Raw genomic sequence first — 144,179 nt, forward strand, 5'->3', positions numbered from 1 at the left:
AGAAGTTGGTGGATTTTTGGCTCAAGGACAATAAAATAAGAGCTGGAAATATCAAAGACATAAAAGTCTCCCAATGTTTATGGAGGAACTGTTAATATTTGTCTGACAGTAATACTTCTACTTAAATAAATATATTCACACAAATCACAGGAGAACTCCAAGATCACGCGAGACAAACGTGAAAACAGCACGTTGCTTTGTCTGTCTGTTGATTTGTTGTTCATTCGCTGCCTTTTTTGACATATTGATAAAATGATCAAAAACAAGATTGTTAGTCCGTATATTTGTGTTTTATTTTGAAATTTACCAAAAACTGCGTTTCCGTGTCTGAAGTCATGAAGTTGTATTGAGAAGTGATGGCCTATTTCAATAGCAAAGTAAATAAAACAAAAAATAAAAACAAGAATAAACAGAAGAAAGATATTAAGGGTGTTTTTACTCACTTTTTGTCTCTCCCACGACGTTTTTATTCTCTCCTACAGCGTTTCAATAACATGCAAATTGACGATTATGCAAACTAGGCGATGACGTCATTTAGCGACTTTTAGCGAGCTACTTGAGTTAGCAACCAGCTAGCCGCTACATCTCACTCTCACATCAACGACCTCCACTATCAAAGTCCTTAATTCACCTTCACAACAGGTGACGTCGAAAGACTGTTCACCGGCATGGCTGGATAGTTAAAAATCATTTTTGTGTCTTTCTGTTCTGCTTCACGCTGCTGCGTTGTCTTCTCTCCTTCACCGTACTGTCTCTTCCCGCTAACTCCCGCCCTCCCGACCCACAGCCAATCAGCAAGCAGGAAAGTGGCAGCGTAACACATCAAAATAACTATTTGAATCATATATTATTCATTCTGTTGTTTAAAATTTAGAAAGAAGCTTCATTAAAAAAAAGTGTAGGTTTGATGTCATCTTTGGACAGTCAGAATAATTTTGTGTGTTTGTTTTTACCTCCAAGGTTTACCACACGGGTGGAGTTAGCTTCACCTAAACGGACAATAAATGAGAACTTAAAAGTTGATAAAATTGCTTTTTAATGTGATTTTTAGCGTCTAATGGTTGCTTTTTTGATGCTCAGTCTAAGCAGAAACTGTCAATTTCTTCACTGATGCCTCATACAAAATGTATCAGGAGCGACACTTAAGCCCAAACATATTCATGTGCAAACTGAAATTATTATTAAACGCATAAAAAAATCAATGCAGAGCAGGTTGATGCAGCCTGATTGCAATTAAAAGCGCTCGTCCTTTGAGCCGGGGCTAATAGTCTGAGACAGTATTGATCTGCTGATTGGATTAACATCAGTATCAGCCGATATCTGAAGAGTGACGACTTGGACTCCTCCAGACAGAAAGGAGGGCCTGAGGAGAGCCTTGTGCAGAGGTAAATAAGAGTTTTAATCAGAATATGATCTGATTAATGTCATTTTTCTCCTCCTTCCTTATTCAGTGATTCCCTCTGTGCTTGCAGGAATATTTCATCACATCCATCTTGACTTTTGACCTCCAGTAAGTTGCTTGTGAAGCTCTTCTGCGAGTCTTACAGATGTAAAATGCAAAAGTGAAGGAAGGTGGAAATTTCTCTCATGGTCTCCTGAGGATTCCCCGCTCCCCCCCCCCCCCCCCCCCCCCCCCCCCCCCCCCCCCCCGACACGCGCGCTCATCTTTCACGTGTGCATCAGTTCGAAGCACATTATCAAATTCATCAGCTAATCATTTAAGACCCCGGCTTTTATCTGCAGGATGCTCCGCCAATGATCCGATGGCACGCCGATCGATAGGAGCAATCCGAATATGCAAAGCGTGTTCTGATGTTTGGCATCGCTCAACCTTTGGCGCTTTCATCTCGGCCGTTTGATGTTGCTTTGAATCTGCATAACGCGAAGCGTGAGGCTAATGCAGGCGAGCGTCTCCTTCAGCGGAGAGGAGGCCGCTGCTGGAGTCCACCTGTCAGCGCCGAGGAGAGTTTAAAAGTGAGATTTGGAAAAGGAGACGACAAATCCTGGGTTTTACAACAGGATGGATATCTTGAGGGGGCTAACGTTTGGATTTCTCCTGAATGTACTGAGCACCCAATACAGAGCCAGGTGGGACTCCAAACATTGTGTTCTTTAATGCATATACACAATAAATAAGTATATCTTTGGGAGCCGTATTGTTATTCTAACTGTCAACAAATCCCATCCAAACATTCAAATATTTATCTTCCAAACCAGTCACAAATATAAATCATATTAGAGACAGACTCCATCATTTACTGACACTGCAGGACACTGAAGTTTTAAGCAGAAATGACTCTAACCGGAGGTATCCGGGTAGTTATTGGGGACTATTTTCAGCGGCAGATTGACACATAATTGTGCACAGAGACACTATTCATCATGATTGAAGGGAATGATTGCCTGTTTGGATCAAAACATTCAAAGTGTTCTTACAGGATTAGTTGACAGTAAGTGTTTCTTCTTCTTTGTGATGCATGTGGATGAAACTTGCAGGTGAAAGAAGATGTAGAAACAACATGTTTGGTTTCACTTTTTCATCTCAATGAGCCGTAATAAGCAGCAGAGCCGAGGTCAGCCCACTTTGATCTGTTAGAAAATGTGAATTGAGACTGTATGTGATTAACATAATGATGAGGAGCAGAAAGATGTGGGTGTGAGGGGAGAACCATTCCCACTTTCTCTCTCCATGGAGAGAATTTGAAAGCGACTGGATGCCGACGCTGCCAGTAGAGAAAGCTCTCGGTGTGTGAAGAAACACGACGCGCTGACGGGTTGGTACTCTGTAATTTGGCTACTTTTATTCGAGCAGGGTTCATTTTCAAGAGAAATTACAAATTAAGAATTCAATAATACTTTTACAAAGACATTTCAGGAAAGATTCTTCTTCAGTCATGATATCATACATAGTATTTAACAGTCCCTCTTCATTTTTTTTAGCTTAAAAAAAGAAACAAACATGAAGAAAGTGGAATTTTTCAGTCGAAAATACAGTGTTTTCACAATTGTATAAAAGTTCCCAAATTTGGAATTTTCCAGCAACTGGAAAATAAAAAGGAAATAAAATAAAATAAGATTAAACGTCGCATTTCACAATGTTTCAAAACACAATAAATGCTCTCTTTACGTAAAATTTGCCCCTATGATCGACACCATGTTCCTTTTTACTAAAATATATCTATATATTGAAGAACTATAGTACTGTACACAACAGTATGAAATAAATAAAATTAGGAAATATAAAATGGGCCACATAAATAACGCTTTTTTTTTTCAAACCTACAAATAAAATGAATGCAATTTGTTGTTTCCAAAGAAAAAAAGAAGAAGAAGAAAGAAGTTGGTTTGGTGTAATACTGACAAAAAAAAGAAGAACATTGCACAACATAATGTAAACTAAGGAACTGCTGCCTATAATACTGACACGGATGCTTCAAAGAACAACGGTGAACCATTTCATAATACTGAAGCTGGTGAACAAAAGTAACCTTCCTTTTACACAATACGAGGGTGGCACTTGCAGAAAACACACAGGTTAAAAGGTTTGCATATAAGGCTTCTTTTTTTTTCTTATCAAAAACACCTTACAAAGGCTTCATCCTTCATTTTTTATCCCCCCCCCCCTCCCTCCTCTCCATCAGTCCATAAACTGTATTTTCCCTTAAAAACGAAGGTCTCTGTAAATCTCCGTCCGTCATACAGTCTGTTTGTTCAAAGTCCTTCATTTGGAGTTGATTCAAGAGGCCTGAAATAGTGTGGCTGGAGATGTTTGTGGCGAAAACTAAAGACGACACCGTAGGTAGGTAGGTAGGTAGGTGATAACAAAAGGTAATACCGAAGGACTGTAGTGCAGACACTACTGCTCTTTTTCCAACACTGTATAAATATATACATAGGCAATACTTTTTATTATTTTTGTTCATGATTATAGAAGCGGAGTGCAATTTGTACAAGTCACTAGTTGTGCTATAAATACTATGGAACACAGGGGGTTTATTTGAGGAGGTTAGCACCACACATATTTTTAGGCCTTAGTACTGTACATTTTTTGAAATGTATTCATTTATTCATTGTTGGGTTTGCATAATGCAGCTTATTTCACAAACCCATGCCTCCTCCAGATTGATTTCGAGTCCATGTCTTGTTCGGCAGACATATTTGTTTCCCCCCTCTTCAAGGGAAGCTTCCCGGAAGCTTCAGGCACGTGCACGTACAGCTTAAAACACGGCTGTTTTAAACTGAGCGGGTAAGAATACTGAACCGAAAAAAGAGAGAAATTAAAACTCTTTTTTTTTTTTTTTTAAGATGGGAAGCTTTTTAAAAATCTCCAATTACATGCCGTCCTCCATCGCGTCCTCGTGATCCGATTTGGTTTCCGTTTTGCCGTCCAGCGAGCTTTCGTCCATCGAGTGCTCTCCGTTCTCTTCCTCGTCCCTCAACGTGTCCGGGTCCGTGTCCATGCTCTTGCTCTCCTCCTCCTCCTCCTCGAACTCGTCCCTGCGTCCGATCTTCGCGTACCCTCCTTCCACTTCCTTCCGTCCTTCTCTGATCCCTCCGTTCACTGCGTCGTGCCTCAGGATGGCCTCGCGCTCGGCCATTTCTGGGTAACCCTGAGGTGTCATGCCCTGCAAGTAAGCCCGCGACATGAGCAGCTCCGTGGGCTCCAGGTGGCCCTTCTCACGGGCCTCCCTCTCTGCCGCCTCCCGCTCCTCGGCCTCCCGCTTGCAGTAGGAGTAGCGGTGGTTCATGTGCTGCGAGTAGGAGCCAGAGTGGGAGAACCGCTTCCCGCACTTGTCGCACTGGTAGGGTTTCTCCCCCGAGTGCAGCCGAGAGTGCTCGATGAGATGGTGTTTGTGTTTGAAGGCTTTCTTGCAGATCTGGCACTGGTGCGGCCTCTTGCCTGCAGAGAAGAAAACACAAGAAAGACAAAAAAAACGAGACGTGAGTCGACTGCCCCGCTTACAAATCCAGCAAAGCACACAAGTCAGATGAAAAAGGAGCACAAAACGTTGAGGAAAAGTCTGATGGAATTGATGGCATGGAGTAAAAATGACATCACGGAGTATTAAATCCAACTTTGACATACGACTTTGGGGTTATTTGTTTATTCAAATTGCGAGCACGATGAGAAAGTGCGCTCGCATTTATGGCCCGACATTATGGAAATTCCCTCCCGTGGTTAAAAGCATGAAGAAACTCGACCACAACTACTTATTTAAAGCTCATGAATGCAACATAAATAAACAAGGAAAACAAACAGAGAAGGCGCGACAAAGGAGTAAACACGTCCAAAATGGGCGGAGGAGGAAGGAAGAGGCTCCGAGGGGTTACTCTGCTTATCTGCGAGCATGATTCAAGTTCATGGTGACGCCTGGGCCTCGGTTAAGATCTGGGCTGGGGCTGCGGGACGCTTCGGATGCCAGGGCAGAAATGAGAAACCCAAGCTGGCCACAAGGGCAGGGTGAGATAGTTTTATGACACGGGGCCATAAACTGTCGGACTAAATAAATGTGCTCCGGCTTGTTATGTGGCCGCACATTTTATTCCAAAGGACAGACTTCTGCACTGAGGATTTCGTCGAAAAAACTAAAGCCGTGAAAAAAAAAACGAGGATAAATTTGTCTTGAAAAACTTCTTATCCTCAGTTTCTGCAGCTCAGCACGCGTGCAAACATGGCTGCCTCGCTCGCACAAATCAAGACTCCTCTGTCGGACATCTGGCCCGTTCAAAAGCTCTTCTGAGTTTGATAATATTCTTAAAAACATCTACTTTAAAGAGTCACATCCTGAGCTAGATGCAGAAACTCTTCTTGAGATAACGCCCCCCCTCCTCCCTTTTTTTTTTTTAAGAGTTCGACACACGCTTCCCCTCCCTCCCTTTTATGTCCGCGCAGATAACATGAAGGCTGCATGAAGCGGCGAGCGCTCGGCTACAGATAGTGGATAAAATAAATGATGCAACCTAGTGAAAGAGGATCTCTGTATTATAACTATAATGAAATACTTGTTATCAGCGCTGTGAAGCTTCTGAGCACCGCTCCGCTGATGTGATCTATCGCCAATAATGGGGCTGATAGGCATTAAGGCCTTTTTTCAGGGCTTTATATATCTAGGTGAATTGATGTGTGTCTTTAAAGATAGCAGAATGGTTCAAACAGCAGGGTATGATTGGAAAATAAAGAGCACAATCACTTGAAAAGCTCCCTCTGCTCTGCCTACCTGCATTAATTACAGTCTATTCTTTTCCAAAAGAGCGCTACATCTTTTCAAATGTGTATTTTTTAGAGAAGAACACACACAAACAAATCACATTTTTAGCAAGCTTTCTGGTCTAAACATCTACTCATTCCTTGGACACGCCTGTCAATGAAAAGGCAAGTTAGGTGTAGAATTACAAACAACTTAAAACAGGGAAGGAAAGAAAAGAGAAAAAAGGGGGGAACATAAAGTATATAAATATTCATACTGATTTGGAAACACAAACATTTAAAACATAAAAAAGCATGGGGTTTAAAATATAAGGGTCTAGAACAGTATATACCTGTGTGTTCATATTTGTGTCTTAGAAGGGAACTGCTCTTCTGGAATGTTTTGTCGCACAAGTCACACGCGTACATACCACTTTCGGTCTTCTTAATCTTCTTCCGCGACAGACAGGAGTCGGGGTCTGTCATGTCGTCCAGCCCTGACATGTAATCTGGTGTACCGTCGAGCAGGTCCCCCTTCAAAAACACAAAGAAAAAGAAAAAGAGGAGAGAAGAACACAGTGAATGTTGTGTTCAAGTGCATCCAGTGACTGTGAGAAAAAAGGAAGTTGTTAAGGGAATGGCCAAGGGTTGCAGTTAGCATTATCTTAGATAGCTAACAAGGCTAGCCAAACAGTTTTATCGACAAATTGTTTTAAAGAACGGAATTTCAAAAAATAAAGCTAGCTAGAAACAGGAGCTAAAGTGCTAATAGCTAAACAACTGCTAATTTAATTGAAAAATAAAAGCTCAGACAGAAGTTTAAGTTCTATGAATTAAAGTATTTTAGGAACAAATTTAATTGATATTATTATATTTTATTAGTAAAGGGACCGTGTACAATATTAAACATAAATGTTGCCATTTGATGTTTTGTAGCAGAGTTAGCTTAGAGCTAGTTTACATCTGCAGTCCCTCAAAATTGAAACATCACATAGTAATAAAAAATATATAAAGTATAACAAACATAGCAGATTATACCCAAAGATGATGTGTTAGTGCACATATATTGTTCTTCTTGGAATAAAAACTCTGCTATGCTAAAATAATAATTGATTGATTCCAGCAGATGAAGCTGTAAGCTGAGCCGTACCTCCCAAACAATCAAACCATGCTACACGTACTCATGCATTTTTAATTACAACACATAGCAGCGTTGATTTCTTATAAAACTTCCCGCTCTGGAGTAATATCCCCCATCTATATCTGACACGCTCCTCATTATGAAGCCCCTCCATAATGGCGTATTCAGTGTGGTCTCATTTTGTACAGCAGCGTTCATTCTGCACAATCCTTTAAAAACTCTCTTTTATGATGAAGATTAGTCTTAAACATGAAGTGATGGAGGACAATATTACAACATTAGAGGAGGCACGGAGAACCATTCTTGAAATTGCAAACTCATATAATGATTAAAATCAGAAGGGGCACCTTAATGGCCAATATTGAGCCACCAAAGGTTCCTTTAATGAATATGAGGGTGATAATGTGAGGACAGGCTGTGTTTTAAGAAGGGACCACTATCACTCTGCAATCAATTTGAACTAAACGCCTGTAGCTGTATTTTTAAAATCTAATTTAATAACTTAGAATAGGAAACATTATTAATACTTTTTTTCATCAAAATGGTTCCCTCTATGTTAAACAGCCTTCAGCATTCGCTGGTAATGAACATGGAGCCCGTGCATTATTAATCCACATGTAGGAGCTCATTTTGTGCTGTGGCTCGCTCTTTAAAATGCAGCAAAGTTGCGACGGGAAATTTCAGAGAAGTGCACGGCTCCGGGGCTCACCTTTGTCATTTTTACAAAGGCCTTTCACCCATATTTAATAAGAAGATATCTGAGTTCAGGCCGGAGCTCGGAGAGGACCGGAGAGTGGAGCTTTAATGGTTTCTACAAAAAGCAGCAGTGGTTACAATCACAGATTTTAGGGCCAAAATCTGTCCTGATATATATTTGGATCTGAATTAAATATATGAATTGTTCAGGTTTAGCCCGGAAGACCCCCTAAATGTCTGTTTTTAATCATAATTAGACACGTATAACATCTAAACATGAGGTTAGAGGCTCATTGGGAATGGAGTGAAGCTGCATTCTTGATAATCATTTGGCATTTTTGATATTTAGTCAATAAATGTCACGAGAATCGCTTCCAGAGCTCAATATCGCATCTTCAAAATTGCATATTTTCTTCCCCATCAACACTCTAAAGCCTAAAAATTATTTATTTAAAAAAATATTAATTGGAAAAGTAGCAGATGCTTTCATTTGGGAAGCAAAAACAAGAAATTATTCTGCAGTTTTCATTCAATTAATGACAAATTTAAGACGTTAAGTACAACAAAACTTTCTGAAATAATGGTTCCTTTCCTCATTCATTAATCCAAAATAGTTTAATTATCATCCTTGTATAAATCAGCCTTTTCTCCATGACACAACCTAACGACACCTCCCTTTTCACCAACCCCGGGCTCATGTCACTGCTGTTTATCTCCATTGCCTCTGCCAGCTCAGTCTACCTCAGGTGAGACTTTCTCTCTCCTGACTCTCCTGAAGTGGTTTTTTTAATTAGCACCAAAATGAGTTCAGATCATTTTAGGGAGCCTGAGTGAGCCTGGGGGCTTCTTTCACAAAACCACAGGTGGCTTATTTACCTGGAAACCTGGTTTCCGCTGGTACTTTCTCCTCTGCTGCATCTCGGCAAAGGTGGCCGCCCCTGCTGCGTAAGTGTAGGCCATGTGTGGTAGGAAGCCCATTTGATCCATGCCCGGGTAGGGCCTGAGACCCGGTATGCTGGCCTGCATCGGGGGCATGAATGTGGCAGGTGGGAAAGCGCTCTGAGGTGGAAGTGACGTGTACAGAGGTTTTCCGGCAAACGGGTTCATGCCGAAGATGGGGCTAGTGCTTTTTTCAAGGGTCCCGTTGTTGGTCGAGCCTGAGAATTCCCTCTTGAGATAGGCCAGGTTCAGAGGCTCTTCGAAGTGCTCTCGTGGGGAGGGGATGCTGTTATGGTCGATGGTGATGCTGTTGACTTTCGGCCTGCTTTTGACAGTCAGTGCATGCTTGGGTTCCTTCATTAGTCTGGGCAGGGAGAGGTCCAGCGGCTCGGCCTGCAGGTCCTCCGAAGTCAAGCTGTTTGGAGTGTAGGAGCTGCTGTGGGAGTTTTTGGAAGATGTGGACGACAGATTTAGCGGGGAGGGGGTGTTGCTGCGGGACTGGTCCAACCTTTCGCCTTGGGGTTTGGCACCGTGGCCGCCAAACTGGTGGTTTTTCAAATGTCTGAGCGAGTTGTCACAGTTGTTCACGTTGTTGTGGAGCTCTGCGATGGAGGGGGAGGTGATGCGGTCAGAAGGTTTGAGTAGAGACACAGGTGACCTAGCTGCCATTGAGTCTTTTGGTTGAGTGTGGTGGTTATTTGTTCCGACAACCATGTCCATGTTGTTCCTGTGCTCGAGAGGCGGGCTTCTGTTGGAGCCGTACTGGTACATCTTCCGCTGCTCAAACCACTCCTTGACGAATTCCTGAGGAAGTCCGACCGCTATGGAAATCTTGAGCAGCTCCTCCGAGTTGGGCTCCATGTTCATGGCGAAATACGCCTTCAGCACAGACATGTGGTCCCTGTAGGGGTGGATGTGTCCGGTGAGTCCCTTCTCAGACAACATGGAGGAGGGTAAGTGGGAGTTCTTCTCCATGAACATCACCGGTTTGTTGGCCATCAGATTCTCACTCGGCTGCAGCACGGCTTTGATCTCCTCGTTCATCTTACACAGGTAGCGTTCGTGCTGGTGCAAAGGTATCGGCCCGGTGAAGCTTTCTTTGCAAAATTGGCAAGCATAGGGTGTAAACATGTTATTTTCCTGCACCTTCTCATCCACACCTCCGTCAAGCATGTGGTTGGGTTTCTCTCGTTTGATATTGCTGATCTGTCTCTTTGAGTCTGTCGTCAAGCTCTGGAGACAGGCTTTGGCTTCGTTCACTTTCTCTAACGTGTAGTCGATGATGCTTTTGGTGGCGCCGTTGTGATTGACAAGAGGAAGACAGACCTGTCCCGCTTGTGCCAGCCCCTGTTTCTGCTCCTCCACCTGAGACCCCAGCTCCTTCATGTAGGCTTTAAGCTTGGAGAGCTCCTCGGGCTTGCAGTCCATTTTCTGCCTGCACACAGTGTTGTCCACGATCTGCAGGACCTTCTGCACCTCGCTCAGGTTGTTTGCCAGAGGACCGGGGTAGCACAAGAGCTGTGACTCCAGTCCGGCCATGCTCAGGTGCTGCAAGGGGCTCTGACCAGTTGAGTTGTGGTGAATTCCCAGTGGGCTGTTCCCTCCCATGCCTCCGTTCATGAACGGCCCAGGAGCGCCAAATCCGTGAGATGCCATCATCAGCTTGTAGTCGTTGAAGTCCAGCGGCTCCGTCTTGATGTTCAGGTGGTTGTTGTGGTCGGGGAGGCCGAGCGGTTTGCCGTTCTCAAGCTTCTGCCGCAGCTGGGTGATGGCAGAGTTTGTGGGCGAGGAGGAGGCGGAGGTGGGGGAGGAGCCCGTCTTCATGTTGCCTCGCATCCGACCGTTGACGGCGATCAGGCCGATGCACTTTTTGCTGCTGATGTGGGAGCTGTAGGAGCCCGAGTGGGAGAAGCGCTTCTTGCAGTTAGGGCATTCGTATGGTTTCTCACCTGAAACAGAAAATATGACGCGTAAGATATTTGTGTGAATGGATAACTTAATATTAAAAATATATATAGTTTACTGACACTGCCATGGTAAATGTGCAGAGGGAAGCTCAATGTCTGCTTTGTTAAAAATGTAAAAAGAAACAAAAGAAAAGAAAAACCATCAGGATGTCAGAGGCTGCTTTTGACTTGTAAAAATATAAATCATTGCACCAGCGCAGAGAGCCTTCTGTTTTACGTCAAAACATCCAAATGATGTTGGTTTTATTGGTTCATTTCTGAGCAATAAAATTGAATTGTTAATCAATTCCAAAGTTGTCCCTTTCCATCCGGCCAGGGGCAACAGATGAAGATTTTGCCCTTCGAGCTGCTTCATTTAACTCCTCTGTTAATCAACGGACATTATTCCTGACAAATAAGCTAATAAATGAGAACTGCTGATGTGCTTCACACGCATACACATTTCTAAGCAAATATTTGACTTGGCAGCCGGACTGGTTTTAAACACAGCAGAGTTCAGCGTCCATCAGCAGCAGGGAGGGTCCGAAAGAAACCACAAGGAATTTCTGCACATTTCAAAAATCACAGTCATGAATATTCACATTCCTCCCGCGACTCACCGCTATGAATCCGGAGGTGTTCTTTCAGATGGTGCTTGTATTTGAAGGCCTTGCCACACTCGTTGCATTTGAACTTGCGGTTGCCGGCCGCTTGGTTGAGCAGTTGGTGCTGTGAGAGAGAGAGAGAGAGAGAGAAAAAAGGAGATGTTGAAAAAAATGTACAAACAACGTGAGGGTGAGAGTTCAGTAAATAATCACAATTAGCCTGCGTGAAAACAAGCAACAAACGGCTCCAGTCGCCAAACGAAGCATCTTTGCTTTCTACTCCCACCTCCCTCCAACGACTCCGGGCAGCGGCGGCGATAACACAGAGAATCACATACCTTTTAATTTCCTGGCTCTTCAGCCAAAGGAGGCATGCCTTTAGAATTTGGCAGCCCAGAAAATAGAATAAATGAAAAGAGTCTTTTTTTCGAGCGTTTCCCCTTCATTAGAAGCGACGATTTGATCTACTTTTCATTAATTTGGGCCTAATCAGTCTGAAAGGTATTCAGAATGAGCTCCTTCGCCCCGCATACCTGCATTCACTACGTGTGAATTACACTTTGTACTTCTTTCAAGAACACTTTCAAATGTCTCATAGTAATTGGGTCTTTTTTTAAAGCCTCAAATGTCTCTTTAATAATCTGCGGATACAGAACAGAGCGAAGAGGCCCGGCCTTGATTCCCTGTTCAAAGGTAAACATCAGTTGCAATCCATCGAATTTGCAATTCAAACAAGGCCTGCGCTCTAAAAAGAAAGAAAAAAAAATCTAAATATAATACCCAACGACAACAACAACAACACTGGGTGTGTGAACCTGGCGCATCACTCACAGCACGATTAAATCCAAGTGGGAGTAGAGGACGTTAAACAGTTAGTAAATAAAAAAAAGACACATTTTCTACGAGCTCGCTGGGGGGAAAACACCCCCCCCCCCCCCTCTGAGTTCAGCCTTGACAAATGCTGGGGTGTGTGCTGACTCTACCCACATTCCTGGGGAGACAGATGGTGGCGCGCAGGACACTGGGAGGACTGGGAGGAATTGTTCAAACAGCCCCAACCTTCAAAGATCAAGCGGGGAGATTCAGGGGGCCCAGCCAAGCGCCGGAGAGGGACCCCACCGCTCGTATGTTGCTGAGTTGCATAAACAAACAGCAACAGCTGCTTCGCTCCCCCTCCCTCTCGCCCCCCTCCTACCTCCACCTCCATCCCTTAACTCCCCCCAGAGGACCCCTGCCCGGTAAAGTTTAGTCTCGCCACTGCTGCTAATAAGGCACAATCGCTCGGCGCTCTTAATTGTGAATGGCACCGGCAAAATGCTCTCCTTCATAGCTCGTTGTCAGTGTGAACGCCGCCCGCCACTGCTGGTTGTGGGCGGGGACCCGACTGGATGTTTGCATATGTATAACCTCTAATTAGTCATATTTCAGCTAATTGCTTAAGAGGAGGAGGAGTATTAAGGCTTGTAAACATACGAGACGGAACAGCAGAGCACATGTTTACCTATCCAGGACATTATTCTTTATGTTAATCTGATTGCTCCGGAGTTAGCTGCTAATTGCTAAATATACAAACAGGAAGTGATATGTTTGAGAGGTAGAGATTGGACGTAACAGATGACTTATTTTTGGTTCCTTTACTTAAGCGCAGGTATCTCCTCTCTACTTTTGTTTTTATTTGTCCGCCAACTTTTTTCATTTTTGACACAGAGCGATGGAACATTTTAAAAACTGGCTCATTATTTTAATGAATTTGCGGGGAAATATAGATTTATTTTTACTTTGCATCACGGTCCACTGCGTTCTCGACACCAAGGCTGATTTCAACCTTAATGGATGGAAAAATAACATGATGGAAATGCGCTTATTTTGTGTGTCCAACGGTGCAAATAATGCAGGACAGGCCAAAACAACGAAAACATCCAAAAGATGAAGCATTCAAAAGATGCAAACTTAGGCGTTTTTGTAAATGATAACTTAAAGCAAACCAGCAGAAACAGCCCACAACATTGGAGCAGATTTGGGAGTCTAAATCTAAATCCATCTGATTTTTACATTCGAGCAAAAATGTTTTATTTTTATGGGATTTTAAGTGAGAATGTTGCTAGTTTAAGTGACCTTTGCAGAGGTCTACTAGTCACTTTAGCTTGTACTTTTACACTTTGACTTCAGTACAGAACTTAAATTAGTTATTTACTTTTACCGGAGCCTGTCATTTCACACGCTTCTCTACTTTTTAATTGTGTAAAGAATGAAGTTTTTCTTCACTGCTGATTTTTGTTTTGTAACTTAAATAAAAAGAAACAAAAAAAAACAAAAGAGAAAAAGATATTATGGATAAAAAGAGAAAGAAAAGAGCGCCAACTAACAGAAAATCTCACAGAGTAAGACATCACCTCAATCTCATCTGGAGGATTACCACTTAAGCAATCCAGCTAATTTACAAATCAAGATAACCGGCTTTGTGGAAGGAGCCACGCTGCCTGAATGGGAGTCTTTGGCCATTGACTGCGGCTCTGGAGGGGAGCAGCGGCACCATTGTAATATGAGGATTGGGACGGACGGCCCATCTGCTCACGTTTACACCCAGCTGGTAGATCAGGTGAAAGTGCTGGCTGCTGACATCTGATCAAATCAGCCACAGTCTGAGCCTGTCGTGTTCGCTTCAGAGGGCCCCGACACAACAGCCACGACCTGTCACTGAACACCGCGGAGCACCGGGGAAACGTGAGAGCAGCTGGGATTGGACCGTTTTACACAGGACATCACAAGGCTTTCATAGCAGGCGAAATTTAAGAGGCAACAATTATTTATGTCACTTTTTTTTAAAAGGGTGAATACACATCATTCTGTGTTATAAAAAAAATATATATATTCTTAATGTGACTTTAGAAAAATAAAGATAAAATAGAATTTTTTGAATCCCTTTTTTTTCTGAGAATTTGTCTTCAAACATTAAAAAAATATATTTATATATTTTGAAACTTTCTTTCCTGTTTGTTATTGTGTTCTTTTTTAGAAAATAAAAAAGCACACAAACTAGAGAACAAGGCAAACCTCCTCCAATGGAAATAAAAGATTTGAAAAAAAGATTTGATTCATTTTTAAATAAAAAATAATCAAAACAAATAACGGAAGAAAATCTTAAGAAATACCATCCAGTTTAAACAACAATGGTGAGAAAAACTTAAATAAATTATAAGACTGTAGAAATGTATAAAATAGAAATTAAAAATTAAAAAAGGAGAACTGGTTGCTGTGTTATCCATTTTTCCGTACATTTTGTTTTGATGGATTCGTTTTTATCCATACAAATATTCTCTCTACTCCCAATGTGTCCTGTCTCTCTTCAGCTGTCCTCTCTAATAAAGGCAAACAAATCTCTTCACCAAAAATCACCAATGTGTCATGTGAGTCCTCTCTGCGCTGTGATTTACTTTAGGAAGGGTTAAAACATCTTTTCAAATATTTTAGAGCTAATTTTGTAATCTTTTGCTTCAAGGTCTTCTCAGCACAAAGTTGATAATAAAGGAGATTCAGCATGAAGAGGGCGATGAAAGTTTCCTTCTTTCACATGTCAGCGTGTCTCTCAAAACAGGAAAGTAGAGCCTTCACATTTTAGAGAGGCCTCCTCCTCCATCCAGGCACAAAAACAGATTCCATCTCCGTTGATATTTACCGCTCTAATTTAACTTCACTGAGAAGTTATAATTATCCCCCAATGTGCGAAAACTCTGAAAGCGTGCAATTTCTTTTTTTTGCCACAATCTATCTCGCAGCGCATCTTCAACTTAAAGCTGACAAGCGAGTTAAACGGCCGTGACTGCTGGATGTGTTTTCACCTCACAGGACTTTAAGGTGATTCATGCTAACTGCCAACGGATTCACATTATATTTCAGACGTATAGGGGTATAAATCGCTTGAGAAAATTCAAGTATACACAGATGTTTATGCAGTGCATGAAATTAGAAGAGGGGGGGAGGCGGGGTTTGATGGAGTGCTACTGCTGCAGGCTGCACCCGAAGAACATTAAAGACCAGGAAGTGAAGTGAAGTTAAGGAGCTGATAAAAATTTCCAAATTGGAAATTCACACAATCATCCGATCGTGAACACGCCACTGGAAAATCATATCAGGGAGGGCCATCAAAAAACCATTTAGTCCCTCAATTAAAGTTATTACCATTAAAGGATCTGCATCTTCAAAATGCCATGAAAAATTAATAATGATTGCCAATCAGAAAAAATGATCTCCCTTCTCGGAGGGACATTAGAAATGAAATGGGGGACAGAAGAAGAGGAGGAGAGAGAGGAAGAGGAGGAGTAAAAATTTAAAATCCCCCTAACCTGATCCCTTGCAGGCTTGTGTGTGGCCATATGCCGCTCAAGCTGAGTGCGGTAAGCAAACGTGTAGTTGCACAGGGGGCAGGCGAAGTTCTCCTCGTTCTTCTCATGGCGGTACTTGATGTGCTCCTTCAGCGATGTCAAACGCTTGTAGCCCCGGTCGCAGTAGGGGCAGGTCAACAGTTGGGCGAAGGCATCTGGCGTTCCAGGTGGCAGGTCTGCACGGGAGACAGCGGGAAGAGGAGGGGGGAGGAGGAGAGGGAAGGGGAAGGGGAAGGGAAAGCGGGCCAAAAGGTCAGCGAATCAATGGCAGCTAACGGGCGGGCTGCCCAGGAGTGGTATGGGAGTTATCTCTGCAATCTGCTCCACATGAGAGCAGCAGTGTCAGGCTGGCATCCGCTGCACTAAGACCTCCTCCTGACTCCTCTCACACACACATGTTCTGTTCCACATACACTCCCCCTGCTCACTATTTCCTTGACAGAGTAACGGCACAAAGCTACTAAATGCACAAAAACACATGCTACCATCAACACAAAGTCACGTTTTAACACCATTCACACTCACACAATCCTCATTTCTGCAGCATGAATCATAAATTCATTCCAATTCAGCCCCCTCGCCCCCATTTCTCCCCCTCTTGGGAGCTTCGGAGGTGCACTATCTGATTTCAAGCCCCTGCCCAGCTGTTGCTTAAGACTGTAGGTAAACACTGAGGCATCCGGCGAATCTGTGGGACCAACAGCTGCCCGGCCGTGTCAGCCTGAAGCGCTGCTGCTCTGTCCAGATTCTTTTTCTTTTTTCCTAACCTTTCCTGTCGCTTACAAGAGAGGTTAAACGGTTGTTTCTTAAAGTTTACGAGCTTCATTATCTACCTGATTTCATGAATGTATTGTTGTCCTTGTTGATAATAAACAGTCTTAGAGTCTGAAATGACCAGAAGCTCTTGTTGGCTAATGTTAGCAAATGCAAGCTATCTTTATCTTTAGTAAAACATGTTGAAGTGTAATTCACATTTCTGAGCTATTTCGCTAAAGTACAATTAGATACATTCAATGAATCCCAATTATCCTGTTTATAATTCTCCTTGTTGTCAATTGTTTTGCTTTAACACTGTTATAAGCTAACTTAAAGCTACAAGCAAAAACAACTGCCAAAGCCTCAAACTCGTTAGCTTGATGCTAACTCATTGTGGTTGGTTGTACTTTTGTTGTGCTAAATTGAAACATTTACTACACATAAATTGTCATAAAATATTCTTAATTAATCAACTTTTTCCAAATTACTGACTAACATAGGAATTTGTCCAGGTAACAATAGGTTAGCATCAAATTTGTTAGCTAGATAGCTAATTTAAACAGCTAATGTACTTTGGTTTCTATTGGACATTATACCTCCCTTATCTTAAAAGTATGTGGAAAACTTTTTTGACACTTTTCATTGTACATAATAAAAGTAACAGCTTTAATTCAAACATGTACAAAATGATAAAGGATGCAAACAAACAGGACTCGTACCGTTCTCCTCTGGACCAGTGGCCTCCGGCGTGCCCAGGCGGGACAGCTCCTCAGGGGCTTCTGGGTAGATGATGGCGGTGTCTCCCCTCTGCAGGTACTCGGCGATGCTCACCACGTGACTGTCGGCGTCGTCCAGCTTCCGCTTGGAGAAGAAGTCCTCGAACTCTGAAGTGCAATCGAGGCTCTTGACTGAAAAGAGGGCGAGAGAGAGAGGAAGAGGGACGATGAAGGAGGAGACCAATAGAGAGGAGAGGAGGAATAAATTGGATTCATTTTTATCCCCTGAGAAATGTCTTACAGGAGGATATTGGTGGAAATGCGATGAGGACAGCCACCCTAAAACATTACAGCCGTGCTTTGGGGAGAATACATCTAAATTACCGGGTTTGCTTGTCACGCCATGGCGCCTAAAATAAGAATTGTAACTTAATCCGGACAAAAGTCAGAGATAAACCGTGAGCTGCAGAGAAACTTCACTGACCCAATTTAGTCCTGACATAAAATCTGATTTTGGGTTTAGGGCTGTGAAATAAAAGAAAAACACACTTATACACATTTAGGAACATACATACACAGGCCGGGGTTAATCAGCAACAGAGCCACGTTTCTTTGTATCGACTTTCACATATAAGGTCAATCAAGAGACTGTGGCTTTTGTTGATTCTGTGTTGAACAGATTACGGAGGCCAAACCACAAACCGGAGCAAAAAAAGAAAGAAAGAAGGGGAGCAGAATGTATCTTAAGCCAGCCAAAGTGCTGAGGCCACACAATGCGTTTTCTCAAATTATTTCCCAGTCCCTCCTCTTTGGGGGAAACTCTCTAAGCTGCAGTGTGGAGATAGCTGCCTCCAAAAACAAACCGGAGCTAAAAGAAATCAGCAGGCTTCATTAGTCAAGGGGATGGCTGACTTTCAACACACACACATTTATAGAGACATTCACACTGTTTACAAACTGGAGAAATTCTGCACCAAATTAAAAAAAAAAACAAGTGACGTCTCATCAGACTGCATCCCCTGTTAATTAGGCGTTTAGACGGCGAGCTAAGGTGAGGTTTAAAGAGCGATTTGTTCGCCCGTGATGACTTTGCGGTCCAATTTGTGAAAGGTCAAGGTAGTAGATATTCGGTTGTCAAAAATGGCACCTAAATGTCAACAGTGCCAATGGATCTCTTTTGATAATCACAACAATATCCAGCGTTCTCATTAGATGATTCTTTTTGGCTGTTTGAAGACGTGCTAAGCTAATTGTTAGCAGCAGGAAAGTAGTGTTTTTAAGCACTTATTTCAGAGTGACAGATGAGAGACAAGGATGCTAATTTGTGCAAACACTTTCTGAACTTGAGATGTTTTTCTTTCAATCACAGCAACTCCTTCAGCCGTTTTATCCTTCAATGAAAAATGTCTAATTTCTGAGTCACTGGGGAGGAAAATGCAGATCTTTCTTTGGGAACACACAACCGTAAAATGTTGTCAATTTCACGTTTTACTTTAGCAGCATGCAGTCCCTAAATATTCTCTATAATTTAACTGAAAGAATAAGTGTTTCTCTTCATATCTGAAGATTTTGGTTTAAAAAAAAAAAAAAAAAACATTTCTTAAAGAAGAAACCAATAAATAAAATGTGTATAAAATGTGATTTCACTTCTTATTTTCACGATATGCAACCTTTTTTAAGCTTCTTCTTGATAACTCAAATGCAGAAAAACAGTCTTATTCTTAATTTTTGTGTCATTCTGGATGTCAAATATGAAGGATTTTAAAGGAAGCAGTCAAATCTGGAGCAGAAATGTTGGCAATTTGAAGTTAAGCATCAACAAAATGCATCTTTATGGGCTTTAAAACAAAGTGTAGTTTCCTTTCCAAAGTGTTTTCCTTCAGTCAGTGCAATGTTTTCAAGTCTTTTAACATGAAACTGAAAACATGAGAAAACATCCCACTGGAGCTGAAATGTTGTTCATTTGATGTTTTACTGTCACGAGATTCAAACTTTTGAGGGCTATTCTTCACATTTGATTCATTCTGCATGAATAATGAAAGTGATTCATCTTGAAAACCCACTGGTTCTGGACCTGAAATGTTTTAAGCTTCATGTTCTAGTTTCATGCTTCTTTATCATTTAAGTGAATAAAAGGAGTCGTCTCCTGCATGTTTAGGTCTGTCTGGGTGAAAAATATGGATGTTTCTTTAAGGAAAACGTCACATTTTTGGTTCCAGCGCGGGAGGAAATCACCTGGATCAAAGTGTGCTTTGGCACCGGGGACGTGATCAAACTGCTCATGTCTCTAAATGAAATCACATGTGATCTGGTGGCGGGGAAGCTTCCACGAGCGGTGCCACAGCATTGTTTCCAAAAAACTCCTTTGAGCGGTTCAAAATGGAAAACATTTGCTGGACGTGCAACAGAAAGAAAGACGAAGAAGAAAACATGGCGACAAACAGAACATAATGAAATCTGAAGGGAGGTTCTTTTTTTTTTTTTTAAAGGCAGGGCTGTGTAGCGTTCTGTGGGGTGCGTTTGGTTTACCCAAAGCAGCGAGCAGGGCCAGTAGTCAGGGTGGCCGGGATGATATCATGGAAGGGAGGGGTGCGTGGCTGCAGTAAAGCTTCGGTGGCTTAATGAGAAATGGCAGGTAGGGTTCAGTTCCACCAGGAGTCGGACACAGGACACAAACACTCACTGAGACGCCAAAAAACACACTTCTTAAAATATTATAATCACCTCAGCTGAATGTAAACGACACCGGATCTGTGTTCAGCAGGATGACATCTTTCCTAACGTATAGCTTCATGTTTGTGGATGTAACTGTTCTGTTATTGTTATTTTACAAGTCTGAGGCTGCATGATAAATCGAAGCGTTATGTCTTGAATGTCTTGAATGTTCACTCTGGTTAAACTGGTTGAAACTGGAGATGTAACCAGCGTTTATCCGGAGTAAAAAGCTTCTTTTATAGCATTGCCAGGCATAAAGAAATGTGTTTTAAAGCATGTTGCAATGAAGGGAGTGGGAACAAAAAGTCAAGAAAACAGCGAGAGAAAACAACAGCACAACACATCTGCAGTCGACTCACCTGTACCGTTTCCAACTGCCTGCAAAGTGGCGTCAGGCCCCAGGGTGTCGAAATCATCTTTTATTTCATCTGCACGGGGGAGAGAAGGAGAGAAAGGGAGGGGAGGGGGGGGGAGAAAAAGGAGGGGTGAGTACAATCCAAACCAACAAACGCTGACAATGAGGCCTTTAAGAAGCAGGTATGGAGAAAGCAATAAAGGCACCGCTGTGCATCGCAGCGCGCCGCCGCTTTGTTCAGCACGCTTAATGAATGCTATCATCCGGGCCAGACAGTGACTTATTTACCTTTAACATGACAACAAGCGGCGGGGGAGGCGGAGAAAGCTTCAATCGCCAAACAGAGTGATTAAATACAACACGGAGCACATCCACCTGAGCAATCATAGAGCTCCAGCCAACACGCAGCCTGAGCTTATTACTCCCTGGCTGTGACGCCGCTGCAATCCTCTGCATGCAGGATCACGCTTGTTTTATCATATGTCATTTGGCGGATGCTTTTTATCCAAAGCGTATTGTGTGCACACTTTCTTTTTTTCTTTCCACCACAACCCCCCCTTAGCACAGAGTCATCTGCGCCTCGCTGCTAGCTAAAAGAAAACAAACCCTAAACCACAAATGAAGAGTTGGAGTTGCACAAACATTTCCTGGGTGGAAGAAGAAATAAGCTCATTGGTGGGTTTAGCCCCAGGTGGGTGGAGACAAGGAAATTATGTTGTCAAGTGAAGCTCTTAAAACAGGAGGGGACAAATATTCTGAAGCTTTAAGCTAATGAAGCTAATGTGAGACACTCCTTGAAATTCTCTTTAAAGTATGACGGCATGGGATAAATCAAATACTGAAACGGTCACAGGCTTTTAATAAACTGTTGAAGCATTATTTTGGGGGATAGAATGAGCATTAGCCAAAGCTAACAAGTTAGCACCCAAGCCAAAGCTAACGAATTAGCCTCAGAAGAAAGGTAAATAAAGGTATTGATGTTGAATATCTAAAAAATGAGCGTACATTTGCCGACTCCTCATCCTCAGTTAAACTCTGACTTCAAAGAAATGTGAATTCCAGCAGCAACTTTTTGTTTAAACCTAAAACTCAGAGCCAAGAAAGAATTGATTTGCTCAATTGTGGGTCAGAAAAACATCTTCGACACGTAAACCATCAAGTCTCTCTGGGCTTCTGCCTTGGTGTTATTATTGGAAGCACCAATCTAGACGTCGTCTTTTAAATGAAGAAATGGTCAAATTAAGCCTTTCAAATCTAAAGACGTCTGTTGTTTGGTTGCATCCATTGAGATTTACTTCACCTCCCTGACGTCGCTCTCCAAATGACACCACGGCTGTGAGAAATGTTTGAACGACCAACCCTCCAGGATTTCTGGTTCAAACAGAGCCGGTTCTTACTGCCCATCAGGATAATGGCCCCCTGCCTGTGCAGACGGGCAGATACTGTCCTGGCACAGGTGAGGTGGCTGTAAACAAGCTGGTGGACTGACAGGCTCATAAACAAACCCCCTTCTGACAAATTAATCTGTCCACGGTCGACAGGAGGACACCGACCGGACAATCAGCTTAAGGAGTCCCCGGTCCCTCCTTCCTGCAGCGCCGCTAAAAAATTAAATCAAGGTGTTTCCGAGAACATGGGGCTTTTTTTTTTTTATTCCTTTTTCAGTATAAGGGAGCTGCATTGTTTGCATGGCACGAATCTGGTCCTGCTCTGCTGCTCCTGCAACGACATTACAAGTGTTGCATTGTGAGGATTTGTCTTATAGAGTCCAATCTGATGTATTTGTTTCTCCACCGTGCAACCAGGATGCATTAGAGAAACCTGGCTGTGATATCACAGGAAAGGTGGTGGGTGTACTGTTGATAATAAAGCTATCCTGCTTACATTACGCTGCACAAAGGCCAGAAGACAAACATTTCTTTTATTTTTAGTCCAACACAATGGGTTTAATAGTTGTGGAATGCTTTCCAGGGCTCGTAATTCAGGGTTTTCTTGAAATTAAAGATTCCCTCTTCTGTGGTGAAATGATAAATACTGCTGTCGATGGCTTGGGAGAATAATGACAGACTCTTCTGTCCTAGTTTAACTTTCCCCTCGCTTGGAGTTTTTTCTTCCCCTCACTGTACTTTTGATTGCACGTCTGGCCAAACAGCATCGAAACCACAGTTGCAGTATGAGAAATGGGTTTTAAACGACATAAATTATGACAAAACAAAACAGATTTAAAAAAAAGAGAAAGCTTAGCCGCAGATTAAAATATACCCACAAGTATCAGATATCAGCAGAACTGCCTCACATTTCCGTGTCCTCGTAGGCACCGTGTTTGCTTTGGGTAATCAAATTTGGCTGCATACTTTTGGTCTGACGCAAAGGGGGATGACCGGTGGGATTTACTGGCCCTCCACTCTCCCCTATTTACCTTGGAGAACTTTTGTTATCTGTGGTCTGAGGGGAGGGAGGGAGCGAGGGAGGGAGGGACGCTGGCTTCCAGTAGGAGGTAGGCTAATACCACGAACACCTCGCTGCTGCTGCTGCGGCCCTCTGGCACTCAGACATGCAGAAACAGCATGCCAGTCCTGAGCTGGATTCAAATGGGACAAAGTGTCAGAGTCGAGACTTCTCATCGGAAGAAGAGACACAAATGTAGCTGCTGCAAAGTCTCTTTAACACACAACATCTATACTCTCAAGGTTTTAGGATCCCAAATGTTGTATGATGCACCTTTTTTTTTAAAGCTTTAATTTATGAAAATAAGGGAAATGTTGCTTTATCTGAAGTAAATTACAGACGATCTCAACGGTCCTTGAAAAATCTTTATTTGCACATTTGATTTGATAGATTCAAAAAAGAATGTTGCAAATTATGAGAAAATCGAGGTAAAAAAAGAGGGAGTTGATGTTTTCTGGAGCCATTTATGCCGCGGATCGCTCATTCTTTTTGTGGTTGAATAAAGCATTCAAACAGGAAGTGTGCACTGAATGTTGTTAACGTGTGTTTTGTCTGCAGAAGGTTTAAAGTAGTAATGATCACACCTCCTTGGAAAGAGCAAGAAATGTGAAAATATTATTTTTGACTCATTTTGCCACAACAGCGGCAGTGGCTTTTCTCTAAGAATAAATCAAACCTAAGAGGAACATCCTTGAAAAGGCGATGGTTTGCATCAGATTTAAACATTTCAAAATTTGAGGAGCTAAAAGTCTTACACAACATGAAGATAAACAGGAAAATGAGAGTTCATTTATGCCACAGAATCGTCTCTATTCTGGATGACAGCGTCTCCTAAATGCTGGATTAAAGTGTGTTTTGTCTGCAGTAAATCTCAGCAGACCTGAAGCAGTAAGGTACACACCTCCTCTGACAAAAAGGGCGACGTTGAGGTTTGGAGAGCCGACTTTGGACTCAGGAGGAGTCCAGAATACTTCAGCCTGAACCGAAATTCCACCTCTTCTCGCAGCGCCTCTGATGCTGTTTATTTTGAAAACATTCCTATTTTTACGGCCGCTCACCGCAGTCTCTTTAAAGTCCTGCCTTTTTGTACATTTAGCCTCATTTAATCTGAATCTCTGCTGCTAAACCTTATGCAGCTTTTGATGTAATATCCGATATTTTCAGTGTGTTGTGGCAAACAGAAGATATTTAGTGTCAGTGTTCCTTCAAATTTGAGCCGTCTGCAGCCAAAGAAATCACTGTTTTCCTCTGGATTTGATTCTTGGCCGTGTTGGAAACATCTGCACTCGCTGAAAAACACGGGAAACTCCTGGATGCAGGAGGTGTTTGAACGAGCAACTCCAAAACTTGACAAATGTGTGAAGAAAACAAGAACCACTGTTTTCTCCAAAGCAGCCAAAATGTGGCAGAGAGTGTCCTCAAAGGGAGAATTTAAGAGTCCTATCATGTGTCTGTGAGATCAATCCTGCAAACACAGAATCAAAAAGGGAAAGTTTTTCCTTCTGACGCCCTCGAGAAGAGTTTTAAAAGGGCGAAGGGAGAACGCAGGTGATTTATTTGAAAATGTCTGTCAGTGATAATGATGTCATGCTTTCCAGCACATCGCGTCCAGCCTCGATGTGGGATGAAGGAATGTCAAGGACAACGCCAGACACAAGACTCTGATTGTGCCCGGGAATCAGAAGACGCTCGCTGATAAACTTTTATTCTTACATAAAGTCTCAGAAACCATCGAAGAAAACAAATTTAAAGCATCACGAGTACTTCAAATGCCTCCTGGGAGGGTCTGTTTCTGATTCTAGGCGACATACGTCCTCACTTTTATGAGCTTTTACTGCTAAATAATCGCTCACACTTCCAAAACGTGTTCAAACTCTTGATAAGGGAGTGACGACCAAATCAGTCCGAGTAAGCAGGAGGGGGGAGGAACAGGAGGAGGGGGGGTGGGGGGTGGGGGGGGGGCGCTCACTTATCTCAGGCCTAAGTTATGTGCTGAGGTATCACTGCAGACACTTAGGCACCGAGAGGAAGAAAAAAAAAAAAACAGGCTGGGAAACACAGCACCCGCAAGATTGGGAAAGAGACTCCCAAACGCTCTAATGAACTTGACTTGCTCTCCGAAATATGTCAGCCGCTTTATCACACGAGAAGCGTATTATCTGGGGATTGCAACATAGTTGAATTACAGACATTATGGCACCGCAGGTCTTTATCAAATAAACAATTACCGTATGCAACGACAGCTTGTTTATCCTTTATCTTGATTTATTTACCGAACCCTCTTTTCTTTCTCTCCCCCCTTCACGAGGCGATACGAGCTGTTATTTAGGCAAATGTTGATACCCACCAAGTTTTTTTTCCACCCCCTAATAAATGTGCAATTTTCCCCCGTATTAAAATTTAAGACTGCTGAATGTTCCCCCGTTTTTCGGCGGCGTGCACAGCTAGTTCATTAGCAGAAATGAATAGCAAAGCCCGGCTCATTTAAATTGGCTGTCTTACATGACTTCTCGCCGTACTCTGTTCCCGTCACATGCTTCCAAGAATCATTGACTCTTATTATACATGTAAATGGCTATCATAAAAATAAAAATTTCATTTAAGATTGTTAATGACTTTTTTGCAGCAGTCTGGCTTCCTTTAATGATTATACCCCTGCCCCCTAATTAAAAGTATTTATCTTTCAAGCATCCGTGACTGAGGCCCCTGCAATCCGAGTCGCTCCACAAAAAGAGCGATCAGCCAGTCAAGTTTGGGGAGGCGTCACCTGCTTGGGATTAAGCAGCTTGTTAGGGGGGAGGTATAACATGGCATCAGGCGCTGCTGGAGCTTTTTGAAATATCATAAACACGGCTACACGTCGAGTGAAAGTATCATCTCCTGCAGAATCTGGAGACAGCCTCGCCTCCCTTTTTCATTTTCTGCAGCTCCCCGGCTTGTTTTGCGAGGTTATACATTACTGTAAATATTTTCCGTTGTTTGGCTCAGAGCGGGACTTTTCTCTAAGCGTGAACCAAATGGTCTCTGTCGCTCACAAAGAAACTGTTTATCGCGTCTGTCTGCCGGGGGAGCAGCGCCGGGGCTCCACCGTCAGACCCGGCTCAAGCACTGTTTGCAAAACGCTCGGCGGCGTTTGTTTAAGTCTGCTCGGGCACCAGATGGGTGGGGCTTATGGTGTAAGGCGACGCCATGAGAGGCAGGATGTGCACACATTTGCTATAAAGTATCCGAAAAGTCAGCTTAGGGGTTGTTGTTTTTGATTGACAGCTCACCTGAAGCCCACACATCTGGGGAAAACTGATTAAAAATCTGTTTTTTAGGGTTTTCTTCACACAGGTTTGTATGAAATGTGAAAAAAAATGACACCTTCACTTCATTTGCACTCCATATTTTGAGCTTTTTGCTTCTAGGAGTGCGTCTGCGTGCTTTTTATACAGCATAATGTCGGCGCTCCTTTAACCCCGCCCATGCAGGTCACCATTAACCAATGAGACACTCACCAGTACCGTCGACCGAGGCACTCAGCATGTCGTTGTCGGGCCAGATGTGCTCCACGCCGCTGTCCCGCATCTCGTCGTCCTCCTCCTCCTTGGTCAGCAGGCCGTGGCTCTCGGCGCGTGGCGAGGCCTCCGGGTTGGTGAGGCTGGCGGGGCTTCCCGTGCCGTTGATCAGGGGGTCTTCCTCGGACACCGGCAGCTTGTCCTCCTCCTCTGTCTCTGAGCCTGTCTCCACCACATTCTCGTAGTTCAGAGCTGTGACAGAAAAGAAAACGGAGAAGTCTGGTCAGTACAGGAGGATTCCATGTCGTGCATGTGTTATATGTGACGGAGGAACGGGGTGGAGTCGGCTTTTCAGCTGTTTTAGTGACGGAATGGTCTTCATAATCAACCATTGATTCAGCTTAGATCAATAAAATAAATCTTCTACCCTTGATTGTCCTAATAATGTCTAACCGGAGCTCATTCTTTCCTTGTTTCCCATGTTGTGGTCATGCCAGCATTACTGGCAGCTCGTTGTGTTATTGATGGAGAAATGTAGGCGTGTGCTTCTTTGAGTGTCAGCTTAGTGATGAAACATAAAATAAAGATGAATCTGAAAAGGGATTTTTTGGAAATTGAGGTCTGTTCCCAGATTAAAAAGGTCACCCCACATCACTGCTCGCTCCAAGGCGTAGGCGTTTCTTTCTCTTTTTTTTTGTGGGTTACACCCCAATTACAGCATCCGCGACTGGAATCTGTGACTGCACCGCAGCGGTGGGCAGACAGCTGTCGAGGAGATGCGAGCCAAAATAGCCACTAATTTTCAGTCCTGCACACATGCCTGGGATACCAACGAGCTGCACCTTTCAGGACGGCTCTGCTCGGGAGCATACCCGTCACGTTTGAGATGCTCCGCATAGCACATACAATATTACAAATGTCATTGCCATGCATACAAAAGGCTTAACCTATAGTCATTTAGATTATTCATCACCCCTCGGATGTCTTCCCATTTGCATTGCCAGTGAACCAAGAACATAAATATAAATGTTTCCAAACACATGACAGAGCCTTAGGACGATGGAAGCACACATTCAGAGAGGTAGACACACAAACACACACACACACACACCCTGACACACACTCAAAACTCCAAGGCAGCATCAGCGGGGCCCGCCCGTCTCCACAGCACTCAGGTCCCAGACATATGCCTGCTTGATTTAAAATAGACGGCCTGTAAATAAGGGGCCGTGAACTCAATCAAAGGTGGCTGGCGTGCAGATTAGGCAGGTTCTCGTCGCATGTTTGGTACATGGTGGCAGAAAGGGACATCATACCACATATTGGTGGAGTGCAGATGGGGCGCGAGACGAAGCCAGAAGCATGGCATCACACGGAGACACACCTCACTGGCAGCTTGTGCAAGAATGTTCTGCTGTGGGAGCCAATCATGGGAGGGCCCCGCAGTTTGAGCCGCTATAGGGAAGAGGTGGAGGCTGTTTTTTTTTTTTTTTATGTGCTTAAGTTGAATTTATGTTTCTGAGACTAAATAAAATCTGCTGCTAGCTCGTAAGTCTTTACAGATTGACACATAAATAGCACAACATGCCTCACATGGGGACCCTGTAAGGAATCAACAAGCTTCATTTTGGCATTTTATGGGCCGGTAAGGGTCCCTGCCGCTTGAACTTTCCCAGAATGAAGAGTGCCAAACAGATGAAGTCCATGCATGACATTTGGGAGGACGTTATACATATCAAAAGATAAGCCTCCCCACATCTCCTCCTAACACGTCTCCGTACGATTGACCGGTCTGCACTTGCCTTCAGCGAACAACTGCACAACAGGTGCAAATTAAAATGAAAACAGGGCTTTGAGACGTGGGAGGGGGAGGAGGCGGGTGGCAGGCAGGCAGGCTGAAGGGGGGGCGGGGGGGAGGAGGGTGGGAGTGCGCTGACCTGCCTCGAATACCAATCGACGGAGGAAACAAAACCTTTTCAAGAGGTGTGATCACAAGGATTTAGGCAAGTTCAGACTCAGTAATGCTCCTTGGAGGCTTGAGAGAGACGTTAGGAATTCCTGGGTGGTCCACATATACCTTGGTTGGTTTTGTGCCTTTATTTCAATGGTTTCTTCATCAGTTTCACCTGGATAATTCAACATCTAGAGTCACTTAAGAGAGCAAGACAACCCTTTGAAACAAGCTCTCCATCTACCTGAGTACATTTTTAAAGGATTCATATTAAAGCCTTCTCTCTTCCCCTGAAATCATTTCAACGTTGGTCAAACGTCTCTCAAGCAGACGTCCCTTTGAATCAACAAAACAGTCATTTTGGTATTCACCTCTCCGTGCCTCGTCGCCCCTGAGGTTCTGAACTTTTCTCAGCCATGTCCCATCAGCTCTGTGTCCCCCAACATCCAGAGGAGGGGGAGGCAGCCAAGAACAAAAGGCCGAGAGGCTTGGGAAGCTATCAACCCGTCGCTGTGAACCTGATCTCTGGATGCAGATTCAATGACGGCGGAGCAGGGGCCGGCTGAATGAAATTATCTAAGGCTGGACAGGTTTTAAAGGGCCCATTCTTCCCCAATAAAAGGAGCGAGGGAGCTTCTTTTTGTTTGGCAACACTTCCAATGCACGGCAACGCACACCGTTCTGACTCCCACGTAGGGAATGCGCCATTGTGTCCGACTGCGACAAACTTTCAGCCCATGATTGAGAGAAAAATCCTTGAGGAAGAGAAAGTGAGGCTCACATTTTTTTTTTTTTTTTTTTGTCACCGTTTCCTGACGTCTTGTTCCCAAGTTTCAGAACAAATTTTCGAGCACGGGGGCGTTGAAGTTGTCTCTGAAAGCTACAGTAGAGGCAATCAGCTGTCTCCCTCCGCATTCAACGTATACCTCCAAGAAGGCAAAATGACAGTGGGGTGCTCGTCAAGAACAAACGCTTGGCATTAGCGTCAAGAAAGCCGCCATTGTTTAAGTGCCACCGCTGACAAGTGCCTCTCCCTCTCCGAGCATGAAGCATCTATTGGTATTGTGTCACGCAACAAAGTAATTCTAACCTACTAATATTTTCCAGGCAGCTATTTCGCCCCCCCCCCCCTTCTTCCAAGCTCACTCTTAATCAGCCTTTTGTGTTGTTGAGGAGAGAGGAAGACAAAGAAAAGATAATGTTTACTCCTCAAACCCCTCTCCTCGACGCTCCTTTTCTTACCTTAAGTGTCATCCACGACAAAAGCAATTACGCCCGGCGTTCCACCAACTCTCCCTCTACCTGTTTGCCGTCTTTTCTTTCACTTTTCCCGCCGTTTAAGGTAAATAAAAGGAGCCTCTTTTGACTCGACTTGTTCAGATAATTAAAATGACAACATGTAAGAGTGCAGTTCTTGTCTAATGTGGGGTTTTAAACTATCTGACATAACCCTTTCACAGGCCTGGCATTATTCTGTCACTCAGGCAAAAATAGAGGGTGGAGGGGAATATTGTATATTGATTAGGATGGCTAGAAGCGTCAGCGGTGACAGCCCGAGAGAGCAAGTCTTATTAAAATCTAATCATTTCTTTGATGAAGATAAATAAAGGAGAGAGGAGGGGGGGGGGGGGACAATGGCTCAGGCAATACTTCAGCTGTGACAGTCGTATTCTGCAGATACTGAGGATTCTTTTAGTGCCGGTAAACAAACTCCAAATCTAAAACGATTATATTTGACAGTGAACAAATGGCTGCAGTGATCAAAAAGTCCTTTTGAAAGTCGCAGTCATAATCGACCCCGGAGATATGTCACCCCGGTGCTCGCCTTTTGTCAACAGTTGTCTGACCACATGCCGCATTCAAAGACGCAGCAAAGTCACTCTGAGGAACACGCAGCCTCCTAGGTGCTTTTGATGCTGCTCGACAAAACTTTATATGTACGGTTTGAATGCATGGAATTTATTTTCAAGTTGGGGCGTGCGTGCCTTGAAATAAAAATGTTGGAGAATGAGCTTGTTGATGAATGTTTGCTAAAAGTTTGACGAGAAGCAGCGAGAGGGGAAGGTAGAGAAGTCCTATACCTGAGCTGATATGAGCCAGGAGGGTCAGTGTCTAATTTGAGAGAAAAGGGGAATATCAGCAGCCAGTGGACAAGGTGAAGACGAGCTCTGGACGTTTTCTGTCCAAGAAAATAAACTGACCAGAGCCAGGAGTCAAAAACAAGAAACTTTTTCTCAAAGTTGCAACCTTATTTTACCTTTAACGTCATGCCATATATTCAGAAATGCAACAACAATCCTGTGGACGTTCAGTGATTTGCAGCCAGAGGGGGAAGTAATGAGGAGTTTAAAGAAGTTTTCTGTCCATTGATCGGAGCCAGAGGTCTCACATCGACAGAACGGGGGAACTTTTCTTCCCCTCTGCCGTCTTGAATCACACGTTCCTCGATGCTACACCTGCACTCTGCCGAGGAAAACCATTTCACAATGCTAACAAGTATAATCACATTTATTTAACGCTCCCTGAGTAGTCGTCCAGTGCCCCGGAGGAGGCTGCACTAAAAGCCCTTCCTGCTCGGGTCTCGGAGCCAGAGAGAGAGAGAGAGAGAAGGAGAGAGCGAGAGAGAAAGAGAGAGGAAGAGAAAAGAGCTCTTTCTGTTTGGCAGGCCAGCGGTGGAGGTGATCGCTGCGGGGAGAATGACTAACACCCACATTCGTGGTCTCACTCTAACCCCGGCTGACTTTTTTTTTTTTTTTTTTAGTCGAGTGTCGAGGCTTAGCTCCAGGTGACACGCTCGGCCTCCTACGCCGATAATGAGCCAGGACATTCTCCCTATTGGACGATAACTGCTCACGCTCGCTCCCTGTCTCATGAATGTGAGCCAGGCGGATCACCTGGATGGCTGCGAGGGAGACGGCGAAGCAGGAGTGCAGTGTTAGTCAGTGTGTGTGTGTGTGTGGGAGGGCATTAAGGTGGAAGCGAGGTCGCTGCCTTGTGGCTACGGCCAGCGGTAGCGGATTCTCATCCTGACCTTTTGTCTGCCATTGTTCCTGTCTGCAGCAGTTTAAGCTCTTCCCCGGGTGAGTCTCAACACTGTGATGGAGAGCTCACACCTACAGGAGGACCACTCTTCAGCATCTCCTTTTTCACCTCTTTAACTTCTTCTTCGACGTGTTTCACAGGAGGCCTGATGCCTCAAAGTCTTTGTTTCTTACATTAATTACCTTTTTCCCAAAAAAATTTATATTCAAATGAAAGAGTCCTGACAGATTTGGTCCCTTCCTTCTTCCATTTTTAAACATACTGTCTTTCTTTAATTCTCCTTTTTTTATGTTTTTTTTTTTGTGTAGTAAAGCATCCATTTTTTTACATTAGTTACAAGAGTCCTGACCTTTTTTAAACTTTATCTTAGACATATTTCCTACATTTGAACTCTCATATTTTATAATTATAACTGTGTGCTGAATAGATTTTGGTTTGTTTTTCTTGTTTGTCACATCTTATTTTTTAGTATAAATATGTTTTGTCTTCATCTATTCTACGTCTCCCGGCACAATGAGGCGCTCGGTCTTCTTATTTTTACCCTTAAGGAGTCTCGATGCTTTTTATCACCGTGTTTCCACATTGAATCTTCTTCTTTATCGACATTTATTCTTGAAGTTGCCTTTTAAAATTAAATCACTTTTACAATCAGAACTTATTTATTTGCATATTTCTAAAGAGTTCTGATGCTTTCTGGGTGTTTTTTGGTTCGTTAAACTGAATGCACATGTCGTTTTTCTTGACATAGTTTTGATTTTTCCTTCAAATAATCCGATCCACTTTATAAAAAAACAGATCATTTTAAAGCTTCAGAGTTAAACTAAGGTCAGTCATTTATAAACTTTTATAAACTGTTTGTTGTAATTATGCATCTACAGATAATTTTTCTTCCAACGGGACGCAGCAGCGGCGTCCGGAGGAGGAGGACTGAAGTCACGGCGGACAAAAGAAGAGCCGACATGTTTGGATATTTTGTGCTATCTTGTCTCGGTATAATGGTGCCATCGAGCACAAGGGCCAAATCAGGGCCAAGTCGGTGAAAGGACGGTGGCAGAGGGCAAACAAAAGCCCTGAAAAGAGAGAGAGAGAGAGAGAGGGGTGAGGGCCAGGAAGGGGGGAGGTAGGGGACTTGGGAGAGACGATGAATGGTGAAAACTCAGTGAAGTGTAAACGCAACCTGGGAGAGTGAGTGAGTGTGTCTGGGTGCTGTGAGTGTGTGTGTGTGTGTGTGTGTGTGTGTGTGTGAGTGTGTGTGTGTGTGTGTGTGTACAGGCAGGGGGAGGGGTGTCTCTGACAAGTGAAGAGACTGAGTGTGTGTTTGACTGATATGAGTCGTCGCTGTTTCACTGTTTAGATGATTTTAAGTGTTTTATTAAATCAGCTCTCTGCGAGCATCAATGAGGTGAGACACCAAAGAGCCCGTCCTATAAGGTCAGAAAAACTCCCCAAAGGTCCAGATTTATCCCTCTCTCAGGGTTTAAAAAACTCAAAAACAGAACCCCATAGGTCACTCGTCCTTCAGTCTGAATAAAGAAGGCAACATTTACAACCACCTCAAATGTTCTTCTACTTTAATTGTAACATTTCAGCGTTTTCGTCATTTAGGACCAAACTTTGCTGAAATATAAGGAAAGGATCAAGAGATTTTCTGCACCATTTTCTGCTTTAAGGCCGGGAGTTCAAGCTACTGCAACCAGCACCATATATCTAAATGATTGCTTTAATGATATTCATGGCTTCTGATTGCTATATTTTCTCAATTCAAGCCTGGAGTAGCTGAACATTTTTTTGTAGCAATTTGAAAATAATATCGATATCAGACTGAGGAATTTTTTTTTTGGATTTTTTGTTTGATTCTATAAGTTGCAGAAAATCACCACTCATCCCTAAAATCGCCGCTGGTTTGGTCCGAGAAGAGCGGCTCGCAGCAGCTCGGACTCTAATTCAATTAAAGTCCCATTTATTTGCAGAGGAGGCCGGAGCAACAGGCAGGGAAGGGGGGAGATGGAAGAGCGGGTGGGGGGGGGGGGGGGGGGGGGGGGGGGGGGGGAGAGAGAAAGCTGCAAGGTTTGCTCAACAGCTCAGAGGTCCCACCTTTGCCGGGTCCTGCATGGATTCACCATCTGTGCCTCCTCTCCTCCTCCTCCTCCCCCTCCTCCCCCAGTTCACACATGTTCCTGCCTCCAACAAATGTTCGAAGTAAACCTTCCCCTCCTCTCCTCCCCTGCCCCCCCCTCCTCCCCCTCCTCGTCACACAAGCCAAAGAAGAAGAATAAAAAAGACACACAAAAGCTTCCCCTGGCTGCCCTCAGGACTCCCAGGCCAGGGGAGTGGGAGGGAGGATTCAGAGAGGAAGAACAGAGAAGAGGGGGGAGGAAGAGTGCATGCAGAGGGGAGGAGGGGGGAGGTTAGAGAGTATGTATTATTTTTTTTATTCCAGCTCAGGTGAGCATCCCTTCTGCCTCCTGACGTTACCCTGACACACGTCAAGCAACAGGAAAAAAAGGGGGGAAAACGGTTAAAATTAGAAAATTTAATTTATTTGATAATTTCCCAGAATAATTAGAGTTAATATGGGTTAATTAATATGCAAATCTCTCAGCAGATGTTCGGCAGCAAGGCAGTGCGCGGCTCAGGAAAAAAAAAACAGAAAAAAAAAAACAGCCCCTTTCTATTTTCTCCTGCCTGGTTTTGGCTGTCAGTTATTGGGCCGTAATTACTGTAACTAACCAAATACACACACACACACACACACACACGCACACACACACACACACACACACACACACACACACACACACTCACTGAAGGGAGGAGAAAAAAAAAAAAGGAAAACGTTTGCTGGGTGAACCGCTTCCAGTTTTGGAGTCGTCGCTTCTCACACACATAAGAGAGACCATCGCTAATTTCCCCTCCGCCATAAAGACTCTTTTTAAGCTCCCAGCTGAATGAATGTGTGTGTGTGTGTGTGTGTGTCTCATGCATGTGTGTGTGTAGATGTGTGACGACAGTGAAGAGAGCACCTGTACGTTAATACGGAGAAGAAAAAGCAGCTAATGACGCAGCTGAATACTACCACCAGAAACATTCATAGACTCACTTTGAGTGACATAAATACAAACAACATGAGGCCAGAAATAAATAAAAAAAGCCAGAATGAACACGGAGGATTCACAAAAATATTTAAAATACAAGCTGAAGGTGACACAGGTGGTTTTATTTGATGGGTTGACTAATTACACGACGCATCTTTTTGGAAAATTGGACAAATTTTCAAATCAATAATTCAACAATTGGTCAGTATTTGATCGACAGATAATCACAAATTATCACAGATTTCACTGATGGTTCAGCATTTTTTTGAGCTAAAATGTCAAAAATAAAGTAAGAAAATAGATTTTTAAGCATTTAAAAGCATCTAAAATATGCAATTGTCCTGCTTTGTTCTTGCTCTAAATTGAATTTTAAGGCTAATTTACAGATTTTGTAGTTTTCTTTAGACGTAACTTTTGCCCTTATATGGACGTATTGCATGATTTATACCATTTGTTTTAAGACAGAGTTGAAGATTTCACATTTTTAAACCGTAAGGATCTCAAATATAAGATTTTTAACGCTTCTTTCCTTTTTCAAACTTGCTTTAAATCTGCAGTTTAATAAATCATTTTTTTCATGATTGAGTGGGTCTGAACTGTTGATTAATTAAAGTAAGAATGATCCTGAGGTTGATGTGTGATGACAATAATCTCTAGTTTAGGTTCTAAAATGAAGGATTTCTCTTCCCTGCTCTGTATTCTTGAGGGAGGAGGGACGGGTTACCTTTAATAGAAAGATTTAATTCATGAATTCTTCCCTGGGGAGGGAGGAAAATATAAGAAGAGCCTATCTCAGGGCTCTTGCCAGGGTTCTCCTGTGGTCAGCTCTCTCCAATAATAATGTGTTTCCGATAGAAGTGAGTGTGTGTGTGTGTGTGTGTGTGTGTGTGTGTGTGTGTGTGTGTGTGTGTGTGTGTGTGTGTGTGTGTGTGTGTGTGTGTGTGCGCGCCAAAAGCTGAGACTGTTATCTAAATCGTTCCTCTTTCTGTACGGCCATGACTCTCTCTCTCTCTCTCTTCAGTTCCACTCCTCCTCCTCCTCCTGCCCAGTCTCAAAGGGACACCGTGGCTCAATGCCATGAGTCCACGCCCCGGCCTACACACACACAAACACACAAACACATGCATATGTACACACACACACACACACACACCTACATGTGGGCAAAGCAGAAACATGCGTTCATAAAAATAGACGCGCAAACACACATGACGAAGCGGCATGCGGAACATTTTTATAAATAGAAACACAAGCGCTCACACAAGGAGGAAAACACACACAAACAAACGCACACCTCGATCACACACACACACACACACTCACACGGACACACACGGGTGGTGGAATCTGCTGACATGGACTCGTATCAGGTTAGATTTGGAGGAGGTGGCTCAGAATGTTGGTCACAGCTTTTTGTTATCAGGTCTGCTTAATATTGGAACCTGCCTTCATATGTGTGTGTGTTTAAGTGTGTGTGTGTGTGTGTGTGTTTGCCGGCGTGGCCTCGCACTACTTTGTGCACCATCGTGATAACACATCTGCTTTGGGTTCATCTGTTTATGAATCACTCTTATCTGCCCTGGAAGTGCTACACCGCTCCTGAGTGTGTGTTTGTGTTTGTGTTTGTGTGTGTGTGTTTGTGTGTGTGTGTACGTGTGAGTGTGTGGGAGTGTACATCTGTGTTCCTGTGTTCCTCAGTGTGTGTTTTCTCTGTAGGATTGTGTCATTGTGAGTATTTACAAGAGAGGAAGATGAAGAGGAGGAGGAAGAGAGAAAGATCCACTTGGAGACAAATCCTAACACATGCCAGATCTCATTTGGATTCTACAGTTTTTGAAGTGAATTGCTAAAATACACGGCAACAGTGCTACAACTCATTGCTCTATATACGTCAATGCAATCAATATGATGAGGTGTTTATTACAGGTAGTACTACAAGGTTTTAAAAATGATTCTCTGTTTGTAGTAGGTCAGCAAACTGCAACTTTAACGTCCATTTCAGGCGTTTTTCTTCAATTCCTTGCATTAAAAATGATAGAAACTCCAAATACAACCTGGTTAGGTACGCAACAACTCATCACTTAACTTTCCTCCATATTTAGATCCATATGCATCATTCTTTTGGATACAGAGAAGGTCTAAAAAGTCAGGGTGACTTACAAGCATTGAGTATTTGGTCGCGATTACTGCAGAAGGAGGCTCACAGAAGTCATGTGTACACATGTCTGTGGGGTGGTGAAGTGAAAAGACGGCTTTTTTGGCGAGATTGTGCATCACACCTATGAGAAGAACTCTTTCCCTCGCAGCACCAGACGAGCGGAAATCCAGCAATTCTTCATCGCTGACGGCCCCCACGTGCCTCGTTTTAATAAAAAAGAATCTATAAAAATAAATTACTTGCACTAAGTATATGCAAATTCAAATGTAAGCAATCATTGCAAAATTAATTTTGCCAGAACTGATTAAAAGCTTTAATAAATCTATATACAGTATTGCGCCAATCTGATATTGTAAATTTATTACGCTCCCTGTAAGATTAATTAGAAAGCTACGGTAACATATTGCACTGCCAGGCCAGATTACTGTACTTTTTTGTTAATAACAGTTAAGCAGAACCTGAGCTGTAATTACCGGCTAACAGAAGCTTTTGATGCTGATTTCCTTCACCGGGAGGACGGAGAAGAAAAGGAAACAAATGAAGGCGTCTTTACTCCAATGCTATGCATCTTTTTGGGATAAAGAAGAAGAATTAATCAGCGCTGGGAGATCATCTTTCATGCAGAGTGGGAGATTTCATTTGGGGAACGAAGGATTATATTAAAAAGTATCTTCATTTGGTATTTGAGGTGAGCGAGCCAAGGTTAGAGGCTGGATGCCCACACAGAAAAACATATGATTGATATTTTCTTCTCTACGAGAGGAAGCTAAAATCCTCTTTTCTTCACAGTGAAGCACCTTGAAGCTGTGACATCAGAGAGGCTACAGGCGGTTATCCAAGACTCTTTCACCTTTTTCCTCAGACACCAGAACTGTCGAGGAGGCCGCCAGATAGCAGCGAAAACAAACCGGTTTGATCTGGCCAAGGTTGTTTTGCATTCTTGTCCACGGCGACGGAGGCCATGGCCACGTTTATCTCTGCAAAAACAGCACCTGAGAGCTAAAACAAACGTTTCTCACCGACCTCAAACGCAAAGCAGGAGAGTTCGTTTGACTTTGGAAAGGATCCAGATTCAATTCTTAGCTCCGTTTCTTTTTCACTGCTCTTGATAAAAAAAACAAAAAAAACTGAAAGTGACAATGACAAGGAAAAAAACAAGAGGGAGTGAGACCTCTCGCCGTAAAACTCTGCCAGTCACCAGCTGTTTAAAGGTCGATCAGAGTGTGTGTCTGTGTGTGTGTGTGTGTGTGTATGGGCGGGGGGGGGGGAGTCGAGCAGGGACCTCAGATGGACTGAAGAGATCAGACAGGATGAACCAGGGGGGGTGGGGGAGGGGAAGGGGGGGGTCCAGGTGAGGGGCCACAGGAGGGTGAGGAGGAGGGAGGAGAAGGGGTGTGAGGAGGAGACCTCTTCTTCCTCTCTGGTCCGAGCCAATCTGGGGGCCCGGGGCCTCATTCACATGGTAATGAGAGTGTAAAATCACATCTGTTACCCCGACCAACACACACACACACAACCACACACACACATCCACACACACACACACACACACACACACACACAGAGGATCTTTGTCACCTGAAAAGCATCCCCACAAGGTATCAAACAAGCACCAGGAAGTGGTGTGTGTGTGTGCGCAATGTGTGTGCGTGTGCACCTCATCCCCAGCAGGCAACCGGCAAACTGGGCTCTCCAATCAGTATTACACATACACAGACACACACACACACACACACACACACACACACACACACACACACACACACACACACACTGGAGAGGTGGCCTGGGCCCTCGCAGAGATGGGAAAGCCCTCTGGAGAAAGGCGACTCTCTCTGACACTGTTACCAAGTTCCCAATTAGCTACCAGCCAGCCAGAGGGGGGGGGGGGGGGGGGGGGGGAAGGAGGGGTAGAAGAGGAGGAGGAGGTGGGGCGAGAGAGAGAGAGAGTCTGGACAGACAGGGGGCATAGCTTATCGTCACAGCAACGACCTGAGTGTCCAAAACCATCTCCTGGAAGCATTTGACAAGAGTATTCAGTTCAATCTGTTTCAACAAGAACGTCACACCATCCACCCCCAAAACATCCCAGCTGCCCTCACTGATGCTGCATGACGTTTGGATGAAACTTTGTCCTCAAACAGACATATGTCAGGTTTTTTGTTAGGAAAAAAATACATTTTTATTCCATATCTCATGCTGGATTGTTGAATATGAAAGTTTAAAAGCACACGTGTTAGTCTACGGTTCACGTTTTATTAGATTTATTTGGTCAATGTGAAGATGTTTCAAAATCCGATCTTCAGTTTGTGCATTAGAGCGCTGTAAGCTATGATAACAAAGTAAATCTTTAAGGATGCAAACATTTAGAAATGTCTTTCCGGATTGATTTAAGAAGCTCTGAGTTTGATTTTTCTTCACCTTATTGTGATCGCCTGCTGCATGTGAGATTCTGCACACCGTCCTATTTAACCACCACATCTGAGTGTGTGTTTGTGTGTGTGTGTGTGTGTGTGTTAGACAACGCTAGCGGCAAGGTACACCAGGTGTAAGACAGCGGCGAGATGACACAACTTAACCTCTCTCTCGATCTCGGTAAACGGCACAAACAGGCAGCGCTGCAGTCGGAGGCCCCAGAGTCCATGACTTATACATGACGTGGGTGGGAGTAAACAGGAACAGACCGAGGCATTTTGTTTCCCTCTTTTCCCTCTCTCGCTTTTTTTTTTTTTCATGTTGTACCTGTCTTTCTTATCTAGCCGCAGGAGGGCGAAAACTACACTTTTAATTACATGGTGGGAGTTGAGGGTGGAAGCAGCGGGGGGGGGGGGGGGGGTGTGTGTGGATACCTAGGGCTCTTTCACATACTGAGCTGCACCTTAATAAGAGAGCTGAGACCTTAACTGGGTAAGTTCATGACATCAGCCACGTCTATTTGTGCAGGTGAAGACTTAAATATATTGAATTGATTTGATTTATGCGTCCTTAGAAGCTCCGTCTCCGTCACTACAACACCTTCCTGACAGTTTGTTTTCCTTCAACCATGCAGAACTGCCATCTCTGCCAAACTCCAATAGTGACATCATGAAATGTGACTATTAGGGTCAAAGTGTGCACTATTCATGCATAATGTATTTTGGAGTATTTTTTCACACAGTATTACCTGAGCGGCAGTGTGTCACATTTGTGGTAATTTGTCACACTGTGGCGAGTAACCGTGACGACAGAGTACACCCTATAGATAGATGTCAAAAGGAAGGTGACTTCTAGATGAAAATTTACATTTCCTACAGTCATCTTCAATGGCTTATACTCAATCGTATATGTGTGTGTATGTTATATGTGTCTTACATAATTGAGCACCTCCACTGGCATGACGAGAAAGGCTGCAACACACACACACACACTCTCACACACTCTGTAGTCTCCATACTGTAAGTAAAAAGGAAATTTTGATCTAAGGCTTTTTCCCCCCTCCTACCCTTGGGTTCTGCCTCCTCGTGTTTCTGTCAATCCTCTCCTTTTTTTGATCAGTGGCTTGAAAGAGTCGAGCATGTGTGAGCGCTCAGGTACCTGGGGTATGCCGAGGTGCTAATTAGCTCGGCAGGATAATTGATGTGTAGATTACACCGTTGAACAAATGCTCTGACTTGTTTGTTCTTCGCACTTCTCAGGGAAAAAAAAAAAAAAAGAAATCCTCCTCGCAGCACCTCCCACCCCCCTTTTACCTCAGCCCTAATGAACAATTTACCTGGCTTGTAAAGGAGGTGGTTAAGCCTGCCAAGGCTGAGGGAAAACAAAGAACGGGTTGCGCTGGAGTTCATTTCCCACAGGTGGAACTCCTGTCTCCTGTGCTTCAAGACCTGCGTCTATTCCCCGGCGTTAGCGAGGCTGGCTGAGGAAGAAGAGTATGTGTGTACACGCTTTGCCAAACCCTGAAGGAGAGGATGGCGAGCATACATAATTCCAAAAGGGAAACAATTTAAAAAATGAAAGAGCATGCCATTAAGAGCGCCGGTAGGCTTCCATTGTTCTGCCCCCCCTCCTATAATGCTATTTCCTCCATCTTTTGTCTTTGGGACGCTATTATTAGCCGAGCGCGCACGCGAATAACCTCCCCCTCCCACCCGCGTCCGTTCAATAGGGTTTGAATTTGCTCATTAACAGCTAAGAATCCGCAAACACATTCGCCGGAGCTTTTGCTACTGCTAATAAACTAATCATGCCCTCTCGTCTAATTGGGAAATAGAATGAGGGGAGGAATGAGAGCTTCGCCTGAGGATTTTAGGTTTCTAACGCGCTGGCAGAGAAGTGGAAGTGGAGCCCATTAGCAGGACAGATGTAGAGGCAAAAGGTGAACGGCTGAGACGTCGGCTCTTTGCCACACTGCTGGACCGCCCGTAATCTGTCACCCACACTAGTTTACAAGTTAAACACATTATTGTGCTTATTGAGTCTCATTTCTAGGATGCATAGCGCCGGCTGCTTTTTTTTTCCCTCCCTGGTGGAGTGCTTACAAACCTGCCAGGGCACTGTCACTGCATGCAAGCTATTACCATTTTTCTTAGCAGTCCTGATTAGTCAGGCAGGCGGGGCAGAGAGAGAAAGAGAGAGATAGGGGAATTAAGCCAAGACGTGGAGTCTTACACTCATTGTTTCTTGATACTTCCTTCACATCCCTCAGAAACCTCGTCTCAGCGGCTCGAGAAGCCCCCCGAACGGCTTCACAGGTCTTCAATTTTCACAGCTCCCGGAAGTCATATCATTGCTATTTTCCCGTGCAAGGGTCAAATGATTTGCACATTGTAAATGAAAGGAAATGTGTTCTGCAAGATGTCCAATGAGGCTGTTAACTCTGGGTGTAGCAGTGAATTAAAGCCCACAATGCAGGACATACTTCAGCCATGAAAAATGCACTCAATACCGCCTCCCTGAAGAAGATCGTTTTATTCTCTTGTTATTGTGTTAGTGGCCTCAGGCACCTCCAGTTTGCTATGTCGGTATGATAAGGGAGAAAAAAGATGAGCCTTCTTCTTTAGATCAACCCTGAACTCCCTGGGACAGATTACCGTGTCATCGAAAACCCGGGGCGGCATGTTTGGACTACACCAGATTGGGAGTCTTGCTGACTAACTGGCAGTTTCCGTCGCCAACCTGATAACTCTCCTCCAACATCCCTCACCCCGGCCCAGCCAGCCAGCTAGCGAGGCAGGCAGGCAGGCAGGCACTCTTTTTTTTTTTTGTTTTTCCTCCCTGCCTTTTTCCTGTCGCCATCTCGGTATTTAATCTAACACCGGCAGGCGGCAAGAAGGGTTTACTTTTCCCCCCCTCAAAGACAGCTCTGCGAGGCGGAGGAGGCAGAAGTGGGAGGAAGAGAGGCGAGCACTCAGGCGGGGAGGGACAGGGGAGTCTAGGCAAGGCACAGGAAACCTGGGCCAAGCGTCACTTTTAACAAAAGCCTTTCATCTTTCGCTCTGCTTTCCCCCAAGACAGTGCGCTTCCAGCAGTGGGATCCTTTTAAGTACATACCTGATAAGGAAACTTTTTTTTCTTCCCATTCGAGAGTGCATAAAGGAAAGTCTCCCCCTCCCACACACATACGCACACATCCCAGTGCAGTTAAAGCCCTCTCATCGCTTTGAACGCAAGATACTGTCCCTTTTATCCACGTTAAGCAGGTTTCCTATGGCTATTAAGTCATTCAAAACAGGTAATTACGGCAGGCAAACGGAGACGCTCACAGATCAGAGAGAGGCACTCAAGCCAACTCCACCTCAGCAATCAAACCGGTCTGAGCTTTACAGGACAGAGGTTTTCCAGGATCCATTTGCGGATAACTGCACCTAATCCATTTTAGTCAGGAGTTGCTGTGGCAGGGCGGTGTGAGCGCCAGGGGGAGGACCCATGGGATGTATCTGATGGAGAGGTCATAAATCACAAAGAAGAAGTTGAAAAAGTCGAGCTCCCACGATGGGAGAGGTAGCAGACGGGGGGGGGGGGGGGGGGGTGGACGCCCCCTCGGAGGAAAACAAGCGAGGCTATCATCACCTTGGTTAAAATATCATCAACCTCAGGACAAACAATGGCCTCGTCCCTGTGGTAGGAGAGGAGACAGAACCTCTGGTGGGTGGTTGTTATTGCGGGACAATTCCCTCAAGTGTAGTTAACATAGCTCGAGCCAGTTGGTGGACATTTTTATCCAAAGCGGTCTCGCTGCATACATTTTTAGCGAGGGTGATTCCATTGGGAGTCGGACTACTAGCCTGCCAATGTAAGAGACCAGCGCATTGGGGACTTGAACCTTTCACCCCAGCAGAGTTGGCTTTGAGCTCCAATGCAGAACAACTGCCTCTAAAAGGCCAAAAATGTAACAGAATCACAAGACGAAGAGAAGAGAAAATCTTGAGTCAATCTCAGGAGCCAAGTGCTCCGTTTTCACCTATCTTCTCATCTGCACAGGAAGTAAATGGCGCCCCAGGGGAGCACTCACTCTTTCCTTCCTCGTCTCCTCTTTTTTCTCCGCTGTTTGTTGTTTCAGGTAATGAAAACAGAGCGGCTGACAGAGACGTTTTCATGTTGTTTTCGTGACCCGGACGACATGCCAGAGCCTCCCGCAACGCTTGTTCAAGCCAGAGGTGAAGTTTGACAAGATCCTTAAACATTCGCCCCTTCTCTTCTTTCCTCCCTCCCTCCTTTCTTCCACTCAAATTTTGAAGCAAGCTGTTGCGTAAGAAACTCTGTATCTATGGTAATGGGCAGCTAATTGATCCCATGGGGTTTCACTGGCATGGGGAGAACTTATTTACTCTTGCGACAGAGGGATATTTCAGCTCAGACATTTTTCTCACTCCTCTCAAGCCTTCCTCTAATGTGACTCTCAAATTCTCTTATCCGCTCAGGGCTCGGTAAGGTGCAAAAGGGGGCCGATGTCGACACGGTTTCCCATTTGAGGAGCATGTGTTCATACGGTGACAACCAGTCACCCGTTGCACCGCAGAGAGGAACCAATCAGGCTTTAACACCTTGACTCGTCTCTCCAAATGTGGCCGCTGCTGAGCTGCTTCACCCGCCTCAATGTCAGTGCTACAAATTGGCTTCCAACAGGAATCCAAGGTGCCAAAGAGCCATTAGACGGACAAAGGCTTGAAGTCTACCCAGGGATTAATGTGTCAAAATCCTCGTGTGATACACAGGACTCAACCCTCTTCATTAGGGCTTGCAAGGGAACAAGACATAGCCTTTTTATTCGTCTGCTCGGTGTGCACTCTGCTCTTCTTGTAAAGAGAAATTGAACCCTTTTGACAGCAGGGTTTAGAATTTACCTGATCCTTTTAGTGAGTGTGAGGTGCCACAGCTGGCTCCCCATAAATATGAGGATAATTTCTAAGGCTTTTAATGGAAACTTCTAGCTTCATTTGGCAAGAAAATCATTCCCAGTTGAAGAGTATTCCCTCCAACATGTATCCACTTGGGCTTTAATGGTTATATTGGCTATAAATGCCATAAAATATTGTTCCCCTTAAATACAGGGTTTCAATTTACCTTAACAAGAGTCTGTGCTGGGGCCAATCCTCAGAAAAGCTGCTGATGTATTGGTGGATGCTTCATAATGAAGAAAAGCATCAACAAAACACCTGCACCACTGCGCAACAACAGGCCCCGATTGTCAGCGAAGCCCATCTCCAATTAAACAAAGTCGTAATCTGCCCCTGACAGAGCGGATTAGGCTTTGTCCTGGTGGGTGCCTCATAGGGACACCAAGGAGGAGGAGGAGGAGGAAGGAGGTGGTAAACCGCGGCTGGCGACTTAATTTCCCGTGAATACGCCCTTGTATCCTCCCATGGAGTTACCTGACTCAGCGCCGTCAGTCTCAGTCGGCCGGGTGGCTGGCTGGCTGGCCGGCCGGTCGGCAGGCTGACTCGCCATCCGCTTGTGGGAATCAAATCCTGTCCAAGATAACAGCTAATCATTTGTCACCCCGAGAAGCAATTCCCTCCAATCACCCGGGAAGAGAGCGCCACTTTATTCTGTAGCGCTGTCAGGATGGCAAGAAATTACATTCGGCCATGCTTTTTCTCCTCCACTCCCCGCACCCCCCCCCACCCCCCCCCCGCCCCCGCCAAATCTCTCCTGAGCCCTGTTTGGAACCAGAGAGCAACAGCTGACAAGATTGGAAAAGACACAGGCGCGCACATTTCTATCACTACACCTGCGAGGATGGGAAAAAGATTTACTCTGTCAACACCAACCCGGAACACTTGTGACAGTTTTTACCCCAAAATCTGGACCGCAGAGAAGAAGCACAATCTGTGAGAGGTGTGGAAGCGTCTTTCTGTTTTATCAACCGTTCAAGAACATGTGGTCCAGTAATACAAGAATACATGATCACACAGGAGCTTTGGGACACTCTGGGAAAACACATGCTGGAAAGTACATGCATGGAGGCCTGAATACAGCACACCAACACACACACACACACACACACACACACACACACACACACACACACACACACACACACACACACACCCACGCTTTGGCCTGCTCATGCAGCTGTTTCCTTTTGGGATTCTTTAAGTTGTTACACTGTGACACTCTCTCTGCGTTCTCAGTTAGACAATCATTTGGACCGGGTAGCGGCCAGAGCCCAAAGCTGAACAGTTACCAAGTCTGAGAGGGCCTTAGAAGTCCCTTTATGATGGGAATAATGTGCAAATGTGTCATCCAAAACATTTATGAAAAGCCCTGTCAAACACAGCTTGGGTAAGTGAGTTACAGGACAAACACGGAGCAGACGCACGACCACATACTCTACATCCACACCTTTCTTTTTTTCTGTCCTTGCAAGCATTTTTAACACGTCTCAACTTTAGTTTTCTTTGGACAGACGCTGACATTTTCCTTCTGAACTTTGGCTTTGTTTTGAAATGTTTTACCCATTGTCTCTTTCTTGAGCAAGAAGAGACATTTCACCAGCAAAAAAAATGTTGATCTCTGTCTCTCCAAACCAGGCAGTATGCCAGTTCCTGTTGAACTTTGTGTGGGCTTGTACTAAAAAATATGAACATTACTTTACTCAAACTGTTGAAGCAAACTGTCTTGAATGTGCACAGAAACGCAAATTAATTAGAATTCATCGGTAACATTCACAGGAAACAAACAGAAAATCAAGCTTAAGGCCTTAAAAAGTCTTTTAGATGTAATGTATGTCAACTCAAGACGACTGCAGCAGCTCCAAATGTTTTTGGCGCAACCACCAGAGCTGAATGAAGGTAAAAGCCAAGCAATGGCAGTTCATAAGGTTTTATATTCTGAGTTAGTGAACAGCTCTGGGACAGCTGCCCACACTGCATTGGCCATACTTAATTACATTATGCACGGCACGGGGATATTCATAACATACATGAATAGCGAATTAAAAAGCAAAGAGAGACACTATTGCCAGTGTGGAAAAGGACCTCTGACACTGAACGAATTTGGTGATGTATTCAGAAAAGGCAGCGTCCTATTAGATTAGCAATGCTAAATTAGCGACAATTTAGAAAAGAGCAGAAGAAGTCCAACCTGAGAGGAGATGAGTGTGACTGGGAGACAGCAGCTCGTTGATGGCACAATGCTAAGTCTGTGCGTTGGAGATAAGAGTGCCATACAGTAGGCCCTAGGCCCAATGCAGAGAGTGTGTTTGCATGTGTCAGAGTGGGGGGAGGGTGTGTGTGTGTTTGTACACAGATACATATGAGTGTTAGCGTGCAAGACAAATGGGAAAGGTGCTTGCCGGTGTGCAGCGACTTATCTCTCATTATGGGGATGAAGAAGACGATCGATAGAAGAGAGAAACAATTAGAGAAAGCATCCAGGACTGGCTATAGATTAGTAAAAGTTTTAGGTGTGTAAGGAAAGGAGGAGTGCTATAAAACTGTTTGCCAGGTTACAGGTTATATCAAATAGATGAGCTCTGAATGATCGCCTAAGCACTGACTTTGAAGAAGAAATGTGGAAAATTGATTGTTCCATCCACACAAAGTTCCTTTTTTTTCAATTTCAAGGTAGTATTTTGAAAATGTTCTGTCAATAAATGGATGGAGCAATCATGGAAGAAGAGAGGTGGAGGAAGAAAACATACATCACTGAGAAAATCAGGAGGTTTTTTTCCCCCTTAAGTACCAAAGGAGGTGTCTGATTTCTCGCAGGTTTTACTGAATAATGTATGCATACCTTCACTTGGGCATGATGAAGCAATTTTGGCCTTTACAACCTGCAGGAGCAGGGGTGGGCTTCACTTCCTGCACGTTTGAATAATTCACACAGCCAGGTGGAGAGTCTCAGAATACTTGCTATCTTTTATTCGTGTCTTTATTCAGAATGGCTTCATGAAAGATTCAAATAGGTGTTAAGATAGGGGGGCATATGGTGGGGGGGAAAACAAATGGTAGGTTGTCCAAAATGATGCATCATTATGAGATTTACATTTGATTAAGATTTGAGGGATCAAAAAGGTCAGAGTAAAGCTCACTCGATCAGCCTGAAAACACAACCAGCCTGACCTTTTCTCCTCTGCTTGCATGTTTTCACCTACATCCCAACATTTAGGCTCAGTCTGCCGCCGCACTCTTTGCAAGTCGCTCTGGATAAAAGTGTCAGCTAAATGGCTAAAATGTAAATGTAAAATGACAGGCCCTGGAGAACTCGCCGCCCTGGATGTGTGTGTGCACGTTTTTCCACGGAGTTCAGGTTTGCCCTTGATAAAAGAGGGGAGGAAGAAAAAAAAAAAAAAAGAAAAAAGGAAAATATATTTGTGCCGAAGAGGAGAGAAATGAATAGAGGGATTTGGCGTCACAAAAGTGTGTCTGACAGGTTGAAGGGCTGGAACCGCGAGCGAACGGACACCTTGGTGAGTCTCCTGAAGGAATTTATGACAGTGGGAACACTGCAGAGTTCAACAAAAGAAATATGATTGCTTCTGCATTACAAAGCCGTCCTACAAGACAGATTTAAAACAATTCCTGAAAGAATATTGTAGTAAGATGCAGCCTGGATGCTCTGTGTTTCAGAGACATGTATTTACTGTGTCCCACCTTCTTGCTGCTTCTTGCTGACACTTAAATTTCCCTCTGGGATAAATAGACCCTGTATCACGCAGAGGCCCTGCTGTTTTAACACACAGACGCACACTGAGCGATCTGAGAGAAACCCAGGTACTAGTCCCTGCAGAACCTTCAAATTACTTTAAATCGATGCAGTAAAATAAAGCAAAATGCATAATAATGTGTTAGCTCTCCGCCGGGAACGCAGAGAACGGAGAGAGCAGGATAAAGAGGCAAAAGGTTTCTAAGGCCGTGCAAACGTCTCTTCTCTCAAACTCCACACACCCCACGCTGCTCGCTCCTCTCGCTGCCCTCAGTGGCCAAACAAAGAGGAGGATGTTTGTCAGAAAAGTAACAAAAATCAATAAAAGCGAGACCCCACAACCAACCACCTGGCCAAAGGCTTGCAGTTTTCCATGCACGCTGTTACACCAGCAGCTCCTCTCCCTCCTAGGTTTTCGCTTCCTACGCTAGCCTGAGCACAGAGGAGGAGGGAGGAGAAGGCCAGGGGGGTTAGACTGGAGGCCTGAGGGGCAGCGGGGCCCCTCCCACAGGGTTACCCGTGGGCTGGCTGCAGGTGTGGGATCAAGGGGGCAGAGAGGCCACCACACAGTTGCCCTCAAATACCTACACCTTAAAGCAGACATTGTAAAGTGTTTTTTTTTTCACTTCTACTTCATACGCAGATTTATTTTCTGCGTTAGTACATCTCCCCGATGATCACTTGGCAACCTGATGGTGTGGGTGGTGCTGTGTGAACTCTGCTAATGAAAGGTGGGTGAGGAGATTGAGCGTTTGGGTGGGTTTACTCAAATATCAGGAGCAAATATCCAGCGTTTACTTGATCAGTGATGTAAAAAAACAAACTCTCTGTAGGCCCCTGAAGGAAACACAAACTGACCTCAAATTCTCACAAATTCTTTTGACTTTTTCTGCAAACTTCTGAAGTAAAACAAGGCGGACAAAATGAACTTATCACCATCTGCTCTAAACTTTTATCTTCACTTTCCATTGCTTTCACCACCTCTTTTGTGTCTCCTTTAAAAGGCTTGCGCGAGGCCGGTTTCAAGCATTTCTCTTGATCACTTTCTTGTTTTTCTTGTTTCTAGTTGGGGATTTTCAGCAGTGATTTTGAGTTCTCTACTCATTTCTACCTCTGGTTCTTTTTTTTCTCCACCACCCCTTGTGTCGCACATGTTACACCAAAAAAAGTCCTGTCCCACTCGCCGTATGAGCGTATGACATCATTTACGAGGTCCTTTGGATAACAACATCAGCTGAAAATGAAAATATGACTCACCGCTCCCTCTTCTCTGACACACTGTTCTGGCAACAACATAACCCCCCTAATGCACTCCAAGTGTGGCTCGCCTTAAAACGCCGCTGCACCCGTGTGAAGAGGGAGTACTCGTTTCCTCCCACACAATATGAGAGCGACTTCATCTCAATTACACCCAGAGGTGAACACCGATTCACTTCCACCACCTGAGTGATTGAGCCCAACTGTTAAGAGCAGCTCTATCCTGCACTCCTCGACTCCACTTCTCCTCGGAGGGGGTGACGAGGATTGCGGTTGAGGTCAGCAGAAAATTGCGGCTGAAGCCCTCACGGTTCATTCCTGCCTCGCAATCTGTATTAGAGCGTCTTAGAGGAAGGGGCTTTAGTGACCGGGGAGTATTTTCCTTCCGTTTCTCCCTGGATAAGCCATGGCAGCCATGAGAGAATCCCTCGGATACTGTTCGTGTTACAGCCGAGGCCCGCCCACGCCGAGACCTCATCACGACTGGATGGTATAGGGGTCAACGCTACTGCCCTGGACCTCGCCGCAGCAATGGGAAGGGGGGTTGTAAAGATGTAGGTGGAGGTTACTCTGGAGACCTTTATGTGATACTTTCCTGGCTCTTTTTTTTTTTTTTCTCTCCAGAAAAGAAGATTATTGGCTTGGATCGGGTGTTTAGGGGTGTGAGTTTACACCGGATGTCAGTGCATATAGTTTTCCTTTCTTTATCCTCCAAGTAAAAAAGAAATAAAAAAGCAAAGAGCACGAGGAGTCTCATTTTATAAGACAAGCCGAGCACATCTTATTCCTCTCCCGTGTCAAAGCAATGAGCAGGGGCACCTTGAAACTACTTGTATATGTTTACATTCTGTGATTATGTGTTATTAAATCTAATCTAATAACTGTTTCTTATATTGAAACGTTTTAAAAACTCTGATGGACGCTTCCCTTTACAAACATTTGAGGACATTCAAGGCCACCTTATACGCTGAAAAAGACCTTTATCTCTGTTGTGTTGGTTCTGACCTGGGATACAGGGAAACTAATCTTATACTTGTGCGTCCAGTGATAATGCTCTTTAAAGCCCTCCCCTTAAAAAAGATTCTTCTAGGACCATTTTATTTTGGGTCAAAGCAACGAGCAGGGTCGCACTGACTCTACTCCAATGTTTTCATTCTGTGATGATGTCATCATAAGGATCAATATCATCACTATATGTGAAGTTTGTGAACTCCTCAAACCCTCTCCAGAGCCCGCTGAAGAGAGGAAGAAGTCAAGCATGCAGCCTGATAGCAGCTCTCCACCCTTACCTGCCCCCCCCCCCCCCCACACTGAAGAGAAAGTGAGGGAGGAGGGGGGAGGCTGAGGACAAGGACAGACGTGTGTGTTTTTGCGTTTTAAATAAACATGACCCTTGTGGTTTCTCCCAAGGCGAGGCATACAAACAAAAAGAGACGATGCCTGAGTGAGGGAGAAAGGGAAGGGCTCTTAACAGCGACGATACCTTCGCCCTGAAAACAAAAAGAGACAAGAGGAGTTATCGCAGGAGGACGGTGGAGGAGGCAGAGGAGGGGGCTCTTGGTGAGGCAGAAGTGCCATTCACTTAAACATGCTCTCTCTCTAAGTGGGGCCAAAAATAGCAGGAAGTTCACCCCGTGACGCTCCGGGATGAGAAATTAAGAAAATAAAAACCTTATTGCCTGGATTTAAGAACAAATCCTTGACGTGAGCACAGTGTGTCTGCACAAAGATATGATACTAAATAACAATCAAGGTTCAACAGGTACCAGTTCAGACTCCAGGAAACCTAAACTGTCTGCCTCTTTTCTGATAAGTCGCACCGATAGAACGTCCTAATCTAGTTTGCAGGGACATTTGTTGCATAAAGTCGGCGACACACGGCTCTCAAATCACTTTTAAAGATAGTAGAAGCATTTAGGGCTCAACAACTAATCAACGTTTTATCAAAGGTGCAATATTGGTTCTTCAGATTTAAACTCCATATTTCATATGTTTTAACTCAAACACTGTGCTGCAGAGATGCTCCGGCCTGCACGTCATACACAGACTTTGTGAGGTGTCACACCATTCAGTGTAAAGAGGACTTAAAGGAAGCAACGGTGAGTGTTGACAATCAGTTGCCTATAGAGGTACTTGTTCGGGAAATGAAGCCTATCTTGTAGGTTGCCGTGCAGTAAAAAAAAGCCCCAGTTCATTAGACTCAAAGTAAAAAAAAAAAAAAGAAGCAATGTAGACACAGAGGAGGGAGAGGAAACTGGGGGAGGAAGAGGAGGAAAGAGGGGGAGGAAGAGGTTGTCAGAAACAGAGCAGAGAGCCGAGGTCTGCTTTGTTAAACCTCCACTGAAATCTTCCAATAAGGGATTATGACACAGATCATAAATATACTCAACCTTATAAATATTTGAGCTTGGCTACTCCCCTTGCTTAATGTGCTGTACAGGCCCTAATTAAGCCAGTATCTGATAGATGCCACTGCATAATGATGTGCGGGTGTCTGGGGGTGGGGATGGGAGGCAGGAGCAGGAGCAGCGAGCGGCGGCGGCGGCAGTGGCTGGGGACAGAAGTATCATCCGAACTGCTCGCTTTGTAATAATGATAGCAATGTTAATGATGGCACTGCTACTTCAATTAAAAGTACTTAGCTACTACAGCTGCTGCCGCCGCGCTGACCCCGACTCTGCCGGTGAGAACAGAGAGGTAAGCCGCTGCTCGCTCTGCCTCATTCACTGGAAAAGTCCGCCTTTTATCAGGTCCCTTTTTTTTTTGTCAATTATTGAGTCCTGTAAGCCTCGTTCGCTTGAAACACGTGAGCAAACCTTCCTGGTTCCGCCATGAATCTGACGGTTTCAAGAGATTTCTTCAACTCTTACTTGTCTACTTTGAAGACACTTACATCTTAAGGTTCCTGTGATTTCTACTTTTCCACAGTTCATGTGTTGCTTTCTCTCCAAAAAAAAAAAGGGTTAAACCAGCAGAATCTACTTCATTAGATGGACGTTGTTTACGGTAGTCTCACTCTCTCTCACTGCCTTTCTGTGTCACACACACACACACACACACACACACACACACACACACACACACACACACACACACACACACACACACACACACACACCGTGCCGTATCTGCATGAGATAGTCCAGGCATTGATTTACACGTCTCAGTTTCACTCCCTCCTCTCTCCCCTTCGATCACACTGAACTACCTTTTCCTGCTGCGGCCGCCTCTCGTCCACTGCACCTATTTGTACATTTCCTGCTAAATTTTGCAGCAGTGAACACAGATCTGCTTCTTTTTTTTTTTTTTTTTTTTTCTGCTGATGAGGTCCATTCACCTCGCAGGAGTTGCTTTGCCAAGCACTATCTGAGCTGTGATTCAGTCAGTAACACGCTGCACAGGTCCCTGATTCAACCCCGGTGACACAATGAGGAAAACTTGGACCAGTGCAGTAATTTATTCTAATAAAAGGGGTGATAAAAGGTAATGAGACAATATATGCTGCCATTTTTAAACTGAGACTTTTACTGCGTGTGGTGAAAGCTCCCAACAATCAAAATAAAGGGAGGAAACCTGGCCTGGTTTTGGCACGGGGTCTTGAGACGAGAAAATAGACGCAGAAAAAGTTAAATCTTTACGACGCTCCTGGGTGCAATTCAATCTTGATTCTTCCAAGCTTCCCTTAATTTAAAAAGTCGACTTGTAACCTCGTTAAGGCCCCGAGACTGACTTCTCACCTCGAGTTCAAAATGTTAAACCATTGTCTGCTGAACTTCAGCTCCACATTTAACCACCACGGGCTCAAAAAGTTCATGACTCAATTATTCCGCCATTTGATTCATGTGCTAACCAGATGATCAATGCAGATTAATTATGTAAAAGTTGTTCTGGCTGTGCGCCACGTGCAGCCAAGGCTAAAAAAAAAAAGGAGCTATAGACTCTTGGCTTGAAACAGAAGGGGGGGGGGGGGGGGGAAGCCACGAGGGCGGCTGACTTGCTCAGGTACTCGGGACTTATTCAATTACTACGCCGCAGAGCTGCACTGGAAGCATAATTTCTGGGTTTTAGCCTCCTCCATTTACACACACACACACACACACTCCCCCACTCCCCTGACCTGGCCTGCTTCTGACAAGCTCTTATTACTGAGCAAACATGCCTGCCAAGTAGCCATGAAGCAGAGCCTAATGAGCACATTATTGTATTTACCTTAGATAAGGTGAGCGACGCAAGGCGATAAGAGCCAGATAGCGCCCGTGTTTGAACAGTGGATGTATACATGCCGCGGCTCTTTTGGTATTTGTCAGTTGTGGCAAAGCGTGGCGGCTGGTTTGAGGAGGAATGTGATAGCAGAGGATCAGATAGGGATGTTTCTGACTGCAGAAAACGAAGCGTCAGTAATCAGAGAAAACGGTCAGTGGGTTTCGAAACGTCTAATTGCCAAATGATATTTCCAGTGAGGGCGATGCAGTAAGCAGGGTGGAGGAGGGGCTGCTACGAGGCGATCTGGCAGGATGTGACCTGATGATCTGACACTCGGGGTAAAAGGTCATCAATGAGTCCTTTATCCTCAGCTGGCTGCTGGGTTAAAGTGCTCTCAAGTCTGCAAAAGTACATTCTGAACTATGTCATGTCTGGTTTTAGGATTAGGGTAAAAGCAGAATTCTGCTTTTATAAAACCTGGGCGCTATTTTTACACATTTATGGACTTAATGACTGATGCTTGCAAAAGATTTGGAATTGCTCCAGTGGATTGCTTCAGCTGGCAAAACAGCGACTTTGAATGCTTCATCATCAGGCTCAGATTGTTATTCAAAGTGTCTGACCACTTCACAGAAAGGACAGACAGATTCTTTCTGACCAGAAACAGTCAATACGTCAGGTTTGTCAAAACCACCAGACTCCATTGACAAAAACATGAATTTTACCTTGCAGAAAACAGGAGTTGCTTCTCTACCACTGCTTCCATCTGTTAGTCTGTTTGGCTTTTTGCATCTGTATTAACCATTTACAGCACCAAAGAGCCAAACAAGCTACCTGACAAAGCTGGGGGTAAACCAGTAACCCCCTCGTTCTGTGGAGTAAAAATACTGTTTTTGTCAATGCAGTTTGGTGGCTCTGATGAAAGGCGAAGTAGCGGATGTTTCTGGATTAAAAAAAGGAGCAGGAAGTCTTTTTATTGGTCTTTATAGGGTCAACTCTTCAGAGTGATCTTTTCTGGATGCTTCCCCGGAGATCTCACATTTAAAGCCCCGCTCTATAGCAAAGAGGGCCTCTCAAATTTATCACCTATTGACCAGAGTTCATGGCAAGGTCATAAATCCACGTTGTGGCCCGCGCAGATGGCCACCTCCGAGCTCTGTCAGCTCGATAATACGAACAGGATACGGGGCAGACACGAAGAACAAAGCCCCTGAACTCACTCTCGTGTGAAAAGGTATCCGCCGCTGTCAATCCTGCATATTCGCAGCTTCCTGATTCCCAGTTTTTTTGTCCCCCGGTGGCACCTATAGTGTGCCAGATGTGTGTTCCCCCCTATCCTCCTGCATGTGACCTGAGACAGGCCCGGGGCAGAATTCTGGGTAATTTCTCGCTCACATCCTACACCGTCGATCGCGGCGCCTTTTTGAGGTGAGGGAAAGTGACAGCACCGACTCTCCAGGGCAGAGCTTCCCAGTCGAGTGGATCAGTGGACTGAAAATCGCTTATGAATAGTCATTAGGCCTTCATTACAAAGCCCCTCACTACCCACTTCTTCCTGTGCAACCAAATGCCTCCTGTCATCCTCACAAGGTGTATCATTTAATTGCCAATTGATTTTTCTCCCCCTGTATATGACAACATGTCACATAGCAAAATGCAGCCTCGTCCAGCCCTAGGCGGCCACATATTCTTGGCATCCTGAACTGAATATTCTTCAAAAAGAGACAGGATGCTTCAGCCCAAAGAGAGCTTAAGCGCCTCACACAATAATTAAACTCAATGCATGTGAAGAGAGAAAAGAAGAGAGGAGAAAAACAGGCTTTGTGCGACGACTGGCAATTGTTTCTTTGTGACCCATTTTCTGTTTCAGAGGCCACAAAGCTCTGAGAGCGTTTGCTTCCTTTTAATGTACATAGCATCAAGTCAGGGTGGTTTTTTCCTTTCTTAAAAATCTGCCGTTTTTCTACCAACATGCCTGTTTCCTTTCTTATAGTCTCTGTTGGTGCCATTGGCAGAAGTGATAAAACCTTTTGTCCCTCAGTGTAAATATAGGACAGACCCCTCAGATCACAAAAAACTAAAATCGGGCCATCATGGAAGTCATTTGGTGGTGGTAGTGTCAGCTAAAAAGTGGATGATGCTGATGCAAGTTGATGCTGATGATCAAATAATTTGCTTTTTTATTGAATTTTCGCTCAGTTCAAGCTACCCACACATATTGGCGATACATTTGTTCCAATCAAATCCTTTGGAAACGGACTTTCCATCGGGGTCATTTGGACTTTGTTTTTCTAGATTATTCTGATCCGTAAAATAAAAACTCTAAAAGCTAGAGCCTTCTTTCTTTTTGCATGAGGAAAATGGCCGTCTCGTGAATATGCTGCATACTGAAATGGTGAAGACAGCTTGGCAGACATCAACCCAGATCTCCTATAGATGCTTTTTTAAATGGGAATTTTAGTGCATTTATTGTCTGAATAGGGACATCAACCCCTCCCCCCCCCCCCCTCGCTCATCAGATGCTTTTCTATCCTGTTGCATTCCCTCACAGCTGTCTGTTGTGTTTTGTTGCCCTGACGGATTACACCGCATGTTCCCAGCCTGTTGTAATGACATCCAAATCGACGGGGTTATCTGTCAGGTGCACTTCGCCTTGGGTTTGACTCCAGGGAGGAGCGGGCTAAATAAAAATAAAAAAAGGGAAGGCATTACACGTCGCCTGTATTTACAGAGCAATTTCATCCCGCCTGCATGTGTGGAGGATTGAGCTCGCAGCCTTGTCTAGCCTTCAAATGTGGCAAATCAGCACAGTCGCCCCCTTTGACACGAAATGCGGCGCGATTATCGAGTTGGTGCAGCCTTAATAAGCTGAATAATGAGGGAATTTCAGAAATGCCCAAGCGCCATTATACCCCAACAATAAGAGCTAGGAGTGAGTAAACCAGTGCGGGGCAGAAGGTAGGCGTCGGGGATATAATGAGGCTACTGTGTAAGTAATGTAGTCTCTATTGTATACCCATGTAAATGCCCATTTCTTCACATGCACAGCAACCACGGCATTAAGCCAGTCTGAGATTTTCTGGAAGAATGGCACACACAGAGGCGCTCTTTTTTCTACTTCACCCCTCTCTCTCTCTCTCTCTGCCTTTCTTTCTTCGCTCTCCCTTTCTCTCTCGTCTCGGTGACAGCCAGTGACAGTGGCTGGCAGCCGCCTGGCTTCTTGAAGGCAAACATTACAGCGAAAGATGAGCTGCAGGTGTGCCAGACTTGTAAACACGCGCTAATTACACATTTTCCAGCGGATGACAATGAGGTCACTGAAATAATTGCTGTTTTTTTTTTTTTTTTTTTTTTTTCTCTGACTCCACACTGTAGTCGGAGTGAGAACGACAGGATTACGGAAGCTGCTCTGCTGCTGTTTGCTTGAGGTTTATCTCAGATAATTTGGCACCTACAAACCGACAGAGATTCACTGTGAAACAGCAACATGTTTTACCTGTTATGGCCTTCAAAATCAAGAACTTGGAACTGCTACCAGATAAAAAGCAGCACTGTTTATTTGCCTCTGGTGCTTTTCCATGCTCTTATTTCTAACAGGTTTCCCAACATCAAACTGTAACCTACAACACAGACTTTACCTTTACTTGATTTGGAAACAAGTTTATCTTAAGCAATGTTTCATTAGGCACTCTAAAAAATGAGGAAATGTCTCTTTTTTTTAACAGTTTTCCTCCCTTTCAAACCATCATTTGCAACCCAGCAGGTCGTTTCAGCATCAAAATGAGTCTTATCGTACTGAATTTACATCCATTTCTATTGGAACTACTGGCTTACAGATGCTGCTTTGTTCTTTTAAATGTGCATTTTATTACATTATGTTGCCATCTTGTAAGGCGAGACTGTTAAACAACATGTGTTGCCTTCTTTGGCCTTCAAAATAAAAGCTTAAATCTCTCCTTTGTTTTGATATTTTTCCTATTACATCCATCTTCAAAAATGAGTCCTAAAACATTTATTTCAAGAAGATTTTTATTGGGAGCTAATTGTTTTTCATGCCATGAGGATCAGGATTTGTTTTTTTTTTTTAGCAGTGTGATTGTGCAGGCGTGCCTTTTAACCCTGTTTGGTAACGCTGCACACGGAGCCAGATCTCTACTTTACATCTGTTTAATGTATGAACGGAGTAAAGGGGGCAAACAATTTCCACATGATCATGATTCCCATTAATTATATTGGCACTTCATTCAATACTGTTTGTCCTCATTTTTGAATTATGACCCGTCCGGACAGTAAATTATGTCAGGTACCTCGCAAATCACGCCTTCGGCTGGCTGAGTTGCTTCAGCTGGAGGATGGCGGGGGGTGAGGGGGTGAGGGAGGGGGGGGGGGGGGGGGGGGTCTGTTTCAGGAAAACAATCTCTCTCCTGCATGTCAGACAAGGGGATGGGGGGGGGGGGGGGGGCTTACCCGGTGAATAGGCACATACATCAAAAGAACTGCCAAACAATTGTCTGTTTTTTATTAATAAGCTCTGAATATTGCTGCTGGACAAGGCCAGCAGAAGTGCCTGGCTTGCACTTTTTTCTGCAACACAATACAGGTGCAGAATTTAACGGCCCTGTACGCGGCGGGGGGGATTTTCCTGTAGCGTAAAGAGGCTTGTAAAACGTCCTAATCTGTCAGGCTGTGTGCTGAGGCTACGATCTATTGAGACAACGAGGAGGACGAAGAAGAAGAAGTGTCGCCAGGATCTCCAGCCAGGCGAGTCAGAGAGGTCTGAAACTGAAGACTCTTTCTCTTTAAAAGGCAACAACTTCAAAAGTTGAATGAGTGCCTTTAACTGTGGGGGAACAAAAAGCACGAAGCAAAGGAACGAAGATCACCAAAGATCAGTTTAGAATATGCTTCATTTCTTTGCTTGTTTTGCAGATTTTCTCACGATAAGAAACTAGGATTTCAAACAGGAAGTGGTATTCTCTAAACACCAAAAGATCCAATAAACAAGTTGGCGTTTTGTATTTAGCTTCAAAAAGGATGAAGGCTCTTAATATTTTATTGCAAAAAAGGTTAAAGAAGATCTTGTAAAAATGGCGCTCTATACTGAACTAATGGGCGGTCCATTTTTAAGTTTTAAATTGCAAAATCATTGGGCTCCATTTTGGCCTGAAATTAATCTTAAGATGAAGATTGGTAACATATTTGGACTAAAATGGACTAAGCGCTAATTACTTGGATATTTGTTGATATCTGATTATTTTATTGGAGAAATATCCTCCTGCAGCCTCAATGCAAACCTCACAGATCACCATGGCGACTGTGGAAAGAGTCAAACACTTCCAAATGGAGCTGTTGAGTTTCCATCTGATGCCCTGATCGGCTGCACTTTGTTTAAGTATCTCTGTCCATTTGTTGCAGCAGGCTAATCCAACGCCGTACTTTTCTTTTTTACAAGCTGTTAATATTGATTGCCGGCGCGGCTGAAGAGAGCGAGAGGGGCGGCTCAATCTCAATAACAGCATTCCATTATTCGACGGACGACAGCCGTGCCGAGTGTGCATCTTCCATGCAGCCACGCATTTAGGGTATTATCAAATTGATAGTGACTCAAATTGATTTGGATAATGAAGGTCGCTGCACCTTGAAATATAATGGCCACTTATTGTAATTACCATCACAATTATCAAGGTCACCGCATCAAAAACAAAAGGGGATGACATTGTGACCACGGAAAGAGACCCTGATGAGCTCTTTTTATGAAGCCCGCTCAACGTGTAGTAATGCTGTTTAATATTACAGCGATAAATGAAAAGGAGAGGTCATGTTTTATAAGATTTGGGAGATGTCAGTAACGTATGTGTGTCACTCGTTTGAACTTTTTAGAGATAAATAATGAAAAAGGCCAAACTTATCAGTAGAGACTCACTTTGCTGAGGCTGTTTGTGTGCAGGAATGTCCTCTATGCATCATCACATTTCCTATAAAATCATTCTGTCATCTCCAGAATCCTTCACTGATTTCATGTTGGTCAATACTTTCCAAGTCAGACGTCAAACAATACAAATATAGTGACAAAGGAGCTCGGATCTTGGCATCATTTCGGGGGGAAAAAAAGTACAGAAGGACAATGTGACACCTCCTCTTGTATGATTTTGACTTCGGCTGCCCTTCACACACCAATTTTTTCCTTTTTTTTCCCTGCCTCTCCGCCTCTGACGCCCGTCAACATGTCAGGGAAAGCGGGGATGACATCCCAACACGAGCAAACTGTCACGCTCGACACCTCGGCTGGGGCACTCGCGGGCATGAACAAAATTTCCAGCAAAATATGTACAAAAGAAACCAAAACCTCCACGCTGCAGCTCAGATACCGATAGTCTGCCTCCATGCCATCCAAAAGGAAACAGCAGGGATGTCTGCGTACTATCTCCCAGAATCAAACAATGTTGGAGTGCGTTTCCTTTCACACAGTTGAGCCTGCAATAAACCCGTGGCCTTTGTTTCGACTACGCCGAGCAGAAGGATGACCTCAGCTTTGAAACAATAAAGGGCCTGTAATGGTCTCTCCAGAGGCCCGCTGCCTCAACTTTAGTTCTCCTCAATGTGTGAGAAGAGGGGAGGAAAAGCAGGAAAAAGGAGCTCAGGTTATAAACTTTCCCTGATCTTTAACGGCCCGTGCAAATTGCCAGCGATAAGGGCAACACCTTGAGATTTACAGGGGTAAAATGATAGTGGAGAAAAGTGCTTATCTTGTTGTAAAGTAGATAAGTGATAAGATTTTATTACAGAAAAACAAACCCTTAAATGTCAATACCACTTTTTTCCCTTCCACTTTCTCCACAGTGTAGACTTAGGTAATGGCTAACATGAAGTTCTAAAGGAATCTCCTGTGTGATAAAATGCACAATTTTATAATTTCATTTTACATTTCCTGAAATTACAGCCTAAAACTGCAGCAGCTACGTGCAGCCGAAATGTCTATTATTTCAGGGAAGGCCAAAGTTTTCGAGAATACAGAAACAAGTCGATTTTTGGGATGTGTGAAAAAAACATGTTAAAAGCTTCTGCATTAGCTAACCCCCAACTTAACCCTCGCATCAGAAAAACCTCAATAAGATTTGTCTTGATTTAAGAAGCCCCGCCCATCTAGGCCGAAACAAAACCTAAAACAAACACCCCAAATCCTTTGCAAACAGTTAAACAGGTGACAAGAGAGAGAGAGAGAGAGAAAGTAAGAAAAAGCTCAACAAAAGAGATTACAGAGGTGGACTAGCAGTGTGTGTGTGTGTGTGTGTGTGTGTGTGTGTGTGTGTGTGTGTGTGTGTGTTAATGGTAGTAGTAATAGTGTTGGTGGAGGGTAGTAAGGGGGCGGAGGCATGGCAAACTGCTAAGAGGATCAAATATTGAAGCACAACAAAAGCTGTGTCACAGGGGCGTTTGAGTCACAAGTCTCCCTTAGACAACCCCTCCTCTGCCCCCCACCACCCCGTACCTCTAACCTCCTGTTACCACGACAGCGCTCTGCCACAAAGACGGCCCCTGATATGACAAAGAACAAAACGGCAGACAGATGTAGGTATTGTCATGCAGAGTGTTCCCTCCCTCCTCCTCCTCCTCCTCCTCCTCCGTCCTCCTCCTCCTCCTTCAGTCAGAGAGGAGAGAAAAAACAACCTGCCCCTGAGCCTCTGCCTCGCTAGGAAAAAAAAAAAAGGGCAACCGAGTCACCGCCCTGGAGTCAGCAGCACTGGAACTCGGAGACGGCTGTGACAGTCAGCGACTCTCTGGTTTCTTATTCACAGCTTGACTGTGAAAGATTGGGTTGATTGAGAGACCAGAAATGTTAAAGCCAACAAAGTTTGACTGATTTGGAAGTTTTTTAAAGTCTAATCTCGTGCTGAGGTTTTACATCTTGAAACTTTGATGCCCAATTCTACTAATATTTAGTTTGTATGGACAATTGTAGGTACCCTCGCACTTTTCTAGCCACAAAAAGAACAGCAAAAGGCAATGCTTTTGACCTGGAGGTTGACAGGAGAACTACATAAGAGCTTGTCGATTTGGTATTTGGACCCAACAAAACAAAACTGACTTCTACAAACTTGTAAGCTGACGGGTACTTCAGAGACGACGATGCACCAGCCTAACTTGGAACTCAAGACTCCAAGAACTGCCTTGTCATCTGCACATGCAAACGTGCATTTTGTGAGATCACCATGTGGGACAAAGATGCCAAATAGAAACAAAAGTTGTGGGTTGCTTCAGTCTTCTCAGCGTTAAAGAACTCACAGAGCGTCTGGCCTGGAAGCCAGACTAAAGAGAAGTTATGAGCTCCTTCAGGCCGAGTGAGGCCAGCTGTAGCATTGATCTAGTTTCAACATCAAACATGTTTTATTTTTAGCTTGTTGGTAAACTGGGTGAGACGGGATGCTCTCATTTCATTCTCAAATCACTGTCACGGTTTGCTATTTTGACTGACTGTGAAGTCATGGGTACAGTATTCACTGAAGGGTGTTAAAGGCAGACTGTATTTGGTGGAACATGTGATTATTTTCTTTGACAGACGGTGTGGATCTATGGGAAACAATCAGAAAAGAGACTGGTCGGCATCCCTCTCTTCAGGTGCCGGGTCATTAGCACAGGACTGACCCCTGTCCGAGTCGGGCTCTTGATGAAGCCGGGACATATTTGTACAGCTGGGGGACCTGGGGAGACGCTGGCCTGCGTGGGGACGAGTCTGATTGATTCAGACCAGATGGGCGTCCCAACACGTTGCTGCATCTGCGACTAAAATAGCTCCACGCCGTCTCGCTGCATTCCTCAGGAGCACATTGTGCACTTCACGGCAGAGACGGAGGATCTAAGGGAACCTTAAATCCAGTTAAATATTCACGCTTTTGGGCTACAAGTCAGACGCTTATATAAACAGATATTAGAAGTTTTCACTCCTAAAATCCACCATCTTTTAATGTGTCACCTGTCTTAGGACACGCCAGCTGAACGAGTGGACAAAAACATTTACTGAACATCGTTCTGACCACCAAAGGAGCAATCTGTTCCAAACCTTCAGAGTTAGTCATTTTGATACTCTGCATGGAAAACTTCTGCTTCCACTGAGCGTGTGCACCAAAATAACAAATTACTTAACACTGTGGGAGTTGAGATGGCCAGAGAGGTACCGGGGATTTAATCTAATTGGTTGAAAGTCATCTGCTCCAACCTTCACCGTGCTAAATCCCCCCCATGCTCTCCAGTCTAGACTGAATTCTTGACGCTCCTGCGCTAATGTCCCGGGCCGGTGGCGGTGGGACAAATGCAGAGCGGCAGGCCAATCTGACATGAGGCCTGTCTCTGGAGCTTTAATGCTGGGTGGCAGCGTGGGCCTCTTTTTTAAGGGATTCAATTAAGGTTTAAAAAGGTGATTCCTGGACGCAGTGTCTGGCTTTATTCCTGGGAGGGAAGAGGGGGAAGAGGGAGGCTGAATGTGGAGGGAGGGGAGGTCCCATGGGGGTTAAATAGAAACCACACACACACATAATCACACACCTCAATGGCACCATTGTCGTCACTGAGAATTCAGAGCTGCTTTCTTGGCCGATTTGAAAGTTTACATGCTTGTTTTAGTGTGGATTGACTCTTTGATTCTTGGAACCTGTGGAGAGTAGAATTCCTCTCCCTCCTCCACCTCGTCGTTTTTTTTTCTTTCTCTCCTACTTTCTTCAACATTGTTTTCCTGACGTGTTGACGTGCTTTCTCATGAGCGGTTCTTGAGATTTTTGTGTGCAGGGCCGAACGTGAAAAAAAAAAAAAAACGTTCCACATACACGACTATTTTCCTGGTGATTCTGAACTTCTGTCATCGGCACTTTAAAGAGATCGTGGCTCATGGACCCGTCTTAAGAGCCAGCAAAGTTACATTTATAGTTTAACTCTTTGAACATTGGTTGGAAAACGTTTCATTTATGGGCTTTAATTCCAATTATTAGGGTTTATAGACTGAAGTAACCTCTTAGCGAGGGTTGAGTAGATTTCAAGGATTCAAAACATTTGGAGGAACTTGAACAGATGACATCACAAAAAGCAAAAATAATGGCAAGTTTTTTTTTTTTCTGCTGCAGACTATTAATTAAAATTCAACACAGCTGAGTTCATTTGGCTCGTCCAGTTCTCCTGCCAAGACGTTCTACTTCATCTGATTCCTCCTGAACTCTGCCTCACCCGGTCACCCTCCATTTAAAACCACGAGCCGCTTCCAAAAATCACCTCGGGTCCCTTCCAAATGCCTTCATCGAAACATCTGATCTCGCTTTATCACTCGCCACCAAAACTTCCAAACCTGTGGGAAAGGCTGAGCGAAGGTGTTAAGCCTTTATCTGCAGCGTTTAGCGGTGAGCTTGTTGGATTTCACTCGGTTACAGCATGTATCAAAGGGAGAGCGTCTTTACAAACATTAAGGTGCTTCTACACCTTAGCATCCACTGTAATATGCACACCCCGAGGCGCCAGACAAACTATTCTTTCCCCTTCGGCGAGGCACCTTGCATAAGATGTCGAAATCAGCTTACGACATGATCTTTTAAGAAAGCTCTTGTGTGCAGGTTTGGGGCTAACCTGTGTGTGCAGGAATAGAATAAATGCCATTGTGATGTATAAAAGATGAACATCCTGCTCGCCCTGATCACCAGCCGTCACATAAACAAATCCAGGGAGTGCAGCTTAACGCATAACTCTTATTTATGTCATCCAATTCAGCCCCCAACGCCTGGCAATTCATTTTCATGATCAATTACGAAACCTTAAGGCATCTGTAATGCATTTGGCTTGACAGGGCGCGTTCACAAACGCTCACTGCTGTGAAATATTCACCCCCAGCGCCTTTGAGAATACGTTGAATCACCTAATTTCCCTCCTTTTCACAGAGTATTTGTTTGTATTTCTCCCCCGGGAGCCGACAGTTACCTACACCTTTGATGCTAACAGCAGCCTTTGTGTTGTGTTGAGCGTGCTCAGTTGTGCGAGGTGTGTCTGCGGCTGATGTTAAACACGATGAGAAACGAGGTAATTTGTGTGCCGGAGCGATGCTGAGGAAACGCTTTGCTGTTACATCATAATGATCAGTCAGTCTCTGCACATTTCTCTCTGAGATTTTCACCTGCGATCTCGATAACCGTAGGATGAAGAATAAAGAGAAAACAGCCCTGCTTGAATAAACCCAATAATCAATGAGAAAATGACAAAAGTAAACCTTTTCCTCCGTTAGTGTCAGACTTAATGGCTTTTCAAAATCCTGACCTTTCACATTTGCACCCTACTTTGACCCCTTTTTGTTTGATCTGGCACTCGAGCTGATACATGAGGCTGACACCGACATCTTATTGAATTTATTTGCTATCAAATATCAGGTACTTTTCCACCTCCTTGGATGCAGCTGAAGTTGTTGTTTTTATCATTTAAATCTGTTGAAAATCTAAACTCTTTGAATTCTGCAACAGAAACGAGCCCACTAGAGGTATTTTTACTTATTGTGATTAATGCAGCATTGTTTTGCAGCATTTTGCACACCTAACATCATGATGTCATCAGCGTATTCGCTGACTTTGGCCTGAAATCGTAGTGTCCCATGATACAGAAAACACTGGTTCATGGCAGGAGTTGATCTTCTAGAGTACAGAAACACAAAAGCTTCCCCAGTATTAAAGGGAGAAGTAAACAGCAGATGTAGAAAATGAACAAAACATTTAGAAAGCACAAGACAGTCCTCCTTTCTCCTGCTGTGTTTTCTCTTTTCTCTCCTGTTCCTCCTTCAAACAGGTTCGATTTTATGAATCACTGCTCGCTCCTCAAGGGAGCGCATTGTGCATTCCTCGAGCCACAACCTCGACCGTCTCTGCTCATATACAGGGAAAAATTCATTTCAATATTTATCTCCATGAATATTTTTCTCCTTTTTTCTTTTTTTTCTTCTGTGGGGTGAAAATCACAAAACGGGGGGTGTGGAGGGGTGGGAAGCTTGGAGGAGATCATCAGAAAGGGAAATTGTGCACAGCGGGGATGAAAAATCATTGTGTTACCCCAGGTGAAAAATATTGTTGCTTTGCTTAAAAGTGCATGCAAGGCGAGCTACATTATTAGAATGTTTAAATATTAATTCTTCTGCTGGGTAGTAAAGATGATGGAGTCGCAGAGTCAACTACTTTGTTTTTCCTCCCCCCGCGTGGAGGCCGCAGCTGCTTTATTTCTTCCTGATCTAACCTCGCTTTGTTCCTTCTTCCTGCAGAAAAATGCACGTTTTCCTCTGCACCCTGGGTCGCACTTTGGATTCTGTCTGCAGTTTAACATGTCCATTTGTGTTTAAAGTGAATGCACGAGATATTACAGGGAGAATCCAGAGGGTGTGATGTGTCATCTGAGCAGCTCTGATGTGAGAATCAATACTCTTCTTCTTTGTCTTTACTCAAGGTGAGGTCACATTTCAAGCACACTGACAGTTAAAGGTATAACAACATGCACTTGATGTACAAGGCTCCTATTGAGGGGTGGCTAAAAACAGCTTTTTGTCAAGGTGACTCACTCCACAAACACTATGAATAATTTTCAGGAAGTAATTATCACCTGGCGCTCAGAAAAAAACCTGCAAAATGACATCACGGCGAACATAAATGGTTCAAGATTGAAGATAACGTCGACTTCTGTGCGCCAATTTGCAATAAAAGGGACCTAATTTTGAAATGAAACTCCTCAGACATCAAGAAGTGCTTACAAGGTGTTAGTGAGGAGAAAAAAGGGAGGAGGAGGAGGTGGAGGGAGGGAGGGAGGAGTGTTTGCCCAACAAAGCCAGGTGTGATTTAGGAGGATCTCGAGCGGCACTCAGGTAAAGTGGAGGAAAAAGAGAAGTTCCCCTTGTTATGTTGAAAAGAGATTTCAAAGCCGCGCGGCTTAAAGGTGGGTATTAGGCTGCTCAGATCTGAAACACTTTAGGATCCTTCAGACTGAAATGGATAAAGATACAAAGAGCTGAGGGCAAGGAGAGGGGAGGAGGGGGGGGGAGGGTGGAGTAAAAGAAAAAGAGAAGCGCTGGAGCAGAGACAGAGAAAAACCTGTAAATCTGACAAGTTCACCGCTGTTTTTCTGAACTGGTGTTAACTGCAAACGTTTAGTTCTCATGTGATCTGTGTGGCTGGAAAATGTTGCTGTAAGATCTGCATTCAAGCAGACATATTTGGACCCTCCTTTTTTCAAGTGTCCAAAATGTGGTTTTCCGGACCCGTTTCAGAGAAATGAACGTCTTGCAGAGATGGAGATATTTTGCAGAGCGCGCAGCGGAGACCACGAGGGCAGTGACACGAGGAGCAGCGAAGGAAGGAAGGGGACGGAGGAGACAAAGGAGACGACAGATAGAGACTTGAAGGCCCCCGGTGCATGAAAGTGAGAGTGCTGTCACTCTCTGCTGCCCCTGCCAGCCCTGCCCCCTCCCACCCTGCCCCCCCTCCTGTAAACCCACCCAGCCTGCCCGCCCCACCTGAGAGCGATTGCGATGCATGTTCTAGTCACTCATGCAGGAGAAGCAATACACAAGTTGGGTGTAGAGCCACTTTAAAAGCTCATCAGGCGCATACTCTGCTTGTAGGAAATACCTTATTCATGACGGAGCCTGCCGAGGCATAGGTAATTACTCGAATCAAGGTGGCCTCGGAAATGTTTAAATCTACAAGGACTGGGAGAAGGCATGAATAATGCAAAATAATTTGCATCTAAATTTTTTAAGTGTGCTTTATTCGAAAAAACTAAAACGCGGGCTTCGATTAAACTTTGATGAGTGAAAGCTGAGCGCCGCGTACATGCGTGCGGCGGAGAAAACCTCCTCATTTGTAGAAATTATTTAGAAAGGCGATAAAGGGGACGGAGGAGGCGAGAGGAGAGGCGCGGGGAGCCAGAGGTAGTGCCAATAAATAATAATTAAGAGAGAGAGGTATTACAGCGGCCGGGGCGTCTGGAGCAGCATCCACTGCGGCAAACAGGTTGCTACGGCGCTCTTACATCCACGCCACCGCCGAGCATCTTGTTTGGAGGTTTTTTTCCCTCCTTGTACACACACGTTTTTACAGCTCCAACCCTCTGAATATTGATGAGAAAGTGTTGTTCACAAAGCAATATTTCCCTCTTCGTTAAAGCTAAGGAATTCATCCGGGCGCAGGTTTGAGTGTGCGCCGGCATCCCTGAGTGTGCGTGTTATGTGAAATGATGTGTTAGTGCGGTGACTGGTGCATGGAAGGAGGTTTTACAGGTGCTGTTTACATAATGTAGCATGAATGAATAAAAAGATGGTGCTTACCTGCTTTGGAGTGAAGAGGAGGATCAGCACCGAGGGAAGAAAAGAGAAGAGAAATGAGATTAACAACTGGAGAGTTTCATCAGTTTCTGAGACATTTAGAGCCAAACACCTTCACTGCTGTGATGCTGCCATGAAAGGCAAACTCTTCACAGCAGACGTTTTAAGACACACCGCTGAGGGTCCCGAGCCCCAGGTTGAGAACCCCTGAAAAAAGTACAACAAATCCTGAAAAGGTCTGAGAGTAGTTGTCATTTTTTTCAACTTCAAAATCTCGTATCTGCACCAAATATCTGCAGCCTGAGTGTGAGTATCTGTCTCTATAATTCCACCTCTGACTGATAAAACAAACCTGTCACTTCACATGAAAATAACCTGAATGAATGTTGAGTCAAACCGACACACACACACACTCTCTCTCTCTCTCTCACTCTCTCCACACACACACACACACACACACACACACCTCTGCCTTTGTTAAACGACCCATATATCACTGTTTTTCTCTATCTGCTTGGCCCGGGCTGGGAGGTGATAGAGGAGAGGTGGTGGGGGGATGAGGACGAGAAGGAAGAGAAGGAGGAGGAGGAGGAGGAGGAGGAGGAGGAGGAGGTGGTGGTGGGCATTTTTAAACGGAGGCTGGAAACAAAGGCCCCTCCTGAGGCCGGCCCCCTGCCCGGAGGATCACCTAGTCCCAGACTACGCTGCTCCACTTTTCCCACGCTAACCTCCGGCCTCATTTGCATCCCCTGCTGCCCCTCGGAGCGATTATGTTCAGGTGAGCTGCTCTGTATAGAAGGCTGGATTAAGTATGTGTGTGAGCGTCCCTGTATATGTCTACGTGCATGTGATTTTATGTCCTGAGGTCCCTCCGTGTGCATGCTTCGGTGTGCGTCCACCCCCTGATCCTGCTCTTAATTACGACTGACTGGCACCAGACACAATTGCCCCCTTGATTCGTCAGTTTGCCCCCCCCGCCACGGCAGCCCGCGGTGACCCGAATCATCTCCCAGCAGCTGGAGGAGGAAAACATCGTCCACACACGCTGACGACCACAGAGGGAGATAGAAGAGACAGAGTTTTTCTGTCTTTCTCCCGCGCACACTGTCACTACTATTATAGCGTCTTTCTAAAGGTTACAACAGTACTCTGTGTGCGCCTGTATCAGCTCAGCACGGAGAGAGAAGCAGCCCTGTTCTCCTCTTAACACTGCTGTCACACATGTTAGCCACAATCACCAGTCGACTGTTACACATTAACTCTTTAGGGGACAACACAGTTCATGCTCTGCACCAGTGGCTCCTACAGGATGTTCTTAAAGGTCACTGGATACTTGTTTACTTAGGGCTAGTTAATCAATTAATAAAGCTTGTTTTAGCAGTCGCTACTGTACAACACTTTACACATGTTATCAAGTATAATTTATCATGCTTACAAATATGCATGTTGCAATTACTCTCACATGCTATGCTCTACCGTTGCAGTACTATACTGTAAAATGCAATGCTAACCCATGCTATCTTGCTAGCTCCCACACACACACACACCTTTGCTACGCTAAGCAACGCCATGTTGCAAAGTACTTTACTGCTTGATTCTATGCTAAACTATGCTATGTGTCAATGTGTTATGCTATGCTAAATCATGCTATCTCGCAAGGCGCCCTAATGTTTTATGCTGTGCTTAACTATGCTGTGTTGCGAAGTACAGTCTTCTATTTTACCATGCTATACTTATAAAACATTATGGCATTATTTGTTTCGTGATTTTTACGCTCAGTTATGCTATGCTAGTTATGCTATGCTAGTTTGCAGAAGTGCCACACTCTATGCAGTTATGTTGCTATAATTGACTATATTTTTTTCGATACCATTTTGTAGAATTTCTGAGACTTAAGAAGACTGATGGTTATTAAAGTTCATTGTTGACCTCGGACGACGTCGTTTCCATCCATTAGCTTGACTTTTATTCTCCCTGTCTGTCACTGGGATGTTTGGAGGCGACTCCAGCTCCTCTAAGTGGACTTATTAGTTTGTGAAACTCGACCAGAGCAGTTTTAAGGAACAGAAGAAGTTCTGAGTTAGTGTGTTAAATTGACTGTTCATGTGATGCCGCCTGTTAACCACAGGGTCTCTGCTTACAGAAAAACTTTCTGACACAAGTGTGTTAGCAGACCTCCAGTTTATTGGCTGTCAATAATCGGTGCTTCCACACAATCAGAGTACACAGAGTTTAACGTCTAAAGGTCAGATATCGTCACTCTCCGGGATAAATTTATGTAAAAATGTTCACATCTTTAGCATTGCTCTCCCAAATAGACGTGAACTCTCTCACCCCGGCTGTGTCAGAGCCTTGTTCTTCCCACAGAGCAACACATACAGCAAACCCACTGATCTCTGCCACAGCAGCCCTTTATAGAGATCGCAAACAGACAAAAACAATGTTTGTCCCGCTGCAGTCGGGGAGTCGACACATAACTACACCTTATTATTTCATATCATGAGCTGCGGACTAACTCTTTCAGCTGTGGCGAGGGGAAAGATGGCTACAAGGCAGCGTACAGGGTTTACACAGAGAAACAAACACACACATCCCTAATATAATTGTCAGAGTCTGTCCCTCCTTGCGCAGAGTGAAGCCCCGGCGTTCACAGAGAAGGGTAATTATCGTGTATCCGAAAGGGAGGACGCGACCATCTCTGGCTCTGATTAGAGGGGACAGGAGAGGAGAGCCGCCTCCCCCCTTCTGCAAGCCAGCGTTTACAGGGAGGCGCACCTTTCACTGTCCAAACAACGTCTGTCAGCCGCTATCAATAGCTGCCGTGGGAGGAAACAGTAGCCAAGGTGCCGGGGCCGTGCAACAGGCGGAGAAAATGGATATAAATTGGGTGAAAAGTGCATTACAAGGCTCCAGTAACTCCACAAATCCCCGCACGGAGGCGGAGCGTGGCAGCCATCGTCCCAGAACATGTCGTACAACGTCCCTCAGCGCTAACACCGGGTTTCCATCATGTTTCAGAGAGTACCTGGCAGCTCCCCGGATTGTTATCTCTCGATGGATGTAACACAGAAATAATCGTCGTCTTTTACACGAATGAAAGGGGGGACAGGTTCTGTCAAAGTTGGTCTTCATCAGAGCTTTTTTAGTTGGCCTGTGTGTCACGCTATCTACCTCCCTACACCTCCCCAGAGGTTACCATCTGCCCCCTCTCCTCCTCCTCCTCCTCCTCCTCCTCCTCCTCCTCCTCCTTGGCACATCTGATATTTTTGTGCTTTCCTGTTTCCACCCACTGCATTTGGACATTTTTTAAGTTGATTTTCTAAATGTTTTTAGGACTTAATGTACCATGATGCACCTTCTTCCTCCTGGTTCACACTCAAAAGTATAACTCAAGGTAAAACGACACACACTGTGCACGATCTCCCAAAAAAAAAAAAAAAAAACCCCTGAAGAAACTTAATGTGCCGACAGCCTTTGAAGTTGGAGGGAACAGAAGTTAGCTGCCTCTTGAGATATCATGGCTAATTGTCCATTGCGAATGCTCGTATGATCACACGGCAAACGTGAAAGCGGTTAATGACAAAACAGAAAGTGAGTGAGTGAGGGGACATACACAGAGGCCTCATTTAGTCAATAAATGAGCTCAAAAGAAGCCTGAGAAAGAACAAGAAAGAGGGAAGAAATCGCTCTTCCCTGCTCCCCCTAACACACACCCGGAGTTGAGTTAACGCATCGTGGAAGATGATCGTCTCGACTCAATTTCTGAAAATTGCCCCCGCTCCCCCCCAGAGAGAGAGAGAGAGAGAGAGAGAGAGAGAGAGAAAGAAGGAGGGAAAAAAAAACTTATCAGCGGTTACTCCTCCTTCATTTTATTTCATTTATGAATTACAAGGAAAGATGCCATTATATATTATTAATTCTCTGCTGTTGCTTTGGCTCTGGCTGCTGCAGGAGGATGTCGGCGGCGGTGTAATTACGTTCTAGCCGGGCAGCCATCCGTTTCCTTTCAAAAATTTACAGGATTCTTAATCACGTTGCTCATTTGGGTGCACGGTGGCGGGGACGGCGAAACACAAACAGGGGCACGTCTGTTTGCACGGGAACACCTGCTTAGCATTGATAGCAGATGTCAGTCAGTGAACTGAACAAGGAAAAAAGTGCGGCGAGGGGAGGGGGTGGAATTAAAAATGCAAGCATCACCAACTTCTTATTATTTACTTACTCCAAAAATGAACTACTGGAATGGGAGACGGAAAATCCTGGCAAACGGCGGGGACGCTGCATGGGCCTCGTAATTGTGCTGCTGCCTTCCTCCTCTCCTCTCCTCTCCTCTCCTCTTCCTCCATCTCTTTCACAAACTACTGAGCATCTAGGGGAAGATTTTTTTTTTTTTTTTAACCTTTTCCCTTCCTTTCCCCCCTCATATTTCTCCCTCTCGTTCCCCAGTATGGATCCTGCTCTGGAGTCTTATATTTCTATCCGTTTGCATCAGTCTTTGCTGCATTATTCATTTGCATTATAGCACTGGATGGTAATTAAATCTTGCCTGGGATGCCGTTGTATTTAAATGAAATGTGAATATTTTAGTGAAGGGAAATGCAGAGTGCTTAATCTGCCCCCCCCCCCCCCCCCCCCCTCACACACACACACACACCCACTCTCTCCCTCTTTCTCTCTGTGTTTTGGCCTTTTTTTTTAAACCTCTACGATTGGCCGAGATTTGAAACCGTTTATTGTGCTCGCCGGCTTCTTCTGAAGAATAATAGTGTTGAGTCAACAGCTGCATTGACAAACATATTTCAGCTGATGCATTTGCTTGGACGGGGTTATTTGATACCTCAGAGACCCACACACACACTCACACACACACTCTCTCTCACACACACACACACACACACACACACAAACAGAGACATAACTGTGCACATGCATGGATGCAAACACACACAGAGCGAAATGTCGCTCACAAAATGGCCACTGAGGACCTTTGCCTCACAAACAGAGAGAGATAAAGAGAGACAGACCTTGATTATGAGCACACTATAGTAGAAGAGAGAGAGAGAGAGAGAGAGGGAGAGAGGAAGGAGGAGAGACGAGGAATTAGAGAGGAAGAGACAGAAAGATAAGAAGAGAAGGAGATGTTGAGAGGTGATAGTGAGAAATAAAACCCGAGATAGAAAGAAGTAAAGAGAGAAATGAATCTAAATCAAAGACATCAAGTGGTGAAAAGTGACATGCTGGAAAAACCAAAAGCTTCATTAATCAGGAAGCATTCAAATCCAAGTTTCTGCTTCTTGTTTCACAGAAAATAATCGACTTTTTGAAAGAGAATATCACAAAATATGAACCGGTGATTCTCCACTGGATCAGTATTTTTCTGCACCATGTGTTGACATTTTACTAGACAGTGACAGAGACACTCTGAGAAAGACAGAAAAACCAGAGAGAGAGAGAGAGAAGAAGAACAATAGAGAGAGAGAAGAGACCCTGAGAACGAGATGACAGAACACAGAGAGAGAGAGAGAGAGAGAGAGAGAGGTTGAGAGGGGAAAGGGATGATGCTGTGCCTTTAATGCCCATCTGGCCCCGAGATGTAATAAAATTGACATATTGATTCCTTTGAATTTACGAATGCCTGTTTCATAAACTCCATTTCCAAAGCCGAGGCCTCTTTAGAGCCCTGTCATTTTTCCCCCAAATGGATCAATTATGTGCCCACGTAATCCTGTTACCTGAGAAACCCACGCATACTTCTCCCATTTGCGGCGCTTCACCGGGCGCACAGACTTGCATTATGCGCACATAAACAAACTCGAGGTTCTTTTTGTTTGTGTGTGTGTGTGTGTGTGTTGGTGTGTGTCATCCTCCCTCCTCCCCTCTCCTTCTCTCCTCCTAATATTAGCGATTCCCCCCCCCCTCCCCATGCGGTGTCGACGTACGAGTCTCTCCCGGAGGGTTTCAGGGCGGTCTTTCCTCTGTGTCTCTCTGGCTTGTTTTTCAAGTCGTAGAAATCCTTTTTTTTACCCCCACAAACTGCGTCTCTGACACCACAGCATCAACACAAACATCACATCATGTGCCGGTTAAAAGCCACTGGAAGCATGCAGCAGAAAAACAACGATAGGATGAATCCTCTTAAATCACAGTCAGATACATACGAGGGTGTTTGTATCTCCGACCTCTGCCTTAAGTTAAACACGATGCAGGCTGCAGTAGCACAGAAGAGATTACTTCATCCGCTACAAGAAACATGTGCACTTTTCTTTTTACTGAACTCTGCTTCTTGTTGTTCTATGACATGTCTGCATAAGAGAAGGGACAGGTCAGGAGACAAAGTGTTCACCTAGAAGTACATTTAAAGTCTTAACAAATGTATTTTCTAAAAAGTCAAACTCAAGCTAAAACCTCTCAGCACAGTGGGAATAGTTCTGCTTCTTTCAAGAAAAACATCAGAAAAATAAATCCATGCAACAAAAAAAAAAAAAACGGATCCACAATAGTTGCACTTTCCAAACTTTGACGTCTTTCCTGAATTTGTTTAAGGAGTTTTCTAAAAATGATGAACACCTGGTTCTGCTAAATTATCAATTGTTTTCCTGTCGACTTCTGCAACTTGGCACTAAGGAAGAAAATGTGCTGAAAATGTGAAGCTTTCTGCAAAAAATCTGCTGTTTTAAGACATTTCTCACAAATCACTGACTCCATGTTGTCTGTGAATTTAACAGATTAGTTACAAAAACCTTTTCTACATGCTAGAGAACTTTAATTGAAGCCTCTTTTATTAGTGGGTTTGCACACTACCCTTCATGCAACTACTTCACTACTTTTTTGATTCAGCTCTTGATCATCACGGCTTTCTTCAGCGTGCACTCGTGATTTAGTGCAGTCTATAAAACAGCCAGTTCACCAGTTGGTTTTAACCAGAAACAGAGTTTGGATTGCTCTTGGTTTCACTGGTGCAGAAACGCGTCGACAACTTAACGACCTCCTGAATGATACTGGCAGAACATGGATGGCTCACACTCATAACCTGGGAGCAAACAGAGGAGTCAGCGCGGCTCCAGCCCGGGCGGTAATAGCATACAAGTGGTCACGGGTCAAACTGGTGCGAGTGTAAACGTTGGAGCGATACAGCGGGCTGTCAGGTGGAACGGATATGTATGAAGAGCGACAGCAATGCCGGCACACGGGAGCTCTCGCCCAGCCACTGGATATCTATTTTACTATCTCACATTGTTGTAAAAGCAAGTGAGAGACAGAGAGGGAGGGAGGGAGGGAGGAGGGGGCGAGGGAGAAAAAAATCAGTCCTCGATCTTATTTTCCACACTCCGGCGAGCTACAAGCGGCTCAGTTACACTACACTTGCACCGAACAATCAGTCTGGCAAAGGTTCACAAAACGACGAAATACCTTGTCACTTACTGCCTGACCTGTTCAGCCGAGTGACTCGGAGGAGGAAAGAAAAGAACAAGGAGGAGAAGAGGGAGAACAAGGAGAAGGATGCAGAGGAGAGAGGGAAAAAATGATGAAATGAAATAATCATGAAGGAGCTCGGCTGTGGTTGAAAGAGTTTGAATTCCTTCATGTTCTTGTTTGTTGCAGTAAACGTGGAGCACATTTGTCGACGATTTACTCTGTCTTCTTCCATTTTTATTTCTCCTTTACAAGCTGTATAGCCTGTAAAAAAAACCTTTACTTTTTATCCATATTTAAGTCAGTCAAGTGGACATATTCTAGATGTTTTGTTCTTCATCATCATCAAGTCTATGAAACAAATATTCTTGAAAAGTTATGCAGAATTTCAACAAATTTCCTCCAAATTTGATATCTTTGGACATTTTGACATCTCCAGTAGAATCTTTGGCTGTGTTGTCCTAAAAGATGACCCATTGGAAGGTCATTGGGGTTCAACTGAAGTCTTAACCACTTAGCGTAAAAAAACAAACTTCCTATTTATCCAAATCCACAAAGCAAGTTGGGCGCTATCCCCTCCAAACCTGGAGCCAAACAAACGACAACTGTGAAGATGCTTTATAAGCTAAACTTCAGCATGTAAACCACACTCCACTTTGAGGAAAAAAAATCCCCCAAACACCTCAGGTTTTGTGATGAGAGAACTCCGAGGAATGCGGCTTCGCAACAGAGCAGCTTGGATGTCAAAAGCATGGAGGGGGTGAGGGTGGGGGTGGGCAGGCGGGGTGTAAAGTACATGATTTGTCACATAGCAGCCGGAGAAAGTTGGGGGAGCTTTGAGGCTGAGTGAGAGAGACGATTGTTAAAAAGTGAAGAAGGGGGGTGGGAGGGTGTTGGGCTTAAGGGGCTGACAGGCGGCTGAGTTCTGCTCACTGGACTTAATCTAAAAGAAAAAGGCCCCAGTTATGATGAAAGGTCGACAGAGTATGTCTCAGCAAATTGGCTTTTCCTTTTTTTCACCTCGTGCTGGCTTGATGCTTCAGCTCCAGCGCCGTGGAAGCCTAATGACCTACGGCCTGCTAGCTCAAGCCTTTCTCCCACCTGTCCAACACCAATTTCTGGAAAAACTTCCGCTGCCGGTGTCATGTCCGCTCAAGCTTTTTCAACATTAACGCTGGTGACAAATCAGGCCGACCACAGGACTAACTTTTAGGGACTTCAGCTCAAATTCTCATCCTTTGCACAGCAATAAAGAACGCCTGTCCATAGTTTCCATGGAGGCCCCACATGCCTCTTGATTGGCTCCATATTTGTACGATTTAGGTCAAAAGTACGTAATCGTTTTCCTTACACATAACTGCCTTTCAAATTTAATTTTACTGGGGTTATAACAACTGGAACAACACCAAAGAGTCCTTTATTTTGAAGTATGGAGAGAAATTTTACATGTGTTTTTAAAGCATTAACCAATAAACATTTGCTTCGCTGTAAAACCCTTTAACAGTTTAAGGTCTGAGCAACTGCTTTTACACTTTTACTTCAGCATCTGACAGAAATCTGCTCTTGTGTTAACGCTTTATTAGTTAATCAAACTGTAAAAGGTCCAATTAACACGAGTTGAATTCCAAGATATAACCCTGAAAACGTGGAAAAGTCCAGCGGGGCGGATACTTAGAAAGGACTAAAAAAAACACTTGGGAACAACCCACGCTTGGCGTTCAATAGCATGCCCATTTTATAGCACATATATATGCCAATGTGGGAAACCCATGCCCGTTACATGCCCGTCTAACAAGGTAGAGCCCGTCTTGGATGTGGCTTCTGCAAAGAAATACCAGAGGAACCTTTGGAAGTAGCATGTAAACTTTGACATATTTCAAAAAACCACAGATAAACAAGCTAGATTAGATCGATAGGACTTTGGGGGAATTCAGGGAGAGGGTTGCGACGCAGTTGTGGCCAAGTTTGGAACATGATGGAACAGTTTGGCTCTGGCTTGTTCCAGGTCTGACATTTCTCCAAGGCCAACTATAATGATGGACAATGACAGGTAATTACAAAGTTGAGGGGAGGGGAGGGGTGGTGGGGTTGTACATGAGAGCTGGAGATCAGCAGTATCTGAGATGTTTCTGGAAACTCTGAGCGGGCCGGGGGACGACGGCCAACATCCTCCGATTGGAGTCAAATAGGAAAAAACCACGCCGTTGTAATTTTGATGTCGTGTTTTCCCTAAGTCAAATTGAAAAGTTTACAACTGACATTTCTGTGCCCGAGCGAGCTGCTTGTAGGTTACACTTCCTTTCTCTTTTCTTTGCTTTGGTTGTCTTTCTGAAAAGTCGGCAGCAGAGTCAAATGGATGTTTTTACACCTGGATAAACCCCGGCCTCCTAATGACTTACATGCATTTAGCCCTGGTCATGGCGCATGGGATGTGCTTTTCCAGACTCTTTCTATCCCAAGCAAAGGGGGAGAAGTGTAAATGTAAGCGATGTGTGTGCGATGCCGTTACATATCATTATTTAGTCTCGGGTGTTTACTCTAGCTGTTGTGAGGAGCACAGATGAACTCTAACGAAGACGGAATACCAAATAGCTTCAATATTTTCCAAACAGCTTCACCTGCACGCTGGGAAAGCTGGGATGTGTAAAGGGGGGAGGCAGAGAGACGGGAGGGAGTCGGTGTTGCAATCTCTCGTGCTGCACAGACTCCTTGGCGCTCCCCCTTTATAAATTACCTCATCAGTGAGTGAAATTAACACTGATTCTTGCAGGCAATTTCTCAATTTCCAATGCTAATTAGCTTTTTCTCTTTACTTTTAAATTCTGTAGCACCTGTTTAGGGGGAAGACATCTTAGGCAGTGCAGGCGCATTTAATCACAATTTTAATTAACCATCCCCGTAGATGTGAAAGAGAAGCAATTATAATGCAGATGAATGATGATTTTTCCACATTAAATTGTTTTGTTTCTTCGTTATGTTGATTGCATAAATACTGGCGCCGTTCAGTTTTTATCTACTGTAATTTTGTAATTGTTTTGCAAAAAAATAAAAAAGCGGTTCTCAGAAAAGGGGTTTGGAGAGACGGAGTTTGTGTGTTGACAAATTGTTTCATTTCGTTAACCCGTTAATCGCCCGAGCAGCTTGAGGAGGATTTGTAAGGAAGTGTCTTATTTGCTTTCTTTCCCCCCAAAACAACTGTCGCCAACCTCCTCGCTTGTCAATCATGCTGAGGTTGCTTTTGGAGAGGAGGGGGATTACTCTGTCTTCTTTTCTTCCCTTCTGACCTTAAACTGTTTAACCAAATGAAAGTCACCCCTCTCCTTCCTCAGCCTCCCCTTTAACTACTGAGCTTATAGTCGCAAATGAAAGCACAGATGGGCGCGACTGGAATGGACTCATAATCTTTATGTGCTCGTGAAATTATCATTGGGTTCGATGACGGTGCTTTCGACCACGTTTACTGCCCCTTGTTCTCTGAAAGTTTGCTTTTATGTTGATGTCGGAGTGACTGTTGCAGTAAAAACAAAAACACACCGTTGTGCATATCTCCTAAAAGTGCTGCCACACTTTCAGCTGTTAACGGGGGACGCTTTTATGTCAAAGGCTTGCATTGGCTTAAAGTGGCAAAGCCTTTAAATGTGGAGATTGTGCATGCTTGAATCAAGCACTGTCATCTGCCACACAACTTTTAGACACTCAAGCATGTCTGACATATTGGGAGTTCTGCAGACAAAAACAAGTTGAGTCAAGTTATGTTTCCTCCAATTTTTCACTCATCGTTCAGAATAAAGGTGCTGTGAATGCACATCTGCACCCTTTAGGTTTTTACTTGGTTTCTTATATAGGAGATCCCTGCTAAAGGTCTAGTATTGTGCAGAAAAACTCCCAGAATCCTCCTGTGTTCAATCAACATCAATCCAGCTTCAGGACATGTGGATGCCTGTTTTTAGAAAGAGTTTTTCTTCTGACTGCACATCCTCTGTAGAAAACCTGTAGATTTCACTGCAAAGGGACTGAGCTATAGTGCAGAAAAAAAAAACTCCCAGAATCCTCCTGTGTTCCCAGTCCTCCGCCCTTAGCCAACCCCCAGCAACACTCATTCTCTAATCCCACTGAGCGCTGCTTTCAGTTTGCCCAAAGACCATGCAGGGGAACTGCAACGCACCAGACCCACACACCCAAACACACACACACACACGCACACACACACACACACACACACACACACACACACACACACACACACACACACACACACACACACACACACACACACACACACACACACACACACACACACACACACACACACACAGTGCTTCATATCTCTCTCCCAGTCACAGTGACAGACACTTACTGGGGGACTTTGCAGTCTAAAATTGGTGCGGTCATCTTTAACATGAGTGGAGGGAAAGAGGTTCGAGAGTAGTTGAATGATTTTCAAAATAAAATGCAGGCCCTTGCTGAATCCAAAGATAATGAACTACGAACGTAAATGTCTGTTTTTTCTCTTCTCCAGTGCTGCAGACAGAAAAGTGCAGCTTAGTTTCTCTGTAAATCAAAGCTGCAGGTTTTTATGGATCTATCTTAAATCATCCTGAGGTGCATCTTAAAAGGAAGAAGCTCCTCTTTGAATATTAGCGGCGATTGGCTGGAGGTAAACAGAGCATTAAATCCTGCAAAACTGTGGCAGGGCCAATACGGGCGGCGGGACAATGGCTTGGCCCCGGCATCTCTGAGCCTTTGTTCTCGGCTTAACAAAACTCTGCCGTCACACCGTTTTTACCTCAATGCTGCCCTGTCGAAACGGCCATCAGCCCCGTCAGAGCACATGCAAAGCTGCGGATGGGCAGGGAGGAATAAGGAAAAACACAAGGGAGGGGACAGATTGAGACAGAACGAGGAGGAAGATGGTGGCAAAGAAAGTGCCAGGATGTACAGAGAAGAAGAAGAAGATAAAAAAAAAGAGGAGAAAAGGTGTGACAGGAAGAAAAAAAAAGATATGGAAGAAAAGAGTGTCACAATCCTCCAAGGCTGTAAAAGTAGCAAAAACAGATGAAATATAGTCTGAATGGAGCAAAAAGTGAATAAAAACACAATAATATTCACCTCTCAAAGGTAGCTTTAATAAGAATATATAGCAGCTGTGAGGGGTGGAGGTTTGGGTGAGGGGGGGGACACAGCGTTTTTTGAGCTCCGTGACGTGGCGGCGACAGAACTGGAGCAGCGAGATTCACTAAAAGTTTCATCACAAAGTCCGTATCTGGTTCCCTCTGAGGGCCGCGGTGAGGTTCAGGAGGAAAGAAGAAAAAAGGAACGGCACATCTGTGTCTGCTGTGACCTGTCTGCGTGCCAATTAGCATGTGTGTGAAGTGTGTGTGTGTGTGTGTGTGTGTGTGTGTGTGTGTGTGTGTGTGTGATATATATAGGGCTAAGAGTGTGCCAATGTGTGCATGTGTGGCCAAATATGCAGATCTCAACACTGTTGTGTGTGTGTGCAGATGTGCGGTTGCCTGGCGAACATGTGTGACTCTTTGCAAGTGTCAGCCATTTTCAAATCGATGGCACATAAACGCTTCCTCGCTCGTCCAGTCGTTTTGTGATGGTGTGTTGCATCTTCTCAGTAACATGAGAAGAGAAAAAAACTGCTCCTCAAAGCTTCTAACTTATTTTTAAAAAGAAGTTTAAAACATATCTCGACTCTTTAGCCCTTAGCTCGCTGCGTATCTTTAGCTGCTAGCTTCTTGTTGCAGGCTTCAGGATTCAAGTGTTGCCTCTTATATTTTTTATTTTTGTCCTGAGCTTTATTTTGTTGGTTTATTGTATCATTTCCAGCAACATCTTAAAGTGTACTCATTTTAGTCTGTAGCTAGTTAGCTTTAGCCTCCTGCTGCCTGCTTCTTTTTCAACACTTTGTTTTGCATTGCTGTGTTCCTACACTCTTTTTAATCAAAGATTGAATAGCACAACCTGACCCCACAGCCACCATCTTGGATGTAGTTCAGGTTTGTAGTGCTCAGTCCTCCCTCCCTCTCTCTGTCTCTCCTCCTCTGTCTGGTTCTGGCCTGCCAATTTCCACTTGAAGCTTGACTGGGCCTGATTTGATGCAAACTACCTCGAGGGTGAGGCGGGGGGGGGGGGAGTCGCAGCGAGCGAGGGAGGGGGGGGGGGGGGGGGCTGAAACTGATGAACAGTAATGTCAAGTCGATTTTGCACCGTTGGGAAAAGGTAACCTCTCCGTCGGGGAGGAGACGGCAGGGGGAGGAGGAGATAAAGGTAGCACAGGAAGAGAAAAGAAAAGAGAGGCAAGGTTAGAGGAGAAGAAGGTGGGGTTTAGGGGGTGTGTAGTCACAGCAGGGTGCACCCACCCTTCTGCCGCTTCACCTCACCTCCCTCTGCTTACCGCCCCGCACAAAAAAAAAAAAAAACGCTAACTGTCAGCGTGAGTGCTAATTGCAGATGTGCCAGTCTGCCATCATAATAAAATCAGAGGCAGGGCGGACATTAAGCATGGCTGGCTCATTTGTGCGACTGCTGAAAAGGTAGCATAAATGAATATTTCATTACCTTAATTACTAAGGAATACTCCTTTCCGCCAGTCGTGGAATGAGTGTTGCTGTAACTAATTATGAAAAGTAATAACATTAGGGATACTGTGATTGCCAGTTTAGAAGGCGGCGTCTGCTTTGCTTGTTGAGGTATAAAACCGTGTTGGGAAACATACGGCGAGGAGCGGAAGGAAGGAAGGAAGGAAGGAAGAGAGGGGCTTGGTTTTGATCAAAGTGGCACAAAAAGTGTGTTTGCAGGGATGAATGATCTCTGATTATTTACCCTGAAAGCTTGGAGATAGCAAAGTGGAGTTTTTAGCAGGTACGAACGGGCTAAAAGGTTCTAGAAACGGCAGCTCTTTTGCTCTACGGTACATTTTTCATGCACACGTGCTACCTGGACCGCCGCATGCGACCTGACGAATCCTTTTCCACGCCGCCCTGAAGTACCTGCGCTTCCAAAAAAGAGCAGGCTGCACTGAAACGCCACCAGCTACACATTAGCATCGCTTCATCATCCCTCCGTCTTTGATGTCAGGCGCACTCGGCTCAATACCTTTGTCCGTTACTCACCTCTGGCGCCCGCGGGCACGTCCCCCATGCCCGCCTGTAATGTATGACCACTGATAAGGTCGTAAGGGAGGAGGCGGGGAGGTAGAGGGAGAGGAGGAGGGAGGGTGGGAAAAGAAGTACAAGAGTACAAGGTCCGCTTTGATGGACATGCTAATTCCAATACCCCTAAGTAGTAAGAATAACAAAGTGGAGGGGAATTTATCTCAGGAATGCCGGAGCAAGACGGCCGAGCGATAAGGAAGTAGCTTCCCCTGGGTGGGGGAGAAGTAATTAGAGCGGGCTGACTGCTTAGATGACTGACTGAACGACTGGATGGATGGATGGTGGGAAGGGGGGACATGAAAGACAAAGTTTTAAAGCAGAAACAACAAACACGACAATTGTGATAAGCAAAATGTGACAAAACTTTTTGGGAGAATATTTCAGTATTTGGACACTTCAGGGATCTGTCCTTTACATGAACACGTTTACTTTTATCTCTTTCATTTTAACACAAATATCTGAAATTTCCAGACATGCTCATTACTGAAGGCCTCATGCATCACTGCAGATTCATCGATTGTTTTTATTAGGAATACTTTCTAAAAGACAAAGTTTTGTTATGCAGGGTAAGCTGAGTAATGAACTCTAAAGAGTTCAAAACTAATCTCCAGGGATGTTCATGAGCCCAAAATGACTAAAATCATTAAAAGATTAAACCTCAGTGATGTTAAAAAACAAGAGTCATGAAGACTGAACATATACTAAAACCCAGGCTGAATCATAAGACCAAATCTGAGGACAGAGCCTCTATCTGTGACCCAATCTGAGCCGTCTCCTGCAGGGTTTCTGGGTCAGGAAATACCCATCAGCCCTCAGCAGCCGGGCTCGAAAAAAGGATCTGTAACCAAACTCATCCAGAGCTCACATCAGGCCGCTTCCGGCCCAAAACCTGAGGCGCAAACTGCAGCCACAACCACACACACCACAGGTTTATCACTTCATCGTGACTTCAGAGAAGGACGTAATGATCATAATCACACAGTATCTGTGGACTGAAGGAGAGATTCCAGACCCAAAACCAAAATCCTCGAGTCTTACTGTGTCACCAAAACCAAAAACTACAAGCACGACTACAATGAGCTCAAACCTTCTGTCCCTTATAATCATTTACCTGATGTTCATGTACGAACTCCAGCTGCTGCATGCCAGATTTCACCTTCTTTAACCATTTATTTTAAGGTATACATGATACATAATGACATCATCAACAAATCTCCAACATGGAGATGCAAGAGACAGAACTCCGAGCTTCAGGCTGCAGAAGAAAAAAAAGGCTCTCTAGATCCACTTGAACAGGATTGTGTAAAAACTGGATCTGATTTCAACTTTCCCCAAGTCCTTGAACACCTTGCCTTAAACTCAACTCCTCCTCCTCTCTCCTCCTCTCCTCTCCTCTCCTCTCCTCTGCAGCCTCAGATCATGTTTGTCCTGCACGTCAGAAAGGCTGAGGACAGGCCTGTCGGTGTGATTATCCCCCCGCTACCTGAGGAGGTGTTTGTTTGACATCCGCGTTTGACAGCGGCGGGACACGAGGCGTTCAGGAGCGGGGGCTCCCTCTCCCGTCACAACTCATTAACACGTGAATCCACCTCTCTGAGTCCTGAGCGGGGACGACTCTGCTACACATGTCCGCTGACTGCAGCACAGATGACATTTAAACGGGGAGGATGCTCTCACCCCCCTCTCTTCGTGTCTCTGCTCTCCTTGACTCACTCTTGCCAAAGGTTAAATGTATGTTTGAATAACAACGAAGCCCGAGCAATTTCTGACCATTTCCTCTTTCCTGCTGCAGCCTCCGCTTAAGAAGGTGCTTGATCAACGGGGAAGATGAAAGCTTGGAAGTGAGTGGAATTTGTGCAACCGCAAAATGACCTAATTTTGTCCTAATCTCGCTTGGCAATCGGCTGCAATTAAAGCGAGATAACACATGTGAATTTACTTCCAGAACAGGGGAAACCGGAGCACAAACGGAAGCAGACAAGTCCTCGTTAAATTAAAACAAAAAAAAAAGAAAAGGAGGTAACGAGAGGGGTGCAGTTAGGTGGCAAGGAAGCGGGACACCTTGTGAATAATGAAGCAGAGTCAGAAAGCGAGGCCTGATCAAAAAGCATGTTCTATTATCTTGAATGAAAGGTAAGAGTGTGCTGCCAAACGTGTGGAGTCCTTTTTAAAAAAGGGCCCAGATTTCCAGATGTCACCGTGCCTTAATCTGGTGATCTGTTATTGATTGCTCCACGCCGCCGTGACCTTGCCAGAAGAGCTCTTCCACCCGACAATCAAACTCACATCAAAGAGTGTGTCTGTGTGTGTGTGTGTGTGTGTGTGTGTGTTTCCTCTGTATGTGTGTGCACATGTGGCAGTGAGCGGCGCTTGCAGATCAGCGGTGCCGACATCAGAGCAGGAAAAAAAAAAAAAACTGGAGGCTGCTTTCAACACTTGTTTGCACAAAGGTGTCGTCTCTGAAAGCAGCTGCTGCAAAAAAAAAATATGGGAAAAAAAATCATTTTAATGGGCGGTGGAGGTGATTACTTTTTTCTGAAGCTGTGCGATGTTTAACGGGTGACAGGAGTGAAAGACACACACAGATAAGCAGCTGGGATGTGTTTGTCTTCAGAATTCTTTTCTATCTGCTCCTCTGTTTCTCTATTAGCAGATATTCAGTTGGTTCAAGAGCTCAAAACGTAGATCTGAGTTGACAGGTTGCTCCCTGATGGTTGTGAACGGCAGAAAACATCACAGATACGTGCAAAAGCTACACAAAGATGGAACATTTTACATAAATTCTTCCAAAATTCTGTTCTTAAAAAAAAAAAAAAAAGGAACCTCATCATGAAATCTTTCCAAAAAATATAAACCTGGAAGGTATTCTTGGATTACATTTCATTTGGAAGAACAAACTCATCTGGTGCATCCAAAGCAGGATGCACATGCACACATATACCATTGTTGGGAGAGGAAGGTGTTTTTAAACTTGTTTCTCGCCCCCCTGCCATTCCATTACGAAATCCCAATAGTTAGTTTACACCTGCTCTGCAACCTGTCGTCTGTCGCGCCCAGACTCCCTCGCAAACGAGAGAGAAAGTCGACGCGTGGAAAATGTCGACAAATCACACGGCGAGACGCAGGCGCAACAACTGAATAAGTGCAAACAGCAGGACGAGACGGAACGGATGGGCCAAATAAAGACTTTGCATTTTCACTTGAGAAAGACTCAAATGAGGCATGAGATTTCAGAATGCCTTTCCCCCTTCCTACGCAATGCATAAAACATGCCGGCTTAGGGTAAAGAGTGTACACACGTAAATGAAAAACACCAAATGCATGCAATTATTTGCCGGACCAGTGAAGTTTTCAATTTCGGTGTTTGCTTTCTGTCGAAATCACAAGAAAGAAAAGAAGGGGATGAGAGAGAGGAGGAAAAAAAGAAAAGAGAGAAAACACGCAAGAAGGCATGAAATCAAGTCAGGGAAGCAGGGAGAAGACATCTGACTGCAGAGCAACTTTACTTAGACTAGCGTGTCGCAGAGCAGGCGTGCATCGTGGAGAAGGGGGGGATGATACGACCTGTCAAACCCTGAGAGAGAGAGAGAGAGAGAGAGAGAGGAGCGATGGAAGGAGGTGGGTCAGAGTTTGACAGGCAGAACGCCGCCGCCACAAAAACACCTTTAAGTCTGTCACCTTTGCTCCATCACTCTCCATCCGATCAACCTGCACTTCTGACAATTGCTGCGTCACTTTAAACACACTGACATGATGCAGAACAAATTAAAACTCAGACTTTTCTCTCACAGCAGAGCTCATTTGCATAATTTAACCTGCAACTGGCCAAAAAGGCGAGAACAGGCTGATTTCTCTGCAGCGATTCCTTCTGGAGACGAAGCACGAGTTCAGCCACAGTTCAGCCGCCGGGCTCTAAAATCGGACTCCTGCACTGGTTTCATGCAAAACTGCCTCCCTTTTTATACAAAATGCAAGCGATTCAGACCAAAAGCATGCAGGGAATGCCACGTCGCTGCCCGTGTCGCCACATTGTTTTGTGCGATACATCATTATTGTCGTTTAAAACATAAAGGGAAGTCACAGGGCGCAGAGTTGGCTCGCTATTGGCTGATTCATGCCTCGGTGTTAGTCAGGCAACGGAGCCCAGCCACCGCTCTCGCTTTCATCGTTCTTGGCAGTTACTCTATGCGTGTGTGTGTGTGAGTGTGTGTATTTTGTGTGTGTAAGTGTGCATCAACTAAAATACACTCTAACTTCTGCAGGTTTTCCAGAACCACAAAAGTCACAACAGAACTCAAACCGGAGCTGGAGAGAAGGCCAAACATTTTTTTAAAAGGGAAGCGAGGATGCACGAGGAGCATGGAGTTTTCATGCAAAGATTTCAAAAGGTTTCTCCAAAGCACGGGTTAATATCATGGCTGCCTGGTAAGGCTTTATCCAGAACCTCCCGGAACAAAAGGCCCCTTTTGCAAACAGACTCCTACTCCCCCCCCCCCCCTCAGTGTCCAAAGGTGTTTGCTGAAGTAAATCTGCCTAAATCCTGCGCAGCTTGGCCAGGGAGGGGGGAGAAAGGGAGGGGGAGAAGGGGGAAGGTGTACCGATAATCCTTCTTCTTAAACAAAAAAGAAAAGAAAAGTTCTGAAAGAGAAGGGGAAGAAAGAAAGAAAGAAAAGTGGAATCCATATCACATGATGCCATTTAAAGAGCCGATGTACCCCCCCTTTCTCCTCCGCTCCAAGCCCCCATCTTTGCTTCAGATTTGCATACATCCAGCATGGGAATCAGGTGATTAAGATATCCTGCTAATCATTTTGATAAAGCAAGAGATAAACTAGCTTTGCCACATGAAAATAAAGGAGCACTGTGTGATTTGATTCATGCTTTTAAAGGAGGGATGGCGGTGAATGAAAACGCTGAACGTTGACCCCCCCAGTGGGTTCACGTTGATCTGGAATAAAAACTACAACATCTAGAGGCTTTATACTGCATGCAATCCAAAGCTCCCCTCTGTCATGCCTTCACATTAAATGTTGGTTGATGACGTCATTAAATACATACGTTTAGAAAAACAAACGGAGTGAGCGCCCGAGCAGCAGGGGGCGGCTGTGATCCGGCCGCGGGACATCGTAGTCTACATAATCCAGTTTATGAAGTGACCTTAAATAAGAAAACTACATTTACCAGATCATAGCTTGTAAACCTGAGCTCATCTTTAGACTGTACAGATTACAAAGATATGAAATATTTAAGGACGCTCCAAAAGACGACAGCGGAGGAAGTGTCATTCAGCTGCAGGCCAAACCACCATTTTTTAACATGTATGACACAATTTCAATCCTTTTATAATGATTATAGTTATATGACTTCTGTCAGTAGGAAGCATTTAAAGATAATCCAAGAAATGACGTCATGGTGAGGAGAAATACTCGAGCATTCACTCTAAACATCACCTCCATGAGGTGCTTGGAAATGGAGTTTATAGACGTTTTTAAATCCACCAAAGAAAAAGAAAGCGCTTCGTTCAGACACCTGCTCCCGACTCTTATTGAGGATTTTTCTTCTTCTTCTTCTTCTCCTTCTTTAAGTGTGACTCGCCACGAATAGTGTGGGCATGCCATCTCGTAACACTATCTGTCTGTCAGGGAGGGAGGGGGGGAGTAAAGAGGGGTCCCTGCTAGAGTAGGGGAGGCTATAAAAGGCTTGTAACCAGGGGACGACCAACAAACAACCACAAACACCCTAGTTATTTCTCTCCACCACTCACCCACCCACCCTTCCTCTCTCTCTCTCTCTATCCCTATTTTCTTCTTTCCTCCTCTTCTTCTTCTTCTTCTTCTGCTCTCTTTTTTTTTTCTTCTTTCTCGCCCCCCTTTTCATCTCAGGCCCTTTTTTCTGATGCTGAATGCAAATGTGTAGCCCTGCTGCTGCTGGCGGGCGAAAGGGGGCTGAATTGTGATTAAGAGGGAGAAGGAGAAGAAGAAGAGGAGCTCCTTTTCTTTGTTCTCCCCCCGGGGGGATGTTTACCAGGAGAGACACGGCGGATCAGATATGAAAGGCATTCAGGTCAGCATTGATGTGAGCGAAAGTGAAATCGTACCTAAGGCATTCCAAAGACCCGCGGTGTCAGGGGGTCCGGGCTCGCGGTGCCTCTGCGAGTGTGTGTTCTCTGGCCGCCAGGCGCAAAAAAAATATCTTCACACAAGCAGGGTGGTGGACGGAGGCAGAAAAAAAAAATTAAAAAAAACCCGGAAAATACAAAAAATAAAAAACAAGAAAAAAAGGAAAATGTGTCAAAAAAAAAATTTGGGTTTTTTTTTTGGAGGGAAAAGAAGAGAAAGTTTCTGTCCAGTGTCCAGGATGGAGCTGATATGATCATTAGCTCTTTTTCTGTGTGTGTGTGTGTGTGTGTGCGTACAGCCACAAGCCATGCTATTTGCTTTTATCTGCCTTATCAAAGCGGCGAATAAAAAATGTGCATGTTTGTGTGCTGCTGTTGCCGAGCTACATTCCTGTTTTAAATCCTGGTGGAAAGCACATATTAGAGGATTTGTCCAATAACACATCAGCTCCAAGAAAAACGACAACACACACACACACACATTAAAAAAAATAAAAATAAAGTGGGAAAAAGATGTCGCTGTGGCACACATCCTTCTGCTCCTAAACGCCGCATCACGATGATCTCGTCAGGGGAAGTCCATTCATTTTTACGCGCTTTGCTGTACACACTTGACTCACACACTTTGAGCAGATGGATATATTTAGCTCTGCAGCCGAGGGAGGAAAAAAAGGATGCAAAAAGAGAAAAAAAAATAAGGCTACCGGAGAAGAATAAGGCCTCACGCAGCACGCCAAAGTGCAATGTGTAGTTGTGACAGGACAAATATGGCTGCTTATTAGCCGTACGTTTAGGAGAACCTGCTAGCTGTTTTAACATGGGGGGGGGGGGAGTAATTGGAATGTGTGTGTTTGATTCACATTAAAAAAATTCTCTGTTCACTGTAATTATTCCTCCTCTTTCAACTGAATCATTCCTGCAACACTTTCCCCAGCTCAGAGCCTCCAGGAGTGCGAGGTGTCTGGGAATGGCAGCGAGTGAATGGCACGCTAAACTGGACAACCCCCCGCCACTATTGACGGTATAAACATGTAAATGAAACACATTACCGCTGACAATCAATTGTCCGCGAGCGCCCTGCGAAACCTGCCCTCCTCCTCCTCTTTTCTCCCTCCTTTTTTTTTTTTTAGGAGGGTGCACGGTGCAAACACTGGCCCTACCTTTAAATTCTGGGAGCAAGAGAAGGAGGAGGAAAAGGAGAAAGATGGGGCTGAAAAAGAAGAGGAAGAAAGGGAGCACCTTGTCCCCCTCCCTTCTTATTCTCTCCTGCAACTTTAGGCGAATAATAGAGATGGACAAATTGTTTAGACTGGCAGAAATGTGGCATTGTCTGCGCCTGAAAGCAAGGCTAACTCCCCCCCTCCCTTCTTCCTCCTTTCACACAGATATACACACACAGCTTTTCCCCTATTTTTCCTGCACCTTAAATCTGTGATAATAAGCACATTCAGACTATTATATCAAACTCCAGCAGACACAGAGACGCAGAGAGGGAGGGAGACTGGCCTCGTCTTCTTCTGCTGCCGCTCTAGATTATGTAATCGAGCGTTTCCCGGCATCCAAATGTCACCAAAACTGCATCAACACCCGGAGTCCGATGAGAAATAACGCAACATCTGCATTTCTCCTGTTTTCTCACACAAAAGCTACATCTGAGAATCTCTGTGACGCGCGGATAAAAACAAAAAGAACACAATTATCCGCGACAAAAGGCATCTTCTGGATTTGTGTGCTGGTTGAGTAAGAGGAAAATAAGGACAGGTGTGCGAGCGCTGCACAGCTGGATGTGACAAGCAACACCTGGCGAGGGCCAAACTCTCAAACGCTTCACGCTGCCGGGATCAAGTTTCACACTAGGCGAGGAGAAGGAGAAGGTTTTTTTTTATCGCAGCTTGACAATAAAAAAAATATATATTTCTCACGGTTTTGTTGTGTTTTAAATACTGCATGTGAGCTCCGGGGGGGAAAAAACAGACACTTGCACACACACACACAGCGGCAGGATGAGGATGAGGACGAGGAAGAGGATGAGGACGAGGAGGGGGATACAAGTCATGAACTGTGGTTAAATAGCACATGACAGGCCGGCCAGTGAGTGAGTAAAGCTACTGTAGCACCTCCACCCCTGAAGGCCAACAGTCATCTGGATGAGAATGTCATTGGGTAGACAACTTAGTGAGCAAATGCCTCATTAATACTAATTGGCAAGAATGCTGCCATGCCCCCCCCCCCCTTTAATTTTGAGAAAAATAATCCAGACAATTTTATTCTGTGTGAGAAGGATGAAAACTAAGAATTAAATCTGAAAAACTAAATTCAAAGAGAAAACAAAACCAGATTTAGTTAGCATGTTTCCAGATGAAAATAAATATATGTGGTGCCAAAATTTTCTTTGCACCCAAACCTGCTCTGGAAAACAATCCAGCACATCTGACAGTAATTGTACAAATTTAAAATTGATGTTCATTCTTCTGATCTCACAGAAAATAAAGAGGATTCAGGGTGCACGCTCGCTCAATCTGCAAAATATTTTAGCAAAATCCCCCGTGTGTGTGTGTGTGTGTTTGTGTGTGTGTGTGCACGGTGTAGTTTTGGTGCATTTTTCCTCGCCGGAGGATTCAGAGTGACGGCCGCTTTCGCCCTGCCCTGCCATCAGAGAGCCAGGCAGGAAGAGGGACGGAGAGACAGGCGGAGAGAGACACAGAGAGGAGAGGAGAGTGGCCAAGCCTCAATAAGCCTCTGCATTCCCAGGGGGGAGGAAAGGGGTGAGGAGGAGGAGGAGAAGGAGGAGGGGAGGGGAGGAAGGGGGGGGGGGGGGGGATCATCAGACAGAGCTAGTTATTATGGAAGAAGAAAAATAAAAGAGCTTTAAATTCTGTATTATTTTACGTATTTCTTGAACGCACTCTCTCCTGCATTGAGGACATTTTCTAAAGGGATAAAAATATTCTTCCCACCGTGCCAAAGCTCGCCGTGTCTCCTCAGGTTTAAGGGTGTGAAAATTATATTTGCTTTGCTAATATTATTTTATCAAACGCTGCATTTGGACCGCTTTTCTCCCTCTAACACCCCCCCCCCCTCCCCCCCCCCACCCTTTTGCAAAACAGGTGGCCACAGCTAAACAGGCTGTCAGATCTCCAAATGTGTGTCTGCTTTTCTATTCAATCCTGCACATGTACATTTATAAATATAGAAATAAATATACAGTAGAAATCTCCGGCATCACTGGGCTATTTCATGTGGATCAGAATGCTTGTCTGCTATCGATTGTGTGCGATCAATAAATGAAATCTGATCTAGATAAATAACCTGTGGGGGCAGAGATTTAAAAACTGTTGTGGAGCAGAGCAAATAAAAGCCTCATCTTTATATTTCTCACACACACACACACACACACACACACACACACACACACACACACACACACGCACACACATGTACACACACACATTTACACACACACACACACACACACACACACACACACACACACACACACACACACACACACACACAGAGAACCAGAGTGTGTTTGGAGCCTATATGGAATAATCAGGAATAACGGGGCCAGGAAATGTCAGAGCACATTTGCCTCTTGTGGGAAAGTGTGCAGTCAAATGGAGGAAGAAAAGCAACAAATCTGCACCTCCAGCGCTCCCTGAACACACCCAATTAATGTGCACCATTTATCGGACATGTCATCCTTTTTTATACATGATCCTTCCACAGGAATAAACTTACACAAAAACGCACAGGGTCAAAAAACTACAGCCATTATTCCAACACTCGTTCTGTCCCGTAAAACAGCGACAGTGTGGAAATACATCACTTGAAAATATGTCATTCAAAGGCCTAAATAGAGACAAAAACATCCCCACAAGCGCGTGGGTTTAAGCAACTGACAACTCAAGTCACAAGATTGGACTTTTCACACGGAGCAGCATGAGTCTGCACCCAGCCTGCGCCGCTCTGAGTGACCGTTACACAGTCCCCCCATGGCGGGGTTTGTCCCGAGCCGGCACCGCTACGCTGCAACTTTTTACATCCACAAGTTTCCAACTACTTCACTGCAACATTTCAGGAATAAAACCACTAAAAACAAACATTTATCAGCCGCTATTTTTGAAGATTCCACAGATTTCATTGACGCATTTACGCAGTTTCCCAGCCGGATAACGGTCCCTTTCTGTCTGCGTAAAAGGCAGCAAAGCGCACCAGCAGCGGACCCTCACACATCCCCGACCCGCAGAGGAAGCCTTCAAACACGGCTTAAATCCAAAGGCACCCCCCTGATCGACCTCCATGTTGATTTTCTTACCGTTTTTCCGTCTCGGGTTGGCTTGTTTTCGCCTCTTACACCTCGGGCCATCCGCCATGATCTCTTGCTTCATTGATAAGTGTGTGTGGGATCAGATGGCAGCTCGCATGGACTCGATTCCTTGATTTCAGCCCGATATCTGACGGGAAACACACGCACACACATACAGAGTCAGACACACACACACGCACACACAGAGGACAGACAATGTGGGTATTAGCGAGGAGATCCACTTGCGCCGGACGCGCGACAAGAAACTGCAACTTGGATAGAGGGAGAGATTGTAAAAAAGAGAACGAGCGGAGAGAGGATCCGCGTCCATCTCATTTTGATTTTCAGCTGATCGGCTCTCAGCTTTGTGGCATTAAGAGCAGAGCGAGGAAGAAGGGGATTCTCATTTGTTTTATTAGGAAAAAGCACTTTTCATTTCGCTAATCAGGATCACAGTGAAAACATTAAAGAGACTGTTTTTCTGTCAGAAAAGTTTCACAATAAGGTTCTGATTTTTCTTCGTGATTAAGAGAAATTAATCTTTGACTTATTTTAATTCAAACTGGCACAGTTTGTTCACGACCTGCGCTTTTAGTCCGGCTTTGGCACAGAACGTGAAACAGCTTAATAAATCAAATTTCTGTCAATTTTTCAGGGTCAGAGCCCGAGTTTTCACGTTAAAGACGGAGAAAGCGAGAGCGAGGCACAGCCAGGACTGAGCCCTCTCTGTGTGGTCTGATTAAAAGTCATAGAACTCCAATAAACATTTGGAATCGCCTGAGAAAATTGCACTTCCAGGTTTAATAAACTAAACTCAAAGCCTGCTGTCAACAGTTAATAAATAACAGATGGGGAATAATTGTTGAAATGTGCCAAATGGCTCCGGAATAGAAAGAAAATCTTTAGGGCACAAATTGCGCATAAACAAAAGCGATAAGATTCAAATCGTTGGTTAATTTATCAGCGCAGACACCGTTATGAGGAGAAGTGGATATTGACAAGAGATTTGTTTGTTTTACGCATACAAACAGACTCGTATTCAGGAGAAAATAAAGACGAAAAATCGGGATGCTTATCGTGTTTTTCCTCCACATGATAGCGGTGGTGTGCAGCGCCAAACGCCCCGCGAAAAGCGCACTTTCCCCGGCTGTCAGGATCCTGCAGCGCGCCTCTGCACCGCGGAGGTAGAAAAAAAGGAAAAAAAGCAAAACACCTATTTCCACCTGTGCAGGTAAGGCGAAGTGGAGCTCCAACTCTGAGGCGGGCGCGGGGAAGTTTAATATCCAATCTTTCCAGGAAAAAAAAAATCTCTTAATAAGAAAAGTAAGGAGGAACGTACCTGTTTTAGTGTTAAAGAGAGGTCTCGTGGAGAAGAGTCGCGAGGAGAGGATGATACCGGAGCGCGTCGGTGAGCGGATCCTGTTCCACCGGTGATAATAAAGCCTTAGAAATAAAAGCCTTAGAAATAGTTGGGAGGAGGGAGGGACCGCTATTCCTGCTAGGGCAGGTTTACAACTGATGTCTTACACCCACTCCAGGAAACAAACCTGGGTAGGGACTGACGTGTTACGCCTCTTCTAATGACATTTTTTTTCTTTCCACCTCCTTTTCTTTGCCGTGTAACACAGAGGAGAAGCCCCCTGAAACGCACGCCACCTATCTTCACGGGAGGGGATAATTGAGGAGAGCCAAACGTGAGCATCTTCTGGGTTGAACGTGAAGTTTTTTTTCTCTCTTTCTCCCCCCTCCTCCTCCTCCTCTTTTCTTTCCCTCACTCTCCTCTCTCTTTCTCCATCTCTTCTCTTTTTGAGTGAAACCAACTATGTCGGGCTTCGACGCGGAGCAAAGAACAGGCGACAGTGTGGCTTTTTTCCCCTACTCTTTTTCTCCCTGTGAATGTGTGTGTGACCGTGTGACTGTGTGTGTGTGTGTGAGTGTAGAGAAACTTGGAGCGCGTCCACACCAGCCGCAATCATGTAAGGATTTTTTTCTTTATTTCTATTTCCACTCCGTTTAATTTGCAGAAATGGCAGGCTTGATACGGCAGGATGCAGGAGTTGGGGTGGGGAGGCAATTCCACATATTCTTCATTATTGTAATTGGCTGCGACTGCAAAAGGTTTGAGGATGTTCGGCTTTTATCCACGCTGCAAAAAATGTCTGTTTGGACATTGTTTGTCAGTGTAACGTTGTTTTAATGCGTTACAATCCGCAAACTGCCCTCAGCTTCCATCAAAAATAATCTTCTCTTATACTGAGAATTATTTACTTCGTGTTGAAGGTTGGATTGTGCTTCATATATTTTTATTAATTCAAGCAAATTATTTGAATCAAGTTAAATTTGGAAATAAGTTGTTTGCTTTTTTTTTTTTTTTTTTTTTAATATTCCAAAAATGTAAATAAAAGCGTAAAGATAAACTCAAGATGCACTATTGTTTTTGCTGCGTAGCAGTTCAGAATTGTACTTTTTTTAAAACCTGTGATGCACCTGCAGCAGCATCATTACGTGCTGCAGGTACATCATCACCTGTGTGTGCATTATAGGACTGCATGCTCACTCCTCGCGCGCTTACGCTCTGCGCCAGAAAAAGCATATGTGCATGTTTAGATTCCGAGTGTTTGCATTTTCCTTTTGCAGCCACTTACGGAAATGCACCCCCCCAGAAAATGTGCATGTATATTCTGCAGCCACTAACTGTTTGAAGCATTGATAGAGATGTCTGTAGCTTCTGTAGAAATATTAATATGAGACTAAAATAAATAAAATAGTACAAGGAGAGTATAAAGTCACACTGCAGGAATCAAACAGGAAGTATATCTCAGGGATGTTTCGGGATCATTAGAGGGATTTTTATGTGCTGGACACAACTTAACAGGAATGAATCTCGCGTTTATTAAAGAAGTCAACCATCTCAGCCATGTCTGTCAGAGAGACAGAGAGAGAGCGAGAGAGAGAGAGAGCGAGAGAGAGAGAGAGAGAGAGAGCGAGAGAGAGAGAGAGAGAGAGAGAGAGAGAGAGAGAAGCTCCACCTTTGCAGCGCCCTGATTGGTTATGTAAATAAAGTATTATTTGGTGTCCTGTCCTCCTGCAGTTCGCCACTGTATGGCTAATTAAATCATCAATCAAGGGGCTGAACTGGTTTATGCTACCCCTCTTATACACCCCCCCCCCCAAACACCCCCATCCTAAAAACATAAAATAATCAAAAACACTGAGAAAAGAAATCAGAGACGAAAGAGTCAGGAATTTGGTGTAAAATGTTTTAGCTTCTTTGTTTAGATGCCACTTGTTTTGCCAAGACTATACTCACAGTTTTATAAATACACTATTTAACATTTATTTTAAATATTAATATCATAGTTTTATTATTAATTAAATATGTGGATATCTTTTAAAACTTCTGTTTCTCTGCAATTTACCTGCATGGAGCAGAAGACTCACGCAGGACTCACATTTATTTTTTCGGTAAGTTTTCCTCCTCTTTAGTTTTTTGATAATTTCCGGTATGAAATGTTGTCATTTTTCCCCTTCTTCTTCTACTTCTAATTGAGCACCAAAAAGGAGAAGGAAAGAGGAGAGAAGCGGGCTGAAGCTGCTTCACCTCCCGTTTCTCCTCGGGTCGAAAGTGGATCCAGTCCTGGGTGAATTATTGTCATGCGTAATTTAGTGCCACGGTGCTTGCATGTAAACGAAGCAGTCTCTCGCTCTCTCTCCCCTCCCTCTCTCTCCCTGTCTCTCACTCACACTCCCCCACTCTCTCTCTCTCACACACACACACTTGAACCGTATGGCTCCAGCTCCCATTCATCCGTGCGCGCCTGGAGTGGCACCTCGCGCCTCTGTTTTTACGCACACATGCAGGCTGCTCTCCTCCGCGGGGCCGCGATATTCACCGTGAAAACGGATTACAGTCGGTGTGTGACCTATAGGGGGACCTTGTGCTTAATGAATATATTGATTTAAATGAGGAGGGGGCCGCAAAAACAAATATATGCATGAGTTCAGAATATGTTGTTGCGCACAGATTTGAGGAGCAACAGATTTAAAAATATTTTGTTATTTTTGATTTTGAAAAGTGCAAACTGTCAGCCTAATTTTATTCATTTAAATAAAAATTATTGTTTGACATGTTTGGGTTTATTTGTATTTTAAAGGGGACATATTTTATTTTATTTGTGCAGATATTTTCTCATGAACGGAACATTTTTAACTGTACTGCTCTTCTGTTTGATGTATTTTAGTTCCTCAAATAAATACAATAATTAAATCTTGTTGCAGTACATTATCCTCCTTGTTTTTTTTTTGTATTTTCCTGAAGTTGAAATGTTGCCCCAGACAAATCAATAAGTGGAAACTCACTTGGGTTTAATACTTTTTAATGTCCAACACCTAAATTGGAGCGGTGCAGTTGTGCAGCTGTCTGCCTCAGGCATGACTGCTGATTACTGAGATTATAATCCTAATTTTCTCTCCCTCTCTGCCTCTGTACGAGTGTGTGTTTTGGTGTGTGTGTGAAAAGAGAGGCCCTCTTTTTAGCTTCTGACAGAACAAACACAAACACAGCGGTGCAGCGGGGTTGCAGGAATGTTTGAGACGATCTGTCAGGCTAATTATGACTTCTGTTTGTACGTTTGGAGCGCTCACATACACTCACTGCTGCTGCCGCTCGGCCTTCAAACTTCACGCGTCAAAGATCGACATTTTACCCCGATGCAGCTCAGAGTAATTCAAACATGTTTGCACACTCCTCTGATAATGTTCATGTTTAAGATCTGTATCACAAGAAATCAAACGAGAGGATGTCAGAGGTCACTGCAGCATGAAAGCATCCTCTTGATTTGAAAATGTTTTTGCAGCTTTTTAAAAATTGAATTCTTCAGTAAATGAGACAAACATGTCAGAGGTTCAAATTGGAGGTGTGCATCACAAAAACAGCCTTTGTACTTTAAACTCTTGCAGGTTAGTGTTCTTTAATTTGTTAAATGTTATCTCTTACAAATAAAAGGCTTCATATCTTAGACATGACTCCAGATTTTTTTTATTGCACTGATCAAAATAACTCTGTACGGTCACTGCAGCATGAGATTATCCTTTTTACTTCACATTTACATCCAATTCTTGGAGTGTATTTGTTCATTTTGGCTGTTTACAGGTTTAATGCCTCATATTTTTTATATTTTCCTCAACACTTATTTAATTTAGAGAGTATGACATTCATAAAGACGACCTCAGCTCAACATAGAGCCGTAAGTAGAAGGTGGAAGAGCAGCAGGTTTCATCACAGAGTGAAATCAAATCCTCTTTGAAATCAGGTCAGTCGTCTCGTTAAACATCGGATGTTTCACAAAGAGAACGTCAACCATCAGATCACGCAAAAGACATCCCATAATTATACATAATAAATGTTTTCCAGAATGCTTTTGCAGCTTCACTGGTACACACACACACACACACACAGAGCGTGAGAGAGAGAAAGAGAGAGAGAGAGAGAGATGGCATTGGAGCTCGCCTCCAGTCTCAAACACACTCGCATGTATACGTTTGTGCATTGAGCAGCTCCGCCGCCAGGCGTCCCTGATTATTGGCCTAATTTAGATCTGTGAGAGTCACATGACGTCGACAAGCATCCACTGATGAATCTTTGCCCAGGCCTGCTCTCACCCAGCAGCTCCGAAAAAACCTGCTACAGTCTGAGGACTCATCGTCACCATGACTCCTGCTCAATGAGTCAACACAGAACTCAAGACTTTCAACGACTGCACGGCCTCACACTCACATTTAGGATGTAGGATGACTCAGACGTGACAGTGATAGACAATAAATCAAACGTCACACATCATGTTTTCTCTTCTTGTCGACCTGTCTTTGTGATAACTCGGAGGTTTGAAGCTAAAGTGGTCGTGCACATTTTGCAGCCTGCAGAGTACGAGGGCTCCTCCTCTCTGGACCACGTCTGACTGTCTGAAGTGTCTCATTGTGTTGTTCACAGACTGTACACCATGCATCATGAGGGAAAGAGAAAAACCTTTCACATCACCTTGAGTCAAGTTTTACATATAGATTTTAGAGGTCGCGATATGACGACAAATTTCATACAAACAGAACCAGCAGTGAGGAGGTCAAAGGTCAGAGCTCACACACACACACACACACACACAAACACACACACACACACACACAGACGTGTCGACATGTTCTATCAAACTAACGTCGATGTCTTCAGCTTAAAGCTGCAGAAGCCGATAAACGGAGCCAACAGTTCAGACTTTAATTGTTGGCACAAAGAAATCTGACACTTTTCCAAGCAAAACAATGACTCAGCGTTTACTCCACAGCTCCATTCTTACATGAAGGACGAGAAAAAAACTGAAACAAAAACTGAAGACGAGAGAATATCTGAAGGGGAATAACATGCCCTAACATTTGATTTGAGTGTATGTCAGAACTACGGAAGCCCTGAGGGGACAAGGACGCTTTGTTTCTACTTCTGATCTTAATATTTGTCTCTTCTGAGTTCATATCTAAATCTTTTTTTTGTTTGGTCAATTCAAAAATATTCCAGGAGAAAAGAGACTAAGTGAGTTTTGTGAGCAGAAACTGGAGTTTGATGTGTTTGAGATAATGTTTGTCTCAGAAGGTTGGGGAAGAAGATGAGTTAGTCGGTTTAATTCAGTGTTTACCGTTTCAGTTCACGATGTCACAAATAAGCCCACGCACGCCGGGCATTTAAATGTATGTACGAAACAAAAATAAAACAAAACCCGCAAACCTAATGATCTTTTGAATTTGTCTGTTTTTTACATTTAACAGAAAAAAAAACAAATCATTTTTTTTCCTCTAGGTGGAAGGTGATTGGATCTTCAGCGGAGCATTAGGGCCGAATTAAGGGGAGACAACTCTGAGATTTCAAGATTAAAGTCATACATTTACGAGAATAAAGTCGTTTATTTCAGTCTTTAGTTAAATCAGAAGAGCAGCCGCCTGTATGAAAACGAACGTGGAGCATCTTGTGAAGTTATACTTCAGTAAAGGTTTCACAAATAAGGAGATACTTGACCTTTTGGCACCTCAGCATCACAGTGTCATAAAATATCAGGACCTTAAAAAGATACTGCAAGAAACTGCAGTCTAAACCACACTGACTTTGAAATGTCTTTGAAGGTTCCTCATTCATCATCTTCACGCAGGCGGACGGCTGCTCTTCTGAAACAACCTTTCAGAAAAAATATTTTAACCATAATTTAAATCTATTTACAAATTTAATATCCTAAATCTACAAAATCATCTCAAAAAATGTGATTCTTTAACGTGGCCCTAATACTCCGTTGTTTGGATCATTCCTCCATCTTGTTTATCTTTTAAAAGGTTAAAAAAAAAGTTTTCTTTATTTGTTAACACAGCTGAGAAAACTGTTCAATCTGTTTTACAAATTGCAACACAGATTTTTTTCTCTCTTTCGCCTCCGTACAAAACAAACCAAGTCAGAGACTCTCTGCGACATCATCCGTCCAAATGTTAACCCTCTGCTTTTCAGAACATGGAGACATGGACGGCCTCATTCTTCTTCATGGAGTTCTAAGAATCCATGAAGCTTGGGAGGACTCCTGTAGCCCTACAGTGGACTTGTCCTCGTGTGTTGGGTGTGTGACGCTTTACTCGGCGGTTGCATCATGTGTGAGTTTGACATATGACATCTCTCAGACATGAAGTAAGAGGGGATTTTGTGGTCATTATGTGATTCATATTCGCCCTCAGGAGCGGTCATTCAGTGGGAATACATTTATCAGGAATCTTAATATCCTTCTTTCCGATGAATTTGTCCTGAAGATGTTAAATAAGGCTTGTACATTTTTAATTTATTAGCATGGAGTGCACAGAGAATAATAAATGTTGTGAAAGTCGGAGCAGTCGGCCCCCAGCTGAAGGAGAAGTTGGTGTAAATACAATTAGAAGCTCTTCATGTGATGTAGAAAATCAAACAAAGCTGGTTTGACCAGAGAGCGGCTCTGCAGAAGAGGAGGAGGGACAGTTTGAAAATTCACTTCTACAATTCAAAACAGCTGTCAAGTGAGCGTGCTCGGCCTCTCGAGTGTTCAACCCTCAGCTCACAGTTTGTGCTTTTATTCCAGGAGCGAGTCTCGCCTCTCTTTAATTAAAATAACGCTTGTTTGGTGGCGTTCTGAGGTTGTTTTTTTTTCTCTTTCTGAATGCATGACAGAGAAGCATCCTAGATCACATCTCCTCTCGCCGCTTGTTTGTGGCTCTTCCAGCTCCAGCGACATCAAACCCAACATCTCTCCACGGGGTTCGCTCTCTGTGATAGCCACCGCGAGAGCCTCGGCGCCGCAACATCTCCTCAGATTGACGGACAATTAAAGAGCGAGAGGCGAAGGCTTGGCCCTGTGATCTGCGAGAACTCAGTAAACATGCAGAAATGAATGTAGTTTACATTTGCCGTGAGCGAAGCAGAGAGGGAGAAAAGAAAGAGGCAGTTGTGATCTCTGTGCGAGCTTCCACGTCCGACTGAGAGGGAACTAGATTGCTGCATAGCAGATTGCTGCAGAAACAAATGCTCACACCAAAAAGTATTGATTTTTTTGATGTTGTTCTTGTTAGCTGCAAACCGTGCAGAGGCTTCTACAAATGACCACTTATTCGACTGAGGGGGGAAAACAAACACATCATGTGTAAGGAGCCTTTTTCTCCTGGCGCTTTGTGGCTTCCAAAACACAACAAGTTTGGAAAGACAACTTCATAAATAAACAAAACTTTTCTAGCATCACAAGGGACTGGAACCTTTCTTTATGTCCTATTATTCCTGAGACTTTCTTTCATTACAGCCTTCAATAAGTCTTCTTTCTTGACATGTTTGGGTGCATGCCACTCAGGTTGGGTGTTTCCATGCAGGAAGCAGAGTTATCAATTCATATCAGAAACAAAGATATTAACGATAAGGAGCAGGATGCATCTTAATATCTCCATTGAGGAAGATGTTAGGCTAAAGCTAATGCTAAAGTATAGACTGAATAGACTTTCATGCTCATTAAGCATATTTGTCCTTCTTGTTTACACGACTGTCAGTGCATACATGAGAATAAACGTGTATTTATATGACATTTTTAAAGAGGTCATCAGTTATTTAAATTAGATTTAACATAATAAATTGATATCTTTGGATTCATGAGGTTTGACAACTGCAAGTTATTTGCTGTGAGTTCAAAGAATTGGACACAAAAAGGGTCTGAGGAGTTGAGAAGGAACCGTCTCTCCCTCCCCCTTTCTCTCTCTCTCTCTCGCTCTCTCATATTGATCGTTGGCATGAAAGTGGAGCTCCCGATCCGTCCGTGTTAAAGTCTGCAATGATTTTAACCCTTCTGCTCCTTGACCGAAGGCTACAGTGATAACATATTAATCGTTGGATGCGATCTTTTTACTGAAAATAAATCATATCATACCGTTATCGTATTGTGTCGTACATTTTTTTGCTCCTTTTTTGCAGGACAAAAAAAGAGATTGGGAGGGGGTAAACATGCAAGGGTCCCTGGATAGAGTCCTGGATGTTTTGGTACATCACAAAGTGACAAGGCGAAATCTTTACAAGATTGTTATTCAGCTGCTTAAATAAGTCAAAGCCTTTAAAGTGGTCAGAAGCTGAATAACTATTGATTAAATAGTAGAAAACGTGGTAGCATCAGACAGAGAAGCAGGTATGTGTCATATGAAGTGTCTCGTTCCTCATCCAGCTGCAGTTTCTGTACCCGGGCCACCAAAACAAATCCTGCACATTTACTGTACTCGACAAATAAAATGCTTCTGATTGGGATTCTGATTGATCCCACAAGAAAACTTTTTACTCTGATAAGAAAGAAAAAAAAAAAAAGAGGAAAAAGACGACTTATCGCTCGCTGGAATGAATAATTGACGCCGTCTCCGATGAATAATTAATCAAACATTTGAATAATTGTTGTAGCTCTAATCTCGACAGACATTTGCATATCGGCGTGCTCTTAATATCTGCCACTGTATATGAGTTTACATCCTCTCAGGACACAGAGATGGAATTAAAAGATCTGACTCACAGCTGCAGAAGCCTGGTCCAGCTCTCAGACATTTCCCCCCTCAGTCAGATCTGTGCACACGGACATCAGCTGGTGGGATGATACTCTGATGAAGAAAACAACTCAGACATAAGTTGCCTCACATGATCTTACAATCCAGCAGAATAGAAAACATGCATAAACACAGAAATTCATTTGGCAATTTTTATACTGTTGCAGGCCCAAATGACTGTAGCGGGAAATAAAAAAGTGCGGAGGACTTCATTTCCCAGAAATCATTACATGTTGACATGCACTTCCCAAGAAGAGTTTGGGAAGGATAATAAAAATAAAACTTTTATACAAATGATCACAAACAAAAACTTAAAAAAAAAAAAAAAGATAAGCGTTTGTAAATAAGCAGTCTGTAGTTTTTGATGATGTCTTGAAGTAGCATGGGATCATGGGATTTGTAGTCTTTACTGCGAAACATTGTCATCATCATTGTGGATGGAAATCTGTCCGTAGTGTTTGCAGTTTAGCTCGTGTAGTTTTGGTTACCCTTTAATTTAACAAGTAAAAAAGTGGGAAGTCCAACAAATAAGCAGAACAAGATGATGAAAACAAACTACATTTGGATGTGAAGACAAAAAACAAGCACATAATACTCGGGTTAGGTAAGGTAAAGGCGACATCGACATGATTAAAGCTCTCCATGGATCAGGAAACATTATGCTTTTGGTTTTTCCATATTTCACCAAAACCTCCAGCCTGTCACTGCAGTTAACCAAAGCTCACAAAATATGGCCCAGAGGTCAGGAACTTGGGTTTAGTCGTCTCAAAGTTGTGGTTTTTATACGGACATGTTGACCAACACCATATTTATGGTGGGGAAAAAAAAAGCCATGAAATGTTCCAGCAGCAGTCAATTTCCTTTTTAAAGGGTGACGGTCAAAGCAAGTTGGTTCTTAAGTAACTCGTTGTCAAAAGCGTTTTTCAGATTGTTGCTTTTGGACGTTGACTTTCAAGGTCAAGGTCATCTTGGACTTGAAAGTTGACACTCTTTGCTAAACTCTGACGCCAGGTTCTGGCCAAGTCTCGCCAAGATCTCATAACGTCTCGTTCAGAGCGGCAGGAAACCACCTCCGGGGATCACGCCGACAACGCTGTATCTTGTGTTAAAAAAACAAACAACTTTTCCGAGGTTTAGCTTGGGCATCCAACATTGTAACATTAAACGTACTATATGTATTCAAATATGGACAAGCCAAGTAGATCTCCTTAAAATAAGTGTTGTCTGTAAATGAGTTGTATAACAAAAACTCAGAAACATATTTTCTGAAAATGACCTCCGTGCACTATTCAATGTCCGAGACTCAAACTAGAACATGTGATCAACTTATATTCTAAATCCAAAACAAACCAACGTACATCCACACATCCAGAGTTCAGAACAACAAACCAAGACTCCACGGACTTCGCCTACGATGGACCAAACTTTACATCTCCCAACACTCTGCCTCCAAACATGGCAAAAACAAGTGAGCGAGTGTGTCTGACCAAAAAGTATCTCTTTCTAAAACTAGACGGCAGTAGTGTTTTTTTCACCTACTGTGGCAGAACTTTGCAGAGAAGCCAGCTTTGAACCCTTTGGCCTCTCCGATAATACTCCAGAGTTTGCAGTTGTCTTGTTTGTTGCGGTTTCAAGTGTTAGCATTATTTTTCAGCTCTGCCTCGGACAAACATATCCGTTGCATCCTCCTGCTAAAGTTTATGGCCCTGTAGGACTCTGAGGAAAGTTGGTTCATGGTCTGATGGGTGCACTGGACACCTCCTCTGCTCATTTTCAGACAAACCATCCTTCCCTGCGTTGTCATTCTTGGCGTTTGTTATCTCGGCACTCAAAGGATTTGGGGGGGATGTTGATATGAGTTAGAGTAGGGAGCAAATTGCTGTTTTGTTCCCCACTTCATGCCATCTCTCACCTCTCACTTTCCTCCATTTTTCTTTGTAGCAGCCCAAAAAAACACACACACGAGCGCACATGTGTGTGTGTCGGGAGGGGAGTCGATGATTCGTCTTTTGATCCCGGCGTGCTTGTTGTCAAAAGCTGCCCGGTTTGAAGAGACTGTTGGCCACAATTGACTGTGACAATTAGGGCACGATCACAGTCCCCGAGTGGAGCACTTAAAGGCTAATTTACATGTCACTTTGCCGAATTAAAAAAAAAAAAAAAAAGCGAGCGAAAAGATATTCTGCTTTCGCTCACCCTCCCTCCCACCTTCTCTGTTCGTGTCTATCTGCTCGTTCTTTTTTTTTTTTTTTTTTATTCCTCCATGCCTTGTAAACTGTAATTTGTACACTGCTTAGGGGAACCTGGCAGAAGAGAGGCGACCGGCATTTCCATTTGAAAAGAGGCAATCACCGGGCCACTGCTGAGCCTATTGTCCGGTGGTGAGGGAGGTGGGTGGGGGGGGGGAAGGTAATTTACAGCCAGTGAAGTTAACCTTCTGGCGAGGTGCATTACACACGAGGTTTACACCTGAATGTATGGAGATGCACTCATGTTTGCAGATACACCGGCCCAGTATTGTCCCTTTATCCAAACCTGAGTGTCTGTCAGTCGGCTTTGTGCAGCGTTGTCTCGTAGAATCTGTGTACCTCCTGATGAAGCGCTGAATATAACGACACCTACACGATGCTGGCTTCATACAGGAAGTCCCAATTTCTGTCAAACAAATACAAAGTCACTGAATCCGTCAAACTCTGACGTCTAAATTCCTGCTCGTATCTCCTATTGGCTGTTTCAAATGGCAGGAGAAAAACTTCTTAAGTTCTGAAGAGTTGGTCACAAACATGGAATCAAATTAAAGCAGAAGGTCAGCGACAACATGCAGCAAAAACACATCTGACACATTATCAATCCACATGACATGCTTGTTGCATTTGTTCTGACATTACAAAACAAATGCAACAATTGAAACATACTGCAAATGTACAAAATATCTGTTAAGTTTTTTTGTCTTCCATGTGTGTTGATTTACAGGAGTTTGGTGGCGTCCATCACACAGCAGCAGATTTCTAAGTTGCTTCTTTTAATACTTGATCATCATGAAAATAGTGATAAGAGTAACAGATTGACTCAGCTTTGTGAAACCTTAATCTCAGACTGAAAGATGAGCTCACAAGATTTGATCCGGCTATTTTAAGTGTAACGTCAGAAATGTTGTGAGGTCATGCTTGAGGATTATGGGTACTGCAGTTCAGTGTAGAGTGATATTCTGCAGCTTTAAGAAATCACACAATCTAATCAGTGCAGTTTGATCAAACAGACACCTCTTCCCTCCGCGGCTGAAGTTTCTTTTCTCCTGCTCTGACAGGCTGTTTGTGACAGGTGCAGAGTGTGTGCGTGCATGAAAGTGTGTGTGTGTGTGTGTGTGTGTGTGTGTGTGTGTGTGTGTGTGAATGCAGCCTCTCTCCCTCCCGCCTTTACCCGTCTCTCTCACTCTCACACACACACTCCTGCTGTCCTTTCAAAGGGAACACAGAGGGGACAGAGTGTGTGCAGAAACAGCAGGTTGATGGGATAATGCCCATCATCTGTTGCACCGTGTCATTTCTGCGCTGCTGTAACCTGCTTTTGTAACGGCCCTGTGCACACACACAAACATGCATGCAAACACACACGCACACACACACCTCCTGACAACACTGACATACGTGCTGCTATGTCATTTTTACAGCACTGCTCCTGTGTTTATAAAAACTGAATTCAAATGAATGAAATACAAAAGACACAAAAACAATGCACAAATACACAGCCATGCAGGCTTGTGTGTGTACAGGTGTGTGTGTGTGTGTGTGTGTGTGTGTGTGTGTGTGTGTGTGTGTGTGTGTGTGTGTGTGTGTGTGTGTCAGTGTGTGTGTGTCCAGCCAAGCCAGGGATTGTGTTTCAGCACAGGCTGCTCACAATAATCATTGGGATAAATTCCCTTCTCTGCTGTGAATGACCTAATCCAGATTTGATGGTCATTATATCAGGCCTGTTTCATGATGCTGTAAACATACAGCGGAGATTATCTTAATCTCTGTAAGTCCACTGTAAACCAGAATGGCACTGCTGTTGCACCGCTTGTTGTTTTTGTTTGTTTGTTTGTTTTGGTGAAAATTCAAATTGAAGATATTTTCAGGACTTTTAGGATTTTTGAGGCATTTAAAGCCCAATTTTAAATTCATAAACATGTTTTTTTCTAAACTGTGGAGTTACTGATATGAGTATCAAATTGAATGTAGGTTACTAATCCCAGCGATTGAGCCCTTAATTAATTGCACAGTTTTGTAATAAGGCTGGGGGGATTAGCGTGTGGACAGGTGGGCAGATTTAAAACCTCACTGGGCCGGACACATGTTGAGACTGAAGGGAAGCTGTCATCCCGAACAAAGAGGGATTTTTTTTGTTCTTTATTCCATGGAAATATTCCAAATGTCTGTTTTATGTGCAACAACAACAACAACAACGACAGTTCTGCTGCATGTAAGCTTGGACAATGAGCTTGGCGGCATTTTTTCACAAAAGGCTTCCAACGGTTCACCACACGACGGTTACGACTGGAAAAAACTAAAACTTCACCGTAGAAGACACGTTCAGGCTCGAACAGGAGCTTTTCTAAATTCAGATTTTTTTGCTGTCCTGTGCATGTGTTTAAAAAAACAGTTTAGGATTGGGTTAAATACATACACACTAAAAAAGGAGGACAGTTAGCTTAGCATGTTAGCGTGATTGTGACTTAAAATATCAGTACTAAAGCACAGAGTTCAGCACCGTCCCTGAAATGTAATGAAGTAGAAATAAAAAGGAGAATAAAGTAGAAATACTCCTTGAAATACTTGCGTAAGTAAATTCACCTACGGTCTACTCCTGCTCATAAGTTCATCAATAAATGATATTTACTGACCTAAATTAAAGTTTGACTCTCAGAAACTGACTGTCATCCCTTCAGTCACGACAAATATCCACGTCTTTTATCCTGTCAGCTTGTTTTTGTCGATATAAAATATTAAAAAGGACACGTCTAACTTGTCCAAAAAGCTGAATGTGGTTTTATTTTCATGCCGCTCATCACTTCCTGTGAAGAGGTGTGAATTCTGTTCAGTAGTGGATGTCTCAGTTTGGACTGAGACTCTTCATTTATCTCCAAATGTCAATTAAATTCAAATATAATCAAAAATACATCTCAATGAATAAAACATTGTGGGTAGCACGTTGGATGAGCGTTCACTGCTGAGAGAGTGTGCAGCCGCTCTCTCTCTCTCTCTCTCTCTCTCCCCCCCCCCCTCCCCACACACACACACACACACACACACACACACACACACACACACACACACACACACACGTGTTCAACAGTCCCCGTTCTCGCTGTTAGTGGCCCTGAACAGTTTCACGGTACGATAAGGGTTTGATCTCCTGATAATCTTCTGGTAGTGATAGGATGGTGCAGCATGGCTGAGAGGAGGGTGTCACTTCTGAAACTCTTCGTCTCTCTTCTGCGTGCTTAATAACAAACTGATCTGGACTTTTTTATTACCACAAGCAAACCTTCAGCAGAGGTCTGCCTTCTCTTGAAAGCCTAAAGCAAAACTTTTACGCAGATCCGCCATTTTTATTCCCGCTACAGAGAAGTGATGTCTACTGGGAAAACTCAGGGGGGGCTCATCGCATTTAAAGAGACACACACACCAAAACGGAGCGTTCTGAGAGCGCTGGTTTACCAACTTTTCTGTTGGTATGTCGTGCTTTCTTCACAGTTTCTTGTCACTATCAGTTCACAGACTTTGTCAGGCAGAGGACTTCATGCTCGTTTAAAGATTTTTTATGACCTGACCAGTATTTGTACCTCATAACAGTTTTTTCCCCCTGTGTGTGTGTGTGTGTGTTTGGGTGAAGGGGTCCCTCGTAATAGTACAGTCTCCCTGGCAGATATTGGACTCCCCAAGAGCCAAAAACTGAACACAAAGCCTCCTACAAACCAGACAGCAGGGGTTTTAGCCCAGTGCTCCAATCAAATTCTGTCGCCTATTTCTGGGTGCAGAGAGGGGGAGGAGGAGGGGGGAGCGCCCGGGGTTTGGTGGGGTTGTTGGGGTCCGTCTTTACAGAATTGTCTATCAATAGGTGCAGCCAGTGTCAGTAGTCCTTCTCATCAAACCGGGGCCTGACAAAGAGGCGGCGGCGCATGGGAAAGGGGCAGCAAGGTGAAACTAATGCCATGGATGTTTGATTCATCAGGGCCTCATTGTTGGCGGCCACGGCTGATTGTGAAGGTTCAGTCAAGCAAAAGGGGTGCGGAGTAATCAGTCGGATTTATGGTGCCGAGGGCCTCGGAGAGAGGCAAAAAAAAAAAAAAAAGCAGGATAGAAGCTGTTTGCAGTGAAGCAGGAACAGGTCTGAATGCATATACCTCATGCACAGAGAAATAGGTCGAAGATGTTTGCACTGAAACTTTGCTTTACTGTCAAATTAAAAGGTCAAAGACTCTTCTTTAGAAACATTATAGTTCTTCCTGAGAACTCAATTACACCTGGAAACCACTAAACATCAAAATGTGAGTCTAAGGTCGCCTGTACAGATGTGCTCATAACTTAATTACACACAGAGAGCAGACACACGCAGACACATAACATACGAGCAGCAACGCTAACCTGAACTCAGCTGGGTGCAACAAAAGCACAGGAAGATGGAATAAATATGGGGGCCAGCCAACTTTGAAACTTTTAAAAGTCCCCCAGCAGGCATTGATTAATCCCTGAAAACATGTTTAAAACTTCATCTGCTGAAAAAAATCTAATCAAACTTTTTTTTTTACAACTAGCTATTTGTATTTGAAAATATGTTTGCCATAAAAAAACAGATTAATCTTCATCGCTGAATCAGCATTGGTATTGTGTAATGAGTAAAATGTACATTTGTTTAGTGACCACATACAGAAGTAGTAGCAGTCGTAGTAGAACATGTCAAATGCTGTACTTAGAAACTCTCCTTTCTATCCCCCCTCCCTCTTCTTCTTCTCGTCTTTCCCAACATCCTCCCCTCCATCTCCCTCTTTCCTTTTTCATCCACCTTCCTGTTTTTTTCCCCTTCATCCCTCCGTCCACCTTCCTGATTGGTCGTCACGGGGAGAAGACAGATGTAGGGCGAACAGCGGCTAAGCCGTTGTACTCTTAAGCCTAATGTGGAAGTTTTATATGCAAAGAGGTGAAGCGGGGAGGGAGGAGGATGGAGTTTGAACTGATTAGGATAATTCCTGCTTTTAATACAGCTGTCCCTCCAGCTTAAGGTAAACCAAATGTTGCCATCGGAGATTAGTGTACCTTGCCTGGTTATTAGCGCCCCCCCCCCCACTCACACACACACACACGCATACACACGCACATCAGAAATGTCTGTAAAGCCGCTCTTACTGGCATTAATTCGAGAAAGAGAGAGGCGGGAAGGAGAAGAGGAAGAAAAGTGTTGCAACTTGATCTCCTCCTGCACCTGTTGGGAAACTGTGTGTGTGTGTGTGTGTGTGTGTGTGTGTGTGTGTGTGTGGGTGTGTGGGTGGTTGTGGTTTTGTGCACTCTGAATTGCCTCACAGAAATCTTAAGGACAGTCATTGAAGGTGATGACATTTTGGCTCATTTTCACTTCAGGAGAGGAAAGTTACAAAGTGAAAAGTCCTCACGAGTTCAGCACTTTGAATGCTTTTATGATATGTTTCATATCCGTTGGCCTTACAGTTAAATATTCACATTAATACATACTCATTAAAACTCAGCACATTTTCTCTTCTGTTGTTTTCAATAAGTAGACAAAATCCTCCCAAAATTAGTAACTATAGGTGTATAAAATAACTCAAACCTTCTATATTCTGAAAAAATTGCTTCACAATGAGCCCGGTCACGTTTAAGAAGGAAGACATCAAGCAGCAAAATGAGCAATATCTATAAAGAAATTAGGAGTTTTAGAAGCAGAGTGTAACATCAGCCTTCCAAATATAAGAATTAAAGCTAAGAAAATCCTTCAAAATCTTCAAATAAAGCACCAAAAAAATCCCCAAATATTAAAAAATAAAGCACCCAGATGAAAACATATCCTTCAAGTTTTAGAGGCAACGCACCAAAACTGACAGAAAACTTCAACATTTACCTAGTCGGAGGTTCTAAATGAAATATGTACGTAACTTGTGTGTGTGTGAGTATGTGTGTGTGTGTGTGTGTGTGTGTACCTGTGCATCTGTCCTGGTCCATCAGTCGACAGGCTCCAAACCGATCCAGCCAGTTGGTTTAATATCTTCACACCCTGAGGAGAACAAAACACACACACTACACACACTACATACACACACACTCACAGAGTTTCTCACACTTGGCATCTCATGTCAAATATTATGTCACCGGCTCGGAGCCAGCAGACGAACATGAGGAGCTGAACTCTGCGGCGTTGGCTCAGGAGTCTAAAATCATGTTTTAATACTGAAGCTGCTCGGCTGAGTTCAGCTGTGGAGACTTTAAGTGATTCAGTCCAGAACAGGACAGGGGCGAAAACTTCAAACGACCCCCCAGAGCGGAGTCCTGTATGGAGGAGGTTCCCACCAGCACAGAAATATAGAGGGACTGATTGTAAATGGTAAATGGACTTATGCTTGTTTAACGCTTTTCTAGTCTTCTGACGACTCAAAGTGCTTTTACACCGCAGGTCACACCTCCACATTCACACACTGATGACAGAACCTGCTGTGTAAAGTCTAAACTAATCCATTCATACACATTCACACGCCTCCGACCAAGCAGTGGGAGCAACTTAGGGGTAAGTGTCTTGCCCAAGGACACATCAGACATGTGGCTGCAGGCGCTGGGTATCGAACCCTTGACTTTCTGGTCGAGAGACGACTTCTAACTGAGCCACAGCTGCAGGTTGATATCAACCCACAGAAGTTTGGTGTCTAAAAACTGTAAAGTCACACAGAATTTAACAAAAACTGGAAATGTCTAAATCAAAAAACTTACAAAGCTGAACTTTGCAAACATGGTCACCACACGATTTGAAGGTTTTTCTCTTCTCGAGTCATACATTTTTAAAAGTCCGAATGAAAAGTGTTTGAAGGGGCTTCACCCCCAAAGCTAACAGGTAGCATTGTTCATTACCAGCTCCTTCATTAAGACATATATCTTTTCAAAGGACTTTCACCTTAGGCTCCATGTCCTGTGAGCAGGGTGGGTTTAATTTTTCAGCCTTATTTGGCATAAAACCCTTCAGCTCCTGGAGCTGATGGCATATCTGAGATGCTATTAAAAACTCTCTGCTAGCACACTAGGTGGGCATGAGTAACCTCTTTAAGCACTGGTAAGTAAGTATTCTAAATACTATGTGACCTAGTTCTCACACGTGTACTGCAGCTGTCACAGAATCAACCCCAATTTTCTAAAAAAAGCAAGCTCCTTTTGACAAAAAGGGAGGAGGAATCCTTCGCCTGGAGCGTTTGAAGTGAACATGTGAAGATTTCCTCCCAAACGAGATATCCACTGACAACTGAAGCAACATCAAAAAGTAGCAAATTAAAACAAATGATGGCAATTTTCCATGGGAAGTAGGTGTGTCTTAAGTCCCTGGCTGACTAAATGTTTTATGTGCTTTGGGCTTTAGAGATATTACCTGATATCTTACTTCCTGCTGGAATGTTTACAAAAGAGGTTGTTGTTAAAAAGTCTTATAAGATGAAACTGAAATATGTTCCCTGAGATATACGCCAAGTTTCATTAGAGGGCTGACCTCTGGTCTTCAACCTCTGCAGCTATGGACCATGGGAGAAAAGAAAAGAGGTGTATTTCTTCACTTTGGTCCAGGAGAGCGCCTCAAAGTAAGACTGTTTTAGAGTTCTTAAAAAAAAAAACAAGGAGATCTGAATGACTACTTTCATTGTGGCCTATTGGGTAGACCAAAAGCAAATCAGGCTTTTTAAAACTTCAAGCTCCTGTTGCATCTGGTGAGAAATGAGTCTCTTTGTTTTTTCTACTGTGCCAATTGTTTGCATCCATGTGTTGGGAGCAGAAAGTGTAGCACATGCCCTGTGTTGTCCTGCAAACGTGCAGCTCAAACGTCTCCTAAACAAGAGGCTTTGGGACCAGACTCAAACTACTTCATTTCAAGGCCTACCTCTGTCACAGCTTCTCAGAGCGCCTGAATCAGAGAGACACACAGCGGGAGGAAGCCATGAGAGGAGAGAACACTTTTCTTTTCTGCCTCCATGACATGGATGAAGACGGTTCATTGGATAATGCCAAACAATAATATACAACAAGACAATCTACACTTTCTGAAGGTTAGAGGGCAGAAGAAGAGAGTAATCATTACAGACACTGACCCACACTAATGGATGATTACCGCGGCGGAGGATCGAGGCGGAACAATTGGCTCGGTTATCAGGGTCGTGTAGTAAGACAACACAAGATTGGTGATGTTTGATTCATAAAGAACGAGGGAAGAAAGTCAGACATGGTAAGTGTGCGAGAGTACCCAACTCGTCAGAAAGCAGAGTGATAGAACTTCATTTATACAACAGTTTGATTTTGTTCAGAAACAAACTGGACCAACTGGGCTGAAGCTCCCGTTGAGGACACCGTGGACGTTAACTGGGGGGGGGGGGGGGGGGGGGGGGGAGTGTTTTCACATTTATTTCATTTTTAAAAAAAGTTGGTTTTGCATTTCTCAGACTGATTCCAGTATTTCTGGACTTCTTGAGGCCATCAGGAAATGTTTCTCTGCCAGCCTGCTGTATCCCCGGCTGAGTGGAGGAAGATTGTGAACATGCTCGTGGATATAAACTTTGAGAGGAGACGATATGAAAAATGATCAAGTTTATATTTTCTGTTTTTAATCTTAGAAAAGAAGTGTTGTTAAATCAAGCACTTTATAGCTTTGTGCATCTCCTAAACTCACTCTGGAAACTCATTTCTGTGTTTCACAACCGATAGAACTAATAAACAGGCTCACTAATGAAATAATGTTCTCTGATAATTGATTCATGTCAGGACAAAGGATCTGGATCAAGCTCTGTGGGGCCCTACGGATGCCTGAAGAGGACATACATCCAGACATTTTGTTTGACTCAGTTGTCCCGTGTTGAAGAGTCATTTCTGGTTGTTTTAAAGATCTCGGATTATTGATCTCAGTATGTCCAGATATCAGAGCTGCTTTGTCTGTGAAGGTGAGGGAATTTATTTAGAAAGCGACTGAAAATTAACTTATTATCAAGGAAAAACATGTCTTCACAGGAAAACTGAGTCTAATCACATGTTTGGATGTTTTAGGGGTTGTGTAAGACTGATTCAACATTTGTTTGATGAAAGACATTTAACACTTTCTTTTCTAAATCCAATATTCACATGTTTTTGATGATTCTAGGGGCCACATTCAGGTTGTTTCAGAGTCTCATTTGGCCCAGGAGCTGCCAGCTGATGTAGGGTGTAGGAAACAGGAAAAGGAAACCGAACTTTTCTTTAGCTTCCAGTTAAGATATTTTGACTCAGGAGTTCTTAAATCCTGGATAAAGCTCTGAGTACATTAAAGATCAAGGATCACTCTGAGTCGACATCAGGGTCATCTTTTCACTCTTTGCTTTTCCCGTTTCTCAATAAAACTTGGCAGGTACTCGATCTGCAGAAGCTTCAACTAAAGGTGTGATAAATAAAGAGTTTCTGTAGAAGAGTGAGCACTAAACGACCATGCTCTGAAACCTGACATTTCCCTTTCTTTAGTTTGAAAAAGTCTTGTCCTTGTTTACGTCCTGAGAAGTAGATGTGACTTGACTTGCACGCGGTTGCAGTGAGCTGAGAGGGAGCTGAGGCGCGATGGCTTCAGGAGGGTCAGCGGGTTAATCACTCTTGACTCGGAGCTCATTGCGATTGTCTGAAACACTTTAGACGTGGAGAGGAGACCTTTCAGCGGAAATCCCATTAACCTGGCAAAAAGAGCGTTTAAACACGCTGACTGGAGAAGCGATTAGGTTCAATTTGAGATCCCTGCTAAGCAGAGCGCGGCACTCAACCATAGAGAGAGAGAGCGAGAGAGAGAGAGTGTGAACTTAACCCCGACCTAAAAAGGTAACTCCTCTTTAAGACTGTGAACACACTGAGCACTGAGATGCTTCTGTCTTCATCTGTCATGATTAGAACAATATCCCCGTCAGGACGATCAATTGAGAAATGTCTTCAGTAAGTTTTTGTCACCCAGAGGTCTGAATGAAGACAATGAGATCAAACGTTTCTCTCGAATAAATGAAAAAAGAACAAATGGAGGCGCAGAATTAGCTGAGTCAGCGCATACAGAGGTGACAGTCCTCAACTCATCAGCCGCAGATTCAACTTTTGCTCCTTCAATAAAAAGCAAAAAGGCCCCAACATCCGACATTTTCAGTCGATCTTATTCTGTGTTGAAACTCTTCAAACGTAGAAAAGAAGACAGAGGAGGGAATAAGACACGATTAAAAAAAGGTGAACATAAAGAAGATAAAGACGACAGAAGAGGAACAAGGCGGCTTAGAACAAAAAGAGAGAGACGTGAAGAAGATCTTTTAATGCGGAATAATTCACACTACCTCTCTCGCTGAAGGATGTGTGGCTGCCACTTCAAACATCTAAAGCTCAAAGTTTGCACCGCTGCACTGCGGCTCGTTGCATTAAGGTCACAGAGTGGAAGGTGACATGCGTCTTCTTACACTACAGTAAGCACACGTCACATAGCATCCAAGCCAAACAAAGGTATGCTCGCATGCTGAAACCTCTGCTTGCCTTTTTCACCCCTGCTGTAAAATGAGCTGTGCGCTGACTCACAGGCTCGTGGGATGACACACGGGCCTGAATCATCATCAGAGCTGCAGGATAACGCTGGATTGGAGCGATAAGACGCCTGATTGAAGTGTTGGAAAAGGAAAAGGTTTGTCAGAAGTGGGATAAATCTCACCGTCTGTTTCAAGACTTCCTCTTTTGTCAGTGGATCAAACTCTTTTTTTTTTAAGTCAATTTGGCTGCAGGTGCAAGAAAAGGGTGTCAAATTGGGAAAAACAAGCAGAACCCGTTAAGAAAAGAAGACACAAGAAGTCCTCCCGTCTGCGTGCTCAGCTCCAGAAATAAGTACAAGAGGCACAAAGTGCAGTCAAACTTTCTGATATCATCTGATGCTCAAGAGTGCGCTGGGTCCCTCGTTCATTTTGCATTCATGCTGAATGTCTAATTCACATCCTTGCTCTGGCCTACTTCATCAAAGGAGTGCAGGGTTATGGGGTTAGGAGGGTTATGTAAGATGAAATGGTCAGATATTCACCGTCTGAAGAGAAGAAGTGACATCTGAAGGGCTCTCAGAACTTTAAGTAGTGCAGAAGTTTGAGATTCCAGTTTGAACTTGTTTCAGTCATCATCCTAATCTGTCAGGATCCTGCTGTGAAGCCTCTGACGGGACGCTTCTTAACATGAACCGAGTGCTGCTTTATACTCTGACTGACAGGAAACAAACCAAACATGTTTTCATGCTGAGTGATAGATTTACAACGTTTCCTCCTGATGTGCATTAAAGAAAAAACATGATATGGAGGAGGCTGCAGGGTGGTGCAGTGGTTAGCGCTGTTGTCTAACAGCAGTGAGGTTCCTGGGTTCCAATCCCCGTCTGGCAGGAGCCTCTCTGTGTGGAGTTTGCATGTTCTCCCCGTGCGTGTGTGGGTTCCCTCCAGGTACTCCGACTTCCTCCCACAGAAGCAGGTACAAATATCACCATGAACCACTCTCCCGCTCTTTAAAGTCACCCGACATGTGCTTTGATCAGGAGCATGTTCCCCAAAGGATTACAGTGCAGCCATTAAAGGATGAAAAGCTATCTGGAGGAATCACTCCTAAACTGTCTGTACCTTTTCATCATTTAGAGCCAACATGTGTAAAAAGTGTGAATACCCCTTTAATGAACAGGATGTGACTCTGACAGTAAGTCTGAAAAAAGTGGTTAATCGTTTAAAAAAGCACCTGAATGAAGAGAATAAATGAACGTGTAAAGCACCCTGTGTGACTCCTTTTCTACATGATCAAAGTGAGGTTGGGGGACGGGGGTGGGGGCAGGGTGGGTGCTCTGACAGCCCCGACAGTTGGGATGGGCGACTGCCAAGCTTCTGCTAAATATACACAGAGGTCAGTCTGTGGCAGTTCCTCGGCTTTGTCAGAGCAGCGCTTCAGGTTTTCTGATAAAAGCGGTTTCTGCTCGCTGAAGTCAAGTGACAGTTGTGACAGGGGAGAGGTCGCGGGTGTGTGGGACCTCTGCGTGTGTGTGTGTGTGTGTGTGTGTGTGTGTGTGTGTGTGTGTGTGTGAGGGCCTGACCTGTCGGAGGTTGATAGGCACTGTAGGCGATGGAGGGGGTGGGAGTTGTCACAGGAGTCCCCAGATATCCAGCCAGAAGGACGGAGGTTGTCCTGCCGCTTCCTGCTCAGGATTTATGGGGTACACTAAAAAAGAAAAAAACCGCTTTTACAAGATTTTTATTTATATCATAACAAGCTTTAAAGTCTTTTTTCTTAGTATCAGAAAATGTAACGACAACTCAGTGCGTAAGGGACAACATGAGATAAGATTTATAGTCAACACATTTTTATTGCTTCTTCATTTTAAAGATTTTTCTGAGTTCTCTTTCAATATAATAAACTTTTTGTGGATTTGTATGGCTACTCGAATAAAAAAAGGCAAATTGAACTGTTTATTTTCGACTCTGACAGTTCCAGTAATTATGGAGACTCAACATTCTTTCACACATTCTCATTAGAAATACACTTTCTAATACTAAAACCACTGACAGATTTCTCATGGGTTATTTAAGAGACTTTTTAAAGATTTAATTTGACAAACTTTTTGTTCATGATTTATTTATTCAATGGAAACAGAGTCATTGCATTCATGGGATGATTTTATTATACAAAAATCTATATTTTGCAAATTCCAATTCTTATAAAACATGCTCAATGCTAAATCCATATTTCATTATATTTGTATTTTATTTAGCGTGCATAATGTCAGAAAGAGCGCCACCTACAGAGCATCAAACTTAAGAAACAAACATCTGACAAATTCACATTTGAGGGTGGACATTTTTTGCAGTGTACATCTGTGTGTCAGCGTGTGTGTGTGTGTGTGTGTGTGTGTGTGTGTGTGTGTGTGTGTGTGTGTGTGAGAGTGTGTGAGAGCGTGTGTCAGCGGAGCATTGATGAACTCAGCACAATGTTGAATGGGACTGTTTTGGCAGCTGAGACAGCGAGGACGGACCTGCGGGTCAGAGATAAACGGCCCTCGCAGCTCTGAGCCGGCGAGAGGACGTCCCATCAGAGGCGAGAGACAGCAGCGGAAAAAACTGCTCGCTGAGGGGACGGAGACGGACGTGAGGTTAGACACACAGGTCTGTGTGAGAGAGGGAGGTTGATGGTTTAAAGCCCAGAGCTTGGTGGGACTCTCCTCCGTCTCTTATTGAACACAAACTTATAAAAGTCATTATCAACAAACCAAAACATCCTCCTGACTGCATTCTGAAACATCCCTAACGGTACCTTCTGCTGCAGACATGCACCTTTCCAACTAAACTTTCAAATATCTGAAGTCAAAATCAAAACTCTCCAAAGGTGACACTGTCCTCTGTATATATATATTTTTTAGAAAACCTTTAGTTATGCTTCAGGGAAAATGACATTGCTGCAGGAAAAAGATCGGAGTGTAAGAGGGAGGAAATAAGCAGTGCAAGTAAAAATATCAAAGATGAAAATGTGTCTACTCATGCAACATAAACATAAAAACATGTTCATCTGAAAAAGTCCACACAGGAAGTGGACTTAGAGACACATGTAATAGATTACCAAGAGTTGGAAGGAAAAGAGCCATTAAAGTCCGGTTAACTTTGTAAGGTCATCGTTTGGATCTTTTTCTTCAAAGTAGGCATCACTCTATGACTCAGCTCAAGGTTTAGAGACGCTGCTCTGAACACAGCCAACTTTAATGAACTTGAACCTGTGATGCAGTCAGGAAGCGTCCTAATCACCGCGAGGAAACGATAAGGTCGGTGCTTAATGTTTGCAGCAGGAAGCCGGGCGGAGGTGACCGCTCCGCTCAAACATGCAAACCTGCCAAGATTCAATCTGCTCTTGTTTTTCCCCGCGAGCAGGGCCACTCAAGATGAGGAAAAAAAAGGCCTTGGAGAGTGACTGACTGGAAGCTTGGAGCTGCATTTAGGAAGGAAGTGAGAATACGGTATGATTGGAAGACAAAGGTTATTACTGCAGTGTAACACTGAAGGCTGTGCTCAAAACGTCTGAGCTCAGCAAACCAAGGTAGACGTTGTCTCTACAGCTTCTGTTTCTTTTCTACTGAAGCATCCTTGACCAAGACAGCTGCAAGCTTTCCTTTCTGCAGCTCTGCATGACCCCAGATCTGTTCCTAAAGTGAGACACATGAAGGGGAATTCTGCGTTGGCGATCAGTCAAGGGTCCGGTTAGCTTCTTACAACAAAAGCACATTTTTAAGATGGATTTGTTGCCCTGACCTGAAGTTGAAATATCAGAGAATTGACCTCTCATTCACCTCGCATTTGAAGGAGACACTGTTGAAGAAATGCAGCAGCGTTGGAACAAGAAAAAGGTGACCGAGTTGAAACCTGTTTGGTTATCATCCACGTGTCTTCCTGACTCCACAGAGTCCTGGATCCAGAGCTGATGGTGTGAACACAGACTGACACACTGCAGCGCACCGTCTGACAGATCGCTGATAGTGACACAGAAAAAAAAAAAGGAAGGGCAGTTTTAGAAAAACAATAGTTTTCCTAGCTCAGAGAGGTTGCAGAGCCCAGGTGGGTTTCAGGCTCCTGAACTGACACCAGAATCCAACCTGAGCAGGGCGCTGGTGGCTCATGTTTTACATACACTGACTAAAAAACAAAAGATTTGAAGAACCTTGAAGTGTAACGGCGTTGTCAATATGCAGAGCCACTTTCAGGAGGATCAGCTGAACCCTGTTCGACCTTCTGGGCGTGCATGCTGATCAGCGACCTGCAGTGGGCCTTGAGCGTCCTTTCTTTGTTTTTAGGAAGTTTACAACACCAGGAACAACACCTTCACCTTTCTAATACTAATAAAGAAACCTTGAACCTTGAAGTGCTTAGGAGGCATCCATTCCAGAGTCCCCCCGGTGAAAATCAAATTCAGTTAAACATGGCTGACTTCCTGTGCGTTTTTTTGTTCGAGCTTTAAAAGAGGTTTTTGACACGATTCATGAGCCTTCCTTTACGAGCACTTTAAGCCCCTCACAGAGGTTATTTATTTTAACACAGAAAAATAACAATAATTCCCTCAGGTTCAAAAGGCTCCTCACACTGTTGTCAGTGCAAATAAAAGCCCCCGCTCTGCAGCAGCACCTTCAGAGCTGTGTATTACAAGCCTGAGTAGCTCCGAGGTACAAATAAAAGTGAGTGTGTAGCAGGGCCTGGCTGAAAAATGGCGTACCTGCACAGCAAATCTGCTCTCTGTAAATAACAGTCGGGGGGGGGAAAAAAGCAGCGCCCAGTGTGCAGCAAATAAAGAAGCACAAACATGTTTGGAGGAATAATCTGCCTGCCACGGCGGCTGCATTACACCTTTCATCTCGGCGGTACAGAGAGTGGATTTGGCTTTCCATCACGAGGACAACACAAACTAACTCGGCGAGAATGGAGCGAGCGGTTTGATCTTCCCCGTGGAGAGAGGCCGCATCCGAGCAGTTAGCAAAATGAATTGAATCAGCGGGATTAACGGCACCTGTAAAGACCTGTCAGGTAGATTTACAGGCCCCGCTGATAAGCCGGCGGCGAGGGATAAATACGCCCGCTGTCCCGCCAGTCAAAGGAAAGCGTCCCCCTCCTCTCTCTCCTCCCCCGGGAGCAGCAGACACCTCCACCTTTGATAAGGTAATAACATCAGTCCTGACTCGGCTGCAGAGGTGAAAGCTGACTGCAGGATGGTGCAGACACGCTCTCAGGGTGATGAATGGCGTCAGGAACAGGCCGGCTGTGAGTGTTGACGCCTGTTTAGTTATCAAAGGTGAACACTCCCTCGCTGTCAGGTGGAAACCTGCTATCACCGACACGGCTGCTTCTCAGAGGCCTAAAAAACGTGTTTGTAACAAGCTTTCAAAGTCTTTCTACAGGGTTTTATGAAACGGGTTTTATGGAAGAGAAAACTGTCCGTGGCATGGAAACATGAAGTCTTTGTTTATTTGCTAATTCATGAAAACTGTAAAGTCGATTTAGGACTGAAGGTTTACCGGTAGTTCTCTTTCTGCATGTTTGGAGTTTGATTTTCATCAACATAAACAACCCAGAATCAAAAACTGATGTTTAAAAATGTTTAAAATTTAAATGACAATCTTTTGGCTGAGCTTAGATTATTGTTGAGAATTTGGATATGGATTAGTTAGAAAGAAAGAATGAATTCTCGGCTTTTAAAAACAAAAGTCATTTCTGATTGGGCTGAAATCTCTGATTAACAGCGAGTGTTGGATCGAGTGCAGCCTGTTGTGAGCTCCCTTCACATGTGCGGGAGTACATCCTCCCCGAGCTCACATCAAACCTTCACCTCCTCTCACAGCTGGACCTGCTTGTGTGTGGCCGGCCTCGCTGCCTCTCACCTCACAGAGCGCCGTTTCTTCACAGCTCCAGAGATACGACTCGATGAAAACTTATTAAGGTTGTTTTATGCATCAAGGGCAGAAACTCACCTCTGAGTCGGCTTTAATTGAAAACATCAGCTCGCTACGTTTACAAGGAGGCTATAAAAGCCCGTCTGCTGGCTGTGACTTGACGGAGCGCAGGAGGATTTCATGTCCTGCTCTGTTTGTTTAAGACGTTTATGACGCTCAGTTACTGAGTCCACTTACTGCCTGTGATTTATGTCTGAAGCTTCCTGCAGGCGGGATCGAGATGCGACAAGCTGAGTCCTCTCAGGGCGACCCAGGTCCGAGTCCGGTGTCGGCATGTAGGCCACGTCCCTGGTGAACATGTTCTCACGCTGAGGTAATCCATGATGTCACCGCGTGGAGCTGCAGGTGGAGAGCAGACAGGGGACCAAAAAGAGCATTAGTTTCTTACTTTCTTTCTTTTTTCTGCACGTGTTTGCTCTCAAACCAAAGGACAGAGAGCTGGCTCTAAAAAGGAACAGTTAAGAAAAAAAAACTATTTTTATTGCTGTCAGGTTCGCTGTGTGACTGAATGTTTACACGGTTGTTGGGCGTCTTTTCCGGTTGGACGACTCCCAAGTCATCGCTGCCGGCCAAAATGTGATGTTTTGTTTTTCCTTGGGATTTGAAAGTGAAGGTGATGTCTCATAAGTTTCTGATTTATTTTCCCTTTATCGGGGGAGACAGGCAATTTAGAACATCGAAACTTCCAGAATTAGAATATGATACATTATCAGGCCCAACGTGTGTGGAAAGCAAAGATATGTGAGAGCTTTGTAATACAGCTTGGTGATATTTTAGCAAACATTTGGAGAAGAATCTGCTGTAAAGTAACACGGGGCTCTAGAGGTACTGACTGACTTTTGGAGCCAACCTCAAGTGGGCAATGGAGGAACTGCAGCTTTTGGCACCTCCAGTAGGCAATTAGCCAGGAGGATGTTGCCTCTTGGGCTGCAGAGAGCCCTTACCCTCCTTCCATTCTTACTTTTGAGATCTTCAATGTTGCCATTTTTAACTTCTGAAGGTTTTCCTTCTTATTAATATTCATAGCAGAATTTCTCTGCACGGCTCTGCGCTCTGTCCAGTGGAACCATCCCAAAATCATCACTGACTGTAATAAAACTTGACATTTCATGACAGCATACTGTACGTCATGTGAATTAAACGGTTGCACTAACAATCCAGTGGCTTGGATTTCAGCTAAAGCCACATGACGAGTACCTGGGCACGTTTGAAAACCTCGACATCACAAACTCTCCAAGGATCATCGCTCTTGACACGGGGGTAATTCCACCAGAGCATCGCTGGCACGGCCGCCCTCTTCTCAGAGCTATACAGTTTAATGTTTACCCATATTCCCCGCTGGTGTGGAACACTATATATCTGCAAGAGGTAATGTTTTTCAAAGCCATGACCAAATGTGTTTGGATTGGCTGCAGACAGCTCCTTTAGATTTAACACAGGCTTCACATTCTGATAGCTTCTCCCCAAAAAAATATATTCCATGAGCAAAACGGCTCCCAATAAAGGAGTAAATTTAATGAATATTTACATAAGGCTGGATACATGTCAAACTGCAGGGAATTCACTGACTCCGCTCTGGGTACAAGTTTCTGTTAAATGTTGGGGAGCGACTCAGCATGTGTGGTAAAATAGTTTATAGTTGTAATCCTTTATGTGAGCAGGTACTCCAGAGGGGCTGGCAGCCAATACTCATAACAAAAAAAAACATTAAAAGAATATTTTAACAGTATCTCTTTGGCAACGAGAGGAGTTAAATCTATATGTTTTGGTTGATCCATACCAGTGATGGATTGGTTACTTGAGGGGGTTAACACTGTCATCACATTTCATCCATCAGAAGCCTTCTCACAAGAACAGTCAAACCACTGGTACTTTCATGATGGCCTTATCAACAGAGGATTAACCAGGACACCTCCTGTGGACGAGTACGTTGAAAGATTCAAAAAACAGAAGGTTTGTTTGAGTGAATTTATCTCACATCCATACATAATTGCCAAATAGTCATTACAATTCTCAACCATAAATAAGGCCTAAAAAGGGACATGGAGAAGTTTACCAAAACAACCCAACTCAGGAGTCATTTTCCCCCGATGATTTCCATGGGACTTTTATACATAACCTCTGTGTTTGGGAAAATATGAGTGGCATTTGGAAAGAGGGTCGCCAAACAATAAAAAATACTGAGCGAATACGACACACATCATGAAAATACAGGAAGTGTTGCCCATTTCTAAATTAAAATAACTCACTGCAGGGTAAAAAATGTAACACTTAGTTTTGTAGGAACAAGCAACGCCATGATGAAAAAAGTATTTAGACCTTTACGAGTGATAAAGGACAAACACACAAAGATCTGTAGTGGGGTACAAAACGAGCAAATGAATGAGGCTGACCTTCCAGACATTGATTGGCAGCAGGTGCGTCGTCATTAATTAATGTGGGCAGCAGGTGGAAGGTGATTAACGTCACACCAAGGTCCTGTTCTTAATACACTAGTGTCTTGTGCATCTTTGTTAATTTACAGATACATTTTTTAAATAAGCTTCTATAGAAAAACACGAGTAGATTATAAATGTTTGAAAGTATTGAAAGTATTGCCTGAACAAGGCACAAAGACCCGGTCTACTTCTTCATGTCTGCTGCACTTAAGTTTTAGAAAAGGTGAGTTTTATAAAATGTTATTTTACAAAAGCTCAAGCTCCTTCAAGTGTTTTCTTCGAGGATAAATACAAAGACGAAACTGAATAAAAAAATTATTTTCTGGGCTGGGAGCAGGACAGTCGCCAGCCCGTTCTGTCTTCATCAGAACCAGCGATCTCTAATCTCGCCAAGCGGCGGCACTCGCGCCGACGAGACGGCGAAGCTTTGAAATGCAGATGTTGAGGGCCTATCGACTGTCACCTGTGTGAAGCACTTTAACTCCTGTCGCTGAAATGAGCCTTTTCAAGAGGCGCTTTGTGATGCGTATCGGCCGACAAGGCAGATTGGTGATGATTGCTCCATTGTGGCTGTCAGCGAGTGAGAACAAGGTATTCATCCTTTGTCAGAACGACGTCTCCTCTCTCATCTCACCAAGGAGAACCCCCCCCCCCCCCCCCCCCCCCCCCGCACCAAGCCGCCTCCACCCCCTCCCTCTTAACCTCTTGTCTTGATTTGGAATTACTGCTCAAAGGCCTGGTTGACTGGTGCTGCCTGATACCTTTTATGCCAATACGGAGAGGAGCGGCAGCCATATTTGCCTCCTCTCAGCTGTTAGACTCCTGATGATTTTTGATTCTATATTGTTTTTTTTTTATTCTAAATGAATAGTCACTTTGCCATGATGCTGCAGTTTGAGTATTGTTGAAATGGAAAATACTTAGAATCCTATTTTTATAATCGACACATGATGTTTAAGCATTCTTTTGTCAAAGCAAAATCATTTATTGACATCAGGTTGGGACCATTTTTGGAGTGATTTTTAACCCACTGGTTTGGGAAACAAGAATTTTTTTTTTTTTTTGCAAATCCGGCCCATTTTTATTATTTTACCAATGTTTGTGGCCTCAATGAAATTCCACCAAATCAAGTATTCTTCTAGTTTATAACAGGATGGCAGCAGATCACCTGAAATCTCAAAAGAAGAAAATCATTTTCAAATTTTTAACACCAAAAGTGGAAGAAAACCCAATGTCCAGTTTGATAGACTGCCCTTTAAAAAAAAAAGAGATTTCTGTTATTTTGAATGTGATTTTAACATTTCTAACATCCAATAAAATATCCGAGTTAGGTTGATTCATTTGGAAGCTGAGGCACTTTTTCTCTCGAAGACTCCCTAAATTAAAGACGCGTTGTTTGACAATATTGCGAGTACACACCGAGGCGTGTGACTTTGACAGAGTGTGAGCCACACAACATCTTTTCCATCAGCCTTCCCTGAATAAATGCACACACTCATAGCTCCTATAGTAGCTCATTTATTCCCTGACACTAATGCTGCAAACTGTGTCCGTGTTGTGCGTCTCGGCTTTATTTCCCCCCTTCTCTCCCATAATTCAAAGTGAAATACTTCCAGCCATTTGACACAATTAGGCACTCTCTTCCCACCGCATCGCATCCCACTGGATGGCCCTCATTATCACGAGCCCTCGCCTTTTAGATAACTTATAATGAGGCCGAAAATGTTTCACATTTTGCTTTTTCTGTTACACCGTCGGTTCAAAGAGACCTACTTCAACCTAATTAGGAGTTCCAACAGCCGCAGTCAAATGCTTTTCTTGTTTCTTATGAGGTTAACAGCGGTGAGATGTAGATTTCTACGAGACAGGGTCTGAAGCCATTACGTCCAATGGGTGACAGATATCACTGAAGTCCAAGTACAGTACAGTAATGGTCTACTATACTCACAACTGAGTGGACTGCTCAGATAATGTGAAGCTTTTTACTTTTTATCCACCAGATCAGCTTACATTTACATCAGCAGATCTGAAGCTCAAACTCCAAACCTGTTCTTCTTCTTCTTCGTTGGTATGTTGTTGAACGAACAGCTGAGCCTAAAATGTTCCCAAAGAGTCCACCAGGGACCATATATCCGCATTGTGTCTATTTAATTGTCTTCCCATTTGTATTGAGCACCTGGTCAGAGATTTTTGGATGTGCACACGGTCCCTCTTGGAGCTTCTTGGATGCTGAACAGAAAATGTGAAGCATGTGGGATTTCCCACTACAGCACTGTCAAAGTGGACCTGACTGAATCCAAAAAAACCTTTGTTTGAGACATCTGTATATTACATTTGCAGCTAATGCTTTTACCAATCGGTTATGCAAAGTAAATCAGCTCCAGGTGTAGAAGAAGAAGCAGATTTATCCTTGTGATTACATCAAGAAATCAAAGGTTAGTTGGTGACTTACGCCGCTGATGAAGCAGCGGGAGCAACTCGGGGTTAAGTGTCTTGACCAAGGACACATCAGACACGAGGCTGCAGGAGCTGGGGATCGAACACCCAACCTTCTGGTTGAGAGACGACCGACTCTAGCTACTGAGCCACATCCATACTGGAGACGGTTTTGTTTCTGGTACGGTCAGTGATAATGCTTTACCAGTTTCAGAACAACAAGTACGCTCTAATGGAGGCTGATACAGGTATTCAAACTGGAGAATTTGGACTTATAACTGCAGAGGTTGTCATTCTTGGCTGTATTGGAGGTTGATTTAAGTATTTGTAACAGCATTGGATCAAATCTTCTCATTTCTGCAGGGACGTAGATGTGCATCTCTGCAGAGAATAAATCCCAAACATGGATTAAAAGTAAGCAGTCAACTTTCCCTTTCTGTACATTCTGTCATCAGAGTTTATATGCTTGAGTCCAATCCAAACATCCTCCAATCTTTTGTCTTCACCACCACGACACTGCAATGCACACTTGGAAAACATCTCAGAGAAGAAGCCTAAATCCCGGTCATGCATAGAACTCAGTCTCCAAGATGACCTGAGAAAGTATTATGTTTCTGTGATGTCAGCAGCTGTCTCTGTAAGCTACTGAATTGGAGAATTATCTGGCATTAAAGTCGCTGCAGCTCAGGTAATGTCATTGACTTTTCTATTGTTGTTGAATCAAAACAAGCTGCAATAGACAAGATATCCATGTTCAGTCTTGCACCAAAACAGAGCCATCATCAGAAGCACTCTAATTATAGAAAACTTCATATCCTGATTGGCCTGTTCACATATTGTTTATGTCGGAAAAGGATGGCACGGAAAAGAGCGGCCACAATCGCGTCTGACACCATGACGACAGATATTTTCTTTATAAATCAGTGCTACATGTAAACATGGATGTATTCCAGTTTGTGGAAAATGTAATTTTGGGGCTGACAGGAAAAATGTTAGGGTGACAAATTGAGCGACATATGCAGCTCACCCTGAAAATGTTGGGAATCTGCTGAAGTATCTCGTTGACATAATCCAGAAAAAAACAAATACAAAGAGATGGAATAAGTGAGCAAACCTGGGAGCTAAAACAGAAAAGCTTCCCAGGAGACGCCTTGGATTCATGTCCCACTGAAACGGAGCATGAAAAATGCTTTTCCAAACACGTTTTGAGCGGCTCTCAGGACCCTACGGATCAGCCGGCTGTCCACTCAGATAATTACAGCGAAGGACTCGACCCCCCCGACCTCTCCTGACCCTCCACAATTCAGCTTTCCACTCGAGTAGGCTGTAGGTGTGTTTACTGGGCGCCAGCTTGTCCCTGTTAATAATATGAGCGCTGAACCTTGGACCTCACCTGAATATACTATCTGGGACAATAGCCAGCTCCAGTGTGTCAGCGTGTGTGTGTGTGTGTGTTTCCTTTCCCATAATCTTGTTCCCTTAGCCGAGCCCGGAGCCTATAAAGCTGTCAGTGAACGTGTAGGACACGTCACCTTTGCTGGGGTTTCTCACACACACACACACACACACACACACACACACACACACACACACACACAGACTGAGAGCTGCTGCACTATCAAACACACATACGTGCTGAAAAACCACTGCTACACATGCACCGAGGTATGCAACAAGAGAGCACACAAGAAAAACAAAGACGCTCACTTCACAGCTAGAAAATCACACGCACACATTTACACACACAGCTACACAATTTAAAGGACACACACACACACACACACACACGCAGAGTCACACGTCAGATTCACACAGTGCAGAAAGGTCCAGATAAACACACAGTATTAACCTCGGCAGATTACTGTGTCTCTCTGTAATACGTTCAGTTGGACGGCTGACAGTTTAAAGAGTCGTTCAGTGTATTAAAAATCACGAGTGTTTACTCTGCGCAGCTATCTGACATTATGTCACCGAGTAAACCCCCCCCGACAGACGAACACAGGAGGAACCACGCTCCTTTTCTTCGTCTTCTTCTTCTACAGCTGTAAATAAAGTCCATCTTTTTACTTGTATAGTAAAACAGATGAAGTGTTTGAGATGAATACAGATGTTCATTACTTCCTCTACAGAAAAGATCTGCGTGTTCCCCTTTAATAAATACACTTCTCAACGTTTAAACACCGCAAAAACTCAAATCTAACCAAGTGTGTTTGTTTAACTATGAACAAGAGATCTTTTGTATGTTCTATAAATCCTGCTGTTGAACCAAATAGATTTGGGGAGAGCTGTTGAACTGGTGTTGCAGCCACACTGCTTGTTTAAATAAATCCAAAGTTTTGAAAGCAATATTACATTTTGGCGGCTCCTTTTTGAGTCCATATTGTCCTGGATTACAAAAATGAACAACTGCTACAGGGATCCAGACCCCCAGAGGTCTGAGGAAACCCAGATTTACCATCTGTGAATTGGTCATTTGATTAATTGTTTACAAATCTGCACAAATGACATAATAACCAGGCAGGCCCTGCATTTCAATGCAATCATCAAATCTTTTAGAGATATCCTCGACTTCAGGACTTTAGGTCCCTACACATGATCACAGATTGGTTCTTATGAAGGAGTCGGTCCGCGTGCAAACATTTCAATCAGCGCTCTGAACAGGAGAGTCACTTCAAACTCCAGTAAAAGACTTAAAACAGTTTGTGTACACGTGTGTGTGTTGCATCTGCAGGAATATCCATGTCAATCCTGGTGTGGCTGTGCACACAAGACTTCATGTACATGTGAGTGTGTGTGTGTGTGTGTGTGTGTGTGAGTGTTAGGCCCAGTGTGTATGTGGGGGTGCAGCCAGCTCCCGCTCTGACAGGAGGATTATGGGAAACAGATGACTTACGCTTCTAATTTGCGGCCTTAAATTGCAAACAGAGTTTCAGGAGTCCAGGAGAGTTTTATACGCTGAAAGAAAGGTGTGTGTTTGTCAGTGTGTGTGTGTGTGTACTGAGAGTGGGTGGTTTATGCCACACACACACACACTCACACACACTCATAGGGCCAGATGAGTACATATTGGATGCGGGTTCACTGAGAACAGCATGACAGGTTACACATTTACATTTCGTTGTACTTTTCAGTCTTTGAGACAAAGTCATCAAACAGCAGGAGGAGGAATGTTAACACACGTCTGTCAGCGTGAGGGCAAACTGAAGACACGAGAGATTTTGCTGAAATGCCTTCATAATGCAACAGGTTTGAAAGAGAGCGAATCCAAAACTAAAAACGGGGCCAAAGTTTAAAAAAACGACATTTCCCTTCTGGATTTGAAGTGATGAGATTGCCCACAAAACAGACTTGCATTAAAAGTTTGATTTAAAATGAACCAAAAATGTCAAGAGAAGATGTTTAAACATGACATTTTTATGCTTGATGAAGTCTGTTGGCCACATCGTGCAGGAAGGACAGAAACCCCAGCGTGACAAAGCTCCAGTCCTGCAACACATTTGCCGTGAAGGTAGACAGCTGAGCCAGCAGAACATAAACCAGCACCTGTTGGTGATTAACCTTTCCCAGCTAAGGTAGGGAGAGCAACACGAGGCTCCTGTGGCCACGAGGAATGCAGCTCGGGGACATCGGAGACAGTGCTGAGATTTCTGACCAGGGAGGGGAAATACCCACGAGACAGCTGGGGAGCTTTCACCTGGCACCTGTTGGAGCAACGGGACATCTCACCAGCGAGACGCTCCTGCTGCTGGTCGGGGAAAATCTGGTGTGAATCATCATCACATGGGCCTCCAGAGACTTCCACTTACTTTGCCGCACCTGCTTCGTGTATTATGGAGCAATGGAGGTCAGAGTTGGGGCAGGAATCCAGCCACTGTGCAAAAATATGCGAATAATCCTGCAAATAATTGGATTATAGAACTTGATTTACCGTATTAGGAGGTTATAGAGCACTCCAAAAGTTACAGACGTTTGAATTGTTTGTTTGCTAATAAAATAAATTCAGTTGTATAATCATCTAATGAGATTATTGGTATTGTTCTGAAAGGAAATCCCCTATTTCAAGAAAATGCCGCTTATTCGTAATAACTTTTGATACAACTTGAAGATATTTGTGGTTTATTTTCAACTTTTGGACTTTATTTTGATCTCTCCTTTTGTGTACTGTTATTTTAGTTGGTTTTGATGTGCTGTTGGTGCGTTTTGGGGATTTTTCAAACAAATATTGGTCAAATTATTTGGCACATTGAGCAGTTTCTTTTAGCACCAACAGGCTGGCTTTGCAGTCTGTGAGCATTTTCCTTTAATGTTCAAGTATCATTTGCATGCTAATTAATCAGCCAACCCCTCACCCCCTCTGCAGCGCCAACCTCTGGTCCAAATATGGTCCATTTTGAGTAAGTTAGACCTTTTCTTTGTTGTTATAAACATCGCACTAGTAGACAAACGTAGAAAATTTGCAAGAAAACAATCATGACGATGGCTGAAATGTCAAACTTGAGGGTTCAAAGATGCAGAAGACAAAGCGCTGGTTGACGTCACAATATGGCTACTTCTATTTTTAGACTCTGGTTAAAACGGCCGTGTTTATCTTAGTCGTTGCAATCAAGATGTTCAAATATCCTTCAACCTGCGTTATCACAAGACTGCCCATGTTGTTTGAGTGCCATCACATGGTTTCCCAAACCGCAGTCATCTCATCTATTGGATTAATAAATCAGATGTTTCCCTGATGTCTCATATTTTGAAAAATCACCTCAAATAATGTGACCATTTTAAATTGAGCAGGCGTCTCTGGAAGATAAGTCAATTGAAATGTCTGTGTATGTCCGTGCACCACTATGTGTAACGTAGTGCCCTGTGTAGTATATTTGAAAATATGTGATATGAATGGTTATAGAGTGACACTGTGGGCTTCTAGGTGGTTTCCAGGATGGAAAGCAGCAAGAAAGCCATGATTCATTGGTGTAAATGATCAATCTGAAGCTGATAACTTTGATAGGCAATGCAAAGAACTCTGTGGGGAATTCCTCCGATTTCACATATCAAGGTTAGTTTAATGCTCATGTTTAGTTTCACTCAGCTGGTGAATGAAATTAATCGTTTCAGTGGCTCCTTAAGGTTCATGTGTTCTTGAAAAAATAGACCGGGGTAGGGGTGTGTACTGGGGGCGGCCTGGGGAGTTGTGCCCAAAAGGAGACAGAAGCAGCTTGGCTTGCAGAGTCAACCTGCATGACTTTTATTTACAACTCGTGGTCGCCTTCTTATCGGGCGGTGTGAAACTTAACTCAAATTAAATTTTCCACTCCGGCTTGGACCAAAGAAAACAAACAGTAGGTGTGATTGCAGCTTTACTTAAGATAAAAGCAAAACGGCAGCGGAATAATCAACGTTTTCCATGGGCCATTTCCCTAATCGCGTTACTGTTGTGCTGGTTGTGTGTGTGCATCAGAAAGCGGCCCGGTTGGATTGAGCTGCAAACATGGGAAAAATATTTTTCTCTGGGATAAAGCCCAAGTTTAACGACGAAGATTTTAATCTGAACCAGTTTGGTGTGAAACAGAAGGGTTACATTCCAATGAAAAGGAATAATATACAGTCTGAAGATGGTAAAACTGGAAAAGAATGAAGGAAAAGCTCTCAGTACGATGGAGAAAATCCAATTTCTTTGAGTGGTATCCCAGCAGCTTGACAAACATCCAAACACTGAAAGATACCAAGCTTTTTTTCCCATGATGCATACAGTATATCATGGTACATAACAACTTGGGAAAAAAAGGGTATTAATGTCCTGGTAAATAAAACACCACGTCCAACTTTTTGCATCTTATTTACGCCGACCTACTCGCAGAAAACAGAGGCGGTGTATCTCAGACAGCCTCATACGATATAAGACCAAACAAAGGTCAATGTCATCTGTCTCTGCAATGTAACACATTAAGGTGAAAGATCTTTTCATTCAAACATGAATGGATTGCTCAGGCTGCAAAGGTCCCGACTGTAAATATATCCGGATGTGGACAACAAAAGGCAGAGGCAAAGCAAAGGATGAACCAGTCGTCAACACACAGGGAAGAGTTTCTTCCTCACCAGCTGAGGCTCTTATACGTAACAAAAACTCTCTCCAAGCATTGGACTGATATTAAAATGTTACAATTCAAAAACCACTCATCTGCAAAGCAAAGCTCAATGAAAGAATAAAAGCATTCTGTGGGAGGTGCACCTTGCTCTGTCTTTGCTACCAACCCCAAAAAAGCTCACATATCCCTCCCCCATGTTTAGATGTTAATGCAGGCAGAATTGGACAATGTCAAATCGCTTGTTCCCAATCAAGGCTTGTTGCTTTTCTGTATCATGTACTGAGGGCTCCCTGATCTGCTGTCAATGTGAGGCCAGGGTTCACTTATCTAACAGTGCTTCTGCTCCAGTGTCACCACAACAAATTCCTCTGCAACAAAAAGGGCAGCGGTCCACACTGTACTTGAAACCGGGGGTGGAGGATCAGGGAGGGGGGGGGTCGCTGAAGCCTGGGTTGCTGGCTCGGCATGGCAGTCCATTTAGCAGCCCATGCAAAGTGTTTACAATAAGTCTGTCTGTGGCTTCATTGTCTCGTAAATGAGGACAGCGAATCACCTGGCGAGGGGGAAAAAGGTCCCGAAGTGGAAAGGCTTTTGTTCGTCGGAGGGTGAACCTTTCCCCGTTGCCTTCCCAGGGTAGAGAGGTATTTTTTCTTTCCTTTTTGTTGTTAAACCCACAGTCATTAGTCGGTTACAGTGGGGGGAGACGAAGAAGAGGGAGAAGAGAGGAGAGAAAAAAAAAACGTGAGGCCCTTTGCGGGACCTGAACCTTTTCAAATGCGAGCGCGCCTTTTGTTTTTGCAACCCTGTCAAGAACGGTCACCTAATTAGACCTGATATCTCTGGCCAAAGAGAACCCGTTTGTTAATGGCTCTTTACGGAATTTTCTTAATGAGTTTAGATGGCCATTGTGTGGCAGGGAGCTCCTCTAAGACAAGAGCATTTTCCAGCAAACACACACACACACACACACACACACACACACACACACACACACACACACACACACACAGATACAAAAAAAAAGAAGAGAAATGAGGGCGAAGATTGAGCAATGGGAGAAGCGAGCTGACATGACTGTGGGCTAAATAGGCAAGGTGTAGCGCGAGCGTTATGGATGGAATCAAGGCAGGGTCATTAAGGCGGAACAAAAGCGAGTGAGAGCGTTCGTACCCAGGGGCCTGGATCCTCTCTGGCATTGTGTCAAGGCCTTGACGGCGCTGGACATTTTCAGACGGGATTTGCACGAAACACCTTGATCACATCTAGTCGCTGTTGTCGTTTTCTTCGGCAAACTCCAGCGGCTGCTTTTGGGGAAAGGAGGAGGGGTCGCTTTGGTTTTATTTTTTGTCTCCCTGACTCTTACACCCGAACTCACCACCAACCCCCTCGTCCTCTCTTTTTTTTTTTTTTTTTTTTTTGCTTTTGTTCATGTCTCAAGGCTGCAGCTTTCCCTTTCTTCTCGGCTCTGTGGAGAGGGAACAAGCTTGTTAGCTGGCATGGATATTTTGACTGGAGATACACTTTGGCCACTTGCCTATGGAAACAGTGTCAAAGCACAACCTGGCTTAATTGTCACATCGGCAGTCCTGGGAGAGGTCTTTGGTGAGGTCCAGGCCTAATAAATATCAAAAGCTCCTCTCATCTCTCTCTGCTCTTTCTCTACACCCCCCCCCCCCCCCAACACCACATACACACACCCCTTCCTTTTGCCAGTGAGGGAAAACTTGTAAATTAATCTTAGTGTCAAAACAAGACTTTCTCTTCTTGCCTCAGAATCTCTAGTTATTTTTCTGTTTTTGTCCCAGAAGTTTTCATCAAAGGGTAGCGCTGTCTGAGACCTAGCGTAAGACCATCCGTGCAATTTATAGATTTGATGTTTGTAGAGGCTTGCAGTTCCCTCAGTTGATTTAATGAGAGTCTAAAGCTTCAGCAAAATACACAGCATGCAGCAGAAAGCGAAAAAAAAGTATATATCAACAACAAACAGAGGCTGTTCAGGAGTCCAGCATTTACAGCAGTTGGTTTAGTGAAAGAAGAATGGCATTTGGGGAACTCCGATCTGATGCATCTCAAGGTTTTTTTTTTCCACATTGGTCGCCACACCGTTGCGTAGAGATACGGTGGCGTGAAGCATTGATTCTTGATTATGCACAAGATGGGCAGTGTAGCATTCAGCTAACACGGTGCACATTCAGAGAATTTATCTGAGCTCATAACTTGCAAAACATGTGATGCAACTTTCCGTGTTTGCTTTGATGTTGTGACGACTGATGGAAAGTCTGACCTTTAAGATGTGACTGAGTTATAAAAAATACAGCAGAATACTTAAAACAGGTTTGTTTGGATGAATTTATGTTGGAAAAGTTTCACAGAAAGTTCAAATGTATTCAGTTCTGTCGCTGAGGGACGACTTCTGCAAAGTGCTTCCAACTTGTCAATAAAGTTTTTTTGGTATGATCCAGTAGACTGTTTTTAATTTGGACCATGTCTTGAAGTTGGGCGTGCTCTTTGTGTCGCTCTGGTGTATTGGTGGGTATTGCTGCTTTTGTTAACTAGCTTGTTTATTCTGAAACACCAGAAACACAAACACACACAGTACACGAGTGTTTATGTGGCAGAAAAGTGCCACAGGACAACCGCACTGAACTGGAATCATCTGCTGGTTGTTTTGTAGAACTTTATGGGGCAAAAGTTTTCTTTATGGCGTTGGAAACTTGAAAACCGAGCTGGGAATCCTCCTAAAGCTTATTTCCAATGTCACATCAAAATAAATCAACCAAATAGAGATACTAATAAGACATAGCTGCTGGTAAATTACATGAACACAGCCTTTATAAACATCTTCATGAGCTCCAACAATGACAAAAAGAAAGTCAATAAGTCAACCAGCAGGCCAGATCATGAACAGTTTTGACCAAGACCCAACAAATTCCACCACATGTAAGCCCTTCAGACACCCGTAAGTGAATACTTCCTATCATCAGGTAGAAACCTTCAGGCCAACCAGGACTCCAGGTGGAAAGCCGTCTACCTCAACCACAAATCAAATTCCCAGATTCCAAGAAGAAAGCCACTGTAGCATCAATACTCTAACTTGGAGTCACTTTTTTTATGTCTGAACTTGCAGGAAGAAAGTGCTTGGGGATGATGAAGAAGAAGCAGCACTTCTTCCCTCTTGTAACGCCCTTGAGCAAGTCTCTCTGTCCCCAAACTGTCCCATTGGACCTGCTCCATTCTGACTTTAGTTATTATGTCTTTGTGATAAGGGTATGTCTGCAGAAACACAGTCTGAGTATTATTTCAGTAAAAGGTGAAACAAATGTTTGATGTGCTCTGTGGAAACTCTTTGTCTTCAAACTGACTGCAACTTTAAGTAGAGAAAGTATCAAAGCTTCAACACAGAGGATAAAACATGCAGCCTTCAGATAGGAGGAACGTTCAGGCAATATGACAGTGTAATGGTCAGCTATAAAATGCCTTTTCATCATTGTCATTTAGGTGATGGATGATGTCATATGTGTCCGCGATATGTGATATTTTATTCCCAGTGATTTATAAACCCTATGCTCCATATCTGCACTAAATCATCTCACTATCAGCGGCTGCTAACCCTAAAAGAATCTCACTTGTGTTCTCGAGGCTTTCCCACCCAAAGAAATAATATCCTCCGGGAAATATTGTACAATTCTTTTTTTGGTATGAAAACAGAAAATGTATAAGATATATGGACAAAGTTTGCTTTTGGCACTTTCTAGTGTTTCATACCAGGATCATGTGCTTTCAGTGCGCTTTGTTTTTCCACTATTTGCCATTTGCTGTTGGTATGTATTTTTCTCCTGCTGCCTCCGAGCACATTCCTGAGTATTTATGCTACATGGTGCATTAAGTGATTTTGGGTCTGATTAGAAAGGGACAATTCACACAGTTTTTTTTTTATTGCAAATACACCGCTTCAGGGTCAAAGTGTCTTGTTCAGCCACGACTGATGCACTCAGACAGTGCACGGCCGCCTCGTAAAGATGAAAAATAAAAGGGGGGAGTTTAGGCTTTTATCTCTCCCCTTCCATTTTAATAAGCACACTTTGTGACAGCTTAGGTTTCCCCGGCATCTTTAGGTGAGACACAACTGAGGCGGAGACTCCCAATTAAAGAGGGGAGGGAGGAACGAGGAGCGACATGGAGGAAGGTGATGAGAGATAAAACGTGCGAGAGAAAGGAAAACAAGGCTGGTAAAAGAGGCAGAAAGGTTTAGATCTGCATGTTTTTTTCTTTTATAACCCCACTCTTGTCTGTGCCCTCGCCTTCGTTAACTCAGTTAGGCCTGTTACATTAGCCGCTGGAATGCTTTATGTACTTGTACCAATTCAATTATTTGTTTCTGCGACCGAGACGACGGCAGGAAGCGAGGAGAGAGGCACTCACATAAATTCTAGCTGTTAATTTCCAAGTAATGCAGTGGCCGCCATCATTTAAGACAAGACAATTGATACCACTGTCAGGAAAAGGAAAGAGACATCTCTGAAGGCTGTTTTTTTCCCCCTTGTTTTTTCTCAACATCACCGTGACAATCGGTTCACAAGAACGTCCCGGAAAGCCTTTGATTAATGTAATACAATAAGAGAAATGGGAGGCTAAAATGCCCGCGCACGTCTCCTTTCTGAATATTCGACTCAACAAATGAAATTCTCTCTGTCTGCATCCTCCTGCCCCTCCGTCGAGGACCTCTCAATCGTTTTCTTTGTCATCAATCAATAGACATGACAGTGACAAACACTCCGAGGTCCCCGTCCTCCTCTTTTTTTTTTTTGCCGCTTTATTGCTTTATGGCTCCTCATTGTCAGGCTTGCCGACACATGTATTTCCATGTCATCTTTTGGAGGTGTCAGAAAGATGACAGAGGGAAACGCAGGGGAGGGAGGTAGGGGTGAGGGGGGGTCATGAGCGGGACGCATTGCCAGTTCATTTATGTCAGTCATAAATTAATACGTTAACGCATGCGGAGCCGCAGGTCACTCAGCTCTGCAGCATAGAAATTTAGATTAAGTGTACCTATTCTGCCCGTAAAGGCAGCATTTTAAAATTTATGACCCCGCAGATCTGACTCAATTCATTATTTACCAGGTACAATAAATACACAGGGATCTGTCTCGCAGGTGCAGAACCATTCTGACTGCCTATGACGGCATTTAGAGCATTTGTAAGATTGTAATGCTTTTTTTGTCTACTAAAGAAACCACCTGAAAGTTCCTTTGAATGCATTAAGGTGTCAAAATGTACCAAACGGCTTTTAGTTTCTCCTGAAACTTAACCCTGCATGGATGTGTTCAACTATTATAGGGCCCAAAGGACAAAACTGAGCTGCATGGCTCCCTTGGGCCCCCTTTCTTTACCTCATGGTGATATGTGTACACGTTTTCCTGGCTGGGATATTTATGTAAATCAACATAAATTAAGGGAAATGTAAACATGAAATGATAGGGCTCAAAATGTGTTAACCGAATGCTAAAATCATGGCTGTTTTCATGAAGAGCAACAATTTGCTATTTGTATTAATTTAAGGACAACAACATACTATAACAATGTTAAGCCACCAATAGAGTAGTTTTATCTTCCATCAAATTTTTGTAGCAACCCTCAGACCATCATAGAAAGCAAAATGGAAGACCCTAAACTTGTTAATTTTGTCAATAAGTGTGTACGCTAGCGCCACATTTCAACAATTCAACAGAGAGAATCTCACCTTCACATTTGTTTGATTGAAAAAATTGGCAAAAACTTTATTAAAATTGATGAAAAATAAGAAAGTTTTGGTAAAAGCTGACAGAATGTCACATCAGGTATTCTAGACTGTCTTCATGTTGCCTCAAGTCTCGAGTCTGGAAATACAAATAATTGACATATACGCCATTACAAGAGCGAGCGTAAGACAACCAACAGCAGCTTATATAAAGATAAATATACAGAGAGGCCAATTTGAACCTTGAAATGTCATACTTCAGTGTCTTCAGATGGCAATCATTCACCACTGCAGCACATCTCTCCAAAACAAAGAGTGGTCTTTGTCCTGCACCTTAGCCCGTCATACGGCTTCAAAGACACTGAACCGACACTGAACTGAAACCTGGGGGCAACAAGCATAAATATCCTGACATCAGGGCACATTTTCTGCCTCTCACTTGATCTTGTGACAATGATATGAAACACATTTGGATGTAAAAGCACCATATCACCCATTCTACATTCACAAGTCTCTTTCATCTTATTCATGGTCAATGTAGCACCTCCAGGCTATGTATAGTATGGCACCGCAAATTAGAGCTGCTGCTCTCCTGATTCAAACGAGCCATTCTTGTCTACAGCTCATGATTGGACTGTCTTTGATCAAAGCGATAATGAATAAAAGTGCTTAAATCGAGTGGTGTTTGCCTTTAACCCTACAAATGACGAGTTTATCTCTAACAGGCTGTCTCTCCGGTTTAAGGAGATCAGGAAATCAGGGTTAAGAAGGGAACAAAGGTATGATGGGAGGATTTGGTCTTTTGGAGATGATGAGATATTCAGAAGAGGTACAAAATGCAAACAAGATACATTCAGTTTCCAGCTTATTATAAACACATAACAACATCTTCTACCCACCAATACCACAAACCCTCCATGTATTTTATGTCGCTGATAGTTTATAAAAAATACCGTTTTTTACAATTAGTTTTTCCAATGTATTTCAATGTATAGAATAACGTGAAGTTGTCTAAATCTCTCAACATGTTTTCTATCGTTTTTTTTTCTGTTTTATGTCCGATAGTTGAGGTAGTGTCAACTCCTAGTTTCATCAAATGGAAAAGTGAAGATAAGCCAAGAGGAACGCCTAAGTTTAAAGAATGTCTCGTAATATTTTGTTTTCGAATCTGTTAATAGGAGTACCAAGATACATAAATAACACAGTTATAGTGGTACAAAACTGTGTATAAAACACATTTGGGATGCTCCAGGTTGAAACTTGTGTGTTTTATCTGAAAATGGTGTGCTCCAAAGATCAGTTTCTCTATTTTCTAATTTTGTGGATATTGTATGAATCCTTGAAAAATAAAGAGATGTCAGGACTTTGCATTGCACTGTATTTTTTGGATTTATTCCAGAGCAAGTTCCTCTGTCATGACTTAAGATAATCAATGTCAAACTGAAAACAGCATATGTTCTATATTTCTTCAAATGGCGACACCAACATAAGTCCATCAGCTGTACACTTCAGGTGTCATCGCTTATGTGAAAAACAAAGTTACACCTGGCTGCTCTCAGAAAAGTTTTTATCAATGATTGTGCATTACCTGTTAGCTACAGGGACAAAGTCTGGCTTCAGTTACCTTTGTGAGGCCAAGTGGAACTCACCTGTTCATTGAATGTGTAAAGGTTGGAGTGGATGGAACTTCCCCGTTGAAAAAAGTTAATTATTTTGAGGAATACCTCAGGTGTATTGGTTAAATTGTACCTTGTCCTGACAGGTTCAAGGTGCAACCGGCTCATTGGCCACACCATCAGGAGACGTCAAACATCTCAAAGAGTGGAAAAGTGAATATCAGCTTTTCACCATTTACAGTTCATTAGTGTAAGGGTCCGTGAGGAAGGAGTGCTCAAAGTGTTAGCAGCATGCTAGAAATTGTGTTTCACTGAGATGCTACACAACATTATTTGGAATATTTCAGCCTTTCATGTTGTACAGCTCAAAAGATAAAGCCTTAGTAGTTATTAGTCTGTGATTCTAGCAGTATTGTCAATAATTGCAATAAACTGCCAATGTTTAACTCATGTGGTTTTATCGTGGTTTGCATGACACAACTGACTAAAAAAAAACAGTATTTGACTGAGGCACCACCTCAGGAGTTAGTGTAGCCATTGGTAATCCTTCTGTTAATACACTGTATTCAGGAAATTGATCTAAAGGGGCGGAAAAAATCATTGTCGGAGCCTGAACGGTACTGTGCCAAGCTGCATTCACTGCAACTTCAAGGTAATACGACTTAGAATTCACTCACTAAATTAGACAGTTTTTCGGGCACGCTTAATCGTAAAAATGCGTGTACATTTTGGCGGTTTGTCACTCTTTGGATTTGGAAAAGAATGTACTTTGGGGTTTGCCTCTTTTATTTTTGACATAATTTTGCTAAATTTGAATGGTAAATCATGTGTGAAGTTAATGTGTGTGCACAGGTGAGAAATGAGAGTAAATTACCCTTCATTGATCCTGCTCTTCCTGTATTATACATGTATATAGTGTGTGTTTTCTGCTTGCGGATTAAAGGAATTAGAATTCTCTTCAAAACAAAAAGGAGAATCACATTTTGCTGCATTTGCACAACATCAATTAAATGAAAAAAAGACATCGTGATACACTCCTTCACCATCCTCGACACCTTTGCTTAATCCACTTACAATATTTGAGCTGCTTCGCAAACAAATTGATATCATCAATTGTGATGTTGGCAAATACCGCAGCCAATCTGCTCATGAATGTTTATCTCCTCTAACACTCACCCACCTGCTAAGAGGTGCCACGCTTTAATGAAATTGTTTGGACTACCGGCGCCCGTTGCTAAGGAACTGCGTGTCTCCTGTTCTTTTTTTCCCCCTTGCCTGCAGATTCCTGTCATCAAATAATGATTAGAGACGAGCACACCTCAAGGTGCTCGAGCCAGTGAAGGGTGCATTCAGAGAGAGATTGGCAAACAGCTCCGGGGCGAGATGAGACACTAAAAAACGAGCCTTTGTGCGAGGAGCCTTTGCTGGCATCGACTCCAGTTGTGGCCCTTTGAAAAGCAACACCGATGGCTCCACATCTTAACGCGATTGGAGACGCCGTGATGTTTACGTTTTGAAGGTGGGATGACCAGGAATTCGGCGAGCTGTGGAATTACACGCCTGGGTTTTCTGCCCCCTCTGTTCATCTGGAAAGGTGTCAGAGTAAACCTGTTTCCACAACAACAACAACACCTCTTTCCCAGCGATTAACGTTTGTCATAGTCAACTTTTTGATGTCTGATTTCTTTCATATTTTTCAAACCACACATCAGCGGACAGACGTAGGTGACATGAAAAGAGTCGAAGATCAGGTGTTCCATGAATATGTTTACACATAGACGCCTTTCACTGAGAAATTATGCGTCACTTTTATGCTGCAAAAAGGTTGTTGAGCGAGACATGCAAAAGGTCGATGTTTGACTTGATTTGTGCTACTTCACGCTAAACACAGATGCTTACTTTTCATCACAGGAGTGTGTGTGTGTGTGTGTGTGTGTGTGTGTGTGTGTGTGTGTGTGTGTGTGTGTGTGTCAGTACATGGACGATTCTTACTTCAAACATATCCACTTTGACAGCAGCCCTGTCCAAAGACAACCTGCAACAGTTCTATTTGCACCAGGAAATTCTTTAATACAAACATGCACCTGCAACAGAATTGTCATTTTTTATTCTGTTTGACTAACTTCTGGTAAGAAAGATTAAAAAGAACAATGTGAGCCAACTTCAAGTGCAATATAACCCAGAGAAATGGATGGATTTGTGGATTGATGGATGTATGGTTGCCAACTCAACAATATTGTGTTGGTACAAGAATACCTCATGGAAATATTCTAGCTAGAATCTGCTATATATAGAGATAATTGATATCAATAATAATAATAATTCATAGTTAATATTTGTTCATTATTTGTTGTGCAAACACACAATTTACACAGATCATGTGAAACAGCCATATGCAAAGTTGTAGCACTATCACAGCAGTGTTTTCTGTCTGCTGTCTCATAAAAGTACGCATTTTCCGAGCCGTTTTCATTCCAAGAGTGCTTCAGTTACTGTGAAATGTTGTATCTGCATAATATGCTTACATAAAGATTGCCTCTGGAGAGCATTGTGACATGATATTAGTGAAGCATCACTTTTTTTTTTCTTGGATTGTGTAATCATGCTGTGAGTAGTTCACTGAAGTCAGGATTTATGAGTACTTCAGTCTTCCCTATTTAAGCTAGCCTCCGTGCTACTAATAATTTGAGTATCAAAACCAACTTCTCCAAACATTTGGCTCCCCTTCTGAAGATCTGAATTGGCAGTCTGTCAACAACCAGCTCCTCTACCCTCCTTAGTGCCACCTCCCCCTCCTGCACTCTCTTCAGCCCCCCTTTGTGACTGTAGGTGAGCATCTGGACAATGGCATACGGTTACCAGAGTCTCTCCACAGGCCCTCTGCGTGCTATTCAATCAGGTTGAGGCAGGAGGGCCTGTGGATTGTATAGATCCAGCAGGCTGATCCATAGGGGAGCTCAGCCTGTGCAACTTCACTCCCTTAAAACCGCCTCCTTTTAAGGTACTCTTATTGGCCCATTCGCCACATGTTTAGATCAATTGTATCCCCGTTAATGGAAAATAATTGAAGTTTTCTCAAACCTGCTGCTCTGCTGCAGCACGGCTGGGTACAAAGAGACGACCTGTGAAGGATGTTTTTAATTCCAATCTGAGCGCTAACAGGGGCCTGAATTGACGTCTCTGTTCTCTGACGAGTAAAGACGCTGCTTTTTTTTTTTTTTTCTTGGAAGCATCCTCGTGATAATTACTAATGCTGCAGAACAGAGCAAGCTTTCTATAGAAGCTCTCTATAGAAATAAAGAGAAAAACGTGGCGGTGAAATGCAGACACATCAAGAGTCACGCCGAAATGGCTCCCTTTCCATGCATTAATGGCCGTATCAATTGAATAGTATCTAAAGTGCTTTGAAAGGAGCTCAACATACAGTCAGCACATCTTGTGATCTCCATCTCTAATGTAAACTTGGTGAGTTGAAGAAGGGGGGGGGCAAAGATGTTAACTGTGAAAAATAAATGTCATCATTGGCCTCTCCCTCAAGATGGTTTCCTCCGATAAAAATTTCCATGCTCCGAGTCGGCAACTCGAATCAATCGGCGCAATTAGAGCCCGCGGGCCATTACACTGTGCACACATCTCGCCATTCGTTACACTGAATGCTCTCATTGTGCACGTCGGCTGCGAGGCGTTTGTGAGGAGACTCAATAGAGAGAGTGCAGTCTTAAGTGAGTCTCTTTGTGATCAGGGTAAATATAGCTCAAGGTAGATGAACACGTTAAGTAAGGAGGAGGTTTCTCAACATGGGGGCGGGGGTCCACGGCACAGGTCAGAGCATGAGATTGGTTGGACATTGTGCTGGAAGAGAATGCTGCCTGCTACCTCCACGTGACCTGTTATGTACATGCAGCGTGTTTATGTGTTATTTATAGGTCTGCACTGGAAAATGTCCTGCTTGAACCTGAAAGACTCAAATAATGCAGGTTGTGTTGTGTCTTTATGAAGACATAACAGGTAAAGAAGGACAAGTTCACTCCAATCAGTGAAAAGTTATTTTGATTTTCCTGAAAATACTTGAAACAAGTTGATTTGCATTGAAAACCAGCTGGAGCATCTCAAAGATACGACCAAGTAACGGTGAGCAGCCACATGGTGCATCAAATACTGTAGAGAACTTAACCTGTTGCTCCTGGAGCATCAAGTTCAGTCAACAAATGATGCATAAGATATGTAGTGAGCATCATATAGCTTCAATTATATGTTTTAATAACTTTAAATGAACTTTAATGGCATTACAAAGATTATTTCACTTTTATCGGCCAAAGTACAAACATGGTCATCTGACTTTTTTCATTTTGGGGTAAAAGTCTAAATTGAATTATTCTATTTATGCTGAGACGTTATATATATTTAAAATCAAACACAGATGTTAATACACTGAATTTATTTGCCTTATCATGGTGTGTTTTGGCATCTTGGATTCACAGTTTTAAAACTAAATGATAGTGATGTAATGTT

At 43.7% G+C, this 144,179-nt stretch overlaps 1 protein-coding gene across 4 annotated transcripts; it reads right to left on the reverse strand.

Moving 5' to 3' along the window:
• Positions 1-2,772: 2,772 nt before the first annotated feature.
• zeb2b (zinc finger E-box binding homeobox 2b) lies at positions 2,773-94,110 on the reverse strand. Of its 4 annotated transcripts, none has more exons than XM_061032680.1 (10): positions 93,885-94,110; positions 92,555-92,693; positions 26,387-26,641; positions 20,443-20,511; positions 17,372-17,560; positions 15,858-16,072; positions 11,530-11,638; positions 8,901-10,912; positions 6,541-6,721; positions 2,773-4,900 (listed from the first exon to the last, which is right to left on the reverse strand). In XM_061032680.1, the coding sequence occupies exons 2-10, from the start codon at positions 92,625-92,627 to the stop codon at positions 4,332-4,334; spliced, it is 3,672 nt and encodes a 1,223-aa protein (XP_060888663.1). In that variant the 5' UTR covers positions 92,628-92,693; positions 93,885-94,110; the 3' UTR covers positions 2,773-4,331. The 4 variants fall into 4 exon arrangements, with proteins under 4 accessions (XP_060888663.1, XP_060888665.1, XP_060888664.1 ...); XM_061032682.1 differs by having other exon boundaries at positions 6,619-6,721; positions 93,885-94,108; XM_061032681.1 differs by having other exon boundaries at positions 26,387-26,638; positions 93,885-94,107.
• Between the last annotated feature and the right edge of the window lie 50,069 nt (positions 94,111-144,179).

The sequence above is a fragment of the Labrus mixtus genome, chromosome 24 (genome assembly GCF_963584025.1).
Source record: "Labrus mixtus chromosome 24, fLabMix1.1, whole genome shotgun sequence".
Taxonomy (NCBI): Eukaryota; Metazoa; Chordata; class Actinopteri; order Labriformes; family Labridae; genus Labrus; species Labrus mixtus.

Bases quoted from the DNA above. Each gene is read 5' to 3' on its own strand.
- zeb2b (XM_061032680.1), bottom strand. From the start codon at position 92,627: ATGAAGCAAGAGATCATGGCGGATGGCCCGAGGTGTAAGAGGCGAAAA. The intron at 26,642-92,554 runs GTAAGAAAATCA...TCTTTTCTGTCA, and splicing joins CAACCCGAGACGGAAAAACG to CAGCTCTGAACTACGAGAAT. The intron at 11,639-15,857 runs GTTAGGGGGATT...TCTCTCTCACAG, and splicing joins ACAAGCCTGCAAGGGATCAG to CACCAACTGCTCAACCAAGC.